The 119478-nt window shown below is 37.4% G+C and overlaps 5 protein-coding genes across 7 annotated transcripts; 4 read left to right on the forward strand and 1 right to left on the reverse strand.

Moving 5' to 3' along the window:
* The first annotated feature begins 766 nt into the window (after positions 1-766).
* LOC133521580 (uncharacterized) lies at positions 767-10426 on the forward strand. Its single transcript, XM_061856614.1, has 7 exons — positions 767-923; positions 4265-4405; positions 5798-5950; positions 6721-6876; positions 7772-7905; positions 8452-8578; positions 9791-10426. Exons 1-7 carry the CDS (start codon positions 875-877, stop codon positions 9958-9960), a joined length of 930 nt encoding a protein of 309 aa, XP_061712598.1. The 5' UTR covers positions 767-874; the 3' UTR covers positions 9961-10426.
* A 1170-nt stretch (positions 10427-11596) lies between these two features.
* On the forward strand, positions 11597-16075 carry LOC133521579 (uncharacterized). Its single transcript, XM_061856613.1, has 5 exons — positions 11597-11741; positions 13095-13388; positions 14492-14650; positions 14801-15049; positions 15390-16075. The coding sequence occupies exons 1-5, from the start codon at positions 11621-11623 to the stop codon at positions 15554-15556; spliced, it is 990 nt and encodes a 329-aa protein (XP_061712597.1). The 5' UTR covers positions 11597-11620; the 3' UTR covers positions 15557-16075.
* Positions 16076-16843: 768 nt separating this feature from the next.
* On the reverse strand, positions 16844-58128 carry LOC133521578 (integrin alpha-4-like). Its single transcript, XM_061856612.1, has 25 exons — positions 57998-58128; positions 57082-57220; positions 51332-51444; positions 48719-48792; positions 47033-47072; positions 45537-45656; positions 43788-43871; positions 42840-42929; positions 42149-42249; positions 41560-41766; positions 40984-41086; positions 40395-40580; positions 38102-38199; positions 36372-36453; positions 34774-34919; positions 34078-34280; positions 33274-33496; positions 31902-32074; positions 31318-31396; positions 30720-30812; positions 29899-30052; positions 21698-21776; positions 20128-20239; positions 18932-19003; positions 16844-17975 (listed from the first exon to the last, which is right to left on the reverse strand). Exons 1-25 carry the CDS (start codon positions 58002-58004, stop codon positions 17688-17690), a joined length of 3066 nt encoding a protein of 1021 aa, XP_061712596.1. The 5' UTR covers positions 58005-58128; the 3' UTR covers positions 16844-17687.
* A 3176-nt stretch (positions 58129-61304) lies between these two features.
* Positions 61305-90861, forward strand: LOC133521582 (uncharacterized). Of its 2 annotated transcripts, none has more exons than XM_061856619.1 (26): positions 61305-61663; positions 62812-62972; positions 64268-64449; positions 66526-66590; positions 68003-68178; positions 68498-68680; positions 69781-69872; positions 70501-70544; positions 71773-71977; positions 72469-72574; positions 72777-72977; positions 73281-73378; positions 74273-74360; positions 75531-75670; positions 76206-76272; positions 77678-77804; positions 78634-78844; positions 80212-80375; positions 80660-80741; positions 81445-81528; positions 82326-82461; positions 83316-83397; positions 86136-86259; positions 87603-87665; positions 89569-89637; positions 90351-90861. In XM_061856619.1, the coding sequence occupies exons 5-26, from the start codon at positions 68172-68174 to the stop codon at positions 90477-90479; spliced, it is 2502 nt and encodes an 833-aa protein (XP_061712603.1). In that variant the 5' UTR covers positions 61305-61663; positions 62812-62972; positions 64268-64449; positions 66526-66590; positions 68003-68171; the 3' UTR covers positions 90480-90861. The 2 variants fall into 2 exon arrangements, with proteins under 2 accessions (XP_061712603.1, XP_061712602.1); XM_061856618.1 differs by having other exon boundaries at positions 64318-64449.
* A 262-nt stretch (positions 90862-91123) lies between these two features.
* LOC133521581 (integrin alpha-D-like) lies at positions 91124-117554 on the forward strand. 2 transcript variants are annotated; one of them, XM_061856617.1, is made up of 27 exons: positions 91124-91372; positions 91982-92048; positions 94266-94421; positions 96045-96161; positions 97510-97574; positions 98419-98557; positions 99110-99289; positions 100343-100431; positions 101363-101415; positions 102165-102336; positions 103012-103135; positions 103378-103581; positions 104574-104671; positions 105711-105789; positions 106637-106776; positions 107909-107975; positions 108957-109092; positions 110139-110331; positions 110920-111086; positions 111455-111536; positions 112399-112482; positions 113701-113827; positions 114384-114465; positions 114649-114763; positions 115375-115446; positions 116300-116386; positions 117304-117554. In XM_061856617.1, the coding sequence occupies exons 3-27, from the start codon at positions 94271-94273 to the stop codon at positions 117454-117456; spliced, it is 2976 nt and encodes a 991-aa protein (XP_061712601.1). In that variant the 5' UTR covers positions 91124-91372; positions 91982-92048; positions 94266-94270; the 3' UTR covers positions 117457-117554. The 2 variants fall into 2 exon arrangements, with proteins under 2 accessions (XP_061712601.1, XP_061712600.1); XM_061856616.1 differs by lacking the exons at positions 91124-91372; positions 91982-92048 and adding an exon at positions 92513-92934.
* The last annotated feature ends 1924 nt before the right edge of the window (positions 117555-119478 follow it).

Below are 119478 nucleotides of genomic sequence, written 5' to 3' on the forward strand. Positions count from 1 at the left end.
ACAAATATGTGAACACGCCTCTATTGTCAAGGCGTTAGAGTGCGGGTTCAGATATTTTTGAGCACCTTGGCATCGGAGCGGCCATATCTGATGGCGGCTGTACAGTCACGGACTTTAATTGTTTAGCCTTTTAGGGTTTACTTTTTTTCATACCGTTAATATTGGAATAGAATAGAATAAAAATGTATTCAGGACGCTTGAACAACAAAAAAATTAACAATAACATGTCATAAAACGGGTTAAAACGTCACTGAAAAGGTTTCCACTCGGCTTGGTGTCAAGGTACCTTTTGCATACCTTGACGCTGGTCTTCCGTGGAAGCCCTTCCAAAAAACGCGATATAAGTATACAAATAAGGTTAATCGAGTTTATATCTAACTTATTCCTTTAAGAAGTATATATAATATATATTTATAGAGGTATATATATTCATTTGTAGTTTTACATGTATGTAAAATGTATAATTGTTGGTGCAATAAAGAATATTTACTTACTTATAATATACATATATATATATATATTATCAGAGATCAGCCACTAACATTAGTATTTAAAAAAGAAATGTAATCACAATCATAATTTGCCATATTGACAACCAAATGGATCATCAATTAAAGTCCGTGACTCCAGTGATGTGACCAGCATGACCTATCTGAGTCAGATGCAACATAATGACGTATATTTATTTCCATTTGCATATTCCTCATCATTTCTAGGTATTCCCTGTTTACTTAAACAAGATATGCCTAAGATGAAAAGTCCATTTTTTAAGCAGCTCTTATGTATAAATACTAGGTAGCTATCGTAGCTACTTATTGGTTCAGTATTTCAAAAACAAGTCGCTAGATCAGTCGTGTTAAACCTAAATATAAACATGTTTGTTGATAAGAGGAGATACAGTGTTGTGTTAACATTCTTTTGCGGTAAGTTTACACTTATTTTATATAATTTTATTTAACCTTACATTATGTGTGTGGTGGTCAATAATGGATTCAAACCAAGGGCAGATCCTGATTAATGGTCGAGGTGGTCACATGGTCAAATTCTAGTTATTTTAAACCAATATAACAGACTTTTACTGTTGCAATAAACTTGCAAAGCATTGGCATAAAAAAAATTGAAAGTAGGTACAGGGTGGGCAAATAAGAAGTATACATTTTGTTTTTAAATTTCAACTATATTAGGTTCAAAGATTATTACTTAAGTATTGTTTTAAAAATATATTATTCAGGGTTGGCAAATACATGCAGAACATAATGTCTTAATTTTGTATTACAAATATCCTGTACTTCAACTTTAATACTAACTACATTTTTAGGGTTCCGTAGTCAACTAGTTTCGCCATGTCCGTATGTCTGTCTGTCTGTCTGTCCGAGGCTTTGCTCCGTGGTCGTTAGTGCTAGAAAGCTGAAATTCGGCATGGATATATAAATCAATAAAGCCGACAAAGTCGTAATAAAATCTAAAAATTAATTTTTTTTGAGGGTACGTAAAGTGGGGGTGAATTTTGTTTTTTGCTTCAACCCTACAGTGTGAGTGTGTGTATCGTTGGAAAGGTCTTTCAAATCTAATAGGGGTCTTCAACAAACATTTTTTGATAAAGTGTATATATTCGGAGATAATCGCTCCGAAAGAAAAAAAAAATGTGTCCCCCCCCTCTAACTTTTGAACCATAGGTTCAAAAAATATGAAAAAAATCGTGGAAGTAGAGCTTAAGAAAGACATTAAATCAAAACTATAGCGGACATGATCAGTTTAGCTGTTTTTGAGTTATCGCAAAAAGTTTCCCCTTCATAGTAAAAAGACTTACTTTAATTAGGTACTGATTATGCAAATTTGCCTATTTGTTTAATTCGCGTGAAAGGTACCGTTTCATCCCTTGGTTAACAATTTACTATACTTTAAGCTCCAGTTTAGCTTATTGTGACGGAAGAGTAACTACGGAACCCTACACTGAGCGTGGCCCGACATGCTCTTGGCCGGTTTTATTGTTATTATAAATTTGAAGTAGTGTAAATGAAAGTTAAACGAAATCAAATTTCTCCAGAAATTACTTCAAAACAAGTGACAATTTCTCTGGAAATTGACTTAATTTCAACGTAATTTTGATATTTAAACAATCTACAACATTTGCTGAAACTGTACTTATACATAATTTTGTATAATATACTACTATAATTTTTTGATAATTTTTTAAAAACTGTTCCTTCTCGTCACGTATTACCGGGGACGCACGCTTGCGACCTCATTATTAAAAGGCAAGATGAAAAAACGTGCTAATAGAAACCAATACTTGTTATTTAGATATTACGTCTCTATCAATTTTAAATTTTTGCTCTAAAATCGTTACCGGGCTCTTAATTTCACTGCATCGGGGCTAGTAATAACGACCTTATACACCGTGTCTTTATTGAATTCCTTTAACTTCGGGGGTAATCGTAAGTACGTTTAAGAAAAAGAAAGGCATAATTAATTAAAATACATGTTTTATTTTTATAAAAAATAATTAAATGTTCCATATAGCGTTGTTGTAACACAGACATTACATTTAACTCAACCAAACAATTGAAAACTGTGACATCAATGTCATTTCGAACATCGATCGTTCGATATAGTGCATACCTACATTTGCTACTAAACGTAAGTAACGTTTAGGTAGCAAATGTACCTAGGTATATATGCACTCGTACTAAACACTAATCAATAGTAAACAGGCCCTATGGCAAGTGTACACGCTCTTAGGGTCCTTATAAGATAAAAAAATAATTATTGATTATCTCCGAAATTGAGTTAATTAGAATAGCGGTGTCTTTGAGAAAGTTACTTAATTTAAACTCGGGGATGCAACTTGAAATAAACGGAAATAAAAAAAAACACTGTGTATTGTCTATTTTATTTATTTTATTACAAGGAGATAAAACAGAAGCATACAAGTCAAGAACAACATAGGCAGTGTATACGTAACTAGTACAGTATAGATTATGATGATTCCTTAAACATATCTCACTGAGAACATAAGTGGTATCAGAATGTAAACCTAGCAACATGCAAACTCTAATTTAACTATTTCCGCTACAAAATCTATATGCATTTACAACGAATCCTACTCCTTATTGTTTTATTTTGTACAATTTTGTCACAGCAGCCTTGAATGAGGCACGGGAGCATGAGAATAAATCTACATTTGAAAGTAACTTGTTGTGGTGGTCGCAAATTCTGTGTATAGGAGCCCGTTTGCCTGAGTTGGAACGCGTAATCGGTAAGCTAAATAAGTGTTTGGACCTGGTCAACTTCTGCGGAGTGCGGAACTGTAAGGCTGCGAGGAGCTGCGGGCAGTCTACATCGGCTACACAGATGTTGCGCGGCATCACTGCGTCAGCAACGGCACGTCGGTTCTCCAGAGAAAGCATATTATACTTGATCAAAAGATCAGCGTATGAACAACGTGGACTCTTCATTTTAAAATGGAGAAAAGGAATTTCTTCTGCACCATCTCTATTTTATCAATGTAAATTTGATAGTATGGGTTCCACGCCACTGAAGCATACTCAAGATACGATCTCACCAGTGATTGATATAGAAGAATAAGAGTGTCCTGCTTTTTGAATGGTTTAGATGTACGTATTAGGAAGCCGAGCATTTGGTACGCTTTTTTTACAACGCTGTCTACGTGTACATCAAGAGTTAGTTTAGAGTCTAAGTGCAAGCCTAAATCACGTATCCATTCAGTAGTTTCCAGACGGTGTTGATTTATATGATATGAGTTATGAATTATGTGTTTCTTTTTTGTGAATATCATATGTTTACATTTGTTGAACGCTAGAGATAATTTATTTTTTATGCAATAGTTATAAAGCTTATTTAAGTCACCTTGTACACTTGTCATACAACAAATCATAGCAACTCGAGCATTTATGTTATTTATCAAAACAAAATCGATAAATACTTATTTGTCTCAGTGTTTACATTCTGACATGTTTATGTGTAAGGTGTTTCCGGGTAATTCTGAATCATTTCCACATGCCGGCAATTCCAAAAATCGATTTGGACTCTGGAATTTCGGGATTACCCGACATTCAGATATGATTCGAATTGATTGTGATTTTTGTTTTTATTTTTTTATGAGTTAAGATTGGTTTGATTATGACTATTATGAGTATGATTTGATTCTTTTTCTGATTTCTATTCAAATCTGTGCAAAGACATACTCAATACATTTTTATCCGTCAGTATCAAAACGATTCAAATTGCGAACACTTTTCAGTATCAGCGCTCGCAGCGCCACCGTCTCAGACTAAAGTGTATCGAACAGATTACACTTACAGCAAGCACACTGATGCCTTCTACAAACTGCACACAGAGTCCCGTTCGATGGTGAAAGCCAGGGAGAAATGTGACACAGAAGGTGGGTCATATCAGGTTATACGGAACCTAAAATTGTATCATCTATTCACGAGTGTTCTCTATGATGACGACGCTTATACTTACTTACTTCACTGGCTCTTGGCCCAAACAGGATCTTGGCCACAGCTCAGCTCAGCTGACACAAGAGAGCGCCACTTTGCCCTATGAGGACGACGCTACAGAAGTAAAATAGTTATTTACAGTACATATGGCGCTACTTTACCGCACTAGTGCGATAATTAGTACATTACGTACCTATGTCGAATATTTAAAGGGCCATATGTAATGTTAAATGTTGTACAATACATGTGCGAATAGGCAATACCCAACTCGTGTGGATTTCAGCTATAAATAATAGCTAAGAACCTAGGCGTTATTGACGGAGTGAATTGCGCTGTCTATGATTTGATGTCATCTCTGAGAAATAAGTGAACCATAGACAAGTTTTTTTAAATTTCATTCATTAATTTTCCCGCCCGTACTCTACATTCTTTGTTACTTCTTGAATGAAGGTTATTGTGGTTGTCGAATAAAAACTTTTGTGTTAAATAACAGTATGTCTTTCAAGTTAAAATGGATGAAGACGAAAACTTAGTGTCTACGCCTGAAAAAATATCAGTGATGGCCCAAGAAATCACTAAAAATTTTCTGCCTTCAATATCGCGATAGATGAAATGAAAAATATTTGTTAAATTTACAATTTTATTTCAAAGTAAGTGCTGGGTCGTAGAAAAAGTATTCTATGCAACGTTGTTTAACTGAGTCAAAAAATACTCGTGGCGTCTTTATTAACAATTTTCGGCTTCGCCTCAAATTGTTACTCACGCCACTCGCCTTTTTTGACCTCTCTTAAACAACGGTTGCATAAAATACTATTTCACCACAACAGGCCTAGCCAACTTACCAATCGTTTATGCTCCGTAGTGTAGCGTAGTCATCTCTATCACCCTTCCATATTAGTGCGAAAGAGACTGTTGCGTTTCATTCGCTACAGAGCGTAAACGATTGGCACGTTAGCTACGCACCCAGCTCGTAAAAGCTTTCTTGATTATTCAAAAACTGATGAAAAAGTTGCATTTTATCCACAGGTGTGGCAAAGTAATTTTATGCAAATTTTGAGTGGTTTTCTTATGTTGGCTGGTAGAATTGACTTTTAAATTATGAATTTGAATGATAAATATGTATTTAAAAACGTACAGTTAGATTTGATTTTGTTTTATGTTTTAAGGACAGTTGGTAATAGGCTAATAGGTAATAACCTCGCGTCGGTGTGTTCAAAATTTTTTTTCACTCGGTTGTAAAAAAAATTAACCGCTCGATAATTCGTATAGGTATGTTATTAACTTTGTGTAAAGAAAAGTCAAATGAATGCCTAAATATATGTATGACCTAGGTGCTAAACTGATGGTTCCCCTGCCGCAAGATATTATTCAGCTTCACGCCATGTTCAAACTGTTTCCCGACCTCGGGGAATACGTTCTGGTGGAGTCGGATAGACAAACGCACGACCCTGCTGGGAGCAGCGATGAAGTGCCAATGGTTACGAGTAAGTATACCTTTATATTTTGGAAAATATTACCTACCTAATAGACGTGTGTAAACCATAGATTAACTTATACAAACTATGCCTTAAGCAGTTTTTTGACAAGTTTTCATATATACTAAATATACTCTTTGAGTTTTCCCTATGGCTTTGATGCATCAAGGAGGTTTATCTACATCTACAGAGGGACTACCGCGAAAGCTAAAAACTAAATTTCGTTATCTGCCTCTTTATCGCTCGCATATGCAAGAGTGAGTGACTCGTGGACTATCACAATGAAGCATGATCATGTCAAAGATATAGTTATAGTTGACGAAATATGGTTTGCACCGATTAGTCATAAAACTTTATCATTACGAATACAAAGGGATAAAAGAGCGGCAAAGTATAGTACAAATAACTAGTTATGATACCTTGTGTGTCTGGATTATTATAAATGCGTTATTATGCAAATTAAACGTTTTTCAACCATTCATTCAGGATCTCTCTGACGCATTGATTCTATAGATTTTTTATTTATTTAGCAGAGAATGAATTGAAAAGTCGGTAAACCAGGAAAACTTAGAAAAAGTAATAGGGATCAAAATTGTTTAGCTCACGTTTACTTCAAGCAAAACGGGTTGTCAATGATTTTATTACCCTATTGTAAAAGAGTCATTAGCAATAACATATTTTTTCAACTTTTTTCTTATAAGGTAACACCTTACTGTATTATGAACATGACTACAATGAAATAAATAAAGAATAAACAATAAGCGGATGTATATTTTCAGTGGATACGGAACCCGTGTACGATGCAATGCAATGTGAAGTGGTGACTCGCAACGGTGAGATCGAATCCACCGTTTGCTGGCGACAGGCGCCTTTCATTTGCAAAGTGGATGCTTCCAGTGCGCCGTACGACGAACAATGCGGCACTTACGGCAAAGGTACGTATCCTATACTTACTTACCTTATATTACAAGAAAAGATAGCGGTAGATTAAAATTCATCATTTTATCAGCCCTTTATCGCCCACTGCTGAGCATAGGCCTCTCTTCTAGTACGCCACTTGTCCCGGTCGTGAGCTTATCTCATCCAGAAGTGACCCGCAATCTTCGGAATGCCATCCACCCAACGAGCCAACGGACGCTAAGGGCTTCTTTCATCCGAAAGCGGACACCACTCCGTTTAACATTTTAGTCCACTTGCCATCACTCTGCCTAGCAACATGTCCCGCTCAACTCCATTTTAGTTTGGTAATGACGCAACCCACGTCTTGCACCTTGGTGCGGCGACGCGGATCTCGACATTCCTTACTCGATCTTGATACCGAGCATGGCGCGTTCCATGGCTCTCTGTGCTACACGGATTTTATGAGTGAGCATCCATGTCTCGGCACTAGGCACCGTAGATCATAATGGGCAGGACAGGAAAAAAGTAAAGAAAAGTAGATCCAAAAGGAAATTATAATCTTAACTACACATAGAACATAGGTAGAACTAAATCAAGTGCTCAATAATACCTGGCACGAGAACGTGTATTGTTTTATGATATATGGGGCAAACGAGCAAACGAATCGTCTGATGGTAAGCAATCACCGTCTCCCATGGACACCCACAACACCAGAGTACTACGCTAGACTACGCTCTTTTCTTGAAGGTTTAATTAAAGGTCATATCGGTCCGAAAAAAACACGTGATAGTTCATTCCAAATCCAAAGTTTAGCTGTGCGAAGTACATCTTTGAGCGCTTCATTTTGACAGATATTGTAACCGACTGTACGTTACAAATGAAGTGAGGACAGTTCATTAGATTACATTCGAAACATTTCATTCCTTATAGATTATATACCAAAGAAGACGGTGGGAAGCTGCTACAAGATACCAGAAATCGTGTACTCGTGGAACGAGGCATATGCAGAGTGCGAAGCGGAAGGGGCGCATCTGGTGGTGCTCAACTCGGAAGCTGAACATGAGGTGATGTCATATGGGTGCTACGAGTAGGGTTCGTCTAAGCTAACTTGCTCCGACTTGCATATAACAAAGTGAGGTGGTTCCATTATAAACATCATATTTTTATAGAAATTTAACATTAATGATGACATGGTATTTGCAATTTGCATTTGCAATGACACTGTTATTGCAAATTGCAAATGACGTGCATAGTTAACTTGGTCAAATTCTGAGGCAGCCGACTGGACGCACGAGGCGGCAGCTTGCTGCGCCGCCCGCGCGCCGTGCGCGTCCAGTCCGCTGCCTAAAAGCATTTTTGAATGTTTCTTGACTGCGGACTAGTGTTTATTGATTTAATGGCACTGAAAAATAAGAAGAAACTTGTAATTTTATAAGATCCAGTTAGCATTAAAGGGACAGTTTATTTTGCCCCAGTGTTTCTTTTACCCCATCTAACATTATTAAAATATATTTGCGATGCTGAGAAAAAGAGAAAAAAACTGCTTCTAAATTTAACCCTGACATGGATTACAAATGTATTGCCTTGTAAACGTAAACCTTATGTTCTAGGTGGTGAAGACCATAATGGAAACTGCCGCTCCGGTGCGAGGCTCCAAGACAACCTACTTCTTCTTCGCCGGCATCCGGGCCAACCACCCCACGAACGGCACACCGAGAGTCTTCAAGACTATCACGAGTAAGTCCAGTATTTTATAGGCAAAGAGTTATTGACTGTGGAACAGGGGCCTAGCCAACGCCAATGAAAAAAAAAAAGAACGGGATGACAGTTGCTACGAAAAGTCAAGTGACTATTCCCATAGATTATTTAAATTTCGATTGGCGTTTTCTATCAACAATTGTTATGCCCCATAGGGAGCGTGCATGAACTATAGGAGGCAGCACAGGAGCCGTCAGATTTTTGGCGCGAGGCGTAAATGTGATGTTTATTGTTCCAATATAGCCCACAAGATGGCAGAACCTACCATGCAAAACAAAACACGTGACGTGTAAATTTACATGTTTATTGTTCCGATTCAGGCCACAAGATGGCAGACCCTCCAACGCGCACGGTCCCTATTCCCATCTATTCCGGTGGCATTCGACTCCAGCTAAGCACTGAACTGAAAGTGAATTTATGAATGTTACCAAAAAAATGCGTTTTTACTATTTAAAGTTTAATCCAGCACTGGATTAACGGTCTACATTATTCCAGTGGCGCTGGGATGGGCGAGCTGGAATCAAAAGCAGACCATAATTCCAGTCACTAGTCAATTATTATATTCCAGTGCCGGTTCAAATTAGTCCAGTAGCATTCCAGCGCTGGATTCGATCACTGGACTGGAATAGATGTGAACCGGGCTTTATCTTGGCTAAGCCTTGGTGAAAAAGTATGAAAAAAAATTGTGCATCCAATGGTGATAGCCGATGTAGATAGCGTTATTTTATTATTTCGCTTGTACTTGTTCGTACATGCACGATAACTAAATAACATGATTCAAATATCATTCCGATGTCGGTGTACGTTCGAATGGGCTTGTAAGTCCCGTTTTCATAAATAATAATGTGTAAAATCGTGAATTTTAAATCAATGCTTGAGAGAGCGTTTTAAAGTCATCTGGTAAATTCAATACCTAAGTAGGCTTTCCTGAAGGCATAAGGTTCACCAGTCATCAATTCAGTAATCAAGCATAAGCTTAGTTTTTATTGCAACGAAGTTCCTCATCGCACGGTACGGACTTGGCGGATGGGGGGAGGCGAAAAAAGCGTAAGAGTTTTCCGTCACGAGTTTCCGTCACGACTTTCTTAACTTCGTTCGAACCGAGATTCGTTCCTTCCTTCGTTCGTTCGTAACCTTCGTTCCACTCACGCATTTTCTTTTATTTTAACAATGTAATTAAATAAATTTCAGATCAAACCCTAGAAGAGGCGGGCTACTTCCAGTGGAGCGACAACGAGCCCAACAACTTCGAGGACTCGGAGTACTGCGGCTCCTTGTTCAAGAACGACGGGAAATATAACGATCTCAACTGCTCCCACGAGTATGCCTTTATATGCGAGAAAGAGACGCAGTTACTTTGAACTAAGTGTACACGTGTTTTAAGAGGCAAGACCAGTCGTCATTTCTCCATACAAACGTACTCGACTGTTTCCTTCGAGGTTTTTGACCAATGATTTGTTTTGTTCACAGATTAATACTATTAATATATGTGTCGGACTGTTTTGCTTTTTTTTTAAGCGCTATAAGAATTCAATTGACTGGCGCAAAGAAAAGCATAGAATTCAAAACTTACACCAACTAGCCCAAAAAGAAAAACAGTCCGACTCAGACAATTTCGTTACAATTCAGATTTCAAAGTTTCGTTACATATTACGAGTTAACCTCGATTTTTGAGATTTTAACGTAGGATTTTCGCTTAAGCTGCAGTTATCCCAACGCACTACTTTTAGGAGCCGCCCCCATCAGCGCGACGGATATATTCACCAATCTGAGAAGGGGCTTCACTGACCTTTCCTCTTAACTTTCATATTAAATACTTTGATTTTGGTCATGACTTTTATTCCGTCACTGAAACTACATTTACGAATAAGTATCAATTTTTAATAAGTAAGTATTCTCGTATAAACTTCAGTACCCCTAGTGTAAATAAATTCGGTTTCCAAACGTGACGTACGCGTTTGCGTTTAGTCTCATTTTGTATTGGATTTCGAAAGAGCGCGCCAAGCGGGACGTTTTGGAACCTCAAAATCCTATACAAAATGAGACTTATCGCAAACGCGTTCGTCACGTTATGATGTCGATCAAAGTTACACTAGGGGTACAGATTGCTGAAAAAATAAAAGAGGGAAGATGAGTTGTGTGTAAAATTCGTGATGGGGAAACTAAAATTGTCGCACACAATGAATGGCAGGAATAATAACGAGGTAAATTGAGGCAATTGTATCAAATACCATACTTTATTCTTCGAATACAATCTCAATAAGGGTCTCTATTGTTTCCCATAAAGTTTTAAGTCATAATGTATTGTTTCTCCGCATTTTCGTTAGCCATAATTTGGTTTTTCTCAGAAACGTGTAACTTTTCAGGATTGCCATAAAACTAACCTAACCTAATCTATCTGTAGGATAACCTAAGGAAATTCCTGACAAGTTAGCGGTTTCAGAGTTATGCCTAATGATAATATGACTATCATTACATTATGACTTTCAATAATTATGCCAAACAAAGGGATCCGTCTCTATAATCATCAAAAATCATCATAAATAATAATCACATAATCTTGAGCATTTAGACTGGAGACGCAATGTCTGTCATTTTCTCTACAAAACAGTCTTCCGATTTATGCGAGGGAAGGTCACTTCAAATGTATGGCTATTTGTACGTTGTAAAAATATCTATGTCAGAATACTTTGAAAGCCATTTTAGCCTTAGAGCATTTAGATAGGACTCGCCCTTAAGAGCTTACCCCTCTGCCGAAAACCTTGCACAATTGTGCATGACGTTTATCTGACTGTGTGTGTTTAGCTTTCAAAGTACAAGATAATTGCTCTGTGCCCGAACATGTTCTGAAATTGAATGCCACTTACTAGAAATGGAAGGACACATTGTGTTGGTGTTAGCGCCAGCAGCAGCTCCCAGTAGTCATTATCGCAAACTAAGGTCATAGGTATAAACAACACATTAAAGGCGTCCTTTAAATAATTGATAACATTATCATATTACTTATTCTGTGCTATCTTCATGTTGTGTTTAAGTTATTTACTGCATTTATTCAGTATAATTATTAGTTTGCTCACGGACAGTAGTGATTTAAGATTTAAGAAAATGAATTATTTATTTACAATTTTGGCTGTTTGCGTTGGTAAGTTTGAAACTTTTATAACTCGTTCAAAACATACATAACTTCATGTCTGGTGAATTATGTCATTTAACTTGGCTAATTTAATTGTGATTCAGGAATTCAAGTAGATCATTTGATTTGTTTGAGTATTTAGGCATAATATGGTGGACTTTCATTTTAAACGATGATTTGATTTGGTTAGTATTTATTTTGTAAATATAAACTCAGTGTACATAGGTAATACCTTCCAATGGCCTTCGTAACTTCTATTGTAGTAACCTGCTCATGAATCTGGTGGTCCTGAGTTCGAATCCTAGTCGTCATTTATTACCCAAAATACTCATACTCATACTCATACTCATTTATTCATAAAGTTAGTTTACATGTCAAAATAAAACTAGATTAAAGTTAAAACTAACTTAAAAATAAAATTACAATAAAAATTAAAACAAAGCCTATTTACATTTAAAATTAAGATCAGAAATTAGACTCAGTATCAAAATATACATTAAAATCAATTAGTAACAGGATAATCAATAAGTAAAATTAAAAATAAAGCCAATTTATATGTCAAAAAAATAAATAAAGTAATATAAAATTAGAATTACAATTATAATAAATTAAAATTGGGATAAGAAATTCAAATAACATTAGAATCAAAAATATAAATAAAAATAAAAAATAAAAATAAAATTTAATTTTAAAAATAGGTGAAACATACATTATACATTAAGTTTCTTATTTAAAAGTCTGTTCGGATAGGTACTGACCCTGTATGCATTATGAACTCCTCGTAGGTGTAGAACGGGTGTTCAACGAGCCAGTTTTTTAGTCTATGCTTAAAGTTGCACACACTTGATGCGTCAATAATGTTTTGTGGCAGATTATTATAAACAGTAGGTCCCATTACATGAGTTAATTTATTAGATTTTTTTAATTTCCTACTAATTCCTACTAGTTTCCTAGCATTACGCGTATTGTAATTAGACCCCATCTCTTTCGTTTGAAATAAGTTCAAGTTTCCTCTCACGTATTATAAGCCTTAATGACCTTACTGTGGATTTAGTCCGATTGGAGTAAAAATTATACTTAATAAAAACAGAATTAAAATGTAATTATCGTGCTAGTAAATCAATTCTAAATATATATACAATACAAATACTCTTTATTGCACACCTCGATACAGAAAACAATATAATTAATAGGTACAGCAACTCAAGAACAGGTAAAAAACAGGCGGTTTTATCGCTAAAAAGCGATATACTTAGGCACTTGAATATTGTTCAGTTGCAGGTATTATAAAAGTTAACCTAATCTTTTATTATTTCGCGGATTAGTAACGTAAAGCTTGATTCTATTAATTATCAAAAACAGCAATAGCAGCCGCTGAATCTCCAGCCATCAGCAAGCAATATCGCACAGACTACATTTACGATAAAAACACCGACTCCTTCTACAAGATGCACACAGACCAAGCGTCGACTGATCGCGCACATACCACATGCCAGGCCGAAGGCGCCCGGCTTATGGCTCCCGAGTCCGAACAAGATCTGGCGCTGGTCCACGGCATGTTTAAAAAGTTCCCGGATATCGGGAGACTGGTGCTTGTGGATGGGAATGGGGTCGGTCACGATGAGGCGGATGAGGATGAGGAACCTATTATCAATTGTAAGTACCGTCATATTCCCTCGTTTTATTCTATGGACTATGGACGCTTAGAAATCAAGAAGTAATATCTTATTGCTGAAAAGGATTGACTGTTTACGTACACTTATCTTTCCCGGAGTCTGTCCTATATTATTTCCTGCTATGAATACAGTGTATCTTCAGACCACATTATCTACACAGTAAGTATACATATAACAGCACTAGCAGTCGCCGAGTCTCCAGCCATTAGTAAGCAATACTGCTCAGACTACTCGTACATCTACGACAAAAACATCGCCTCCTTCTACAATATGCACACATAGCAAGCGTCGACCGATCGCGTACACCCCACATGCCAGGCCGAAGGTGCCCGGCTTATGGTTCCAGAGTCCGAACATGGCGCTGGTCCACGGCATGTTTAAAAAGTTCCCGGATATCGAGAGACTGGTGGTTGTGGATGGGTACTTATTGCGTGGTGGGTACTTATACTCAAACATGCATTTTTCTTGTATTTAAAAGCCCTTTCTTCATCATGGTCCATCTACCAAGCACGATATCACGCACGTGGCCGTGGTACAAGAGTTCTTCTAACAAAGTTGGCTACTATTGTCGCCTGGCTGATGGGACTGAATAACAACAAGAAATAGTTGATAGTGCCACTTACTTGAGTCCACACCAAGCTCGGTTCTCCATACAAGCGTAGTTAACATTTACTATGGTTACGCTCTTCTTGTTAAAACAAGATTGTTCTGAAATATTGTACTTACAATAGGATAAGGTATATTGGCTAGGGTTGTAATCAGTTTATGTAGCCTCGGATACACACATAGAAAAAAAACAGAGAATTTAAGATTTCCATACAAAACTTGTTTTTGCTCGATATCGTTTGTTTTATACGGTGGAGCAAGGTAAACTAATATCAGCTAGATATACCTCATGTCATTGTATGTGCAAAGTTTCATTGCAATCCAACACATTCATAGTTTTAAAATGAGAACGAAACACCGTTTGTATGGGAAGGTGAAATTCAACCGAGCTTGTCAGGGACTCTTGAATTACGGAGTCACGTTATTGAGTTTTTTTATTGCTTTAGACCTTAATAATGTTAGTCACACCTTTTTCAGTGGACGAGGACACTGACTACGGTCCACGTCGCAAGTGCGAAGTGGTAAATCGGGAAGGTCAGATAGAGAGCGCATTGTGCTACTTCGAGCTGCCGTTTATATGCAAAGTGAACGCAAAGGACGCGCCTTATAACGAGGAATGCGGGACTTATTCTAACGGTATGTATTGTACTTAGAGACTTTAGGTAATTAGCGTAATTCGCTTAAAAACGACATAATAATAATATACATATATAATTATGATGCTTATATAACTTTTCATGGTGTTAGCATTACTTGTAACTTCGTAACAAAAAACCTGAATCACAGATTACGTCTCAAAAGTCTCCCTCACCGGCAGCTGCTACCGGATAGCCAGGATAAAAGCCAACTGGAACGAAGCATACGCCAACTGCCAGGCAGAGGGGGCCCACTTGGCCATCCTCAACAACGAGGGCGAGTTCGAAATCGTCAAGGGTATGCTGGACAAAACGCCCAGGAGTGTCGAGGACTGGCAATTCTTTGTTGGCATTCGTGCGGAGGAGAAGAAGTCTCCGATAATATTTAGAACCATTTTCAGTAAGTATTTACAATATCCTATCTTTCTACAGGAATGAACTCGGCAATATATTATGTGGATAGAATAGAATATCCGATAGATAGGAATAATATCTATGTAGCTTTTGCTGGGAAAACAAATAAAATCAGAGTATAACCTAGTTTTGCAGCGATTTGAACCAAACAAAGTGAGGTAATGTCGTTAATAACGTCATATAATCATAAAAAAATGTCATTCCAGCGTGCAGCAGCTTGGTCCAACTCCATAGTCTAGTTTTCCAGCTGAGCGAATTCGAGATCTAGTATTTAGAGAGAGAGAGAGTATTGGCAGTAGATAAAGCAGTATTCAATGTGTTTTCAGATCAAACTCTAGAGCAGGTCGGGTACGCGCCCTGGGACAACAACGAGCCGAACAATTCCTTTGGCATCGAGTACTGCGTGTCGCTCCTCAGGACCACGGGCAAATACAACGACACCGTGTGCCGCAACCGCTACTCGTACGTCTGTGAGAAGGAGCGCAGTGTTTGAATATATCTTGTTATTTTTAATACTGCTCATTAAGTACAACAGCATGTAGACAACAATGTGCCCAGAGCGTGTCGCTCATCAGGACCACGGTCAAATCGATAATGGGAGCCGCAATCGCACATCTACGTATTACGTATTTCGTCACTAATGTATATTATTAGTACTGCTCATTTAGTCTATAGTCTCATACTCGTAAAACAATTTGTCAGTAGAAAACAGAGCGAATTTTAAATTTTGTATGGGATTTGTGGCCTCGGTCTTGTATAATGTATGTAGGCTTTAGAAAAGGTCGAATCCATAACATCATACATTTTAGGAAATAATACGGCCTAGGTCCTTTTTATTTTCTGACTTTGTTTTCTTTTTAGGGTTCCGTAGGCAAATGGCAAAAAACGGAACCCTTATAGATTCGTCATGTCCGTCTGTCTGTCTTTTTATGTCACAGCCACTTTTTTCCGAAACTATAAGAACTATACTGTTCAAACTTGGTAAGTAGATGTATTCTATGAACTGCATTAAGATTTTTACACAAAAATAGAAAAAAAAAAACAATAAATTTTGAGGGTTCCCCATACTTAGAACTGAAACGCAAACAAATTTTTTTCATCAAACCCATACGTGTGGATCAATCTATGGATAGGTCTTCAAAAATGATATTGAGGTTTCTAATATTATTTTTTCCTAAACTGAATAGTTTGCGCGAGAGACACTTCCAAAGTCGTAAAATGTGTGTCCCCCCCCTGTAACTTCTAAAATAAGAGAATGATAAACCTAAAAAAAATATATGATGTACATTACCATACAAACTTCCACCGAAAATTGGTTTGAACGAGATCTAGTAAGTAGTTTTTTTTAATACGTCATTAAATTAAAAATATTTAATATTTTAAAATAAAAAATATTTTTTTTCATCAAACCCATACGTGTGGGGTATGGATAGGTCTTCAAAAATTCAAAAAAGTAGTTTTTTCTAATACGTCATAAATGGTACGGAACCCTTCATGGGCGAGTCCGACTCGCACTTGGCCGCTTTTCTGTTATTTACTTATAGTAGAAAATAAATAATGCCTGTACTTATAGTTTGGCAAGGGATCCACCAGTAGAAAAAGGCGGCATTTGAAAAATGTTGGCGCAAAGCGTCTTCCACACAAAAATTGAATTTCATGCTTTTTCTATTGACAAAATATTGGTATGATTAGGTACATAGATCTATTTAATATGTACTTGTTTTAAGTGAGCAGCATAAGTGTGTTTTTTTGGTTATATAAGGTTAAGAATAAAATACAATTTTTCGCCAAAATAATTTATTTGCAAATAATCCTGTACCTACATAAACTATTCTAAATATTATTATGTTAAAATTATGAAAACGTATTTATGAGTAATGATTAAAATTATATAATAAAATTGAAATAATTGTAAATTAGGTGTCAAAAATAACTTGAGTATCTCTTTTGAGTACCATTTTGTACATCAAATTCCTTGACACATCATGCAATAAGTTTCAAAAACTGAAAACTGAAGGATATCAATAATGTAAATAGGTAAATCGGGTCATTTGACATATCGAGGAAAAATGCGAATAAGTACATAGAGCAACTCTATAATAACATTAATAACAGACTAAGTGAACAACACGAAACCTTCCCGTAGTACTTGTGATAATATTCGATGATGTTACGTTCTATTATGTTGCGTATTGACTTAATATATTACTTCGAAAACGTAAACGTTACAGGCATCAAGAATGAATCAAACAATCGCGTTGTAGCATTCCATTGAGGCACACCAAACGAGAATGTTCGGTCGGAATTATATGAACAGCAGTGGCAGCATGGTTCCATTTTTAAATATCGCCTGTCACTATGCCCGTTACTTTCGCACTTACATACTTACCTACTGGATAGAACGTGACAGGCATGATGACAAATGATGAAGAACCGACCATCGTAACCCTACTGGCCTACATATCTTTGATGTTGTAGTGTTAAGTAGCAAGCTTCACAGATTATACAGTAGGTAGTAGTACATATTTAATAAAAGTTTTTTGTGGTTCCAGCGTGTATCCAAAATAATTACGTTACAGTATATTTTTCAGAGTCGCGCCCATATCTTGATGCCTCATAGGATTTTATTTTTGCAATGTTTTCTCGATATGAGCCCTTATGTCATAGTGCGATCCGGACGGGTTCTCGTTCAGAACTGTGCTACTACAACCATTGTCCCCTTTTGCTTGCTCCTGGTTCTTGATTCCTTGACTGTTATCTTTGCAGGCTAGTTGGGATTTTCTGGCTTCTTCGGCCTCCTCGGCCCCTTCGGCCTCTTTGATCTCGGCCTCGTCGAGAAGCTCCCGGTAGGTGCGGTTCCTTAGCTCAACTCGGGCTGTGTCTGTGAGCCTCATGGATTGCCGTTGCAGCATCTATGAATTGTGCGAATATTATAGTTCGGTAATCCTCAATGACGCGCAGATTTGTCAAATCAGGCACGCGTCCTCGTGAATGACGCGATCTATACATATTTGAATTTCGTAGATTCTTTTAACCACTAGCGGCCCATCGTACAAGCATTAGGACTGTGGGACGCTAGAGGTCAAATACCTATTATACCGTATAGTATAGTGTAGGTATAAGTATTTATACGAGGTCTTTTTAAGGTTTCGTAGTCACCTAGAAACCCTTATGGCTTCGCCATGTCCGTCTGTTCTTCCGCGGCTTTGCTTCGTGATCGTTTGTGCTAGAAAGCTGTAATTTGGCATGAATACATTAACCATGCATGGCGACAGAACGGTAAAATTAAAAACAAAAAAAAATTGGCTTCCTCCGCCGTATTTTTTTTTCTTTGACCCAATAGTGTGGTTTATCGTTGAATACGTATTTGAAAACGAATAAGTGTTTCCAAAACCATTTTGTGATAAAGTTAATATATTCGGAAATAATCGCCACGAAAGAAAAAAAAAATGTGTAAAATAAAAATAAATCGTGAAACAAAAGCTTAGTAAATACTTTCAATGAAAACGATAGCGAACATGATCGATCCAGCCGTTTTTGAGTTATTGCAAAAAATCTTCTCTTCTTAGCAAAAAGACCTACAAAGCGCTGCGAAGGCACTCCCTTAGTCCCTTATGCTTGTAATGTACAAGATACTTAATAATAGCCCCCGTTTGGCCTGTTCTGACAGAATGGTAACTATGAAACCCTACACTCAGCATGGCCCGACATGTTCTTGGCCGATATTTTTTATGAATAACACCTTCAGTCTACGTTCCGCGGCCCTCGGGACAAAGCTAATTTGTCTTTACAAAATAAAATATTCTCCGTTCCATCAGGTTTTGGAAGCAAAGATAATTAAGAATTAAGAAGCGATTGAATAACATACCATGCTTTTCCGTTTAACTTCCTTCTTCAGGTTCACCAGTTCTTCCTTCTTCTTTCGTCGGAACAATCCACACTGTCGGAAATTTCAGTATGATTATATATTAGAACCACATTAATAAGGGGAAGTATCTTTTAATATTTGTGTACAGCGGACGAACGTTAGACTTCACTATAGAGAGAAGAGACTACGTGTTCCAGGGTCTGCCATCTCAAGACCACGCGGGGGTAGCACGGTCGCATTCTGATCGCCTATCACCATGCCTGTCACGTTCTAACAAGTATGTAAGTGCGAAAGTGACAGGTGATAAAAATGCAACTATGCTGCCACCTACGGAAGGTAAAGGCAAGGAACAGAAACTCCTTAGGCAGAATTGTTGCAAAAGTGTCCAGCTGTCAGCTATAAATAATAGTTCCAAATCTCCAGAGTAGCGCTAGAGTAGCTAAGAACCTAGGCGTTCTTGACGGCGTGAAGTGCGCTGTCTATGATTAGATTTTTTTTTCAAGTATTCTAGGTACTGTAGCGCCACCTATTTGTTTTTTGTCGGACACTTTTTGGTATATGGAGATTTTGTTCCTTGCCTTCCATACTGCCACCGCTGAATCTAAAGCGAAAACAATTCACGCTTCTAAGCACTTCACGCTGGCTCTATTTGGCATAGTAGGGCCTGCCATCTAGTGGCTTCAATCTAAAAATGGAAACTTGACATAATGCTTAGCGCCAACAAAGAAAATTGATTGTAATAGATAGTTAAAGCCTACGAAAAAAAACCTGCTCCTTATTTTGACATCCAGAACAGATGGCGCTTTACTTCACATATGTTTTGCGGTCACTGAATTGTCAAACGTCAACTTGTGACAATCAGAGTTACCGCAAAATGTATGGAATTGTACAGCGCCATCTCGTCGTTTGGATAAAAAAAAAAAGTTTTGATATTTCAGTAAAGTAGCTAAAATTTCGTACATTGACTGGTCATTTCCTATCTCTATCGCACGTACATAATAATTATATTGCTGTCTCGCTAGCACACATTGGCATTGATCGTCGGCGTCATGAGTGGGATAGAAATATTATTAACCGCGTGAGTTAGAGCCTAGGGGTACGAATATGAATATGAATAATCGTTCTTAATTTAACTAACCATTTCAATAGTCAATATTGGGGATCTCTACAATACCTAATGTGCATTCTAATCTTACCTCGTAAAGAGCGAATCCAATAAGGCAAACAATGAGTATGCCCACGCAAACTGCTACCACTATGATCCAGACAGGCACTTTCCCTTCTTGAAACACCAAAGTGGTAAGTTCTCTGGGAAACAAAATAAAAAATATTGGCGATCAGGCAAGTCTAAGAAAATCGTGGCTCCAAGTTTGACAGCTGAATTAGTTAGAGTTACATAGTGGCAACATCTGAGGGGCTCCCGCGAAATCGAAATTCGCAAATTGGGGATCTTTCCCTTTTACTCCAATGAAGGCGTAATTAGAGTAGCAGAGAAAAATGCCCGCAATTTGCGAACTTCGATTTTCACGGTTATAGCCCTGTTGTCACATCAATCATGATTACGGGAGAACGAGGTAAGTTGAAACAGAGGTAAGTTGACAAAGACAATGTTACGGTATCTACAAGGTGTAACAAAAATAGCGGGGATCTGTTTGATGGCATATTTGGAAAAAAATAGTTTTCGCGTCAAATATTTTTTTCTTTTACTTTTTCATGATACCGAATATGACCCTAAAGAGAAACGCACTATTTTTGTTACAACCTGTATAATCGTCTTGAGGCAAGGACTCAATATTATCTAAGGACAGGCCTTACGGGCACTGCAAATGGTGCTAGTTCAGTGGTGTCACTCACGAATTCGAGCCAATAGTGCAGTCTAACGCAGCTAGTTGCGACCAATCGCGCGCGTGGTGCGAACTCATCAACCAATCGCGTTGTGGCGTTAGGCCCTCGGCACACGGCGCGTCAGCGTAAGATATCGTAATAAGCGCGTCGAACGAGAGCCCTACGAGCACGTACAATTTATCTCGTCTTTACGACAGGCGTAGCGTAATACACGCGTAAAAAAAAAACTTCTGACATAAGCAAACAATAAAAAAACTTCTTCATTTGACGAGAAAGTAAGATCATCGATACATCTGACACCAGTGACGCCATGATTTTAAGTATAAATATATATTATAATAGATAGAACACTTATAACACGAGCACGCTTACGCGACGCTTGGTATCCATAATTCTACTTGGCTCGTACTCGTAACGTTTATACGATACGTTTCTGCGACGCTTACGCTTACGCTCCGTGTATTGAGGGCCTTAGGGCTCCTCTACACGATGGCCCAGCGTAGGCCAGTCCAAGGGACGCAGCTATGCGGTGAAATGAGATAGCAATATCACTTGCTCCCTCTAACGCATAAATGCGTCCCTAGGACTGGCCTACGCTGGGCCATCATGTAGAGGAGCCATTTGACTGCACGATTGACTCGAATGCGTGTGCGTGACACCGCTGTGCTGGCCCTATTCTTATTGCCCGTAAGGCCCGTCCTTAGATATATGTCAATGAGTTAAACTCGAAAGATAATTTAAAACATGTTTTAAAGGCTGTTGACGGTTTGTGATCTTAATAGATGTTTATATAAATGATTTGCTGGAGTGGAGTTTACTATAGATACCAAGAGGTTCAATCAAATTTATTTAAATTGTTTTAGAGCAATTACGTCACGTAAATAAATATAACTTGCAGGTTTTATTTAATACTAAACTTACGTTTTTTCTTTCTCTTTCTTATCAGCGATTACTCTGAGGAATGTTTTCACTGTGGCGTTTGAATTTTGTAAAACTTTCTCTGAAACAAGTAAAGAAACATTAGGTAATTGGAATCAGGTTAAGTTGGTTGTTGCTGTAGCTATGTGCAATATGAAAAATTACCAATTACCAATCAACAAGAAGAACTTTTACTCTGGAAACCCTTATCAAGACAAAATGCTTTCAGAGTGCTTCTTGGTAAGTGATAAAATACAATACAAATACTCTTTATTTCACACCTCAACACAGAAAACAATCATCATCTTCCTCACGCTGTCCCGGGAAATAAATCCACATGAATGTGTTTAATAAGTCCAGCATTGACATCATGTCCCGAGAACTATGTTTATCTAGTATAATCGTAACTCAAGTATTGTGGGTTCAAAAAACCGAAAAAGCGCTTCGAAAAAAGGTAGGTAGTACTCTTGTGCTTCGCTTGGCTCGTCTTGGCTGGGGCATTACCGAGATCTGAAGAATTAATATAGCAACTCAAATAGAGGTAAATAATAGGCGGTTTTATCGTCATAGGAAGCGGAAATTATTAAATTTATGTCACACCTACTGAAGGTGTTCTAGAACCAATACCTGCTAACTTAATTCGTTTTTGCTGGTAAGTTGATAATTAAAAACTGTAGTGAGCGCTACTTATAATAATATTTTTTTTAAATAGATAACGATGTTTTAAATAGAAAAATCACACATTAACCCTTATCAAAGCGGAGGCGATTTAGTGACCACCTCAAGCGGCAGACATTCTGGCAGTGAAGTCTAACATTGTTCTGATGCCATCCCCCCATATTAGAATCTATAGCGAACGGTCTCGAACAACACCTAGAGAGATTCTCGTTAGGTGATTGGATGCAGTAAGGTGGTAGTCTTAGACACGGAGCGGATAGTATTGGACACGGCGGTTCCTCTCTGCCCGACTACCGGCAGCTTGGGCCTTTTTAGGGTTCCGTAGTCAACTAGGAACCCTTATAGTTTCGCCATGTCTGTCTGTCTGTCTGTCCGAGGCTTTGCTCCGTGGTCGTTAGTGCTAGAAAGCTGAAATTCGGCATGGATATATAAATCAATAAAGCCGACAAAGTCGTACAATAAAATATAAAAATTTAATTTTTTTGAGGGTATCTCCCCTACACGTAAAGTGGGGGTGAATTTTTTTTTGCTTCAACCCTACAGTGTGGGGTATCGTTGGAAAGGTCTTTCAAAACTAATGAGGGTCTTTAACAAACATTTTTTTATAAAGTGAATATATTCGGAGATAATCGCTCCGAAAGAGAAAAAATCGTGCACAAGTATAAAACCCAGTTTATGGAAATAAAACAGCTACGACCCCGTCAAGTCCGGGAGCAATACAAGCACAAACTATATAAGCCCGCGGTCAAGCTAGCACTTTCCTCTAAAAATGCGTACTGTATGTGTATTGCCATTTATAATAAGTTACCGGACATGTTACTTATCTACGCAAGAAATGACCTAATTTTGAACGCCAGCGTCGTGGATAGCGACTGCGCTGAAATATTGCACGCGCAACTGAAGATAAATACCTATACGCAACTACATGTCATAGTTGTTTACAGACCACCGAACCTCAACAAAATAAGTTTTATTGCCCAGATAATAAATATCATTAACTCCATACCGACTACGTGTGAAGTTATACTTATTGGAGACACAAACATCAACCTTAAGGACCAATCGAACCCAACGGTAATTAACTACACGACAGGAATGGCGGAGTGCGGCATGGAATGCGCGATAAGTGATAATACCCGGGAGCAGATCGTAGAGGGGCGCCTTGTGACGTCATGCATTGATCACCTATGGCTGCGTGCGCGCACCGGCGCCGCCGGCGAGAACCCTCCAGAGGCGTACCTACTGACCTGTAATATTTCTGACCACTATCTTATTGGATTACGGATGCCCTACGGTGATAACGGTAATGAGTGTAACATGAGCTCCGATATTAAGATAAGAAAGCTGAACAATAGGTTGGTGCGTGAAAAATTAGGAGGAGTTAAGTGGGACGATATAGCGTCCATAAAATGTCCTTTGCTCTTATGTACTAAATTGGTAAGTGTGTTTAATAATATATATAGAGAGTCAGAAACTGTGAATAAACCATGTAATAAAAAACGCACTGCGCAACCATGGGTTTCGGCGGACTTGCACAAAATGATTAATAGGCGTGATGAGTTATTTCGCATATGGAAATCGAATCCAAAAAATACGAACTATAGATTGCAATACACTAGATTTAGAAATAAAGTAAATCATTTTATTAATAAAGCCAAAAATGAGTATAGGCAAAATGAACTAATACAATGTCAACATGATAGTAGAAAGATATGGGCCAAGATAAATTGTTGGATAGGAAAAAGTAAGGTTAGTTTGGATGACATTATTATAAAATATTTAGGTAAAGTGCATAGTGTTCAGTATATTTGTGATAATTTCTCTAAGACTTTTACAGAGGAAATACAAAATATTAAACATAATTGTAATGAGAATTTTTTAACTAGATCGAGTTACGTGAGAGAGTCCATGGTAACGCTTCGATTTGTAAACACGAATGCATCTGAGGTTGAGCGAGTTATTGATAGGTTATCATGTCATAAGTCACCGGGAGCGGACGGTATTAGGGTCGAGGATGTCAAATGTTTTAAGGTACAGTTGAGTCCAATTATTGCTGCATTTATTAATATGTGCGTGTCGAGGGGTGTTTACCCAGAAGAGCTTAAGCTCGCTCTAATTAGGCCTATTTTTAAACAAGGGTGTCATTTAGATTTTACCAATTACAGGCCGATTGCTATTCTTTCTGTCATTAATAAGATTACAGAAAAAATAGTAGTCCGCCAGATAACAGATTTTTTGGAAAAACACAACATCATTTCTGATGCGCAACACGGCTTCAGACGTGGCCGGAGCACCGCCACTGCACTTGCAGAGTTCACAGACTATATAAACGAGTGCCTAAATGAGAAAAAGCAGTTGGTGGCGGTGTTTATCGACTTCAAAAAAGCATTTGACACCCTCGACCACTCTCAGCTCCTGCAGGCCATGCACGAGTGTGGCGTGCGGGGCCCGCTGCTGGCGTGGCTGCGCGCCTACCTGGCGGCGCGCGCGCTGCGCACGGTGGTGTGCGGCCGGGCCAGCGAGTGCGCCTCCGTGCGCTACGGCGTGCCCACCGGCTCGGTCTATGGTCCTGTCGGCTACATCATGCACGTAAATAGTCTATGTAATGTGGTAAGTGACTGTAAAATGTATATGTATGCGGACGATACGTGCATGTTGTATGCAGACAAAGACGTAACGGTTGCGATGCAAAAAGTTCAGAAGGATTTAGAAAACGTAATTAAGTGGGCTCACGATAATGGCATTATTATAAACCTTAGCAAAACTAAATGCATGTATATACGCTCGCCATATTGTAGAACAGAAAAGGCTCAGCTAAGTGTGATTGGGCATGATTATGATTGTTTACATAAAGCGGGGCGGGATTGCAGGTGCAACGAAATCGACTTTGTAGAAAGCTATAAGTACCTTGGGTTGACAGTAGACTGTCACATGTCTTGGTCAGCGCACGTAAATAACGTATGTGACAAACTTAGATCTGTGCTCGGAAAATTCTATCATCTACGAAGTATAGCAAACAGGGCCACATTGTATACATTATATCACGCACTTGTAGATTCCATATTATCTTACGGTCTAAGCAGTTACGGTCGGACTTTCTCCTCGTACCTAGACAGAATTAAAGCAATTCAGATCAGATTTTTAAAATTCTTAGTAGACAAAAAAACAAAACGGTCATGTAAAAACAGTTACGATAGACTTTTTTCGATTTGTAATGTATTACCAGTACATGAAAAATGCTCACTACTCATAGCCTTAGAACAATATAGACGTGACGAGTTCAAAAAACCATTAAATCATAAACTACAAACAAGAAGCGTTACCAAGGAACTAACTCATCGTAAACTATTGATTCCAAAAACTTGTAACTATTTTGGGAAGCGGACTAGGAAATACTTGGTGCCCATGATCTTAAATAATGTTACCGATCAAGTTAGATCCTGTCATGATGTGTCCAAAGTTGTGTATAAAAAGAGGCTAAAGAAATCACTATTGGACAGGTTCGAGCAGAATTCTTGACTCGCTTATGTTATCTTAACTAAGTCACTAAGTATATATACTTAACTAAGTAATATAGATCTTTTTTATGTAAGAAAAATGTCACTTCTGTGGACAATATTACTAAGGAAAAGGATTAGGAATACTAAGAATAACTAATCAGATGGATCCCAGACCCGGTGTGGAGCCTTTCCACATTAAAAACGTCATTAGCATAACGTATATTTAAAAAAGTTAAGATTACTACGACAATTTCTGTGGGAATGTTCTGTGGTGGGTCTATGGACAGGCTTGTTTCGCTTATATGTGTAAAATCATTTATTGACAAGGGTTCTACAGCGACTAAACTAAACCAATAACTAGCTTAAACTTAGCAGTTATTTTAATTTACAATGTTAATGTTAGCTTGAATTACATAATACAATGACCTGTGATCAATAACAGTATGTGATAATCACTCTGTAGTTTAAGTTTTAACATACCAAGGTTTCAATATACATACGTATGCAAAAGCGGCTATAGTTATTAATATTTACAATACTAGTTGATGGAGGGTAGATTTAGTTTTTTTTTTTTTTCTGCCAACAAACTGTACTGCAGTTTGGCAGATTAGTAGTTTAAGGCTTTTTGTAATCTTCTTGTGATTCAAATAAATTAAAAAAAAAAAAAAAAAGGAATGTGATTTTAATAAATTTAAGAATTTAATCAAACAATGGCTAATACAAAAATGTTATTATAGTATAAAAGACTTTCTAAATGATACTTAATGTTTAATAATTTCAAAATGTATGACATGTTAATTTAATTTAATTTATTTATGTTAGTTATAGAATTAAGTTAAATTATTTCAAATCGATGTTATATAATGTGATTATGTGTGTGTGTGTGTGTGTGTGTGTGTGTGTGTGTGTGTGTGTGTGTGTGTGTGTGTGTCGTCTGAAATGTATGTACGCCTGAAAAGGTAGAGTTTGGTGAGACTACTAGAGTAGCAATTTTAGCTAATATATGTAACCCATTCTCCACATGCATTAATAAATTATTTCATTATTTCATTTCATAAAAAAATGTGTCCCCCCCCCCCTCTTTAACTTTTGAACCATAGGTCCAAAAAATATATAAAAAATCGTGGAAGTAGAGCTTAAGAAAGACATTAAATGAAAACTATAGCGGACATGATCAGTTTAGCTGTTTTTGAGTTATCGCAAAAAGTTTCTCCCATAGTAAAAAGACTTACTTTAGGTACTGATTATATGATATTTTCTCAAACATTGTCTCAGAGGCGATCTCTAGAAACTCCAAAAAGATTCAAGTAAGCCGCTCTAAATTCTGTATCCAACCTTGGATGACTCCTGGGCTAATTAGGTGTTCAAAACAGAGAGACAAACTACATCGGATATCGCGGCAATTTCCAAAAGACGAAACTAAAAAACTTGTATACACAAGATATCGCAACTTTTTTACTAATCTTCTGAGAAATCTTAAAGCGGAACATGAGAGAAATGAACTCACTGCCCACAGAAAGTCGCCTAAAAAACTGTGGAAAACCATAAATAAAATTACACATCGGAACCCTACGAACTCTACTGCGCAAAATCTGACAAAGATCAAAGTACTGAAAGAGAGTCCCTGAACGTATGTAACGAATACTTTGCTTCTGTCGGTCAGGACCTTGCCAACATAATCTTAACAGAGGAAAATGAAACACAAGAGTCTTTGGCAGCCAAAGTTAAAGTAAAAACATCAAGATTTAACTCAATATTCATCTCCCCTACAGATAAAAGAGAGGTTCTCAGCCTAATCCAAAAATTAGACCCAGATAGTTCTCCAGGCCTTGACAATATTAACAATAAAATTTTGAAAGCCATTGCTTCGGCTATTGCTGAACCCCTTGCAGTGATTTTTAACCAAAGCATAGAAAGTGGTATATTTCCCACGGCTTGGAAAATATCGGCAATAGTACCGATTCACAAAGGAAATGCCAAAAATGAACTCTGCAACTATCGGCCTATATCACTACTGGGATGTTTCTCAAAACTTCTAGAGCGAATTGTGAATAAAAGGATAGTTACATACCTTGAATCCAATTGTCTTCTAGCAGATCGTCAGTTTGGCTTCAGAAAGGGAAAATCGACCGAAAATGCCGTTACTCTTCTCACAAACATTGTCTCTTCACATTTGGACGAGGGTCGGGCCTGTGTCGGAGTCTTTCTAGACTTAGCGAAAGCCTTCGACACGGTTTCTGTCCCCATCCTTTTGAGAAAACTAGAGGCGTACGGGTTTCGAGGGAATACACTAAAATGGTTTACTAGTTACTTGACTGAAAGAAGGCAGTGTGTCCAAGTTGGGGAACACTTTAGTGACCTGAGAGCGGTTTCATTTGGCGTACCACAGGGCAGCATTTTGGGTCCTACCCTTTTTCTATTGTATATCAATGACATTACACGTATCCCTTTAAAAAATGCTGAACTGCTGTGTTATGCCGATGACACCGCTATCGTCTTTCACGGTTGCTCTTGGGAAAACGTCTATAGCCTTGTCCAGCACGGTATGTCTCTAATGTCAGGTTGGTTAAAGCAGAATCCTTTAACTTTAAATACAACCAAAACGAAATTCCTTTGTTTCCATAAGACAGCGGCTTCTTCACCAGGACTACAGATGAAACTTACAGTCCACAACCGTGGCTGCACTGTTAATTCAGCCCAAACTTGTGTGTGTGACCACATGACAAGATCGAACACAATAAAGTACCTCGGAATTGTGATAGACGAGAAATTAAACTTCAGGCCGCATGTGGAGGCACTGGCGGGTAGGGTCCGAAAGCTGATATACACTATGAAGTGGCTAAGAGAATCAGCTGATTTCCCCCTATTAAAAACTATTTATACGGCTCTTGGACAGTCGATAATTAATTACTGCATCCTTGCCTGGGGAGGTACAACCACGACTATCCTTCTGAAATTAGAAAGAGCGCAAAGAGCGGCGCTGAAGGTAACCTTAAAGAAATCAATTAGGTACCCTACGAAGGACTTGTACAATGACGCTCAAGTACTCAGTGTTCGGAAGCTCTATCTTCTGAGGGTGGCTTTGTCGGTACACAAAATGGTGCTCAACTCATCTAACTACAATAGTTTACTCAAAAATCGAATATTTAAAATTCCTACGAATGCCGTCAAAACCACATTTGCACATCGTTTTTCAGTCTTTCTGCACCCCCGAATCTATAATCGTCTAGTTAATTTGTACAATTTTAAAGAATATTCGGTCGTAGAAGTAAAAAAGCTCTTAACAATTAATATGATGAATTTATCGTTTTTAGACACAGAAAACATTATTAAGATAACACCCTAACATAACACACACATACCTCCTCCCCCCCAACACAATCTCTCTCTCACACACACACAAACACACACACACACACACACACACACACACACACACACACACACACACACACACACACCCACACACACTGTGCTGACACTAAATAAGAATTAGGCTTTATAAGCTTCTCTTATAAGTTATCTGCTTGTATTATCTATTACTAAGCTTTATTAATTTTAATTTCCTTATCCTACTTTTTCTTTCTCTGTTCAATATGGTAGCCAATAGCCGCTTATGTAATATATTTAAGTAAATCGTATAATTTCCCTCACGGGACAGGCTTTGCCTAGTGTGGGGGTCAGAATAAATTGTAACTTGCTCTAATATTTTTTTTGGAAATAAAACTATTTGTATTTGTATTTGTATTTGTATTTGTATTTGTATTTGTATTATGCAAATTTGCCTATTTGTTTAACTCGCGTGAAAGGTACCGTTTCATCCCTTGGTTAACAATTTACTATACTTTAAGCTCCAGTTTAGCTTATTGTGACGGAAGAGTAACTACGGAACCCTACACTGAGCGTGGCCCGACATGCTCTTGGCCAGTTTTTTATTTAATGATTTTACTTGTATATCCATATTACAAATCCCTAGCCTAAGGACACAAAAAATAGGAAAATAAATAAACGATGTTGTATACATACCTAGTTCATTAGGTACCGTAGTGATAGGTATGACCACGGTGATGGTTTCCTTGCGGTTCAGGCTTCCCAGCTCACAGCTTAAGCCGTGGAAGTCGCTCTTACTATTGTCTTTCTTCACTGGGCACGAAGCTCTTTCAGATTCGCCGCTATATATCTTTAAATGTTATACGAAATGGATTAGTGTGGCTAAAAGAGAGTAAGTTACACAGAAGTTATCGAATATGTCAGTTTGACACTGCTAAGGCAGTCGTGGTAAGGCTGAAGAAATCAGAAGTTGTTTGCTTTTGATACAGTTTTATAAAAATGATAGTTGTTAGAGTCAGACCAAGCTAAGTTGGCAGCGATTTTGATAGCCCAGCCGGTGCAAGTACGTTTGACGTTTAAAATAACAATCAGTATTTTAAAAGTAAAACTTATTTATGCTACTTTGTTTGTATGAATAAGTGACATAATTAAAAAAGAAAAACTATAAATCCCTAGGGAGTTATAGCTTTTTTTTCAGAATTCATAACTCCCGCGGGAACAAAATAGGCCTTTGTCCTTCAGTACACCTGCATGAAATAAGATCTTTATCGAGCAAGTGTGACGAATAGATTTAATAGGTGTTAGTGAGAATATTTTCTAATAGCAAACACTAACTCGCTCAATGATTCTTTCGTCAACTCGCCTTAGGCCGCGGCCAGACGCACGTGACCGGCAGGACGGCGAGCAGAAAATCAAGGCCATTCATACATTTTGGTTGAGCGCAATTTATGAATGACCTTGATTTTCCGCTCCCTGCCCCGCCGGTCGGGTGCATGAAGGGCGCGGCTTACTCATACCTGTATGAAATTATCGTAAGTAATGTGAGGTCCTTTGAACAGCCAGATGTCACCAACGAGTCCGACCCAGTTGATCTCGCCTACATTCGATATCTAAAAAAAATATTGAACAGTACATAAAACAACAAATAATTAAACAGTGTTGTACTTTTGCAGCTACATTAATTTATCCATGACGAGGTAATGGTAAGAGTGCATTACCTTTAATTCGTTTACAATGAGGATAACCGCGAAAAACATATCGCAAGATGGCGCTTCGTTTAAAAAAAATACTTATGCCTTAGATATTATGTTAGATTCATGGAAATATAAACTATCTTTATAGTGTTTTGTAAGCCAATAGTCCTGATATTTGTTCCTGAGTTATTTGTGTTTTCTATGTATATAAGTATGTATTTATATATATACGTATGTATATCGTCGCCTAGTACCCATAGTACAAGATTTGCCTTGTTTGGGACTAGGTCGATCTGTGTAAGATTGTTCCCAAATATTTATTTAGGTATTTATCTGTGTTCCTGACAGTTGGTAACATTTAAAACTTGTGGGGGTTTTAACTTTTAACCTTTTCACTTATTTGAATCCATCGCTAACTTACGGTATATGTATGATGTAATTTCTTTTCACTCTTAAAGCCATCTTTACGGAAGAATACTGGTTCGCCCTGGACCGTTTTGCTGTAAATGAAACGTAAAGAGTAGAAATTAATAAGAGGCCTGCGCGAAGCTGAAGTCAAAACGCAGAGGACCTTTCGACAATTTAATTAAATGTAAGCGCTACTCCTTCATTATCTTGCATGAAATATTAGCTTGTCTTTTAAACGGGTTTCAAGTGATACATCATTATGTACGTGTTGGCTGATTTCAGGTTTTCCTTATTTACTTCCAGTTTGAGATTGACACATATATTTATTATTGTCATACAACATTCATGTGGCATACATCATTTTAGAGTTGTTGAAATTATTTTTCCGTCTATTAATTAAATTTCTAATATTTGTTATGGGAGTTTGTCACGCGATGGGTTAGTTACATTATTGAATTTATACCATTTGTGCCGTGAAAAAAAAAAACATATTATTATAAAATGAATCACAAACTAGATGTAATTCACCTCCACAAGTTGTGAGCACAATAAAATAAAGAAAAATAATTGAAATATATAAAATCAACAGAAATCAACCTTTCAATCTTCAATCCGTCAACATTAGTTATGAGATCAAACTCAATAGAACTTTTGTCGTCCGGGTTGTTGGCGGTCTCGCAGCGGTTATAGACTTCGGCCACGACCTTTATTTTCTTAGTATCGCTCGTCAGTGCCTCCAGGCCTATTTCGATGCTCTGGTCATATGCTGCCTGTAAGTAAAACATGCAATTAACCGGTTTTCAAAACCGAAGTGATCCCATAAGTGCTCCGCGAACAAAGTTTTGTATTTCACCGGTTTTTAAAACTGAAGTGATCCCATAAGGGCCCCGTGAACAAAGTTTTGTAAGAAGCATTAAAAAAAAATGCTTTTATACATATAAGGGGTTTTTCAAAGGCAATAGCAACCTCGTTAACTAGCAGTGCTTGTTATAAAAACTTCAGGTAAAAGGAGGGTGGGCCAATTGACCTATTTGAGCAATAAGGGCAAGCGGTATGCCACTGGATAGATTATTCCAAGTTGTAAAACCTTTACAATGGCAGGTAGTCTAAAATCTGTGTGTGAAAAGTTATCGCCGCAAAAAGTAGTGTGAGTTGAAACATGACTATAGTTTTTTCGATAAGTTCCTGTGTCGCAGATCATGAAAGTTTTTTTATTGTCGATGATTTTGTGTCACGATCTTTTAGTTTGTTATTCGTTATCTTATGTTTTTTTTGTGTCAGATTTTTTTTTTAAGCAGAAAATCGACAAGTCTCGCCATACAAAAAATGGAGTATATCAAAAAACCTTTCCGATGGTATGTTGCTTATTTTTATTGGTTCATAGGCCAGGGTCCAAACAAATTTGCCCATACTCCTTGTTAGGGTCCTACTGGACGTAGTAATAATAATGCGGACTGTATAAAAATAGGCTGGTTTATTACAAATAAATCTCGGCTTCACATACTCCACCAGTAACGGACGAATACCGTATTAGTTCTTTATAATTGTTTGGCCGGGATTTATTTGTAATTAAGGCGGAATAAACCAGCCTATTTTTATACAGTCCGCATTATTATTTCTACGTCCAGTAGGACCCTAACACTCCCTTATGGTATACTTTGTGATTTTCAACAAATTTCAACCAAGGTGACAATACCAACTGACATGAAATTTTAGTACACGAATATGAGCGATAACGAAATGTCATACAGACTGTGGTAAAGTAGTGTGACAGTCGGTGCCCTCACATAAGTATCCATATTTCTGTACAGCTACGACGACGTGGTTACTTAAGTTGGGTAGGGCGGCAACTCTACATGTAGTTTTGTTAACATATATCTAATATAATTGCTATAATCCTGTTTATTTTTGCATGCGATTTCTTCTCCCTGCTCTATCCCGCGCTACCGATATATGAGTAAATAGCTACCTCGTTTAAATCCCAGGTGGCATTAGGCTTCAACGCTCTCTGTCGCTGGCAGACTCTGCACGAGTCGCTAGAGACGCTGCAGTGCGGTGGCGCACGGTGCACGTTTGCCGCGCCGCCGTACACGCGGAGGACCACGCACGGCCGGTACGCAGTGTCGGCGTCGCCGTTCCGCACGGAGACGTCGAAGCGTACGGTCGACGACGACCCCATTAGGTATGGACTCCTGTAGTTGTATAGAGTTTAGCGCTTGAAGTAAAGTCCTTTATGATTGCAACCATAACAATAGTTGTAATGGTTAATAGTTTGGAATTTTCAAAGAATTATATACGATTTTCGAATCTAATCTTGATGCGAGAAAAACTTCCAATCTGAGGTCGCAGGGAATCCTTGGATGAGGCCTTCAAACGACCGGTCGTTGTGCAGATCCTTAAGGTAAGCCTTGTTTAGCAATGGCGACAAACGTCAGTGTCGACTAGTACAGGTACATGGGTCAGTAAACTTTTTCAGAAGAGCCATCTTCAATAGAAATCGCCAGTTCTTGGAACGCAATGAGTCAAAATTATTAATTTTAAGTCTTATACCGTATTAATTTTTTAGGTGACTGGAAGAGCCGTATTTGTACCTCCAAAGACCCGCATGCGGCTGCGGTTTGCCGATCCGTGGACTAGTATGATGACGATTAAACGTCAAATAAGGTAATCAATCACTAATTATAATCTACATAGACATAAGATTTTTGATTAATAATTCAAGGCACTACAGGTAAGACACTAATAGTGTAAACATGTGTTTAATGTTACTTACTGTATGTTGGTGGTAAGTTTGACAGACAGTTTTGGTTGGCATGGTTGCCTTTTGCACTCCGCCGCCCGCACGGACATGGCGTGCCGCAGTTTACTGTGGCGGCTCACGGTAGCTTTCGACGGATCGAATTCTGTACTATTTGCTGGATCATCCAATAGTTTCGCCGTTATGCGGAACTCGATTTCTTCCTCGTAGTCGCCGTTCTGTAACAGATGGTCGTCGTAATTTTCCTCCAACTAACAAATAACTTGCAAATTGTTAGATACCACGGGAAGATCTCATGTCCAGACTTAGTTTGACTTTTTGAATGCGTGTTTGGTGGTTACAAAGTTAGATTACCTGTTTTGCGAGACAATCGCGTAGAAAATTCGGAAAATTTTGGGAAACCTAATAACGTCGCATAGATGGCCAAAAATCCATATGCCTGGCGCAACTGGATTTCTCTGTGGCGCTGGATGTTAATGCATGTAATAGCCTATAAATATTCTTTCAGAAATTCTGATAGAATGATCCTTATTGCACATGAAGCATAATGAACCTGCTCCGATGGAAAGCCAGATACAATTCTACACAGATATAATTCTGTGTATTTAAGACCAGCGGCCTGCCGGCAATGCCCGTCAAGTATGTAAGTGCGAAGTGACAGGCATTGTGACAAGTGATAAAAATGCGAATGTGCTACAGCCGCCAGTTTACCTCAGATGTCGTTACATTAATGCTCCTGCAGCCGTTAGGTTTTTCATTATTGTCGAGTAACTCATCGTATTCTATAAAATCTTCATATGGCTTTGCGTCAGTCAAAGTAGCATTTGGGTGAGTTATCTTGACTTTTACTGCGAACTCTGAAAATAAATACATATTGTAACAAATAGTACTAGGGTGGTAGCAAAGATGACACACGTTTATCAGCGAACGCCAAGTGAAAATTAAATGGGTTCCTATATTTTTATGTACACACGCTTTTATTGCTGACTGTAGATTTTTTATACTACCGCGCTGGTAAACAAGCATACGGCCCGTGTGATGGTAAACAGTCATCGTAGCCTATGGACCTATAACTGTGCTCAAAAGATCGAGACAGTATTTCACACCGGCCCACCGCCTACAACTTTATAAGGCGCAGGTGTGCCCGCACATGGAATACTGTTCTTATCTATGGGCAGGGGTACCCCAGTACCAGCTTCTCCCTCTGGACTGCATCCAACGAAGAGCGACTCGAATTGTCGACTGCCAGCGTATTCCGGATCGGCTTGACTCCTTGGCGCTGCGTAGAGATGTGGCCTCGCTCTGCATTTTCTATCGCATGTATAACGGGGAGTGCTCCGAGGAATTGTTCGGATTAATCCCTGCCGCTTCTTTTCGCCATCGCCCAACGCGACAATATTTCCATCCTCATCACTTAAATAGTTGGCAGTCCTAAACTGTGCGTTTCTCCAGAAACTTCCTGCCTTGCACAGTTAAACTGTGGAATGAACTGTCTCCTGCGGTATTTCCGGAGCGATATGACCTTCAAGAAAAGAGCGTACTCCCAACGCAAGCAACGCACTTACAACCCCTTTGGTGTTGCAGGTGTCCATGGGCGGTGGTAATCGCTTACTATCAGGTGATCCGTCTGCTAGTTTGCCTCCTGTATCATTCCAGAGGCGGCCCTAACACTCCGCACCCTAGTTGAGCTCTCTCAACCTTTGCACGTCTTATATTTCTGTCAAGTACGTACTTTTCACTAAACTCGGAAACCATATGTTTATGTTTGACTACCTTACCACTGCATCATCAGATAAGCTCCATGTTAGTATATTATTGCAATTTTTTGATATCTTGAATAGTTTTCAAGATATCCTCTCTTGAAAATTTATTTGGGGCTTTCAATTTTGTCTTGATATTTACATTACAGTGAAGCTACTAGGCCCTGTTTCGTATCGTTATTGTATAAATCGGGAGTGCCAAATTCATATACTCATACGGCCCGCCTGATGGTAAGCAGTCACCGTAGCCTATGAACGCCAGCGGCAACTCCAGAGGTGGATTTAATACGAAAACGATACCAAACACGGCCTAGCAGCTTCACTGACGTAGATAGCAAGATAAAATTGAGAGCCGATAAATAAACTTTCAAGAGCCGATATCGCAAAAACTATACAAGATATCGAAAAACTTGTCTAAATTAAAGTTGTAACAAATTTAATCAACTTTAATTGTGTTTCAAGCATTTCACTCTACAACTTTGTTTAAGTATTCGTTGCCTAGCCTAATAATAAAATATAAATAGAAACGAAAGTTGTCAAATTACTTACTAGCTGTAATATTTTCTGGTTTACGAGGATATTTTGCATTTAGGCACACATCAAATGCAAATGAAGTCTTATCAGTACGGTTCTGAAATAAAGTCAAGTTATGGTACTATTAGCTAATTTAAAATTTACGCTGATAATGCCCTGACCCTTAGGCCTCCCGGTTTCAACCGTAGAGGCCAAGGGGCTAAGCCAAGATGATAATCGTTTGCGATACGACAACGAAACACTATCTGTCTCTCTTTCACTTTTTCATATTTAGTGCGATAGGGAGACAGCGTTTCGTTCTCGTAGCATAAACCCAAGGCCCAGGGCGTTAGCTGCGTTGGCCTCGGTCACTGGAAATTGAAATAAATTCTGTCTAGGAAACGCTGTTTTGGTAAAATTTAGCATCTTAGCATTTAAACTAATTTTAGTTTAATAAAAACCTGGATGGTCTACTATTGTCATTGTGTCAGTTTGTATGTGTGTGTGATAGTTCGATGTATGGAAGGTAGAGGCAAGGAACAGAAACTCCTTAGGCAGAATTGTTGCAAAAGTTTCCAGCTGTTAGCTATAAATAATAGTTCCAAATCCCTCCAGAGTAGCGCTCGAGTAGCTAAGAACCTAGGCGTTATTGACGGAGTGAAGTGCGCTGTCTATGATAAGATTTTTTTTCTCAAGTATTCTCGGTATTGTAGCGCCACCTATTTATGGTTTTTTGTCGGACACTTTTTGGTATATGGAGATTTTGTTCCTTGCCTCCACCTTCCATAGTTCGATGTCTCAAAGCAAGCATCCATCATACTATAGAGCTGACACATACGTGTACTCGTGAGAGACAGAATATAAAGAAATTAAAAACACGTTTTAACATACCCGACAACATACTCGTACCACAAATAATTAACCTACGCAATTTAGTTGGGTACCTACATTGTTGTCCACCAAGCATAGGTGTACATAAACTGTTTTGACGTGGCACTTTGGACTTTTTAGAAGTATGCAGAAATGAAAAGTGAGACTATGACAAGGACAAACAATAACAGCGTTTTCTCTGCTGCTTCTATAGGGAATATTACGCGAAACTCTGCGTAGGGGGCGCCACGGTCTACCGTGTGGAAGGTAGAGGCAAGGAATAGAATTTCCATAGGCAGAACTGTGGCAAAAGTGACCAGCTGTCAGCTATAAATAATAGTTCCAAATCTCTCCAGAGTAGCGAAGAACCTAGGCGTTATTGACGGAGTGAAGTGCGCTGTCTATGATTAGATTTTTTCTCAAGTATTCTAGGTATTGTAGCGCCACCTATTTATGGTTTTTTATCGGATACTTTTTGGTATATGGAGATTCTATTCCTTAACTCTACCTTCCATAGTCTACCGCGAAACAAGAAAATCACAATTTCATAATCTAACCTCTCTATCACTCTTGCATATTCGAGCTATGAAGTGGCAGATAAATAATTTTCGCGTTTCCTGGTAGGCCCTTTGTAAACAAACCGCCTTGATGCATCAATGTCATATTTTATTACCTGTGAAAACTTGTCAAAAAAGAGTTTAAGGCACATTATGTATAAGTTACTCTATAGTTTATGAAAGGTGCTAGTGCTACACTCTGACGGCAGAACATTGCAGTAATACTCCCTATTGAAAGTTCCATAAGACTCGATCATATTACTACTCCTCCCCCCACCCTCCACCCCCCCTTCTCTGAGTTCGATGTTGTGTCTTAAGAAAAGAAAGACAAGGTTTTACCTGCAGGTTAGGAACAGCAGTATTTATATCGACGGTGATAACTGTCAAACAGTGGTACACCGCCACACTGTTGCTTCCAGGAGCTCCTATTGCCAGATCTGTGTAAACAAACGTTCATGTTTATAAATTAAAATTAAAACCATATAATTACATCACACGGATTTCATGATTGTTTTGCTCTTCCACCCCTCCTTGTCATACTTAGTTACATTTGGCAACCTCCTCCCCCCTAGTGTGACGTCACATATTTGGCAATTTTGATTTCAACGAAATCAGCAATTCTAGTTAAGTATTATTATTTTAATAAAAAATATTAGAAATTTTATGACACGAAACCAATAAAAATGTTAGGAATAAAATCTATTATTTAACTGTATAACATAAACAAAAAAAACCATGTTCGGTTAGGTACAGGTGAAGTTAAAGTGACGTCACAAAGTTTGTTACATCCCTCTCCCCTTTGTCACGTGTCACATTTCCTTGATCCCCTCCCTCCCCCTAAACGTGTGACGTAATAATGGATGACCCTTAAGCTGATTTTACTTACAGGCTAGGTAAGTAAGAGGCAATAATACGTATATAAAACTAGGGACACTGGAAATATTCCGTATAGATACATAATTACTGCACCGCCTGGGCTATAACCGCGAAATACGCGCATCTTGCTCTTTTACTCCAATTAAAGCGTAATTCTAGTGACAGAGAAAGATGCCCGCAATTTGCGAGCTTTGGTGTTCGCGGTAGGCCCTCAGGACCCAACCATTTGTTGCGTCCTAAAACACCGAGGACATTGCTGTATGTGTCCCGTCTACATTACCTTACGAAGGTCCATGACATCGTAAAGTATGTACGAGTGAAGTACAGTTTCGTCCTGAGACTCCTGTGGGACGCAAAGTTGGAATCTCGACACAATACGAAGTTTAATTCTTTTCTGGTCGTGTAACGTCTAGCGACCTTCACCATAGAAGAGTTTTGGCCGAAGGGTGTCAAGTTTCAGCGGTTCCACGGCCGGCTCCCTCACACTGCGGTTGCGTAATTTAACGCATCCATAATGTGTTTTGAAGTTTTTAGTTTTAAGATATATTTTTTATAGTATTTAGTGTATGCTGTTGCTAATTTTAAGATATTCCATCATCTATGGGCCACTATAGTTGCCTGAAAATATGTTTTTCATTTAATTACATTTCAAATTGCCTGTTTTTGGTACTGGCACAGTAGAAGTAGTATTTCATTCTGAATCGTCCTGCACTACCCCGCCCCAAATGGAGTTACTTCACCATGCGGCGGTAAATTGATAGGATCTCAGTTCAATAAGAAACTCGACGACGGGCAGTTCAAAATCCGGGTGTATTGTACCATGTATAATTTATTTGTAACATGTAGTCACGGTTACTCCAAAATATTTTTAACTAACTGCCTCGAAGAACTCGCCTACTTACGATCAGCGAGAAGCGAGCAACGTTGAATAAGATTTTTTTAATGTTAATATTCGTTTCTTTTTTATTGTGGAACGTTGTGCCACATTAAAACTTAGATACAGATGTCGCTATTGACGTTGTCACAGTTGCAATGGTTAAATTCGCGTTGAATGACGGATGGTCAGCTAGCGCAATTAGTAACGCGTAGGATCCCCAATTTTAAAGATGTGGGTTGGAATCCCACGATGGCTAGAGTTTGATGATGATCATCGTTGATTTTTTCATTGTGATTGATATCTGTATATACAATTTATATGTCTTTTTCTTTTCCAGTGCCAAATAGTATTGAATGCACTGGAAAAATAATAAGTACAAGGAAGGCAATATGGAGGATAACAATCTATGTGTATGAAAAGTGTCTATCAAAAAACCTTGAATATGTGGCGCCACAATACAACGCGAACAAATTTTTGACTTTGATATAAAAAAAAAACAAATGACTGACAGCGCTCTTCACTCCGTCAATAACGTCTAAGTTCATGTCATGTCCTTGTGCTACTCTAGCACCACCAGAGAGATTTCGAACTATTATTTATAGCTGGACCCCTCAGCAACAGTTTTTCCATTAGAGATTGCTCTCCTTAGAAGGCAAACCGCGCCGGATGATAGGAATAATAACTGAGAAGGTACAGCAAAAATATATCTAATTAAAAATATTAATCAATAACTACAAGCCCGACACTAAGCCCTATTTAGACGGATCAAGAACTATTATTTAGGTATTTGGTCGATGACTGACACATGCAAGCTTTCGCGCTGTGTAAATGGGGATTGACTGTAACATGAAGAAGCTAAAAAGTTTAAAATCAACTTGCCACTGCATGCGTTATCAGAGTACTTATTGGCGATCAGACTCAGGCCCAGGTTCTGGAAGGTGTCAGCTTCGGGCTTGAACTTCTGCAGATAAGAGGTGGTCATCGATTTGTCGTCGAGGGCCGACCCCGCGTACAGGTACACGGCACCCTTGCCATCGTCTTCATATGGAGCCCCTATGGCTATTTCTGTAAACGAATGTGTATGAAAAATCTTGGTGTTATTACTGTTTATCATGTTGTTAAAGGGGAATATTCCACTATACTTTAGTTTATCATCAAACAAACATTAACAACACTGATTTGCTTAGTAGACTTATATGCTTACGGCGATACTCGTATTTTCTGACGGATGAGACGAATCGTTTCTTTGTCAATGTTTTATTTAACGAACCATTTTTTTACAACACGTAGTACACATAGTAATTGGCCACTCCTAATAAATCAGAAAGAAACAAGCCAATAGAATAGAATATCTTGGGGAAAACGAACCATATTAGTAGTTCTTTCTTCGGGTTAGAACGTTAAACCACAAATGTGTGGATGTTAATTCTTAGGATTGACTTCCTGACAATTAGGTAGAAGGACTTACCATCTTTTCCGTCGTTGTCCATGTCCCCGATGTTGGCAATGGCGTAGCCAAAAAATGCTCCATATTTATTTGAACCTTTAATTTGCTTTACGTTCTGCATAGTCTGCAAATATTATGGTTCATTAGTTTAAGTAGGTAGTGATTTGTGGCTTTATGTCAGAAAAGGGGCCCTATGCTTCATGTGTACGAGTATAAGGACCTTTCCATCAGAAAATTTTCGTGTGCTTCATGTGCATATGGATCCTTCTATAATGGCAAGACACATTTTCTTGTTTGGTACATATTAGTGTAAACCGAAGAATTACGTTGATAGAAAGAGTTGTAAAAAGTCTATGAGATAATCGTACACCAGAATTTGACAGATGAACTTAGACGCTGCGCGGCGTAATTTGTTTGTGGGTCCAAGTGAATTGCCAACCGACAATTTCGACAACCAGTAATACCACACATAGTACAGAACAGTACAAAGCCTAGCCTTACATAATAAAACAGCTGTTATAGTTTATATTATACAAATCTCCCACATAACTAATATTTATAAATTAACATATCCTAATATACTTTATAGTTACTTACTTTCATTGTCTTATGCCTATAAATGTACACGATGCCGGTGTGGTAGTTGTCGTCGCCACTGAAATGCGCGGGCGCACCGACGAGTAGCGAGGTAGTGTCGCCGTCGAGTTTGGCCGAGCACAACGCGACGCCGAACATGGACCCCACCCCTCCTGCTGGGTCATCCACTTCGGACTGCCACTTTTGGTCATAGTCAAATATGAGCACCTGAAATTAAAGTGAGTCTGAGATTTAATAATTTAAAAAAAAACGAACTCTTCAAAAGTCTCAAATTCTGTGGTTTTCATCAGCAGTTAAATTTTACCTTTCAAGAGGCACAGCTTATAATAAATAAAAATACCGTCACTAAGGTATAACTCATCGCTTATACAATGTGTGTGTACACTATAGTGGAGCCATTAACCACGTTACATTAATATTTATTTATTTAAACTTTATTGTACAAAATATATACACCAATGTACAATTGGCGGACTTAATGCCAAATGGCATACTTTCTCTAGCCAAACAGAGAGCCAATTGGTTGGTTGGAAATATACTCACATAATGACTGGTTTTTATTGTCCTTGAGTACATATTTCTGACCTACCTTTCCGATGCCGTGATCACCATATGGAGTGCCGATTGCTACATCAGGCTTTGGATTTCTTGCGCGTGTTTTAAAAAAAATACCACTTGCAATACTGTATCCTGAAAATAAACAATTTTGTGTAACATACAATGTTGTGAATGTATAATGTGACAAGATACAAGTGCGAAGGAAATTCGCAACGAGTGGCGTTAAATTAAAACACGAGTGCGAATACGGCCAGCATTATGGGCACCCCTTGTCCGTTGACGGCGATTTTGGGGCAATTTTTTTTACCTATACGTTAAGGTATTGTAGTCAGTTTTATTATGTTTTTGTTTATTTTTCCATTGTACTTTTTAAGATTAGATTAATAAATACTATGGATTTCCTTGTTAAAAGGACATAAAATGAAAGCCAGATCATTTTGAGAAACACATTGTGATTGGCGCAGTGGATGGAGAATGGAGTAGTGGACGTGAATATCCACGGACTCGTTGGGTCGACGTAGCAAAGGCCTGCCAGGGATCTGGCTCCTATTATTAGAATGGTAGAAAATCGTGCAGAATGGAGAGCCTTGGTGCATTAACATCGACCTCATGTGGTCGCGACCCTCAGTCATGACTCATGAGGAAACGAGGGACGAAGAGATAGTTGAAGCCGACAAATTAAAACTATATTTCGCATGTGGATACATAAGAACAAGCCTTACCAAAGCCGAAGCCGTCTGGGTTGATAGCACTAAAAATCTTAGGAGCGGAGGACTCCGACTCCGAAGGATCGGTATAAGTCATCACTCGACCTAAAAAAAATACTTACTATGAGTTTTGTGAAACGCTTTTGATAAAAAAAAAACTATCGGTAAGTGTTAGTGTATTGGTTTTAATTTCAACTCGATACCTCCACGCGTTCCCGAGATAAAAGGTCTTGACAAGAGATGGACAGCAAAGTGATCCTATAAAAGTTATGCAGTAAATAACTTTTAATGCGTATATTTTATTAATGTCAATCAGTAAAAGGAAACATTAAATCTAAAACTTTGATATTTGGGTAACGAAGTACCTAATGTGTTTCCTTTTTGCTGCTTAACATAAATAATAATATACGCATTAAAAGTTATTTACTGCATGAGGCTGAAATAATTAGACGACTTTAATTTCCGTTTTTAGGGTTCAGTACCTCAAAAGGAAAAAAAACGGAACCTTCAGGTAAAGGATCACTTTTTTGTCCGTCTGTCTGTTAAAATACTTTATCTCGGGAACGCGTGAAGGTATCGAGTAAAGTTAGTTAATTAAAACTAATATACACAGGTCTACAGTCCCTTGACGCTGTGAAAGAAACAAACTTCTTAATTGACGTAAAAAAATATGGCCGTTTATGCCGCAAAAAACGTATAATTCGAAACCACATTTAAAAGGTTCTTTTATGTTGATCTAGAATTATTTGGCAAGAATTAATTATTTGGCAAGTTTTATCGTCTTATATTACAAGCACAGTAAGAACTTTAAAAATATATATTTGCCAATGTTTTTTTTTGTAGATTTTTAAAAACTTTTTATAATTTGCACGGAGCCCTCGGTGGGCGAGTCCGACTCGTAATTGTCTAGTTTTTTGTTGCTTACTCTCCTTTATAATAGATTCGATTGGTACACATGGTTACCTGCAGCGATAGCTGGACTCCCGACCCGCAGCGCACCCGACACATCTATGTCCATACTCCAGCCGAAGGAATCAGTCACGTTTTCTGAAAATATAGCATCGTTATAGCGTCTTTACATTGCTTTGAGTCTCGATCATTATTATCAACTCGCCTAAAATCTATCGGAATAACCCTAATACATTTTAGGAAAATAAACCATAGGTATTTACAATAAGTTCCGAGTTACACTTAAATACAGGATGTTTATTTAGTCACCTGAAATAATTTACGGGGTAAATATATAGGTCATAATGGGCAACTTTCACTATTGGACCAACACCGAAATCGCAAAAAAAAAAATTTTTCTCTGTTTCGCGGATGGTCCTATAGTAAAAGTTGCTTAGTATACCTATATATACCCCGTCAATGATTGCAGGTGATTCAATAAACACCCTGTATTAAGTATAAAAGGATTATAATGATTGAGGACCAAGTCATAGTGACTCGTGCTCTTTTCCTTAAAAGCAATGCAATGAGATATTATATAAACTATTCCGATATTGCCTATTCTGTGACCTCTTTGTGTGAGTTTAAAACGCATTATCCTTCCTCATCTATCTATAAGTACTGCCCGCGTAGCCAACGTGCCTATCGTTCACGCTCCGTGGCGAACGAAACGCAACTGTTACGGTCGCACTAATTAGGAAGAGTGATAGAGAGAGATGACTACGCTACGCTATGGAACGTTAACGATTGTAACGGTGGCTACGCGGCGTGCGGTTTAACCTTTTGAACGCCAAGAACACTTAAAGGCGTCGTTACTACCTAGTCGTGCCCACAGCGCCAAGAACACCTATAGGTGTTATGGCGGACGCTGTTAAAGCAAACTACACACTTTCGGGTAAGGTTTATATTAGCTCCCTTGCGCCCGGAGTTTGGCGTTTGAATGATGTTTGTGTTAAAGCGTTCAAAGGGTTAACGGCACGTATGGTCTCTATACTGGCTCGACTTTGACACCCCCTCATTCACAGTCATTATGCACAGCTAATTGGAAATCTATGTTTATTAATTTATTAATTAAGAGGATAGAGTGGTCATTTCTTCAAATACAAATGTACCTACTCGACTGTTTCCTCCATGGGTTTTGACCCTAGAGTACTGATTTTTTCAATACACATTAATATTATCAATAGTTGTGTCAGACCGTTTTTTTTTTTTGATATTTATATTTTTTAGGCGCTAGAGCTCTTCAAACATTGCCTAAAACGGCCTGATCGACTAGCGCGCAAAGAGAAGCGCGGTATTCAAATCTGATATCAATTATCCAAAAAAGCAGAACAGTCCGACACAGATAATTCCATTATCATTTAGATTTAAGAAAATCGTAACCATTGGTTAAGTTTTGGGGGAGGAAACAGTCGAGTGCAAAACCTCGACTTTTGAGATTTTTATGCAGGATTTTTCGTCTAATCTGCAGTTGTCCGTATCGCATTAATTTTAGTGCCTCCGTCAACGCGACAGATATATTCACCTAAAATTTAAAGCTCAGCTCCATTATCCTCTTAAGTTCATATTTTGAACATACATTTTTTTACAGCAGCATACAAAAGATTAACAATCGCACATAATTCGTGTCATCCACGATGACGCGCAGATTTGTCAAATCTAACCCTTAACTACATGAAAATACGAGTCAAGGCACGCGTCGTCGTGAATGATACGAACTATATGCAATACAGTGTTTCATTGATTAATTGATTGATATCAAACCGTTATGCGTGCGATTTATGGATCGATCCTCGTTTGAGATCCGGAGCATCTTGGTGAAATGGCTACCAGGGTTTTTATACTCTTTAAAAAAACAACGTCCATTCGTGCCAAACACTTTGCCTGTAAAAGAAAATTGTTGCTTTTAATCAGTTTCAATTTCAATTATTTTAAGTGCTTATTAATAGTACTATCGCGTTCAGCCACGGTTAAGCATTTCTTAACGAGAATCGTTAGTAAGTACATTACTGTAGCGGCCGGGAAACAAAGTTGCAGGGTAAGTAGGTATAGATAGGAATAGGCAGCCGGCAACTCCGTTTCTTGACGAGATTTGTATAGTGCTTTTCTCAAACTTGCATTGAAAAAAAAAAATGTTGCCAATTTGTTATGTTCGTAGATTTACACAGCTAAAAACAAATTACCAAACTTCTACTATTTGATAGTTGAATGCCAAGACGTTGTGTCATAATTTGACGTTTAAAAACAAAAGAAGGTTGCTTTACAGGCCTACTTGTGTAAGGCTGTAAACTCCTTTACATATCCTTTTCACTCATCGCACCGGATACTCAGTATTTCCGGGCCTAATTTGTTTGCAAGTTTGAAAAAAATATTTTTACAGTACATATGGTGCTACTTTACCGCACTAGTACATATGTTGTACATGTGCGAATAGGTAATCTGCAACTCGTGTCGATTTAAAATACTGCCTTTCGCTCGTGTTTTAATTTATCGCCACTCGTTGCGCATTTCCTATTTTATCGTACTTGTATCGTAATGTACTATTACAGTACATATGGTGCTTTTTTACCGCACTAGTGCGAAAATTAGCATATTACGTTACTGTGTCGAACTTTTAAAGGGCCATATGTACTGTAAAACGTTGTACGATACATGTGCGAATAGGTAATTCGCAACTCGTGTCGATTTAAAACACTCCCTTCGGTCGTGTTTTAATTTATCGCCACTCGTTTCGAATTTCCTATTTTTCGCACTTGTATCGTGATGTACTATTAATATGAGAGTTTAAGTCTCGTTTTAACGTCGACGTAAAAATAAAAAACAACGGGTTACACTCCGGAAGTGCCGGCAGAAGTGAAAACTTGAATATTGACGTTGTGCATTTTTGATATTTTGGAATGGTTAAGGAATAATTTTGCACGAATTGCTTTAATTATCAAAAAGTACTATCATTTATGTGGTAAAATACAATATTCATCTATTGCGCTATTGTATACAAACATGACAATTTATATTACATTAAAAATTTAACTACTGGCTCACATTACACAATTACACATTACATTACTGTTACATTGTAACATAACAGTTTTTCGATCCGTGTCAAACGGACACTGTCCGTCATACGAATTTTCAATCTGACAAATCTGTCGGTCACGTGACCTGTCGCGAGTTTAACATTTTTTCCCCGTCACAAAAAGTGCACAGCGCCACATTAAAGAAGTTATCACTTCAAAAAGTATCATGTTATATACACACACCTGCTACTGGTATTTGGCTAGTACACCGAGGAGCACAAACCTAAAACAGAGATTTATATTAAGATCATTTAATGTTTTTATACATCTATCACACAATAATTAATAGTACTACCGTACAGAAATAACACTTTCTACAATACCGAAGTTTGGCAGGGATTCAGGGTTGAATTATGCTGTTCCTTTCCAATGTATGGCACTATACCTTTCGGCTAATTAGGCTTGTCAAAATTCAGTGATTATCTTATCTGTGGTTGTGCACGCATAGGGAGACGTGAAATTGTGTCAACCCTAATAATTGCTCGGAGCAATGCTGGGGGCCTACCGCGAAAACCGAAATTCGCTAATTGCGGGGATCTTTCTCTTTTACTCTCACTAAGACGTAATAAGAGTGACAGCGAAAAATGCCCGCAATTGACGAACTTCGATTTTCGCGGTTATAGCCCTGAGCCGGACTAGGGTTGAAAATTCTCGAAAAAATCAAATCGTTTTTTTCAGAACGCTTTGAAATTTTCGTTTTTTTTCCGTATTTTTCAGTTTTTTTGGGAAAGAAATGAAAACTTAATACTAATTATTACATTTATTAATCACTGTCACTGCCATCATCTAAATCTATCATACCCGAATCAATGACGTCGTCGAGAGTGGAACTGTTAATTTGCAAGTGCAAATTAGATCGAATATAAATAAGTTTATTCAGCTGTTCTGGCAAAAGCCGGTTCTTCTCCTTGGTGTGGGTGCGACCAAACAACGACCAGTTCCTCTCTGATGCAGCAGATGACGGAGGGATACTAAGTAACCTTACGGCAATAGTTGACAGAAGTTTTGTTCCACACAATCCTTTCCACCAATTCAGAGGACTTATGGTCATTACAGGCTGCCATATGAATTCGTTGGCCCAGAAACCGCCTTTTGTTTGGTATTCAGCAAACTGACCTATTAAGTCACAGGTATTAATGTGCATAACAAAACACACGACTAAGCAGGTGTAAACTATAGATTAAATATAAATGGAAAAATTCACAAGTTCTTTTCAAAATACGTTTTTTTCCGTTTATTTCCGATTTTTTTGTTTTTTTTTTTCGGAAAAATACATAAACTAAGTGACATTGTTTTTTTCCGAATAAAACTTAAAAAAACATGGCTTTTAGAAAAAAACGGGAATTTTTCCGGGTTTTTCAACCCTAAGCCGGACGGAGAATGGCCGAAAGGAGGAGTGTTGCCCCACTACCTCTGTTAGCTATGTTAACGGCACCAATCATGGGACATTTAAGAAAATAATTGAAGTATTTTTGATATTTCACCGATATCCGGAAAATTTCTACCGCTTTATGCTTTAAAAGTTGAATGTTTAATTCGTCCTTTATGTTTTCTATGTATTTAATGAAAGCTACTGCAATTGGTTTCAATATTTTTAACCAATTAAAACAATGTTTTTTTGCTCCAGTCATGGGATGTATGGCGCCATTAATTTTCAAACTAACAAATATCAATGAAAAATTAAACTGAAGCAGCTCTTTGTCTCTTGTTTATGGTAAAATGTTGCCAGTGATTAAAACTGATGGTAAATACTTGTTTTACAGGATTTGTCTATACCATCCCATTACTGGTGCCTGTTCCATTATAGGGGTGTTTACTATATTACGATGATGCTGTATAACCAAGAATAAACAAATATCAAACACTTACAAATAGATATTCGTCGCCAGCCTTCACGGTAGCTCCAAGCCAGAAACTATGATTATAAGTGTTGCCTTCATGAACTGAAAAAAAGAAATACAGTTATACATTGTGATACAAGTGCGAGAAAAAGGAATCGCAGATGTATCGTACAACGTATTACAGTACATATGGCCTTTTAAAATTTCGACATAATGATTTCGATAAAAATGTAATTATCGCACTGGTGCGGTAAAGTAGTACCATATGTACTGTTATTTTATTATCAATCGCTGACTGTTATAGTACATTACGATACAAGTGAGAAAAATAGGAAATTCGATACGAGTGGCGATAAATTAAAACACGACCGAAGGGAGTGTTTTAAATCGACACGAGTTGCGAATTACCTATTCGCACATGTATCGTACAACATTTTACAGTACATCCCTTTAAATGTTCGACACAGTAACGTAATATGCTAATTTTCGCACTAGTGCGGTAAAGTAGCACCATATGTACTGTAAATACAGTTAACCTAGATGAAAGTGGAGGACCCGCGCGAAATTGTCTTCCCATAGAAACGTAATTCTCATTTACAGTACATATGGCGCTACTTTACCGCACTGGTGCGTGCCGATCTCAAACAAAAATTAAAGGGCCATATGTACTGTAAAAGGTTGTATGATACACGTGCGAATAGGTAATTTGCAACTCGTGTCGAATTAATTTTTTAATTAAAATTTATTGCCATTCGTTGCTAATTTCTTATTTTTCGTACATTTTTGTAATTACTAGGGTTTGCTCCCGGCAAATACCGGTACCAAAAGTACCGGGATTTCCCGGTATTTAGAGCCAAGCAAAGAACCGGGATTTCAAAATTAAACTCCCGGCACTTCCGGGATTTCCGGTACTAACATTTTTAAACGCAGTATTTCACCAGCAAAATCGCAATTTTCTTGTTTTCCATACTGCATGATGGGTTCTCAGTGACCATGACCGTGAGGTCACAGCGTTTCGCGAGTGAAGCACGACTTTGACTATCATTTCTGACTTTTGTATTGCTTTAATACTTGGCATGGCACTTGCAGGGAAAAACCCGAGTGACATCGTCGATCATACAGTCAACGTATTAAATATCAATACGCACAAAGTGCCAAAAATATGTATACACGACCTCATTGCCTATATATTAAGGTAGTGTATACATTTTATTGTCACTTTGTCCGTATCGATATTTAATAATACCTTGACCGTTCCAAAGGGAATTGAAAATAAAGGTGGATTGTCAAAGAAAATTTGGTAGCCACAGTAAATTTACTGCCATCTTTCGACGGTGCCCTATTGATTTTCCGACATAAATACGCCGATTTTCGATTCGCCAACAAACAATCGTAGACGGGTTCTTTGGCCGAGTAACAATTGGCAGAATGTAATTGCGCATAATAGTCGTTTGCACGAGTAGTCAATACGCAGAACATTGATACGCATATTTACTTTTCGTAGAATAATCATTACCCGAGAAACTATTGGTCGAAACACAATAAGTCGAATAATCATTTGGCATTCATATTATTTAGCAATACTTACTTCCCTCTTATTTATGGTTAGACTAGGACATGACTAACCTACACAACAACTTTTAGTTTGAGTCGGATAAACATGGTTTTGATACAAATTACCATTTACCTTGAAACGAGCAATTCTTATATTATATTTATACATTTGATATAGGGGGGTTTGGGGGTTTCCGGGGGGAGAAAAATCGATCTAGCTAGGTCGTATCTCTGAGAAAACACGCATTTTTAAGTTTTATACATTTTCCGAGCAAGGCTCGGTCTCCCAGATATTAAAAACCTATATTGCATATGTACGACGGCCCACACTGTTAACTGTCCATCGGTGGACCTTAAAAGGCATAAGGTCCACCAGTGGACAGTTAAGAGTGTTGCTGTTTGTACAATACCTATGCTTTTGTTCATATTTAAGATAAAAATTAATTCAAACCTAAACTGTGCTTAACGCATATACTTAAAAAAGGATAATATTTTATTTCAACCTTTTAGAAGGCAGTTTTCTTTTTTTTTTGTGGAAAAAATTATTTCGAAAATAACGATGTATAAAATGTGAATCGTTTTTCGACTATACATTCCTTAAACGAAAAGATTACTCTGCCAAATGAAAATCGTCCAATAATTGTTCTGCTAATTTACACAGAAGCGAACTGAACTGTATGTGAACCATGAGTATGCGTAACGTTAGTCGATCAATAGTTACATCTACAAATGAATCACTCTGCGAAACGATATTCGGCGAATCGTTGTCTGCGAATCGATAATCTGCGAATTAACTTTCGGAGAATCATTAGGTACCCTCTTTCGACACATGATTAAAACTTTTAGAATGCCCTTTGTCTTTGATCCTTATTCTTTCACTGATATCACATATTTACATAATTGTAAAACAAAGTGATAATCACAATGTAAATACCGATACAATGTGTCATTTTAAGTGAAATTGTATATTGTGAGATAAATAAATCATATCATATCATAGACATTTGATCCTAAAAATAAACCTGATTAATGGTAATTAATAAAAAAGTTACAGTTAAGTTAGTTTATGCTAGAGCATATAGCTTACCTCTGGAGGTAACGTCTGCGAGTGGCACTGACATCTGTGTACAGTTTTGGGTCAGCAGATCGCACGAAAACACTTGGCCATCTTTATCTGCTCGGGGAGCGCTTGCCACTAGCCTGGAAAAAATACGTTTAGTTATATTATATTAAAACAAATAAACAGCAAATAAATATCCCGCATTGATAGTATGTGTTACCCTTTCCAAGGGTTAATAACACTACTAGCATATAGCATAAAAATATACTAATAGCATAAAAAAAGGTGGAAGTCGTAACAACTATTAAAGAAAGGAAAGCTACATATTTCGGACATATATATAGAAACTCAAAATATGACTTATTAAAACTAATTATTGAAGGGAAGATTGAAGGGAAACGAGGACGTGGGACAAGGAGAATATCATGGACAAGGAACATAAGAGACTGGTTGGACGTGGGCAGTACAGAGAAACTAATTCGCACGACTTCAGATAGAATGGCATATAGACATAAGGTCGCCAACCTCCGGGATGGAGAAGGCACTTAAAGAAGAAGAAGCATATACATAAAATAAAACCCGTTTAAGAAGGTTCTGAAGAACACATCCAAAACGTGGCTTATGCAAAAAAAACCGGCCAAGTGCGAGTCGGACTCTTGCACCGAGGGTTCCGTACACACTTGTAGGTATATATATATTATTATATGATGTAACTAAAAATTTAAGGTTTTCGTAGTTTTTCCTTTATCTGTGCTATAAGATGTTGCTTCGTACTAAATTTCAAGATTCTGAGTTTGAAGGTCGTATCTTTTTTTTATGATAGAGGAGGCAAACCGAAGAGGATTACCGCCGCCCATGGACACCTGCAATACCAGAGGGGTTGTAAGTGCGTTGCCGGCATTTAAGATGGGAATACGCTCTTTTCTTTCTGAGTTCACGGGAAGTACCCTGTAGGTTTTGATTCCCTTGCGAGTGTCGAAAATTTGCAGAAATTTTCGGCATAAACGGCTGTATCTTTTGATTGCATTGTCGTAGAAGTTTGATTTTCTAACAGCTCCAACGGACCTGAGTGTTTGATATAAATTCCAGCTTGATACCTCTACGCGTTCCTGAGAAAAAGGGTCTTGACAGACAGACAAACGGACGGACGGACAATAAAGTGATCCTAATAAGGGTTCCGTTTTTTCCTTTCGAAGTATGGAACTCTAAAAAGCGTGTTAACCGTAAAAAAATGGATGGGTTTTAGATTTACCAACTTGGTTTAGTATTATTCCCATAGTTTGGGATTTTCCAACAGAGCAAACGAGGAAAGTCATCGTAATACTTTGTCATTCCAATGATTATTGTCATGGATAAAATTAAATATGTTAGCGCTAAAGTAGGAGGTAATTATAATTAATAATTAATTTCAGTCTACCAGCTACTTAATAGTTATCTGTTTTACAAGAGGGCAAAGTTGTTGTTTAACATATGCTAATACCAGAACAAACTAAATATTTAAGAACTGAACCACGAGCGTAGCGAGTGTTTCGAAAAATAGGATCTTGAGCGTTGCAAGGCTTTCAAGGGTTAAACAAATTTTGAAAAATATGAGGAAACAACTCAATATTTGCATCTTATTACTTAGGTACTCTTGTGAATAAAATTTTTCTTTCTCATCAGTTTTCGACGAATACATTTTTCATCACACTTGCTTGAAAAAGATGAATTAATATATTTAATAAATTAATACAATTAGTTAAATTTAGTGGTCTACTTTTTTTTTTTCTTTTTTTTTTCAAACAAGCATACGGCCCGCCTGATGGTAAGCAGTTACCGCAGCCTATGGACGCCTGCAACTCCAGAGGTGTTACATGCGCGTTGCCGACCCTTTAAAAACCAGTACACTCCTTTTTAGGGTTCCGTAGCCAAATGGCAAAAAACGGAACCCTTATAGATTCGTCATGTCCGTCTGTCTGTCCGATTATGTCACAGCCACTTTTTTCCGAAACTATAAGAGCTATACTGTTCAAACTTAGTAAGTGGATGTATTCTATGAACCGCATTAAGATGTTCACACAAAAATAGAAAAAAACAATAAATTTTGGGGGTTCTCCATACTTAGAACTGAAACTCAAAAAATCTTTTTTCATCAAACCCATACGTGTGGGGTATCTATGGATAGGTCTTCAAAAATGATATTGAGGTTTCTAATATCATTTTTTTCTAAAATGAATAGTTTGCGCGAGAGACACTTCCAAAGTGGTAAAATGTGTGTCCCCCCCCCCGTAACTTCTAAAATAACAATGAAAAAACTAAAAAAAAATATATGATATACATTGTCATGCAAACTTCCACCGAAAATTGGTTTGAACGAGATCTAGTAAGTAGTTTTTTTTTTAATACGTCATAAAATTAAAAAAAAAAATTTTTTTTCATCAAGCCCATACGTGTGGGGTATCTATGGTTAGGTCTTCAAAAATGATATTTAGGTTCCTAATATATTTTTTTTCTAAAAAAACCGCATTAAGATGTTCACACAAAAATAGAAAAAAACAATAAATTTTGGGGGTTCTCCATACTTAGAACTGAAACTCAAAAAATCTTTTTTCATCAAACCCATACGTGTGGGGTATCTATGGATAGGTCTTCAAAAATGATATTGAGGTTTCTAATATCATTTTTTACTAAAATGAATAGTTTGCGCGAGAGACACTTCTAAAGTGAAAAAATGTGTGTCCCCCCTGTAACTTCTAAAATAACAGAATGAAAAATCTAAAAAAAATATATGATATAATATATTACCATGCAAACTTCCACCGCAAATTGGTTTGAACGAGATCTAGTGAGTAGTTTTTTTAATACGTCATAAAATTAAAAAAAAAAATTTTTTTCATCAAACCCACGTCTGGGTATCTACGGATAGGTCTTCAAAAATGATATTGAGGTTTCTAATATCATTTTTTTTCGAAACTGAATAGTTTGCGCGAGAGACACTTCCAAATTGGTAAAATGTGTGTCCAAAGTGGTAAAATGTTGAACAAGATCTAGTAAGTAGATTTTTTTTAATACGTCATAAATGGCACGGAACCCTTCATGCGCGAGTCCGACTCGCACTTGGCCGCTTTTTTGAATTGGCATAATATACAAGGTGAAGTCTAATTGGTGATCAGGAATCAATTAATCGAATTCAGTAATCGATGGCGATCACATTTATGAAGCACTAACACAACTAAGTTCTGTTTTATCATACCTAATTTTTAAGTAAAAATCAAATTTTTATTGAGATTTATTGTCACCCTACCAATGGTTTGGTCTAAAGATTTTAAAACCTCTTTCCAAATGAACAGCCATGAAAAACTAAAAACTTATGAGCAATAAGCTGTCAATTTGTCATTTTCAAATTGTTAAATTCCCCGCCAAAGTTACGGTACTTGACATACACATACTTCCATTCAATAAAATTAGGGATCAGTAGGTATTGAGGACCTGTCTAGCCTAGTGGGTAGTGACCCTGCCTATGAAGCTGATGGTCCCAGGTTCAAATCCTGGTGAGGGCATTTATTTGTGCGATGAGCATAGATATGTGTTCCTTAGTCATTATTATTTATTATAACTTTATTGCACAATAAAAATAAGTACAACTGCCAGACTTAATGCCTTAAGGCATTCTCTACCAGTCAACCATAGGGCAAAACAGAAATTCTCGAATGTGGGTGCAGTGACAAAAAAAAATCAGAAAAAATGACTACTATAAGTAATTTTGAATAACTATTTACAATTTTGGACATTAATAACATTATTTACAGTACATATGGTGCTACTTTATAGCACTAGTGCGAAAATTAGATAAGATAAGATAAGATAAGATAATCTTTATTGGTAGCGTACTGGTACAAGTCAAAAAACAATTTTGCACAACAAACATACAAATTCCACATTACAGAATACTTATTTCGTACGAAATATTAGTAATGTCAGTTATCCTTAATGAAATAAAATAACAATATTCTATAGTCAGTGGTAATTCCATCATTTCATTAAAAGTATAAAAGTTTTTTGTGAGTAGCCACGATTCCAAATTTCCTTTAAAAGATTGGTGATTAGCATATTACGTTACTGTGTCGAACATTTAAAGGGCCATATGTACTGTAAAACGTTGTACGATACATGTGCGAATAGACAATTCGCAACTCGTGTCGATTTAAAACACTCCCTTCGGTCGTGTTTTAATTTTTCGCCACTCGTTTCGAATTTCCTATTTTTCGCACTTGTATCGTAATGTACTATTACAATGTTACACAAATGTTATTACTACATAGATATATACATATTGCTATTTATTTGTGTGATGAGCATAGATATTTTTTCCTGAGTCATGGGTGTTTTCTATGTATTTAAGTATTTATATATCGTCAGATGACAAGCAAAGCTCACTAATTACTAAAATATTATTAAACAAAAATCAACCTTATTTCAGTAGTAATATGGTTCATTATGGCTATGAACTTGTGGTGGAAATTAGTGAGTTTTGCTTGTCACCTGACGATATATATCATTGTCTAAGTACCCACAACACATGCCTTATTGAGCTTACTGTGGAACTTGGTCAATATGTGTAAGAATGTCCATATAATGTTTATTTATTAATTTTAACGATATAGTTACCTGTGAATAATAATGTTACCTTAGATGGTGAAGTAAATTGCATGAGATCTCGCGTATTGAATTCAATGTAAGTTTCTAATTAATATTATTATACTTATAATTTCAACTCCTGATCACCGGTTATATTTCACCATGTATGTCAACATACCACAATATAACAATAAAAAAAATGATAGGGACAATAATAAAAAAACGAATTTCGAAGCAAAAAAGGCACATTTTACGGTATTATTTATTTTTCAATTGCCTGACTCTACTTTTTAAGATATATACCGGGTGTTTCCTGTAACACGAGCAATAAATTAAACTGTAGGCTGTACTCCTCAAACTCACCAATATTTGTTCAGCAACTTTTAAAAATAACTTATGTTTTAATTTTTATTACACTTTCAAGTTAATTCTAAGACGCAATGTATTGCGAATTTTGTTACGTTTAAAGCGTGACAAGCAACGTCAAACACACTGATGTCAGCGTACGTGTATTGAAAATAATATTTAATTTGTATGAATAAGATAAAATCTTAAGATTTCATAATTTTAAAAAGTTGTTAATCAATAGTTATATCGTTTTAGAAGTACAATATATGGTTTAATTATTTGCTCGTGTTACAGGAAGCACCCGGTATAATTTTTTTGTAAAGTTTATGTAGTTGTGTCCGTTGTAGACACAGGGCCCTCGCTATGGATACGGGCGACCCTGTGCCCGCGGTGACATTTGCGAAAGTTTGTTGTGGTTTATGCGATACCGGGTCCGGCATCACCATCAGACAAGAAGCAATGGTGATGCTCAAGTTAAAGACCCGGCGTTGTTGTTATGAGTTAAGATAGACCCATGGTCCTCGCATTAAGTACGGGCGGCCATGGTTCCTGGTTGAGATATTTATGTTGTTGCGAAATTTTTATTTTAAGATGGGGGTTTGCTTTGGGATTTTTAAGTTGGTTGTACGAGTTGGGACCGCAGTAGGTGTTGATAACAATACTCGACGGACGCTGCTGCCCATACGTCGGTTTCCCTTAGTCGCCTTTTACGACACCCACGGGACGAGATGGGGTGGTGCTATTCTAAAACGCCGGCACCACACGGCGATTTGAGATATATTTAAATTATATGATAATTCTAACATACTTACTCATTATTCGTAAATGCAATGCTGTATCCGAAGAAGGCGTCACCCAACGGTTCAGGAGGCCGGATGGTCGTCACGGATGGCTCGTGGTAATACGCCGCCCTTATGGCCACTGCTTGCACCAGCAAGCAACATTGCAGCACTGTAACGTAATGACAGTTTTTATTACTGTTGCAATATGGTCAGGTTCATTAACATTGGAGACATATTAATATTATACCTAGGTGTGAAAGTTTGTGATTGACAGATTTCGACGAAATTTGACACAAAGACAGTTTATAACATGTAAAAGAACATCAGTACTTATGATTGAGTATATTATAACATAATGAAGTAAAAATAAAAACTAATCTATAGTTTGCCCAGGACTGTCTTATTTCAAACATAGAGAGACTCATACTGTCTTTGTCTTACGCTAGTAATACCGCCCAAAAGAAAGGGATATAATTTTTCTGGTACTTCTTGACTGACAAGTTGTGTTTGCCAAACTATATTTAAACTTACGATTTTTCCATAAAAAAATAAATAGGTAATAATGTACGATTATATTTCTTACATTTCGAGCGAAGATATTATATTTGTATGATAACTTTGTCAATAGTATTATTTATACATATTTTATCATACATTCACGGCTATTATTCAGCCGTGATGTCACTTTTCAGCATGACGTCACATAAAAAAATCCAAATCATACATATTAAAAACGAATCATTCAAAACATAATAAATTCTCCGTAAATATAATTATTACTTTTATAATAGGAAAACAAACAGCTCAAGACATTGCGCTTTAAATATTACCTATACCAAGAGGATAAACTACATATGAGGTAAAAAGTAATTAATATTTATCACCCATCTGTAAAGTAAATAAATTTTAGCTACTAATTAAATAAGTATTTAAAAGTATAACTTACACCACATGGCTCGCCTTTAACTGTGTGGAAGCAACTGACAGCCTGATTATTAAACAATTGAGGAAATTATGCTGGTATTCATCATCTATAATTATAAATTTCCTGTCAATTTTCCTATTTTACGCGTCGTATATTAGTTTAGGCAATACTGAATAGTGCTTTTAAACATCAATGTAATAAATTATTCAAATATTACACTCAATAAAAACGAGTCACAATTTATGAATATATCTTCACGGTGTACCTATCACGAGAAACACGAAAGATTTTAACCGCGCATTTCTGAGGCCAAAAGAAGGGAAAAATGTTATGAGTTTAGGTCAGTTTCGGCGAATAAAATATTATTTTGTTTGTTTTTTTTTTTCGTGTTTTTGAAGGTATTTTTTGTACATAAAAATCAAATATTATCAGTCAACCTGTTACTTAAAATGGATTTTTACTTATTTATAAGTAAAACCTAGTTTTTGCAGTGTTATATCTTTATTTTTTACATTTATCAATGAGGATAGTTAGACTACGTCCCATAGTTTGTCCTAGTCTCCCACACCGTATCCCAACTCGAACAAATGCTCCAAGAACTTTGCGTGGCAATTCCTGAAGTCGGACTCACCATGAATAGAGCCAAGATACAGTTGATGACCAACCGCGCGTCATCAACTATGTTGACGAGTAGGTATATTAGGTACACTTGGGCCAGTTAGTAATGTTAGTATCCTAGGGGCCTAGTGGGTTGTGACCTTGCCTACGAAGCTGATGGTTCCGGGTTCAAATCCTGGTAAGGGCATGTATTCGTGTGATGAGCATGGATATTTGTTCCTAAGTCATAGGTGTTTTTTATCTATTTAAGTATTTATAAATATTTATATATTATATATATCGTTGTCTAAGTACCCTCAACACAAGCCTTATTGAGCTTACTGTGGGACTTAGTCAATTTGTGTAATAATGTCGTATAATATTTAATATTTATCCTTCGACAACAGGCAGTTCAAATAAATTGATTCCCGTATCGCAAACGCCTGGAAGAGCTTTTAGTCCTTGAAGACGCTAATTAAGGGCAACCTATATATACCCATATTTTTTGAAAACTAAAAAAGATGTGTATATTTAAGTAGGTCGATTTTTAGTGCCTTCGTACAAAAAATTGTTACCTTTGGTCTTGAAAATCTATTAAGTGCGTTTTTTTTTTCAGGGACCGTTTGACGTAGAGAGATAAAATTTAGAGTAGAGTAGAGAGCGATTATTCGTGGCAAAATAAATAAAAAAGCGGCCAAGTGCGAGTCGGACTCGCCCATGAAGGGTTCCGTACCATTTATGACGTATTGAAAAAACTACTTACTAGATCTGGTTCAAACCAATTTTCGTTGGAAGTTTGCATGGTAATGTATATCATATATTTTTTTTAGATTTTTCATTTCGTTATTTTAGAAGTTACAGGGGGGGGGACACTTTTTTTCACTTTGGAAGTGTCTCTCGCGCAAACTATTCAGTTTAGAAAAAAATGATATTAGAAACCTAAATATCATTTTTGAAGACCTATCCTTAGATACCCCACACGTATGGGTTTGATGAAAAAAAATTTTATTTTTATTTTTATGACGTATTAAAAAAAAAACTACTTACTAGATCTCGTTTGAACAAATTTTCGGTGGAAGTTTGCATGACAATGTATATCATATATATTTTTTAGATTTTTCATTCTGTTATTTTAGAAGTTACGGGGGGGGGGGGGGGCACTTTTTACCACTTTGGAAGTGTCTCTCGCGCAAACTATTCAGTTTAGAAAAAAATGATATTAGAAACCTCAATATCATTTTTAAAGACCTATCCATAGATACCCCACACGTATGGGTTTGATGAAAAAAGATTTTTTGATTTTCAGTTCTAAGTATGGGGAACCCCCAAAATTTATTGTTTTTTTTTCTATTTTTGTGTAAACATCATAATGCGGTTCATAGAATACATCTACTTACCAAGTTTGAACAGTATAGCTTTTATAGTTTCGGAAAAAAGTGGCTGTGACAGAATCGGACAGACAGACGGACATGACGAATCTATAAGGGTTCCGTTTTTTGCCATTTGGCTACGGAACCCTAAAAAGAAAACAACAAGTAACAGCATAACATAACATATAAGCCACGAAATGGTCCCGACTCAGCATGGTGCTAGCTCTTCAAAGCGCCAACTTGTCGACATGTGTGTCCTGCCTATCCTAACCTACGGCACCAAAACTGAATCAGAAGAGTCCAGACTCAGCTTACTTCAGCATACTGAGTGTTCGCAGAACTGACCGTGTTAGAAACATCGAACTGCGTTCCCAAACCGGCATTGTGGATGTGGGCATGAAGGCCGCCAAGCTAATAAAGTGGGACTGGGTGTACGCCCCTGGATCGCTGGACCAAATTAGTTGCAGTCCGGGTCCCACAGGATGGATCTCGGGGCGGAGGAAGACCAAAACGGAGATGGCGGGATGACCTTGAACCATTTTGTAAAGAGTGGCGGGAGTGTGCATTGGATAGGACAAAGTGACCGTTTTTGGTTAATATTGATAATATTAACTATGCACAATATAGTATATATTATTAAGGGTGTTTATTTATACTATTAGAAGTATTAGAACAAATTAAATTATTTTTATAAAATATTTTAATTTGTTTTTATTTCAAGTAGAAACACTACTATATAAATACCAAGAAAAATACAACATTACATGTGGTATATGACATTTATTCCAGTTTATAATTTATATAGTGGTCTTTATTTAGTCTCCTGCAATAATTTACGGGGTGAATATATAGGTCTTACTGAGCAACTTTTACTATAGGCCCAACCCCGACATCGCAAAAAAAAAAAAATGGCTGTTTCATACATTTTGGCTGTCTGACCTTCACATTTTCTATGGGAAAGTAAATTTTTTTTCGCGATTTCAGGGTTGGTCCCATAGTAAAAGTTGCTCTGTATGACCTAATATTCAGCCCGTAAATTATTGCAGGTGACTAAATAAGCATCCTGTATTGAATTTTTTCGGTTTACTAGTTTTACTACTGCGAGGAATTAAAAAGAGTTTCGGAACGGGTTTTTGTTTGAAAGGTTGTCTGGAAGAGATCGCTCTTTAGTGATAAGACCGCCTATTGTCTATAGGTTAATCTATATGTTTAATTTGTTTGTCAAGTTTCTTTTGATATTGCTGAGCAATAAAGAATATTCGTATTGTATTGTATTGTATTGTAAAGGTTACCTTATACTTATATTATACATAGTTGGTTCCATTGTCATCGTGCTAAGAGTGGTAATGGACCATCTAGAACCCTACTGGAAAACAATCGATAAAACGGTCCTAGGTAAAAAATTAAAAATCGTGGTTTTTACATTTTTGTACTATGTACAAATTAACGAAAAGTTCTAGTTTGTGCGATTCGACTTGACAATGACAAAATATTGGTTTTTATTTTTATTTCAAGCCATAATATATAATATATGACTCAGACAAATAACATTAACATAAAAGTAATGTACCTAAATATGTGATTTTCCTCATATACCTACAGTCGCCGGCGCTGCTAATTATAGCGCAGACACAGTTTCTGTAAGGAAGCTGGGATTTTATTTAAATAAACTATATTTTTAATAACTTCAGTGGTAAAATATAATAGAAGCATAACTTTGGTAAGTAATTAAAATTGTTTAACTTTTGGATTTTTAGCAATACTTGAACAACAGGTTTTTAAACATAATTTTAAAAGTATACAGTAAATAATAATAATATTGTTCTGCTATAAGCGTAGGCATAGGTAGATAAAATATCTGTTTGTTTAAAAAATCATTGTTTTAAATAATAAACATAAATTAGTAAAAGCTTTTCGCCTCTTTTTGATCCTCTGGACCCTAAGAGCATTTAACCAACCGGAGTCGCCTTTAAGAGCTTACCTCTCTGTCGGAAACCTCGGCACATCGTCATACTCACTCACGTCATACTTATTGTATGGACTACCGTTTATCTGACAAGGCTATTTGTACGTTACGTGCCCCTCCCCCGCAAAAATCGGCAGACTGTTTGTAATTATAGAAAATTACAGACAAGGCGTCTCCAGTTGGTTAAATGTTCTAAGTCTGGACCCTAATTTGAGAACGGATTGTAGATCAGGTACTCAAACATTTTTAAACATTACTGTTATGGTGGCCGAATGGTTTAGGGGTTTAACTATCAACCCAGAGGGTTTATATCAATTAGTTATTCTGTAGGTTTCATATATATCACTAGCTTTTTGGTGAAGGAAACTATGGTGAAGAAATCTGCATACATGCGCGAAGAAATTAAAATGTATATGGGAGGTCTCCAGCCCGCTTTGGGACAGTGTGTAGACAATATATCCCCAATCCCTTTTGTATATGAAAACTATGAAATGAGACCTGGGGACCGATTTTTGAATTTCGAGCGCACTATTTCGTCACTCGAAAATCTGTGGAAAACGGCGAAATGTTATTTTTGAAATACGAGCGATAGAAATTGGGAATCGAGTGGTACTGGCCACTCGTTTTAATTCCATTAGGATAATTTACATGCCTAGTAGTGGAGATATTATTGAACAAAATACACGAAATCGAGTGGTTGTAATTCCAAAATCGGCTCCCTGTGCCCCGCAGAAGGACTTATCTCAACAACCTAGGTGGTTGAGATTTTTATTTATGTCTCCGTTTTAAACTCTCGGATCTTTTAAGTCCGATTTTTTATAAGATGTGCGTGTACGAGTATATATCCATAGAACCAATACGAGTACGTAGATGTAATTTGGTAACTTATATTTTTCTTTCAGAGTCATGCTGCTGGTTTCAAGTTTGTTTCTCCTGCTGCGGACGTCAATAGCGGTGTTCTTCCACGAGAAATCGTCTATCGTCATAGCCCCTGTTGGAGAGAGTAATGACATTAGCTTTGGCTACAGTTTGGGCTACCAGGGTGGGGACAATGCAAGTCTTGGTAAGAATATAATAGTTGGTACTCTTAAGACAAAAGTGGACGGCTGCGAGAAATCGCCTTTCCATATAAACGTAGTCCTCATTTAATTCAATGTATATTTGAAAATATATTGACAGAGTTTTTAGTAATGGCTTTTTTCTTGACTTGACTGACGGACTGCTTGATCGCTTGCTTCGAAGCTTCTTTGGCGTTCACTGACTTTACCTCGTTGTTCGGCGGCAGCTGCGGCGGCTGCTGCTGCGCGCGGCGCTGCACGGAGGGCGAGCGGCGGTCGGGCGGCGCGGCGCCCGCCTCCATCTCCTCAAATTTTTAATTTTGATACGAGTTAGAAGCATTTTTAAATATTTGTGTGGAATATGTTTTTAGCTCCTAATTTTTATAATAATCAAAACATCGAAATAAGTCAAACGAAGGGGCAAGCTATAGTTCATATACATCAAAGTAAAAACCTCGACCAGGCCGTTTTCGTCCAATCGTCGCATAAGTAAAAATATTTTCCATAATATCAATATCCAGACAGGAAAATTGGGACTACGTTTGTATGGAGAAGCCATCGTCCTCTTTCCTCTTAGCTGAATATTGGTGGGCCATATTTATTAGAAATAAGTTTTATGAAAGGTGTATGTGAAGTTCCCAATCCGCATTGGGCTAGCGTGGGGACTATAGCCCGAGCCCTCTCGCGCATGAGAGGAGGCCTGTGCCCAGCAGTGGGACGTATAGTATAGGCTAAATTATTATTATTATTTTAAGTTTTATGAATTGTCAGTTATATTAAATTATTGAATATTCACCAACAGGTTATTTTTTATTTCATTGTTTTTCAGAACGAATAAAGGAAAAACTCATTTTATTAACATCACGAGTTATCCCGTGACGCAGATCAGTAGGCTTATTTGGTTATGTTTCCGGTTTGATCATATTATAATTTGATTATTATCCTCCTGATGCGCTATAGTACTAATGTAGTTTGGAATAAGTATTTTCACCTCAGCAGCTCGAACAAGTCTACTTTCGTCACTCCAGGGTGTGAGACAAAGTAGCTTTTAGTTAAGGCCATGTATACAGGAATATTTCTAGAAGCTTTCGTCATAAAGATGATGCCTTTCATTCATGAATGTAAATAAATGTGGTTAACTTTACTTGATGCTGATTTTTTTTCTACTGATGTGAAAAGTTGCATGTGTCACACGAGAGCAAAGTTATTTTACATTTCGTGTTTTTGAGTCCCTCGCTATGCTTGAACGTTTTTCAGAAATATTGGTAAAGATAAGTACGATATCGGTTTTAAATTTCAGGTAATTACTGTTTCTTCTTTCCCTAAACCTGGTAAAAAAAAAACTTGCAGTGATCGGTGCCCCCCTTTACGACGAGACTGGACGCGTATACCAGCGATCCGTGCAAGATATCTTGCAAGGAGAAACAACTTGTGATCCACTTCAGATCGACTTTGCAGCTTTAAATATCACCTATAACCGTAGTAAGTATTATAACTTCTCTATTCAAATTACAGGACTAATCACTACACAGGAATTAATCTTTGCAAATACAATATTATAAAATGGAATGCGAAAGTATCTCTGTGTCGGCCCGATTCGAAGAATGAGATACGACAATGAAAAGTTCTGGTTTAGATAAGTTCTCATTTAGATATCGTTTGTATGTCGTATAATTGGCAGAAGCAGCTCGATTCGGGCAACCAATGTCACTTTGACGGTAGAAATATCGTAGAAAGATCTTGTTGGGATCACAGCAGAATCGAAATAAACGTCAATTTTGACATGTTTTCATTAATAAATAAATAAATAAATATCAGGGGAAACCTTACGCAGATCAACCTAGCCCCAAACTAAGCAAATCTTGTACTATGTTTACTAGACGACGAAATACATACTTATAAAGATAAATACATACTTATAGGCATAGAAAACACCCATGACTCAGGAACAAATATCTGTGTTCATCACACAAATAAATGCTCTTACCAGGAGTCGAACCCAGGACCATCGGCTTCATAGGCACCGTCTATACCTATAGGTATAAGAAGCACCTTATATGATCTGAGGCACCGTCACTACCCACTAGGCCAGACCGGTCTATTACGAGTATCATCACCATTCTACGCAGACGAGGTTACTGTCAGAAGCTAGTAATAAACAAAAAAAAACTATACACAGAGAACCTATGGTGCAACTAGGTGGTACTCACTATGGCGGTGGTGCCATCTTTTGAATCTGGCTCATCTGACCCTCTATTGATAGTCTCTCAAGTTGGTCAAATCTGCTAGTTAAGAAATGTTTTCAAAAATGGCTATCAGAATTATTCAAAATTATTTTCGTTGTCTTTTTTCTGACCACTCTGTCACGCTTGTATCTTTTACACGTATACATACAACGCGTCTGGCCAACTCTATTGTAACATCTGCAAGAGTCTTTAAGTCCAAGTTTGGCCTGGCTACATTTGGGTGTAATCTGTAATTGCTGAGAATATATATATCTATTTCTTTTATCAAATAATAAAGTTAAAGTGCTATAGTTAAAAACAATATAAACAACTGGGTTTCTTTCTTCGCGTGGCAAAACCTTTTCGAAGACCTCTCACTTATAAACTTCTTTATAATAGTTACGTTCGCAGCAGATTGGAATTTGCTTCTGTGGTTTGGAATCCTTTCTTTAATGTCCATAAGACTCGAATTGAAAGACTCCAGAAAAAGTTCATTAAAGCACTGGAATTTCGAGTGGGTCGTAACTATGTAAATTACGCTTCCTCGGCTACACATCATAATATCCAGCCACTTTCACTTAGACGGTCCTGTACAGATTTAGTATTTTTATTCAAAATTATTAATAATATTGTAGATGCCCCCGACTTATTACATAAAATTGGTTTCCGTGTCCCCCGTAGAAATGAACGTAGTTGTCGCAGTAAGGCATTATTTAGCATTTCTAACAGCAGAACGAAATACGCACAGCATTCATATATTGGGCGCGCATGTAGGCAGTACAATGAAAAATGTATGGACGCAGATTTGTTTTGCAATTCATTAGGCCTCTTTAAAAGAGCAGTATATTCTTTTCTAAAATAACGGTGAAAAGTTGCAGCAACCTGATAATAGGTACCTGTGATTTAAGTATTTTCTCAGTTCTCTACATATATATATATATATTTTTTTATATAAATTTACGCTTTTGTTATGTACGCTATAAGTTTACACTATTATTATTTTTTCAATTGTACATCGAATAATTTAAAATTAGGAAACTATAGGTCTATAACGAAATCAATCCATAGCTATTAGCTAAGTTGCTCATATGTTTATTTTAAGACTGTTTGTTTCTCAATAAATTAAAAAAAAAAAAAAAAAAAAATCATCTTATACAAAAAGCTACTTCGTCACATATTTTGGGGACAAAAACAAGACAACGAAAAGAATTTTGACCCATTTAGTTATTTTTTTTTTGTTAAAAGAAACACCTCTTTGGCATACATAACTATGTATTACATAGTTATTGTTGCTATACGTTTTATTGTTTAATCTACTTGTACTTGTTTCCAGCTCTCAGCCCAGACCAACACTTTTACCTGGGTGCGTCCATAGCTGCAACCGAAAAGCTTTTTGTGGTATGTACAAGACAATCTATTATTAAAGTTCCTTGGGTGATGACTGCTATAGTTATCGGCCCCTCCATAGTAACTGACCACTCTTAATAATGCAGAAAGAAATACGGCAATTAAAAAACATCCATGGTGGACCCGGGTACGTCCTTAAACTACGTCCAAAAGAGAGGTATGGGCATTGTGAATGCCATCTCGCTGTGTGTGGTAGGGCACAGCACAGCGGATGTCATTACAGATCAAGAGCAGAGCCCAACTGGGGAAGTACCTCGACCTAACAGAAAACTGCAGCCAAATAACACTAGACCTTACTCATAGTGTTGCGTTCCTGCCGGTGACGGTAAGGTTGCCAGAGCTCAACGTGGTTTAGGGTCGGCAACTCGCATGTAACTCCTCTGGAGTTACAAACGTCATAGACTACGGAGACTGCTTACCATCAGGCGGGCCGTATGCTTGTTTGCCACCGACGAAGTATAATAAAAAAGTATGAAATCGAATGTACTCGTCCATACAAAAAGAGAAAATGTTTTTCTACTTCTAAATATTTTCCATTCTCCATGATTTTTTTATATGTAATTGTCATGATGAAAAACTAGGTGATAGATTCCCTTTACATAAAAAAAATAACCTATGTATAAATTTAGAATATATTATGCTGAACCGATCGACATCAAAATCAAAGCGATATGTTAAGATTTAGTATGTGGAAACCAGCGAACAAAAAACATAATGTTTATTATCAATCGCTGGTGGAAACAGTTTTCTTTCGAAATGCAATTTCATAGAAAAAGTACCGTCACTTCGTCAGGATCGTAAAGCTATTCTTCCCTCTTAAGAATGGTCAATTACTATGGAGGGGCCAATAACTATAGCATTCCACCACCACCATCCACCATCATCTTAGGTATCGCGCTTGTACATGGATCAAGTTTTTTACATTTGTTTTGTCTTAGAGTTATCAGACGATTCTTGGTTCAAAAAATTACTAAATTTTACAATTAGACCTTCAAATTAATCAATCTTCTAAAAAAAAAAAACCAGTAACGCAGACTAAGCAACCTGTAGGTACAATCACATATATCGGAGCGGCTAAGATGCTCTCAAAGTCACATGACTTTAAAAAAGTTAATATCCCGCTCCTTCGTTAGTTCATTTAGACTTTTACCAGCTCGTAGTAGAAAACTATTCGTTAATTACGCGACGAAAAAGGAATTGTACGGTCACGTCTGAAAATATCGATACGAACAAAGTGCCAAAAACATGTATCCACTATTCTAATATAAGGGCCATAAGGTCGTGTATACATATTTTTTCACTTCGATCGTCTCGATGTTTTCAGACGTGACTGTATTATATTGACATCTTGGCTAGGCCCCGAGGTATGATTATGTACCTAAATGTGTATTTTTCATTACCAGACGTGTGCACCATTGCGGACCGCGTACGGCGCATATTTTGACGGGGCTGGGACGAAGACGAAAGACGTTTTCGGCGCGTACGGAGCCTGCTTTACATACGATAGAAGCCAAAAAGCACACGCGTGCCTAAACTACGGCTTGGAGCATACGTTACAGAAGAAAAAAAACTATGGATGGTATATATTTAAAAAGATAAAGATTATTTTTCAAGTTTTATGCATATTACAATGCGCTTGTCACTTTTTCTCTCTCTTAGCCCGTCTCTACCCTTCGGGTGTAGGCATCCTTCATTTTATGACACTCGTCACGGTTCTGTGCGACCTGGAGCCACTTCTTCCCCGCAGTCCTTTTGATGTCGTCGTCCCAACGCATCGGGGGTCTACGTTGAGGACAATGCGCTTATGAACGTCAAAGTAGACAATGCGCTTATGAATGTCAAAGTAGACAAATAGCCGTTATTTCGTTAAGTATATTTATTTAAGTTTTTTTTTTCAGTTTACGCATACGGCAGTTCTGGTTGGAGTGTCATGATAGATCATGACAAGAACAAAATAATAATATCAAAGTCTTTCAACACTCCTGATCTGTCTTACAGCACTTTGGATCTAAGTCACAAATACAAAGCTTTGTCTTCGAACCCATCATTAGCACTTGAGAAAAATGAATTTACAAGCTTTGGTGAGGCAATTTTCCGATATATATAAAGCCCCATTAGACGGTTTAAAAACTTGCATGCAATAATACGATATATCTACACAGTTCGTGTCACTCGCGATGACACGTAGATTTGTCAAATCTAACCTTTAATTACATGGCATTACTAGTCAAAACATGCGTCGTCGTGAATGACACGATACATTGCTAACTACAAAGTACAATGCAATCAGTCGATCGACCAAATACCGAAAAGTAACGAAAATTGCATGCAAGTTCTTGATTTCTGTTTATATTATTCAATCATTGAAAATGTGAAAAAAGTTACAAAATATTACGAGTTCAGGAAGCTACGTACTATTGAATGGATGCAATTTCACCATTGTTAATTGTTATATGTATGATCATGTATCAAACATTAGATAGATTACTTAAACATAAACTGCCGGTTGTGGTTATACTCCATTAGTTTACCTACCATTATCGCCATATACCACACTCGAGGGGTCATTTTGCGGGCACGGCAGTTAGTAACGTTTTTGTAACTTGGTATTTATGATGCATGATTATTCCCTCGCGTCGAATGATGATCTATAAGACAGTTGCTTCAAGTCTCTTTTGGTTGGGTTTAATAAAAAAAAATGCAAATATGTTTATACCGTATTTCTATTTCTTAAAAGTTACATGCCAAGTAAATTAGTGTACTAAACATCTAAAAAAAATCTACATTGGTACAGTTACGTGACATTTACTCTATATATCCATCCATCCATCACTCGACGCAACAAATTAAAATAATACATCATTATAATTAAATACCAGATTACAAATAATAACTACAAATTCTTTATTTTGGAATCTCGAAAATTTATTGATTTATTTGCAGACGTTACTAACGTGCCCGCAAAATACCCCCTCGAGTGCGATGTAATATTATCGTGTTACAAATGTTACATGTTATAAAACTAATTCTAATTTTTATGGCTTCGTTATTATATTTAATAAAATTATTCAAGTATAAAAATGATTGTAAATTAGTCACTTTTATCTCTATCCTTTTGAGCTAGATGGCTGCTACTGCTGCTGAGGATTACATCCTTTATAAATTATTCCATTTTTTTTAGGAAAAGCGATGACATTTGGAAATTACTTCGACAAAGATAAAAACAAGACTTTCTACGCTTTTAGTTTGAGATACATGTCTGGAAAAGGAGCGGTAAGAATATATTTAATGATTAATAGATAAAGGTACCTAATTTAAATTAAATATCGTACGTACGTATGTTTATTTTCACGCACTCTTTGTACCTACAGTTAAGGTAAGGAACACATTGTCAAAAATCAATTATGTATGCTTTTTATGTAAGATTAAATTAATCAGGGATAATACTCACTTAGGGTTTGCACGATGGATCTGAAATGTATATGGGAAGATGCGCGGATCCGGATCAGAGGCGGCGTTAGACGTGGGAGACGTGGGCCACCGCCTACGGTCCGAGGAGCCTCGCGCCTCAAATAAGGATATCTTGAACACAACGAAAATATGTTCGTTATTTCTTGCGTCACTAGAGGGCCTCGTTAAACGTACCTTTCCCACATAACATTTTGGTCTAGCCCCGTCACTGATCCAGACCCAGATCCGGATAATTTCATACATTTCAGATCCCTCCTCCGTTTTGCGTCATTTGGCTAGCGGAAAACCATAATCGGACTATTTTTGTACCTACCTGTTATATCTAACAATGGCTTGGTTTGGTTCGATTTGGTATTAAATGAACTTGGTAGGTACTAAAAACGTTACATAGCCTAGCCTAGCCAATATTAAAAAATAAGTAACCTTTCAGATTGCTTTCTACCATAATGACGGAACGTGGAAGCCATTGCATAGGTATGTAAACTAACGGTTATTTTTGTGTGAAAAATTATGAATTGTTGTTTCTGACCGACTTTTACAAACATCCGCCATGTTAGTAGTCAATGGTTACCTAATTTTTCTTTCGATTTGATGATTGCAGCGCCCTCTGCAATATACTATTATAAGTATTTGGGCATCTATATAGCTCCAGCTTATAAAACAAACGAAATAGACCAAAACCGACAAACCTTTCCTTAAACTAAGATATATACAGTATTTACCTATACATACGAGTATGACTGCAAGACTGCAGGATGGTCGTTGGAGAAAGGAAGCCACGGTGTGGCCCGGACCTACGGGAAAGCGCGGCAGAGGCAAGCCGCGCACGCGCTGGTCAGACGACCTAACGGCAGTCGCTGGCCCAAACTGGATAGCGACAGCATCAGACAGAGAGCTCTGGAAAACCTTGGAGGAGGCCTATGTCCCTATAGAGGGGTTCTCGTACACCCTTTTTATTGACAATTTTATCAGATGTGTATTATTTTATTTTTATTTTTTTGTGTTCGAGAAGTTAAAGGCTTTTTTATTTTATTTATTTATTTTTATTATGAGTATGTCATGCAATAGAGCACAAAAGGTAGCATCCAGGTAGCATCCGTATCCAATGATATAAATAGAACTAAGTTTTCTTCTTCTTCGTGTTGTCCCGGCATCTTGCCACGGCTCATGGGAACCTGGGGTCCGCTTGATAACTAATACCGAGATTTGGCGTAGGCACTAGTTTTACGGAAGCGACTGCCATCTGACTTTGCAACCCTGAGGGTAAACTAGGCCTTGTTTGGATTAGTCCGGTTTCCTCACGATGTTTTCCTTCACCGAAAAGCGACTGGTAAATATCAATATTTCGTACATAAGTTCCGAAAAACTCATGGGTACGAGCCGGGGTTTGAACCAGCGACCTCCGGATTGCAAGTCGCACCAGCGCTTCATGTATAAATAGAACTAATTATGTTACATAAATTACATAATAAAGCTGTCTGCGAATAAATCTTTAATAGAGTACTTTTCTCGTAAGGCAACATTTATTTATTTTTGCACCTACCTTGTCCTATTGTAAATACAAAGTTTCAAAGCCTTCTATGTAGCTAGTCGTTTTAAAACGTAACTACGTTTGTATGCAGAACCGAGCTTGCTGCGGACTCCTAAATGTTTACAAAATATTAAGAACTAATTGATCGAGAAACAAATTTTATTATTACAGCTCAGATTCCATCGGCCGCCGCGCCCGTAGCAAGCCATATAGGCTGGAGGATAAACATGTGGGCAGCATGTTCGGCTCGGCATTGGCCAGCGCCGACGTCACTGGTGACGGCGCAGCGGAACTGTTCGTGGGTGCGCCCGCGCAAGTCTCGGATGCGCGCAGCGCGGATCGGGGCGCGGTGCACGTCTATACTAAATCAAAATCGGTAAGATACGCGGTTGGGTTGAATTTTTCTTTTGGTTGTCTTGATTTTTGCTTTCAATAATGTGTCCAGAAGTGGTAAATTTGCTTTTGAAACGCCACAATATCTGTATCTTTAGGTATTTAAATAAAAGTAAACAAAATCTACCCTCAAATAGCTCCTTGAGCCAGTTGAGGGTAGATGATAACATTACACGATCAAATAATGTAGGTTAAAGTCAGGTCATTCAGTCACAGATCCAGGCGGTTTTATATCTGTTTGTTTACTTTTATTTAATACCTACCTAAAGATACAGAGCATAGATAGCGTTATTTGCAACGTAACATTTTGAACGCCAAAAACAACGTTACTTAGTCGTGCCCACAGCGCCAAGGACAACTATAGGTATGGGTATTCTATATGACTTAGCAAGACATTCTTCAGCCTCAGTGTCAGAGACACATTCAAAAATGTGGAGAAAGTTTTCTGACAAAAAAAAATATTTTGTATTTCAGGATAAGCGAGAAATGGAGCTGAAGCTGGTAATTTGGGGGGTAAAGGATAACGCTCGCTTCGGAACTACGTTGTCCACCAACGATGTGGATGGAGATTCCTATCCTGGTAAATGAAAGAAGAAAACCGTAATATGTATTTGATGATGATGAAACACCCAATTGACAATCGCTTGCGGCACAATTTCCGTGGGGTCATTTTTGCAGCACAATTTCCGTGGGGTCAATTTTGGGGGGGTCAATTTCCGTGGGGTCATTTTTTTGTAATCTAGTCAGACTTTTATTGTTATTCAAGATCCTTGTTTTTGCAGAAATATTTGTTAGCGCTCCATTCGAAAACTCAGGTGTTGGAGCATTGTACATCCTCTGCGGGCACGAAATAAAAAAGGTGAAAGAACCAAAGATTCTAGTCTCTGAACTGAAAAGAACGCAAATAATTAAAAAAGAAACTCTTAAAATCTTTGGATTTAGTCTTCAACCAGTGAGCGACTTTAATGATAATGGTAGTGATGGTAAGTATAACATTTATCAACATTTATTTATGCATTTCCTTATTCGATTGAACTTGTGAATCTTCACATACATATACATATTGGGTGACAATGCAACATGGTACCATCAAGCTGATTTGATGATGGACACAGGAGATGACAATACATTTAATTATGAACTCTGTGATAAAACACCGCATCCTAATTGTGATTTGCTTTGTTAGAACTTAGTAGGTATTTAATTGCCCGTTGAAAGGAAAGTATAGTTAGAAATAAAAGCTTTTATCAAAAATAATGTATTTACATAAAATAATATTTTTACAGAACTAGGCGTGGGGGCTCCGGGCAATTCTAGAGTAACATTGTTTTCGGGAATCCGAGCTATCACGGTGAATGTAACTTCGAAGATCTCTGATTCAGTGGTAAGACGATCGACTATTTTTTTCTTAATTAATTTCACAATGACACGATTTGTGGCTGTGAAATTAATAAGGAAGGAAAAGGAAGTGACGATTTTATTATAATACCAATATTTACCTTCCTCCTTTCTGATTTCTGATTCTGATTTCCACTGAAATTTCATGTTGAATTTCCTATGAGTTTTGGAAATAAAGTGACGTGTATGTACAGTACAGCGGAGGAGGGTATAAAAAGTATGCGATACTGATACAAACTCACTGAGGTGACGTGGTAAGAAAAATGATAGTAACCAGTTTACAATCATTTGATACATTTTTAATGTTTTGATAATTAGATAACATACAATTCTACTTGGAATCAAATTTTATCGTAAAAATTATCTAATTTTGACGTATACTGGATCAAATGCTTGTTGACTCTGCTAAAATACGTGTATAGTTACTGGGTATATATCTACTCTTATACCATCTTCTGTTGTTTCTCCAAATTTTATGAATGTAGACATACTTAATCTGAGAAATTTCGCTAGAACAAATCCAAAATTATATGGAATTAGTCATTAACAAATAAGGAATTTACGTTCTGTTGTACCTTTGAACCGCTTATCTGGAAAATCCTGATTTAGCACTTGCCTCATTATACGTATGAGGTATCGATTGCCTTTCTAGCGTTTACGTTAAACAATAAATAAAATGGTGAAAAATATTTGTAATTTAACAGTATTTAACACTTACTACTTTTTTTTTCGCATTATAATTAAAAACATTGTTTGTATCGTGACAGGTAATAAAATTGTAAATTTAAATCATAAAAAGGGGCTCGCTTCGATTCGCGAATTGGATTTCTGTTAACAATTTTGCCCCATCCTCCCTTATTTCACATTGTATTTGTTTTAGTTGGATCCCGTATCTGGGTTTTCTACTCTCATCTTCTCCTCGTGCATAACTGTGGATTTGCCAGTAAAACCGAGGATAATTACTACAAGTAGGTATCTAGAGACCATTTGTGACGTTCCACGGGTAAGGGTACCTTATGGTTGTTGTTGCTTATGTCACGCATCACCGCATTAGTATCGGAGCGTCGTTAATCGTTAATAAGAGCGTCCTAAGGTACCGTTTCCCGTGGAACGCCACATTTATTTACTTTTAAGATTTCCGAATGAGCTAGTGGTATACCTAGCTAGTTGTACCTTAATATTGCATGGTCACTTAGTGGTGCCATAGAGCTTGCCTATAGGTGAAGACCGACGGTGGCTATAACATACTCGAAAATATCGATATGGGCAGGTAAATTGCCATATTATTATAATGAAGAGTATTGAAAATGAATTAATAATTTGCTGACAGTAAAATAGTTAAGCGTCGTTAAGCTTACTAACATACCTACTCTTAGTAACCCTCCTGTCGACGTATTGTCAGCTAACGCATAAAGTCGAAGGTGGAGGACCCGTGCGAAATCGCATTTTCATACAAAGGTAGTCCCCATTTTCCTCTCTGAATATTGACATTATGGAAATTATTTTTACATAATTTGATGTATTTTAACCATAGCTATGCCCCGAAGTTTGATTTTTTTCGAATTTTGATTTATTATACGAGTTAAGATAATCTAATAATTTGTATTATCTCTGTTTTCGCTCCATATATTTACAATAATCGAATGTAAAAATATTTTTGCAGACATTTTTTTTCCAGAGAGGAAAATGAATGAATGATTATTTTTATTTCATGTAAGACATGGGCACTTATTTTTATTAGTAGAACTTACAAACTAAGGGGTTAGTAGGTACAGCAAACATTAATTTAAAATAAAACAACACTGATGGGGGAATGCAATCCCTCACAGTGCGACAAGTAGGGACAGTCAACCCTATCCGCTATCATTCGTAAGATGCTGTTGGGACTGCCACGCACTGGGCGCACCGGGGATGCTGCGCGTGCACAGTAAAAACAGTCCACATCGCCGTCACGAACATCCCCGATGCGCTACAGAAACGGGGCAGCCCCATCAGCACCCGGAACGCATTGTTCTGGCGTTTGTATGTAGAAGCGGCCGTCCCCTTTTGTCTTAAATTGGCGAATTTTTGTAACTAGCTTTTGTAAGTACCCTTTATTACAGAAATATGTAAAACATTATATTTGTTTTGTGTTACAGAGTTGTTGGTAAAGAATGTGATAAGCGGGAATGGGGCATTTAATCACAGCGGCGAAGCCACCTACAAAATCGATTTAGCGTCAAAAGAACACAGTATAGAAGTCGGTAGCCTCAGAGAATATTGTAGGAATATCACTATTGTAAGTTCATCAGTATTTTTTAATCGACTTCAAAAAGAGGAGTTGATGGGAGTGGAGCTGAGCTTTGAGAATTTTGGGTGAATATATCTGTCGCGTTGATGGAGGTGGCCCTAAAATTAGTGCGATAGAGACAACTGTAGCTTAGATGAAAAAACCTGCGTAAAAAACACAAAAATCGAAGTTTCACACTTGACTGTTTCCCCCTTCAAAACTTAAGCCATATTTATGAAATTTTGGAATCTAAATGATAATAAAATTATCTGTGTCGGACTGTTTTTCTTTTTGGGATACTTGATATCAGATTTGAATACCACGCTTCTCTTTGCGGCATGACGGTTATGGCACAACTGCAGTAGAGGTAGTTTTAGCATTTGCATGGAAAACCGTGCATTTACACTTGAAAAGCAACATTGTTGTTTTTTAAACAAAAATAAAATAAAATAAAATATTTTTATTTTACGTAAGTTTTTTAAATTTTGTTACTAATTTGTTCATCAAATCTAACAGAGTACTTACCTACAACATGTTTTTACAGGTTGATGCATCTTTCTGCATTGTCAACACAACGGTATCAACCATGGAACGTATTGAAGATCACGAAGGTAAAAATGTAAATCTATTGATATTATTACATCAGCGTCTAGTCAGCGCTCTAAGAGCTATCCCACACTAGCGTCTCCCGAGTGTCGGCGTCTAGTCAACTCTATGGCTGCTGCTCGATGCTACGATGGCGCAACTGCACAGCGACGCCATTTTCCATAGCGCTGACTAGACGCCGACGCTCAAAAGACGCTAGTGGCCCTAAGTTGATTACAAAGACACTAGTAGGTAAATGGGCATTTTTTTACAGATCATGATTTTTTTATAGCGGCGTTCTTCCTACTGGCGGCAGTGTATATATTATATACACTAAAGTTTGTCATCTTTTACCACGGAATTTTTGAATTTATACCTGATTGAGGAAAGGGCTATGATTTTAGTAATCTTTGTACCATCAGCCGTAAACATGCATGGCCACTTTATTAATGAATTCATTCATAATTCCTCCATGAAATTTCGCAGCTCACTGTAGCACTGTACATATAGGATGTTTATTTAGTCGCCTGTAATAATTTACGGGGTGAATATATAGGTCATACTGAGCAACTTTTACTTTTTTTTTTATATACTATGTCGGTGGCAAACAAGCATACGGCCCGCCTGATGGTAAGCAGCCTCCGTAGCCTACCGCTGCCTGCTGTAGCCTGCGTAGCGTAGTACTATGGGACCAACCCTGAAATCGTGAAAAAAATTTGTCTGTTTCATACATTTTGGCTGTCTGACCTTGACATTTTCTATGGGAGAGTAATTTTTTCCCGCGATTTCGGAGTTGGTCCCATAGTAAAAGTTGCTCAGTATGACCTATATATTTAGCCCATAAATTATTGCAGGTGACTAAATAATGAACCGTATGGCTGTTGTCTGTTCCACCGTTAGCTTTCTAACTACTGCGCATATTATGGATGGTTTTACCCACGTGATAAAATAGCTGTCACTTGTTAACAGTGTTGCAGAATGGAGTTATTATAGCAACATTAAAAACTTTACTGGTTTCCATGGTAACATGAAACAATGTGAACATTTTTCTTCTTATACAATATAATATTTGTAATGAACGTACTTATGGATTTTTAATTAATAAATTTACAATAGTTCAGCCTTTAATAAACACCGCTGGATAGAAAGTGACGGATACTGTTTTATCACACTGTCACGACGTAGACAAGAACGACCATCATATCCGTTCTGAGCTGCTTTTGGCATTTGATAATCGATTTGTTTTCATGACACGCTCAGGTTACATGGGTTATATTTTGTAAGCGAATTAGGAAGAGACAGAACTTCAAAAGTTTAACCCAACAAGCACTATGTCAAATATGGCACTTCTATGGGATATATATAAACTGTCGCTGCCAAGTCATTGCAAAGTTAACGTGGTGTACTCGAATGAAAGTTTTATTTTTCCAGAATTTAATAAAACTTGGGTGACACTGAGCGCAATGAGCGAGTTGACAAGATCAAACCGCTTCGAGTGCGTTTGTCCAAAACCGGGTTGCGCGCCCGAGCTCAACGCAGAACTGCGATGGTCTGGGAGGTATTCAACTGTTCAAATTCTTTTAGGGCGCCCGCGAGCTGGCGCGGTTGCACGTAGCGGGTGAGCGGGTTAAGGTTCCTTCTCCCGCAAAATACCTTAAAACTAAGTTACTCTGAACCATTTTTTATATTAAATATGACACTTTTTAAGTTGAACAAAATATATAACAATCTACAAGATATGAGTAATCTATTCTGATAATCAATTTTAATTTAAATAAGTAAAGAAAAAAAAATTTATTTACCCCTATTTCTTTCACTTATTACTACTGCAAATTTTATCGAAAATATATAAAACTTTACCATTTTGCTCACAAAACATTTTAGGATGATTTGGTTTTCTTGCTTTTTGCACCTTCATAAAACTATGCCTCATTTTGTAAAAAAATAAGCCTAAATCCCACCTAGATTCCTTCCTACCATTACCTCGCTCTCGTCCTCGTCTCGTCAGTGCGGGGCAAATCGCGTTGCTAGACGGACCTGTGCTGCGTTGCGCGCGCGAGCAAGCGAAATTCTATTTCAAACGTATAGTTTTGCGCACTCGAAGTTTTGCAGCGGTTGGTGCGGTGAGGGGTATAAGCTCCGCCCATACGCGCGAGGTCATTGGCGTCGGGTATTCACGAAAAATAGTATGAGCAACGCAAACTGGCGTGTACCTTTTTTGACCGCGGATTTTACCTACAATGGCATACTCCATGTGCCTGCGCCCGCTCCGTGCCTTGGCGCCAGCTAGCGGACTTCCTTTAAGGAGTTTTATGCCTATGCCATTTCGTCAGGCCTAGATCGTAGATCCTGCAACTAAACTGAATAAAAACCCCAACTTTTTTTAGCTATTATCCCAACGAAGAAACCGACTACCTCATCGGATCGTCCAAGTTCGAGACGGTGAAAGTAGCGGTCCACAACACTGGCACTAAGGGCTGCAGAAGCTGTACTGTAATACGCGTGTGCGGTGATTTGGATCATCAGCTGCAATGCCAACGCGAGCGCAACGGTGTTCGCTACATGTGCCCTTTGGAGAGCTTCATGGGAAATACTACCGTAAGACTATTTGTATAGAGTTCAAATTTCCAGGGTGCTTATGTTATGTTCGTCGATATTGCAAGTGGTGTTACCGTCGCCATCATATATATCGGAGCCACTGAGGTGCTTGCTCAAAAATATCTGAACATACAATAGAGGCATGTTGAGATATTTGTGAGCAGTGAGCAGCTTGGCCACTACGATATATCCGATGGTGGCTTTAATCGCCAAATACTTGCCCAGGGTACATAACCATCGTGCCAATCCTTAACGCTCCGCAGCGTAGTATAGTCATCTCTCTCTGCCCTGGCACGTACGTGGCGATTAGTCACCGTCAGATATATCGTAGTGGCCAAGGTGCTCGCAAATTTCTGCACATACCTCTATTGTGTGTTCAGATATTTTTGAGCACCTCGGCGGCTCCAATATGATGGCGACTGTAACATCCAGTTTTGGCCGAACGTTAATTAGAATTGAACATTAACCATTACAAATTGAACCGTAAACTGTAACCGGCCGTTACGGTTTCGGGTTCAATTTGTAATGGTTAATGGTCAATTCTAATTAACGTTCGGCTAACACTGGCACGAGTAACACCACTTGCAATATCGACGTGAGCACAGCGATCTTTACATTTGCTCTTGCACTTGCGCTTGAATATTTCGCGGGAAATACTACCATAAGACTATTGCCATAAGGTTTGCGACTGGTTAGGCTAGTAAGGTAAATGTGGTTAAGATAGCCATATACATTTGTTGATTGGGATCGTCATAGAGCAAGAACTGTGGCATTTGAAATTTTGAATACGTTCTTCTCTCAGATCAAAGAGAATTTGAAATAGAGGTGGATTGCCCAAGAATTTTTTCTAGCCACAGTATATTTACTGTCATTTTTCGACACATGAATAAAACTTTTAGAATGCCATTTGACTTTGATCCGTAGCCTTTCACTGATATGTGTTAAATTCCGCGCCATCTTACCGGGCATCGGCTAAAGGTTGTGGCGCCATCGTTCGAAACGATATCGCCATATCTTTAGCCTTTGATCTACATATTAGCGCCATTTTTTGATATTTAACAAATTTAACACAAATCAGTGAAAGACTAAGGATCAAAGTCAAATGGCGTTCTGAAAGTTTTAATCATGCGTCGAAAGATGGCAGCAGATGACGTTCTAAAAGTTTTAATCATGTGTCGAAAGATGGCAGCAAATTTATTGTGGCTACAAAGTTTTCTTTGACAATCCACCTCTATTTCAAATTCTCTTTGCTTAGAAACGAAGAGCTTTGCTCCTTTTGTTCAACGGACTACTAAGGATTGATTTTAAGGATGTGCTGTTGTGCGGCAAAAAGTTAATAAAAGTCAAACACCTGCATATTTTTTCAGAAAACAATCGAGATTCAGTTAGTGATGGACACATTAAATAATCAGGAAATCAATTTTACTGTGGACGTGGAGGTCCGAGATGATTGTGAGGAGCCGGGGCCAAAGACTTCTCTGACAGTTCCCTACAACTTCACCAAAGTGTTCAACAATGTCATCGTTAATGGGTATGCTAACGTATTACGTTCAATTTCGTACTATCCGACTACTTAAGGATGACTGACGCTAGATCGGGCCATGGCTTGGCCGGAGCTTCCGGATGCTTCGTTTTTTATGTAAAAGCACCACGTGATCACTGATCAGCCGTCGTAGAAAATTACGTGTCGGACGCCTGGGCCCGGGCCCGTCTCGATCTAGCGTGAGTGAGTGAGTAAGGCTTTATTTGCTCTCTTAAGGTGAGATTCCACCAGTGTGTGGCAATGGCAAGTACAAAACTTATTTTTGTTCACAGAACTTCTATGAACCGTGAAATAGCAGACACAGAAATTCAGGATGAAAGTGAAGAAATAATCTTCCACGAACAAACTTATACAGTAAGTATCTGAAATTTTGCACAATGGGCATTGAAGAAAGTAGAACTTAGTAACTATTCATTAATAAATAATAATAAAATTATTCAGCCTATTTACCTACGTCCCACTGCTGGGCACAGGCCTCCTCTCATGCGCGAGAGGGTTTGGGTTATAGTCCCCACGCTGGCTCAATGCGGGTTGGAGACTTCACATACCTTTGAATTCCTTCGCGGATGTATGCAGGTTTCCTCACGATGTTTTCTTTCACCGAAAAGCTAGTGGTAAATACCAAATGATACTCCGTTTATAAGTCCTGAAAAACTCAGGATTTACCGCGATCTCCGGATTGAAAGTCTGACGTCAAATCCACTCGGCCCCCACCGCTTTTTTACTATGAATGAGACATTTTAAAAAACCCCTTCGCTATATGCCAACAAAATCCATTTTATGCCAAAAACTCGTCACATAATTTTAGAAAAGTGCTGATACTCTTCAAACAACTGGATTGATTTTTATAGAACATAACTAAGAACCACCGCAAGAACACTTTTGCGTAAAAAAACCGCATCGAAATCGGCCCATCCGTTGGGAGCTACGATGCCATACACAGACAAACATACATTGGCGTCAAACCCCCTCTTTTTGCGTCGGAGGTTAAATATATAAAGAAGTACCTATGTACAGTTATGTGCCTATGTACAATAATGTTTAATTTTTTTTACAGATCTTTAACAACCAGTCTTTTATGTGGAAAAATATATTGGTAAATGTCACTGCGAATAACAAACCATACATCCAGAACTTCAGGGTAAGGGCCTCGAATCGAGTCTTTACATTTTTATACTTACTTATACTTACGGGCCGATTCGAAGAATAATTAAGACACGTTTAAGACCTTGGAAAGATCTTTAAAAGATCGATAACTAAACGAGATGTCAAAATTGACGTTTATTTCGATTCCGCTGTGATCTCAAAAAGATCTATCTACGATATTTCTAATCACAAAGTGACATTGGTTGCCCGAATGGAGCTGCTTCATTATACGACATACAAACGATATCTAAAAGAGAACTTATCTAAACCAGAACTTATCGTTATCGTATCTCATTCTTCGAATCGGGCCGTTATTTAGTCTCTATTTGTTCAACTAGAAAATACTTTTAATGAAGACATCAGTGTCAGACAATCATCATCAGAAATTTAAGAGCTGCGCTCTTGTCGGTGAAGCAATCTCCGGCATGTCTTGTCAGCCTGATATGACACCACGTTAAGTATCTCCTTCACCATATGCCCTTCTTGGCTGTTCTCTCTTTCTCTTTCCTTCGACTCTCCCTTCTATGATAGTCTTGATGAATTCAAGACCACGTGTGTGTCAAGTCACGTTGTCATTATGGATAATTATTTGAATAGCTTAGCATGGGTATGCTAAGTTCTTCAATTTTAGCAAAGAGTTTCGTCATTGTAATAGGCATTGTAATATGCCTACTTGAAAAATAAATTATCTTTATCTTTACCTTTATCTGTCTATTGCTTTACCAATAAAGCTCTAGTATTTTTATTTCCAATAATATGTGTAGGTATAAACTTATAATGGTTTTCTTGCAGGTCGCCATAAAGCAAACTGAAATGATTGCTGAATATAACGGCACAGAGGACTTTTTGTGGGGATTCGTTATCAGTTTAGCCCCATACTCCATAACTAAAATTTCCATTTCTACTAATATTTTGAAAAAGGAACTTGGTAAGTCAGACAGTAAAGGGGTCCACTGATTACCAGTTCGCTGGACGACATCGGCCTGTCAATTATTTGCGATTGTCAGCTTTTGCGAAAAACTGACAGATATTGTCCGTGAACTGGTAATCAGTGGGCCCCTTTAATGTAGGTACAACTAGCTGCAATATTTTTTTTATTTTTAACGTCTTTAATTTAACGGCTTCCTAACCTAGTCATTAGAGGACCCTGACTGCGAAGCAGGATGTCCCGGGTTCGAACCCCGGTAAGGGTATTTATTTGTTAATTATATTAAATATTAGTTCCTGTGTTGGGGATGTTTTTCTATGCGTATATGTCGCAGGTGTTTATAAACAAGTGCCTGCGGCGCATCCTAGGGATTTACTGGCCACGAACCATCTCGAACGTCAGGTTGTGGCAGATGACTGACCAGAAACCCATAGGCCAGGAAATCCTTGTAAGGAAATGGCGATGGATCGGACACACGCTCCGTAGACCGGACAACCACTTGTCCAAGCAGTGTCTCTCCTGGTAATCGACTGACAGTAGACGGTCTGGGCGGCCTCTTACCACATGGAGGCGATCAGTTGAGAAGGAGGCTGGCTCAACTGGACTCGGCTGGGAAGAGCTGGAAGTAGCCGCCCAGGATCGCGCCAAATGGAAAATTCTTCTGCGAGCCCTAATGAGGGATAACAGGATTACATCATCATCATCGATAACGCACGAGTATCTATGCAAAACAAGTTTACAATTGGGTACAAAGAAAGGTTAAAACTAGATGTGGCATGTATAGGCTGAGCGTAATTGAGTATAACAATACCCTAATATTGACCAGTGTTGCTAATCCAATTATTCATTTTCAGCACAATATGTTCAAAAAGGGAACATTACTCTACCATCTGAACTTGTCCTCGAACTACTCGCACATAAGACTAAGATTAGAAAGTAAGTAAGAAAAATGTGCACAAATTTCATACGTTAACTTGCGGTTATTTCAATTTAAAAATCCCGTTTGGCTGTTTGTGACCTGTGACCCCGCTTAGGGCCACCCCAGACTAGCGTCTCTTGAGCGTCGGCGTTTAGTCAGCTATGGCTGCTGCTTGACGCAACGTTGGCGCAACCGTGTAGCGACGCCATTTTCCACAGCGCCCTATAATTCGTGTCATCCACGATGACGCGCAGATTTGTCAAATCTAACCTTTAATAACATGACAATACGAGTCAAAGCACGCGTCGTCGTGAAAGACACGATCTTTAGCGATTGCCAAGAGCAGGGCCTACTGCCAAAATCCAAAAATTTAAAATCGTTATCCGCTGCTGCCCTTAGCTTCTTTATGGAAGGCGTTTGGCAGACATTTTGATTTAAGCTACTGATTGATAATTTCGCTATATGACTACCTGTAGTAACTATCTAAGACGACTAATTGGCATTTTTTTATTCAGAAAACAAACAGCCTTTGACAAATATGTCTAAAATAAATGAACTAATATAGGCCTAAAGCTCCTACGTTACTAAGAAAACTATTACATAGAAATGTAAATTACGCAATTATAAATTACCGGTTTAGTTGTGTACTACACGCAAGTAAAGTAACAAAACATACAAAACTATGAAAAATATGTCTGGAACCAATTGATCAATTTCTAGAAAACAAAATTTGCCGAAATTTGTTCTTGAACACGGAAAAACTATGAACAAAAATATCTATATCGTTAAGAGATTAATTATACAAACTACAAGTGCACCTATAGAAAGTATTTTTAGCATACTGTGTGCTACAGGATGAGATAAAAATGTAGGTTTAGAACGTGAACCGACAAATTTTGAAGGAAACGCTATCTAATAAAAGGTTAGAATCTATGTGATTTCTAATAATTTGAAATAAAAATAAAATATCTAGATTATGCTCTTCTTTTCTCCAACGGAGGGAGACTATGTCTAGCTGCTGACGAAAAATAATCACTGTTGGACCGTGCTCGTTGGAGGGTCTGCCATCTTGTGTCCTGAATCGGAACCATAAACGTGTACATTTACACGTCACGTGTTTTCTTGTGCATAGTAGGTTCTGCCATCTTGTAGGCTACATCGGAACAATAAACATCACATTTACGCCTCGCGCCAAAAATCTGACGGCTCCAGTGCTGCCTCCTATAGTTCATGCACGCTCTCTATAGCGGCCGGTTCTATAATCAGCCATATATGGTTTTATTGCATGTTATTATTTAGTTTTTGTCTATAGTTTTTTGGATTTTTTTAATTTGTAAACAACTTTGGTCAGATCTAAATATATGCTAGGCGTGAAGGAAATGAAAATGTCCGAAAACCTTGAAATATCAACGTTATCCACTGAAATTTATTAGTAATAATCATTCGAAAAAGATTGTCAATAAGGTTAATAGTTAATACTCGTTCGTTTTCTTGACAGACACGCTTATTGTCTTGTCACCGCTTTAAGGAAAAAAATCAATATTGGTGAATACAAATGTTACAAAAATATAAATAACAGGATAACGGCATTTGAAATATTACAAAAACATTAAATGATTCCTCATACAGTGATTTTTTACCGGCGCAATATTAACTGGTTTAAAGCCAGTTTCCCTGTGTCGGATTATCCTTTACTAACATACATGCAGGCCAATAGGGTTGTTTCCAATTTCTTGAAACGCTTGTATTACGTTCTATATTAACTAAAAGTAGCCCTAAAATTCAACTTTTATACCTACTAAAAATGGCTTTAAATATGTTAAATTAACAAAATATATTTTGACAGATGCTTTCGCGCCCAAAACGCTCTTTCAAAATTGTGTGACGTCACAGTTTAACACATAACTACATACACACGTAGAAGATACCAACTGTCAACTGACATTTGTCATTTGTTGTTTATCGCCTAAGTGTCAACAGTGTCAATCCGAGAGTTGTGACGTCATCAGAATCTTCAAAGACGTTTCGAGTTTGGTCACGTGATGACGTGTGCCAAAAGATATTTTAAATTAAATATTTACAAAAAGATGGTCATTACAGGTCCCCTAAAAGTAGTTTAACATGTTCTTATAATCCAAAAGAATTTATTGGGATACAATTCTGCCCTAAGATTTTTAGATGGAAACAACCCTATTCGAACGTACACTGATATCAGACTGACATTTAACCGATGTCATTCAAATATCATGCATTTCGCTCGTACTTGCCCGTGTGTACATGTACATATATTGGCGCGGACGAGACGCACATGGACGTAGGAAGGTACAGGCAGATACATAACTCAGTGGATTTAGTCGCTTTCTGCACATTAATAAAAAAATGGAGTTGGTCGTTTTCTGCATAACTACGGTCAATTGTAAGTAACGTTTGTGTCTGCGTATAAAAGATAATATTTTGAAAAAAATACGTTATATTTTGGTTAAATGATTGGAGTTTTAATTTTTAATGTTATTTTGTAAAAGATTCATAAATAAGAAAATATGTCTAAAAAATGTTGGGTCACTCTGTATTAACTCACTTTTCAAACAAATACGCACTGTACAGTCAAGGTATTAAATATATGCACCGACAAACTGCTAAAAATATGTATACACTGTCTAAAAGTATAGGCAATAAGGTCGTGTATACATATTTTTGGCACTTTGTCCGTGTCGATATTTAATACCTTGACTCTACTATTGAACGAATATTGCAGTTTAACGTCAGTGCTGACATTCAAGACAGAGAAGACATTCTGGCATAACAAACCTCTCATCATCATGATCTCCCTTCTTGCGGCGTTTCTGGCCCTGGTTATCATCACCGTAATACTTTACAAGGTATTTGAGTCCTAATAAAGAGTTATTATCTCTAAAGTTTCTTAAGAGGAAAGGGGACGGCCGCTACTCTATACAAACGTAGTCCCCATTTTCCTGGATATTGACGTCATGGAAGATATTTTTACATAATTTAATGTCATGGCTGCTCTACACGATGGGCCATCATACTAGCCCTAGCTTTTAGATATTTTTTTGTATAAATTAGGAGCAAAAAATAGATTTCATATAAATTGTTTAATGCTCCTAATTCTTATAATAATTAAATATTAAAAAAAACAAACGTAGGGTCATAGCTGTGGTTGATATACAACAAATTGTGTTAAAATATTTTCAATAATATTAATATCTAGACAGGAAAATGAGGACTACTATTTTGTATGAAAAGGATTTCGCGAGAGTACTCTTCATTTTCGACTTAAGAGAGTCCTAGCGCAAAATTGTAGTTTAAAATTAAATTAAATAGATTTTAATTAAAGGCAAATGTCGTGAAAACCACGCGGAAACTATGCAACGGCAGACTCCAACTTTTAAAGATGACTCACGTTAGGACGGTCCAGATCCGGTCCGACGCTTCGTTGTCTATGATGGGTGATCACGTGATACGATAACGATAAGTTCTGGTTTAGATAAGTTCTCATTTAGATATCGTTTGTATGTCGTATAATTGACAGAAGCAGCTCGATTCGGGCAACCAATGTCACTTTGTCGTTAGAAATATCGTAGATAGATCTTATTGGGATCACAGCGGAATCGAAATAAATGTGGCATTATCTAGGAAAAGGGACCTTATTGTCGATGGCGCTTATAACGGCGGAAGCGCCATCGACAATAAGGTCCCTTTTCATAGATAACGTCACAAATGTCAATATTGTCATGTTGTTTATTTATCGATCTTTTAAAGATCTTTCCAAGATCTTAAACGTGTCTTAATCATTCTTCGAATCGGGCCGTAAGTGTCGGACGCTTCAGCCCGGATCTGGACCGTGCGTGAGTCATTCTTAAACTTGGCTCGATTGCAAAAACCACGAAAACATGTTTAATTTTCATTTACTTTCAGCAATGCCAAAGAAAATTTTGTAGCCACAATAAATTTACTGCCATCTTTCGACACATGATTAAAACTTTTAGAACGCCATTTGACTTTAATCCTTATTCTTTCACTGATATGTGTTAAATATCAAACAGTGGCGCCATCTAATCAAGGCCAAAGGTATGGCAGCATCGTTTCGAGCGATATCGTTATCCTGCATACCATATCAATATGATTTTAGTATAAATTGCTTAATCGTTCGGGAAATCCATTAAATCCGGGAAATCCAGTAATACTGTATATTGTGTTTCAGCTTAATTTCTTCAGAAGGAAAAACAAAGAAAAACTTAAGCAAGAAATAAGAAGGCGTAGTATTGTAAGTGGTTTTGTTAACGACGCATTGTAAACTTTGGCGTCAGATATCTTGATTATCTCAGCAATTACAAAACTGATGAAAGTATTGTTTGGTGAACTGGTTATTCATGGCATCGATTTCATTCCTGTAGTTGCCGTTACACGATTGGTAATAGCAGAAAAAATCGGATGAAGTATGCCTCTTTTTAACACGCTTTTATTAGGTCGACCTGTATGTAACTATGTAATGGAATTTAAGGTAACTAATTTAACCATCTTCCAAGGATCGTAGCGTCATGAAAATTGGCAGCTGTATGACAATACAATAATATGGTACTGTCGAACTAATCTGATGATGGAGCCGGAAAATATGAACTAGAAATTCATGATGGAACATCGTATCATAGCTGTGTTTGGATTTGTTTGAAAAGTCTTGTAATGAACTTTGACCACGATTAGGTTTCAAGGTCTGATGATGAAGCCGGAAGATAGGCACTGGTATTCCATGATGGAATATCGTATCATAGTCGTGTTTGCACTTCTGAGAAAGGTCACGTAATGGCGACAACACAAGCGTCATGTTTTTTAAACTATTAATTTATTAAACAAGCATTTTCATTGTACAGGCAAATGGGACCGATGCAAACCTCTACATTTTCCATGTAGATTATTAGTGTAAACACACACTTCAATTCTTTGGTAGTCATTTTTGTATAAATTTCCAAGCATATGACAATTTTTTGAGGGCTTGTTCGATTCCAGCTCTGGACATTGTACATCTTGGTAATTTTTTCCTTCATATATGACATTTATTACGGTTTATATATGTAATATAATAAACAACCTGGATGGTTTTTACCTTTTTATCTGAAACAGCTTGAAGTGTATTTGATATATTCATGCTGGGTAAAACGATTTGATATAAAGACTAACAGGCCAGTTCGAACGTACGCTGACATCAGAATGAATTTGAATCATGTTATTTAAGTATGGTATACAATGGAGTAGGATAGAATATAAATTTATTCGTAAGCACCGAAGAGAAAATTATACAAAACAAAAAACATAGGAAGGAGAAAGTAAGGTAGAAGTACTACTGCTCGACGCTGCACTAGTCACCGACATGGGCACTTTATTTCATGGAAATATAGGTTAAATTTGAACAACGAAGATTTTTTTGTATTCGAACTTAATCCTTGTCACTTTGACAAAAAGTGCCCATGTCGAGTACTAGTGCAGCGTCGAGCACTAGTACTTCTACCTTATGTAGAGCAAGAAATGGTCTCGTTCCAGCAATACATGTACGGACAAGTACGGGCATTATTATTCTGATATCAGTATACATTCGAATTAATTATCATCGACTTACTTAAGATATGTCAAATATTATATAGTATTTGGACGCAATATTTGACGTATATTAAAGTTCGAATCGAATCGTTAGTAAGCGACACTGTGAAAGCGCCACAATAAGGCTACCTATCCAATGTGCGAAGATGAGTGCAGATGAGAAAGTGCGGGTAATCAACCAATAGAATTGGTTGTCATCCACGTCTTTTCTCCGCTTTGCTGGAATGCAACCACTCCACTCTAGTATAAATAAGTTTTTGGCAAAAATTTCATTTTTGGTACAATCCATGTACAGTCAGCTGCAGAGAGAGGTGACCCCCCTGCTTACAATCAGTCTATGCAGGGGGGTCACCTCTCTCTGCAGCTTACTGTACCTAATCATAATATTGCATTGTCATCCGATTTACATATTTATGTAAAATTTCAGCTCAATCGGAAATCGGGAAGTGGAAATTTAGCTTCCAAGAATTGACCCATAATAAAATACTAACACTAACAGGGCAAGTTAAATAAACGCTTGTAAAAAGCTTGTAATAAAACTAATAAAATATGGCTTAATCCTATTTTTATTTCAGCGACGAGAAAGTAGTCGACGCCATGCACCGCCGGATGCTGATGGAACTCGAGCTCAACCCACTGATACAGTAAGCAATAATTAAGTTAAGACGATAGTGAGTTAGTGATGATAGTTAGCTACACAAACGCATACCGCGTTGTGTTCGCGCAACCGAACATATAACCTAACATACTTATATAGGCAGGTTTTTAGAGAATAAACGTTCTTATAATATTTACTTACTTCGTAAACCCTACCCCTGTTCGACCCAGCTTCCAACAATGTATACATGTTATTTCAGGACGACCCTCTTCTCCACACAAATGTAGTCCCGATTTTCCTCCCTGAATATTCAATTCACTTCATAGAAAATATTTTCCAAAGTGTTGTATATCAAAAAAAGTCACACGAAAAAGCATAGCTATGTTAAAGTAGAGTTTGACCAAGATAAGTCTGCAACGAGCTTTATAGCACACACAGTGCAAGTGTTATTTTAAGGATGTCATTTAATCGATCTGCAAAATATTCCTATTTTGATGAACAAAAATAATATATACTTGGTCAGCTAAAATGTATACTTTGGTCAGCAACTTCAGGTTAGAAAGTATTTCTAAACCAGTTCGCAATTAATGTCATACTGAGCTGCTCTTCATTGATTGAAAAACAAATTCTACACAATTTTTTAAAGCTCCTAAATCTTAATATAATTAAAAAGAAAAGTGTCTTTGCTGACGGAGAATAAGATTTTTGGTTTAACCATTTCATTCTTTGTTACCATTCCAAAAAAAATATGATTTCCAGGTGGACTTATCGTTAGTGAAAGAAGAATCTTGTGACCCTACCAACACGAGACAAGACAGGACAAGTTGCGAATCTACCCTCGACGCAGCGCCGAGCGACAATGCGACGTCGGGTGCACTTACGCAGTGATAGATAATTAATATGTAATATACTATTTAATAGTTATTAACTAAATTAATGTATAAAAGATACATTTAAATATATCTAATTATATTTACGTTCAACGACCGGTTTGGCCTAGTGGGTAGTGACCCTGCCTATGAAGCTGATGGTCCCGGGTTCAAATCCTGGTAAGGGCATTTATTTGTGTGATGAGCATGAATATTTGTTCCTGAGTCATGGGTGTTTTCTATGTATTTAAGTATTTATATATTATATATATCGTTGTCTAAGTACCCACAACACAAGCCTTATTGAGCTTACTGTGGGACTTAGTCAATTTGTGTAATAATGTCCTATAATATTTATTTATTTATATTAAACGACTTATTAAAGGAATAAATAATGTAAACGACCTAGTTTTTATTGTTGATGTTGTTTTATAGTACATTACTATAGAGGCCGGGAAACGTAGGGTTGCAGGCCAAGTAGATATATACGGCTGAGCGTAGCGAAGCCGGATAGAGATATGCGGCCGGCAACCCCGTTTCTCGCCGAGATATGTAGGTACTCGTATAGTGCTTTTCTCAAACTTGCAATTAAAATAATAAAAAATAGTCAATTTGTTTTGTGGCGAACTAATCGGCTCGCCACTCTACCAAGCGGGTGCCCTACGCGCGTAAGTCCGCGCGCCTGCGCGATGCGCCACCGCCGTTGCTTAGCAACGAATATGCACAACAAATCACCGTACCGTACCTATATTTGTTGATGGTTGAATGCTAAGACATTGTGTCACAATTTGACGTTAAATAACAAAAGAAGGTTGCTTTACAGTCCTAGGTGTGTAAGGCAGTATGGAATTCCTTTACATATCATCTTCACACATCGCACCTGATATGAAGTATTTCCGGACCTAATTTGACGTAAGACATGTCATCATTTCATAGCAAGTTTGAGAAAAATACCTTCTAGTCCGTTTTGCCTTGATATATGAACTGTAATCTAGTTTCGTTTTTCAAATTTTTCCACGTGGAATGTAATGTGAAATTTAAATAGGAAACTTTCCACTGAAATATCAGTAGTTAAACACATATTATGCTAATCAATCGAATGTCATAGTCCGTTCGATTGTCGGATTCATAATGAATCGGCGAGGAGCCGACCGGCTTGCGGCCGTACAAATCCGCCCGTTCGGTCAGCGATCGAAACCACTGTTTACGAAAAGGTATAAGTAACAAGGATGTTTTAAAAGGAAAAAAAAATATTAGCTGAACTTAAAGGAAGACGAATGTGGAGGTTTTGAGTAAGGTAGGAGGAAACGATGCTTATTAAATACCATAAGGAATAGGAGAGGCAAGATGTTAGGGACACCTTATACGGCTCGACAGCTGTTTCTTAAGCATCCTGGAAGGCAGGATTGAAAACACCAAAAGCAGAGGAAAGTCTAGAATTACATATTTCAGCCAAGTGAAAAAGAATGCGTCGAATGAAGAAATCCAAAGACTGACTCATGAAAAGAAATTTTGTTCCAGAAAATTACAAAATTTAATTTTCAAAATACGACGACCGATGTCAATGTAACATTTTTACTCGTTATAGGTAAGTACTATTACTATCGAAACATGGTTAATATTTACTGATTATATAAAAAGAAAAAAAAAATCATTTGCTTTTAAGAAACGAATTCAAATTCAACTCAATTTCATACGACGTTTAAATTATAAACTGAAATATATACTAAAGAAAAACCAAGTCTGACTACTCAAAAATCACCAAACAAAATAATGTGATTTGTTTTCAAAGACGTTGATATTTTAATAGTACATTACGATACAAGCGCGAAAAATAGGAAATTCGAAACGAGTGGCGATAAATTAAAACACGACCGAAGGGAGTGTTTTAAATCAACACGAGTTGCGAGTTACCTATTCGCACATGTATCGTAGAACGTTTTACAGTACATATGGCCGTTTAAATTTTCGACACAGTAACGTAATATGCTAAAATTTCACACTAGTGCGGTAAAGTAGCACCATATGTACTGTAAAAGTTCAAATGACTTCAAGAAATGACCCTTACGGTCATTTCTCCATACTCGACTGTTTCCTCCATGGTTTTAAAAGCTAGAGTTTTGCTTTTTTTGATATTTCTGTTTCTTAAGGCGGGAGCTTTTGGAGGAGGAAACAGTTAAGTACGAAACATCGTTTTTTGAGATTTTGACGCAGGATTTTTCGCCTTAACTAGCGTTGTCCTTATCACGCTAGTTTCAGGAGCCGCTTCCATTAACGAGACGGAAATATACTCCTAATGGTCATAAAATTACAGTGCATATTGTCCTTGTAATGATTCATGAATATACTCATGACGTTATTGTGGTAATTCTTTCCTCGTATTGGGAAACAAAATCAGAGTTGACTAACACATCTACCATGCACAGGGTACAGTGGTTTTAAGTTTTTTGTGCTTCTTACTTAGTAGACAGTGGGTAAGTAGCGTTGTTATGATTTTTTGTTATACTTGGGTCATAAGTTCTGTCACAAAATGACTGATAAAATGTAATACAAAGCTTTTATTAAAAATGTTAGCCATGATTTGAAAGCTCGTTTTACACTGAGTAAAACGTAATATAATTAGTTTAAAAATTAGATCGGTGCTTTATTCACTACTTGTTTACTTGGGGATTGTCGTTAGAGGGGAATAAGCAGCTGGCTTGTGAAAAATTATACTTACTTTACAAAAGGGAGTAAAAATCTGTGTCACATTAATAAAATATAAGTAAAAACAATTGTTTACTTGTACGGAGCTACTTTATTAGAACGTTATTTTATTAAATACCAGCATTTAGTTCTCCGGCAAGTCTGTACTTCAGCTACCCTTCAATTTTAGGGTACTTTTCAGTGACACGTAAATTTTTGACTGACATCCAACGAAATTCTGTTTTCAATGAAACAGAATTTCAATTTTGGCACTACCAATACACATAAATACCATGTAAAAAATAAAAGGAAATGAATAGGGTTCAGAATCACCTTGCACAAGTCGCGTAGTTGTTGCATGTTTTTTTGTAACATTTTTCGCGAATATAGGTACTAAATTAATTATTTCTTATAAAATGCACGAAACCTAGAGGTTATTTTAACTGTTTCGTAACTAGGCATGTAGGATGTTGCAATTTTTTTTGCTTTTTAGAAGATACAGTTTTTCAGTGATCTTTTCTATTTACCGGTGTAAAGTCGAACAGCATTAAAGCAGAATTATTTATATTGGAATATATAATATAATAATATGACTTTTTACCGCGGTCACAAAGCCGTAGTCATCTTGCTTAGAAACAAAATTACAGCGGCTTGAAATTTACAGTTTTTTTTTCGGTACAGTCGTTAGATTGATTCTTTACTTTCATTATTTACAGTACATACGGTGCTATTTTACCGCACTAGTGTGATAATTAGCACAATACGTAACTATGACGAAAATTTAAGGGGCTATATCGTCGGGGATAGTGCAATACCGCGTAACTAACAAAGTCGAAAGAGTTCGAAATTCAAACAATGTACAAGGTTATTGGACCTTACTGCATTTGTTATTTACGCGGTATTGCACTATCCCCGACGATATGTACTGTAAAACGTTGTAAAATATATGTACGAATTTCCTATTTTTCGCACTTTTATATACTATTTTAAAACACATGTCGGTAAAACACCTAATTTTTTTGTCTACATATACTTGGGCCTAAAGGGCTCGCCCCGAATATACTTATTTCTTGACCATCAATCTATCACGTCCCGATATTTTTAATAATTTATTTTTCAGGGATTATGTTTCAGTCTGCGTGTGCCCTGCTTTTATGTGCGCATTTAGCGGCGGCACTATTTTACCACGAGTTATCTGCGGTTGATCTGAAGGATGATAAAACGACCAGCGCTTATGGATTCAGTTTGGGATATGAAAGCAATGATGCGAGATTGGGTTAGTTTTAATTAAACTTCATTTGTGGCTATTTATTAATCATTCATCTACAGTTAAGTTATGAATCCGTGATTATAAGCAAACTGCTATCAATTTCTTGCGATTTATTTCTCGTCTGCGATTTATAGCATTTTTCAACTAGGATGACAGTCGAAATGGGGCATATGTTTTTATTTTTATTTAAGTTCGTTTTTTTTAATACTACGTCAGTGGCAAACAAGTATACAGCCTGCCTAATTGTAAGCAGTCTCCGTCCAGAGGAGTAACATGCCCGTTGCCGACCCTAACACTCCGCACCCCCGTTGAGGTCTGGCAACCTTACTCACCGGCAGGAACACAAAACTATGAGTATGAGTGTTTTGTGTGTTTTATGATAAAATTTAATAATATAAAAGTTATTTCATGTTTTATATTAAGGTGCAGTAAGTTAGTGTTCTTCTCTCTCACTGAGCGTAAGCGTGAGCGAGATGGAAGTGCCCAGGAGCGCAGATATCATGTTTTTAATCTTATTTTTTTGTGTTTAAAAATAAAAAGAGTAATCACTGAGTTTTTCTTAAGCATTAAATTGCTCTTTTTTTAGATTTTTTTTATATGTTTAGCTTTCGTGATTTTTTTCTATCGAGTGAAAGTCAAAAATGCCTCAAGATTGTTAATTAAACTTATGGCGGAATGTGATTCAAAAAAGCTCTACGACTTTTGTAAAATCCATTTCAGCACCTACTGCACCTTAAGTGACGCATGCTTACTGCCAGATTTAAAAATACATACCTATAAGTAACTGGGAATATTTATTATTCATCAAGTTGTTTTTAACATAGATATTGTATGAGTAATAGGAAAAATATTGTTGTCCATAAAGTTTAAGATACTTCGAACTCCGTGGTTTTAAATTATATATTTTCTTGAATTCATAAATATTAAATAACAAGTGCTGATGTATAGGGAAAAAAGAAAAGTCCTTTTTTAATACTTTGGTCGTAGGTATTTATCTGGCAAGCATGTCGGACCAAGTAGTGTATAGGGTTCCGTAGATCTATCTGCCACAATAGGCTGCCTTGAACGGGGGCTGCCTTAATCATGGTCAAAGATATATACAATAATATGTATAACTACGTATAAGATGAATAAAGTCTAAGAAAAAACGTGCCTCGAAAAATCAAGAATAATTTATGCTCGAATAGATGGCGATATACCTTGGCCTATAATCGAGTAGATGGCGACACCGTTTGATATTTAACTCACATCAATGAAAGAACATGGGTCGAATAGCCATATATCATTCTTAGAGTTTAAGTCATGTGTCGAAAGATGGCAGTAAATTTAGTTGACTACAAAATTTACTTTGACAATACGCCTTTATACTCAATTCTCGTTGTCATGGGTATGAAATGATAAGCAAAAAGAAGTACTTTCCTAGCATTTATATAGCTCTTTTTACTAAGAAGGGAAGACATTTTGTAAAAGCTCAAAAACGGCTTAACCGATCATGTTCGCTATAATTTTAATTAAAAGTCTTTACAAAGATTTACTTAAAAGATTTTTTTAAATATTTGATTTGGACCCATGGTTAATTTTTCCTTTCGGAGCGATTATTGTTTGCAATAAATGTTTCATTTTCTACAGTTATTGGCGCACCACTCTACAATACAGACGGAAAAGTGTATCATTGCTCTGTAAAGGACATCAAGAATAAGAAATGCAATGATCCCGTCCACATTGACTTAGGGATATCAAACAGAAGTGAGTATTTAATGTGGAATTATTCTTGTTCGATCATTGTCAGGATAGTTAGATAGTTATTTAGTCTGTCTATTGAGTGCGGTCACAAGAGACAGAATCGAAGTTACGCTCTCATTTTAAAACGGCATTCTGAAATAACATATATACAATCGACATAAACATTCAAGTAACATTTGACTCAAATTATGATTTTAATTTTGATAGTCAAATGTCTCATATATATATATATCTTATACCTTTAAACGAGCAATTCTTGTATATATATATATATATATATATATATATATATATATATATATATTTCTGTGATCTCGGAAACGGCTCTAACGATTTCGCTGAAATTTGGTATATAGGGGTTTTTGGGGGTATACAATCTATCTAGATTAGTCTTATGTTTGGGAAAACGCGTGTTTTCGAGTTTTCATGCGTTTTTCTTTCGTCGCAGAATATGGTCGCTAATTTCGTGTTGCCGGCCACTGTCCGTCTGGTCCAGCGGGTTAAGACGCGGACTGCTAAACGAGTGTTACGGGTTCGAATCTCGCCCGGTGATTAACTTTTGTTTTTTTTTTAATATATGGTCAAGTTTATATATAATTTTTTAATTTTTATTGTTTTAGACAAGTTTAATTTAGTAAAAAAATGTAGTTAAGATTATCACCTATACACCACCATATTACAATAAATAGTTATAACCGAGCAAAGCTAGGTCGCCCAGGTACTATATTATGATATGATATCTTAATAGTTTTAGAATAGATATGTTAATGTTTCAGTAACATACCTATACATATACTTATCTGTCCCTGCTACTCGTTTTTATTGCTAGAAAGTGTAACATAATTTTACATTCTGTATTTAAGGCGTTAAACCAGAATTTACGAACAAGTGTTAATTTTAATTGACTTGACTTTGTAATGATTGTGCCGCCCGTGGCACACGAAATGTTTTTCATCACACTTGTGAGGAAAAAAATAAATTTAAAACGAAATAATTCTTAAATACGATGACATTTCAAACATTCGTCCGGCATATTGTAATTTTTTAGCATCGAAGGCACAGACCTATCCGGCATTCAGCCACACATTATGCCCAATATGCCCATGGGCGTAATGAAATTAAAGAAAATCTATTACGCCCGTGGGCATAATATAGCTCATTCCATCTCAGTATTTTGGCATACAATATCACCGTTTACGAGCAAGTGTGATGAAAAGAAATTAGAGCAAGCATAATTTTTACATACAAAACGACTGTAGGTTAAAGGTGCTTATAACGTTATACCTAACATTTATTTTTATTTTTTGTCGATATAACTAGTTTGCTAAAACTTACATAAGATTGTTTTCAGCCGCGAATCCAGATCAGCATTTTTACCTGGGTGCCTCAATAGCTGCAAAGAAAAATGGTTTTGTGGTATGTTTTTTTTTTACAATAGATACCCTACCGGTTGGGCCCCACTGAAGACCAGCGCTGGTTTTATAGCTAGAATTATGCTGAGTTGGGTCCATTTCATGATGCACACTTTATGATTTCCTCTTTTCTTGTTTTGTTGTCTGTACATGTTAGTACACGTTTTGTGATCGACACGAATAAATATCTTTTATCTATATCAATTATTGGTTTGCCATCGAAAAGCTTCCAAAATAACGATATTTCCACGTGGAAAATTTTCAGAATATGTTATTGCACGGGAGACTGGGTAGGTATTTTGATCCCACAAGGGAATTGATCATGTAATGTTATGAATTCTGTAAAAATTAAAAGCAACAATTCTAATTATACGATGCTATCACTATCAGGGTATTAGAATAGTCGCTTTTGCAATTGGCTTTATAATTTTAACCCTCGATCGATCTTCATGCATTCCAACAAGGCTCACAATGAAGGAACGCACACGATAGGCGTAGCGTTCAAAGGGTTAAGGTGAAAGATGAGGACCCGCGCGAAATCGCCTTTTACCTCTCTGGATATTAACAGTATTGAAAATATTTTGACACTATTTGATGTATATCAACCACAGCTATGCCTACGTTCGAATTTTTAATTATTGTAAAAGTTAGGAGCATTTAAAATTTTGTATAAAACGCTCCTAATTTTTACAATTATCAAAAAATATGGTTAATATACTTACATGAAATTATGCAAAAATATTCATCATCAACACCAAATTATGCAAAATAATGGCCGCCTCCTTTCCTCTTAAGGAGATCAGCTTTTTTTGCAACTTGACTTTAATCGTTTCTATTGACCTTTCCAGGTATGTGCACCGCTAAGAACAGCATATTTCGGTAAAATCGATCTGCACACAAAGACCAGCACGGCGTTCGGCGCTTGCTTCATTTACGATAATATTGAAAGAACTCCAACAATTTGGTCTCTCAACTCCAATATAAGTAGTAAGTTATATATTTTAGTACCAGTAACTCTGTGAGATGTGGTCCTCACGAAGCCCCAAGGTTTTCAAAATAGTGGATTTTGAAAAACTGACCAATAGATTCTTTACAATTATCGAAGCTGCTCACCAAATTTCACGAGAATCGCTCAAGAAATGCAAACTATAGAGAAAAACAGTCAGACATACTAGATATTTTTTTCCAAATATAATAATTTTATACAGACATTATCAAGTAAGGTGAAAGTCCACTATTTCTACTATAGGTAGTTATTATAACTTCGAAAGAGAGATAGTTGTGATCTTGGTAAACATCTACTAAACTTGAATCACATTCTACTGTCGCAATAGTACGCAAGGTGTGTACGTGATGCAGTAACCAAATTATGAAGTACTGCTGGTTTTAAAGATATTGGCCATTTTCAAAATTATACCTTTTTTATTTTAAACAGTTTATATTCCACTTGTATGGAATTTGCATTATACTCGTATACGCATCTCATTTATCGCTGCCGGTATTTCTGTCAATGCACGATCACAATATATCTCGCTACAGTTTCAGCTCTATGGGTAGAAGGAGGTGGTGGCTGGAGTACATTAGTGGATGACACAAATGATAGAGTCATAATATCCCAACTGTTTGAGAATAAGGCTGCGTTGTGCAGCCAAATGCCGAAATCAGAGAATTACTCGGAATGTTTTAAACCTCAAGGATTGAGCCTAGCGACGACATATGGTAAGTCAAACACTGAAACTTTCAAAATTGTCATACATTAGGTATTATTTACTTTAACGAGATTTAACCACGTATCTCGTACAAATCTAACCTTTAATAACATGACAATACGAGCCACGTGTCGTCCTGACGGACACTATCTAAAGGTGCGACCAGACCGCAGCTTAAAAAACCGGCCAAGAGCATGTCGGGCCCCGCTCAGTGTAGGGTTCCGTATTTACTCTTCCGTCACAATAAGCTAATCTGGAGCTTAAAGTATAGTAAATTGTTAACCAAGGGATGAAACGGTACCTTTCACCCGAGTTAAACAAATAGGCAAATTTGCATAATCAGTACCTAATTAAAGTAAGTCTTTTTACTATGAAGGGAAAACTTTTTGCGATAACTCAAAAACAGCTAAACTGATCATGTCCGCTATAGTTTACATTTAATGTCTTTCTTAAGCTCTACTTCCACAGTTTTTTTCATATTTTTTGGACCTATGGTTCAAAAGTTAGAGGGGGAGGACACATTTATTTTTTCTTTCGGAGCGATTATTTTTTCTATCGTTTTGAAAGACCTTTCCAACGATACCCCACACTCTAGGGTTGAAGCGAAAAAAAATTTCACCCCACTTTACGAGTAGGGGAGGTACCCTAAAAAAATTAAATTTTTAGATTTTATTGTACGACTTTGTCGGCTTTATTGATTTATATATTCATGCCAAATTTCAGCTTTCTAGCACTAACGACCACGGAGCAAAGCCTCGGACAGACAGACAGACAGACAGACAGACAGACGGACATGGCGAAACTATAAGGGTTCCTAGTTGACTACGGAACCCTAAAAACGGTCACGATACGGAATCGCAGTGACGCGTCGTATGCGTACCGTTTTTGACGCATGCTCCCCACACCGCTGCTTGCAATTATTATAGCTTACATGTGTAAATCTATTGCAATTTATAATTATAAAACAATCTAACAACAATTAAATTCTACGTCAGACAGATATTCCGTGAGTGAATAGTAAGCTTTCCTATAATATTACACATTACTTTTAATTCAATTACAGGTCAAGCTATGTCATTTGGAAAATATTTTGCTGAAAAGAAAATATGCTACGCTTTCAGCGTAAACTCTATAGGGATGGAGAAAGGCTATGTAAGTATTACAACAATAATATTTTCTTTACACAATATTACAAAAAAATCAATCTATCTTTTGGTTTTTTCAGAATACACATATTTATACTGTATTTACTTTTCTCTCGTATAAATTACCGCTTTACGATTGAAATTGTCGATTGATCTATCAAATTGTCTTTGTTTGTTTCTGTACATTTATTGTCAACTATGTGAAATTTTCAATTATATTAAATAATTGTACAACCTATGATAATTTGTAACCTTCGAGCAACACTGGCAAGTGAGTCGGCATTCGCACTTTATCCCCTTGCGTGTTGTGACTCGTTCGTACAGAAAAAGAGATCGAGGTGCGATGTGCAAGAGGTGTCATTTTCTATGTATTTGTGTCGTCATTAGATTAGAGATTGAATTTTGTATGTAGTGAGCTTGGAGGATTTAACAAACGGAGTCGCTTTTAAGAGCTTACCCCTCTGTCGAAAACCTCGGCTAATGGTCATATGTCTTGTATTGACTGACTTTTATTTGACATGGCTATTTGTACGTAACGTACAAATATATACATTTGACGTGCCGCTGCCCCGTAAAAACCGGCGTTTTGTACAGAAAATTAAATTTCCTTGGTAGTGAGTAAGAAGTCCGTCTGTGTGCACTTTTCCCCTCGCAAAAAATGGCAGAACGATTTGCATGGTAAGATATCGCTTGGGCTCCTCTCTTCCGACGTGTCGGAAGTCGATGTTGCTCGAAGTTTGTATCTATGGAATAAGAATTAGCCTATTGTTACCACAGAACGCAATATGAGGAAAAACGAATTGGATAATATTTTGAATAAAAACTATTTCTGTGTTGTGCATTTTGTAAATACTAATTGTTATGAATTTTAAGCGACAATATTTTTTATTTATTGGATTGTTTACATATATTAAACAATTTTTTTTTAAATATTTCAGATTGATTTCTTCTCCAACGATCCTCTACATGCCTTTGCTCCAGGATTAGACTGGTTTGTACTTATATTTTTAATTATTAGAATAACTTATAAGGACTAGGTAGTCGTCTCTAAGAACAAATTAAATTACTTTCTATGAAAATATTTACTCGATCTTAGAGTATTAATGGCAGCGCCATCTCTCTTTGCTAGTCCGGAATCGTTGGTTGATCGAACCATATTGTTCTACCTTAGGGATGGCCGAAGGGCACCACGATCCTTCGATTTATAGTTGCAAATTTTGACCCATGCCACCGAGCCCAGGGCGTAGGTTTAATGTAAACAAAGTAAACGGAGGACGTTGGTTCGATTACAGCCCTGGGCACTGGAGGCCTTGGTCATTTTTAGGGTTCCGTACCCAAAGGGTCAAACGGGACCCTATTACTAAGACTTCGCTGTCCGTCCGTCCGTCCGTCTGGGCTCCCATACAAGAAACATAATTATTTTGCCGTTTTTTATAAAAAATGGTACGGAACCCTTCGTGCGCGAGTCCAACTCGCACTTGCCCGGTTTTTTTTCCTTTCTCTTCAAAGCGTGTAAGCAAAAGAAAGCAATGGATACATTCCCACGTAACTACTAAGTTTTCGTAGCTTGGTTAAGAGCGGTTGGACTGGTGACACTGGTGTTTCGAAAGTTCAAAGTTCGAACTTTGACCAAAGCGGTGAATTTTTCCATTAATTTTAAATGTACCTATCGTTTGCAAATGACGACCAGTGCCCAGGGCTGGAATAACCTAAGAATAACCTGACATCATTTTCCAACAGCCCTCGCAGACTGAACGACAAGACTGAGAGCGTAGGCAGCATGTTTGGCGCGGCGCTCTGTAGCGTTGACGTCACTTCTGACGGTCTCGCAGAGCTGATCGTCGGTGCACCGGCGCAGCATCGCTGGGCCGCCGACTACGACACCGGCGCTACGCACATTTATTCTAAATCGGTCAGATCAAACTACACTCAGTAAAAGCTTATTTTAATTGTTCTCAGAAACACCCCACACTAGCGTCTTATTTTTAGCGTCGGCGTCAAGTCAGCGCTATGGAAAATGGAGTCACTGCGCAGTTGAGCCAACTTTGCCCCGAGCTGCAGGCATACAGTTGACTAGACGCCAACACTAGAGTGGAGTCTCAGTCTCTCTTAGAATTTCGTTGTTTATTTACACAACGGTGGTAAATCTACGTACGGAACGTTTGATGGTAACCGGATTGCGTAGCTTATGGACGCATTGCCATCATCATCTATCAGCCCAAATAAGTACACCAGTTTCTGGATAAAGCCCTTGGTTTGCGAAGGACATGGACTTCTGCAACTACCGGTCATGCGCTAACCTCTTCCGACAGATTCTTATGATTGCAGATGTGCAAGTTGCGAAAAGTTTAAAAAAAGATGGAAATTTTAGGAAAATTTCATAGAAAATTAAGAAACGTTTTCTTTTTGGAAACAGAAGATTTCTATCCCCATAAAAGTTAACGAAAATTTTCAACGTGGATTTTTCACCTACACTAACTGCACTTTCACCTACAAACTTGATCAAATGATCTTCACACAGCTGATACTCTGTAGTGCCGTTATTTAATATTATCAATCATCGATTTCCTTTTTTTTTTGGTTTTAGATAAATCCCTTCGATAATGAAACAGTCGAGATGGATTTGGTATTGACAATATGGGGGGTGAAGAGCGGCTCACGGTTCGGGACGACCTTGTCCACTAACGATGTGAACGGCGACTCTTATCCTGGTAAATTAATTATCTCTTTCTCCTTAGTCTTATACATACAGCGTATACATTTGATACGACCATAAAGGTTATAGGCCCATAGGTATTAACTACCTTTCATGTTTTAAAAAACAATACGACTTTATTGAAAAAAAAAATGATTTGTTTTTAAATAATATGGCCCACGATGAGACAAATTTACTTGCTAGCCCGCTACTGCCCACTGAACGACAGAGCTTAATTACACCAGAAATATGTTTCAGAAATAATTGTCAGCGCACCATTCGAGAAGTCAGGAGGCGTGCTGTACATTATCTGCGGCTACGCCATACATGAGACCATTAAGAATACACGTACAGACACGATATCAGTGTTAGAACTGGCCAGGACACAGAGGATTGAGAAGAGCAAGTCTTTTGGGTTCAGTCTACAGCCGGTCGCTGATTATAACGACAATGGGAGCGATGGTACGTATAAGTACTTCGCAACCAGGTGTGGCACATAAACTGATTTAAAAATTAGTTAAGTTTGGATATCGAAATGATATATTATGATCGCTGATGGCGCTGATTGTTGTGCTCTTAAACTACTCCCGAGTCATTTCATTTAGGGTGTCTCCCGAGCGTCGGTATCTAGTCAAATCTATGGTTGCTGCTCGACGCAACGTTGGCGCAACGGGTCTCTATTGTTTCCCATAAAGTTTTAAGTCATGTATTGTTTTTCCGCATTTTCGTTACGCATAATTTGGTTTTTCTCAGAAACGCGTAACTTTCCAGGATTGCCATAAAACAAACCTAACCTAATCTAACCTATCTATAGGATAACCTAAGGAAATTCCTGAAAAGTTAACGGTTTCAGAGTTATGACTAAAGACATGACATGATAATATGACTATCATTACATTATGACTTTCAATAATTATGCCAAACAAAGGGATCCGTGGCGCAACTACGCAGCAACGCCATTTTCCATAGCGCTGGCTAGACGCCGACGCTCAAGAGACGCTAGTGTGGGGTGGCCCTTACACGCGCGGTTATGCGATAGCCGCAGCGTCGAACGCATACGATCACGGCATGTAGGGCAAATGACAATGCGCTTACCGCGTAAAACAATATACGGTAATTAGATTATCTGATTTAAAATGGGTGTGCGGCAAGCGCGTTTGACGCTGCGTTTATCGCAAAAACAACCGCGCGGTTTATTTAGTATCTCGCTCGCACTTGATGCGATTTAGAAAGACGATTTGTAGGGATAGGAGTTGGAGATGTTTTAATTGATTGTTTCAACGTAGAAGTAGTGCGCAGTTTCGCTACATAGGGGGATAACCATGCTGCTGGCGGTTAGGAACGTAGAATAGCAGTAAATATTAATAAAAACTTGTTCAGACTAAGGCATGAAATTGGTTACTTACATGCTTATATCTCAAAAGAAATTACTTTGATTTATATATTTTACGCAGAAATTGCAGTGGGTGCCCCGGAGGAATCGACCGTTACAATGTATAGAGGAATTCGGGCCATCACAGTGAACGTTACCTCTGAATTTACGGACTATGCGGTAGGTATTTCAAAGCAAGACAATTCTTGACTCGAATCTACACGCGTATGTAAGTTGCAGTAGGCGAGCAGTATTTTCTAAAAGCGAATATCATACACCACATTAGTTGAGGTATGTCTCGATGCCTGAAGATGTGTTCTACTAAGTCCCGGTTAGAAGTAGCCTTACTAATGTAGTTTGACCCTGACCTGACATATTCACTTGCGTCATCTTCCTTGCGTTGTACCAGTATTTTGCCACGGCTCACGGGTGCCTGGGGTCCGCTTGGCAACCTGCATAATAAGGCATGTTCGCTAGCGTGTGCCCAACTTACTTTCTATGCATCTCTCTCGTACTGTCATATTAGTACCAGCGAGATGTATAAAAAGTAATTTACGCAGACGTTAGCGAAAGTGTTTGTGGTATAGGTATAGGTGCTAAATGCTATACTTAACTCTGAACTGACCATCGGTGAACCTTATATCTTTGGAATAAGGCATAGGTATGGCTTAACAAAGTAACCGATGGTAGTCTTTTTGAGCAGTTTAACCACCATTTCGTGAGTCATAGCCGAAGACGAGAACATTTAACTTAATAATATTTAATCTTTTAACGCCCCTACATACAATTATGTCCTATTGTAATAACTACCCTAAGTTTCATGTCTTTTTTTTAATATTTCAACATTACTTACATTTTCTTGATCAGTGTACACAGTAGCGGTGGTGGCCGAGTGAATATGACGTTCGACTTTCAATCCGGAGGTCGCGGGTTCAAATCCTGGCTCGTACTAATGAGTTTTTCGGAACTTATGTACGAAATATCATTTGATATTTACCACCAGCTTTTCGGTGAAGGAAAACATCGTGAGGAAACCTGCATACATCTGCGAAGAAATTCAAAGGTGTATGTGAAGTCCCCAATCCGCATTGGGCTAGCGAGGGGACTATAGCCCGAGCCCTCTCGCGCATGAGAGGAGGCCTGTGCCCAGCATTGGGACGTATATAGGCTGAATTATTATTTATTAGTGTACACATAATATGTTTTTTAAATATTTCAGACAAAGACAAACACTGAATTTGGCTTTGCTTCGTGTGTTACTATTGAGAAACCTAAAGAACCCAAAGAAATTACAATAAGTAAGTTATTATGCAAAACTGAGACTAATTTAAATTTCAGGCCACCTTATATTTCCATATAAATAAATAAATATTATAGGACATTATTACACAAATTGACTAACTCCCACGGTAAGCTCAATAAGGCTTGTGTTGCGGGTACTTAGACAACGATATACAACAACATACATATGATTGATTATGAATCAATTCTATAATAAATAATATATATACATATTTATAAATACTTAAATACATAGAAAACATTCATGACTCAGGAACAAATATCCATGCTCATCACGTGAATAACTGCCCGTACAAGGATTTGAACCCGGGACCATCGGTTTCATAGGCAGGGTCACTACCCACTAGGCCAGACCGGTCGTCAAAACCATAGACACAACACAAGCCTTCTTGGGCTTACTGTGGGGCTTAGTGAATGTCTGTAATAATAATAATGTCCTATATTTTATTTATTATTATTTAAATATATACATTTTATTATTTGATTTCTGTTTAAATTTGCCTGGAAATTCCTCATTTTCCCTAATTTCCTGGAGCCCAATTCACACTTACATATTGATGTCAAAATGATACCTAAATAAATTATGTACTTTTGTTAGCATTTGTTAACATAGATACACATAGATTATTATGACATCAAAACGTTCGAATTGGGCTCCTGACCTTTGGATTAATGTAGTTAGTCAAATAACTTTGTCAGTAGAAAAAGGCGCGAAATTTAATTTTTCTATGGGACGAAAACCCTTTATGCCTACATTTTTTAAATTAACTGCTTTTTTCTACTGACGGAAATGGCTTGACAGGCTATATTTATTATATCATATCAATAGTATTCTGTTTACAGGGTTATTGGTTAAGAATGTGTTAACTGGCGATAAGGCTACGTTTAATAGCAAAGAAAAAGATACATACGAGATAGTCTTAACAGATAAACCTACATCAATTAATGGGAGTCTGCACCGATATTGTCGGGACTACCTTATAGTGAGTTTTTTTTTTATTGAATTTATTGAACGAGAATACAAAGCTACTATTTATTCACTATTTCTACATAACATAGAGTAGATTGTCCAGACCAGCGTTTAAAGACATACCCCCTTATTCATAAACGTGTACTAAAGTTACGATGCCGCTAATAATCGTTTGTCCCTTTCCATCGTATGATGGCGGCATCGCATCGTAACTTTAGTACACGTTTATGAATAAGGGGGTTAGTGTGCAGTAACAGCCCAAAGAGACTGAGGCTAGTGCTAGGTTGTAAGGCTAATTACAAATCTTGTGACAAATTGCATGCTCTATTTTATATTATTAGATTATTGAGGATTATTTTTGTCCATTACGCCAGGAAAAAATTATCTGCATGAGACTGCCTGGTCAAAATGACTAACGGAATTCAATGTGTTCTACATGGCAGCGGTATAATTTTACAAATGTATAAATAAAGGAAAATTTAAGGAATATTTAAATGCTTCGAAGGAGATTACTCGCGAATCTTCGCAAAAGTGGTCTGCTTCAACTAAAGCTTGCCAAATTCCGTACATTTTTCAACGATCAATGATGAAAAAAATCGAAGTATCGGAAAATGTAATCCATTTAAGTTGCTTTATTGAAATGAATATAATTACGAAAACCTTTATATTTTATGATCTGAGAAAAGATGACTCAACCCTGTTATTTTATTTAAATAAATTAACCGCGTTGATACAGTAACAGTCTGATAATATCCATAAAAAGTCTTGCTCTCTCCCTACAATCTGTCAATATTAGCCGTAGGTATGCAAATTTCCGGGCCCTAATTGTATTAATCTGGATCGGATACAACTCGAACTAATTTGCAAAATAATGTATTGAAATCTTAACATACTTACTTTACTCTGTGATCTTAACCGAAGAAAATACAACGGTGAAAATTATATTATCATTTTATCAGTAAGCACGGCTTAGCGCCATCTCTGTGCGATGTTATAAACTTTGAATTTAGCTCCATTTAGCGGAACATCAAGAAAGTTGAACTAGACTATACTCACCATTGAAACTTGCCCAGTGAAACACGACGGACGTGTTAGTATTATTCATATTGCCTAGATGGCGCCTCTATATTTATTTATTTTTCTAGATGAGCTGTTTCTCCTGTAAGGTCAACACAACATTATCTTTGATCGAAGACATTGAAACTGTGAAAGGTATGCCTAAATTATAACTTATGTAGTATATTAAAAGAATTCGTTTGAAGTTTAGTACATATTATATTAAACAATTTCTTATCAAGAATTTTCCAAATAGAACAGCGAGAATTAGTTCAAATCATGCTCGGAAGATGATTGCTAAGTAAATACATTGTTGTACGAGAAAAAAATATTGATTACACCAGATAAAACATAATTGTGTTGTACAAAGGCGAACTTATCCCTAAGAGCAAGTTGTAAAATATTCAATTTCAATTTATTTATTCAAAGAAAACATTCGCCCATAATTGTTAGTAACATAATATTTTAAACTAATGCTAAAACGCTATCTGTCTCTCTATCGCAGTAATATGGAAGATTGATAGAGAGACATATAGCGTTTCGTTGTCGTAGGGCAAACGATTGTCATCTTGGCTAGGTTCCCTGAACAGTTCAGCAACAAAATCACTTGGTACAGTCGTTCGATTTGAAGCTGACCCGAAGCGGCTAATCTTTTGTTTATTGTTAACTAAAACCGCGCGTGCCACTATCTGCAAAAAAAGGGTCGTATAATTCTAATTGGCACCTGAGCGCGGGGGTAGTCCAACGCTTAAAAACCAGTGTAGGTGTGCTCTCCGATAACGCGCCTTTGTTACGCATATCGAGGACATATTTTAGACTGGTTCGGTAGCGTTCGACTCGGCGGCACTCAGTAACCGTATAGGGACCACACAAGAAATCGCAAATTATTTTTCCATTTGTTCATTTTGAATCTTATTTCAAATACCATAGGAGTTGTAATTAAATAACCGGTTAAAGTGACCGGGCTTTTTTTGCAGGTAGTGGCATGCGCCGTTTTAGTTAACAATAGACAAAGGATAAGCCGTTGGGGGCCAGCTACAAATCTAACGAGTATAGCGATCATGATACAGGCAAAATGAGCCATATTGGCCCGCCAAAGTAGCCAGCTTGCGTAATATTGGTCTTCCCACTTTCCAGAGTTCAAAAACACTTGGGTGACAATAAGCCCACAGAGTAGCCTGACCAAAGAAATGCAACCCCAGTGTAACTGCGGTGGAGTGCCCTGCGAGCCTGCATACTCTGTGGAACTGCTGTGGTCTGGCAAAACTGGCGGGTACGTTCATTTATTAACCTTTTGAAAAGCATTCGTAACAAAAACACTTGGATGACAATAAGCCCGCAGAGTAGACCAAAGAGACGCTGCTGTGGTCCGGAAACCTAGCAAGTATGTTCATTACAAGCTTTTATTTACTTTCACCTGACCGTTGTCTGTTTGTAATCAAATCTTGCAAGTTAAATTTTATCCACGTCCCGGTTTCCGATTGAGCTGAAAATTTACATACATATGTAAGTCGGGTGACAATGAAATATTATGGTACCATCGAGCTGATCTGATGATGGAGACAAGAGGTGGACATAGGAACTCTGTGATAAAACAACGCAATCTAATTGTGTTTGGGGTTTTTAAGAGAAAGAAAAGTACAGTCAGCGATAAAAGCTTGTACCAAAAATGAATTTTTTGCCAAAAACTTATTTATTTATTTATTTATTGGAGAACCAAAAGTTATCAATTACACATTACTTGTATATGTATATAATAAAGAGCCGATTATAGGTTCCCACCGGTAACAACAGGTTGACAAACAATCTGTGGTTAGCACTAAATATTTTACGTGTTACCACTAATATTCTAAATATGAATACTTATTATTATACATATACTGAACTATGAAAACAAAACTTATTGGTAAAGTAAGAAATCGATCGATAGAGTAATATGCTATCGAATATGACTCGCTGACTTAAATAATTATTGGTTTGGTAATTAATTCATTTCAGATTGACCTAATGATATACCTAAACCTGATATCATATTTTTGGGTAGTCGGTTATAATACTACTAGCCATTTAAAATATTAACTTAGAAAACATTTTCAGGCTCTTAATAAAACGTTGATTAAATTGTATTTATTATAAACTAATATTTAACAAAAAAAAAACATATGACACTCGCCCCATGATCCTCTAGGTACAGAAGTATCCATTACCGTCGCCGCGTTACCGCTAACTTTGGCATACTAGTAGGAACGGTAAAAAGCGAGGCTTAAGAAGAGGTGGTATGTCAAATGATTTTCGCTCAATCTGTGCCTTATCTTTCAGAACTCATCAATACATAGTCGGATCATCTGACATGGAGACAGTAACGGTCATGGTGAGCAACAACGGTACGATGGGGTGCGGCGCATGTACGTATGTGCGCGTGAGCGGAACGCTCGTGCACACTCTGCCGTGCGCCAAGGAGATGGGAGCATACAAGTGCGAGCTACCGGCGCCTTTCCGCACTGGTACCAATGTAAGAGAAATCATTTGATATTTCAGTCTGTTATTAGATGATAATCGTAGTTAGTAGGTGACAATAGTGATGATGATGGGGAGCGGCGCATGCGCGAATGTGCGCGTGAGTGGTACGCTCGTGCACACACTGCCGTCATGCCGTACGTGCGTCAAGGACAAGGGCGCGTATAAGGTGCGAGCTGCCGGCGCCTTTCCGTTCCTTACATCAACCATTTGATATTACTCTGGTATTCGTAGGTTAGTATGTACCTAATAATAGCGATTGGGTGCATCGCTTTCCGCTCTGGAACCAATGTAAGTCATCAATAGTCATCAGTGACCGAGCGTGTACGAAGCGTTACCGTTTCAACTTGGGCATAAGTGCTTTTATATGCCCGGCTATTCGCCTCTACAGGTTGTATTTTTCAACCCTTTTTTGTGATTTTTATAAGCAGGTTCGATTATCATACAGAATTTTATGACGACTCAATTTGTGTCATGTAGTTCACTGTAGGTACTTCTATGAGTAATATGAGAGTGTATTAGGTGCCAAATTCTATCGAGGGTCTCGTAATATACCTACATGTTCTGTATTGATCTGTTGCAGAAAACTATAGATATTCAGCTGCAGACAAATACCTTAAGTATCGAAGAGAAGGGACTCACAATTGACGTGGAAGTACGCAAGGAATGTAACAAACCGGACGCAGTGCATTCCTCTCTTACGCTGAACTACGATTTTGAAAATGTGCTCGAAAATGTTGTTATTCACGGGTGAGCTTAAAAATATACAAGGCAAAACGGGGTGCCTTTGTTACATAATTTAGCAAAGGATTGTTGAAATTTCTTCGTTGGTTTGCTGTGAAAAAATTAAAAAATAATAATATAGAACTTCATTAACCCTTTGAACGCCTAGAACCCCTAAAGGAGTCGGTACTAGTAGTGCCCACAGCGGCATGGACAACTATAGGTGTCATGACGTACGCTGTCAAGTAACCTTCACACTTTCAAGTAAGGTTTACATTAGCTCGCTTTGCGCTCGGGAGCTTGGCGTTTGAGGGATGTTTGTGTTTATTACATAAAGCGTTCAAAGAGTTAAAAACATTTTAAAAGGTGTTTTAATGTGTGACATTTTATTCCAGGTCTACTATACATCGAGTCATATCCGACGCAGAGTTAGAGGATTCGAAGGAAGATAAGTTGTCAGTGGAGCAAACCTATACTGTTAGTTCAAATATTTTTTATTTATCTTCTACTAACTTATGCCCGCGATTTCATATACGTGGAATGATGATTACTTAATAAAAAAAAAAATTGTCCATCCCTGGACCTTATACTATCTTCATACCAAATTTGATCTAAATCGATTTAGAGTTTTGAGCGCGAAGAGCTAACACACAGACAGACACTTACTTTCGCATTTGTATATATATTAGTAGAAAAAGGAAGCACTCGTGAACGGGTGCTTTTTGTGGAGACCGGTCTGTTTAAGCTTACACGGGCTACATGTTATATTTTAAGTATGTAACTTTACTTTTGAGTGGGATTAACGTGAGACATTTCATTCGGTTCTTGTCTGTTTGTCTGATTTAATTTCATGTCTTTTAATTATTTATATAAGAATTCAAGTCTGTCTGAGATAAAGGGTCTCCAGACTGTGTCTGAGGTAAAGAATTTTAGTATTTGATGATTGTTTTTTTTTGTTATTATAGTTTTTTTTTGTGTAATTCGACATTTAGAGACTGTATTTATCTCTAATAAAGTATCTAATATTTTATTGATTCCATATTTGTAATTGTATTTTGTTGTTTTTATAATTGAACATGTAAAAGTGTCCCTGTGGCCTATTTGCTGAATAAATGTTTGTTCGTTTGTTTGAATATGAGATATATAGTCTATCAATCCATTTCCGTCAGTAGAAAAACTTCTAAAATGTAGGCGCGAAGGGTTATCAATTATCTTCCCATAGAAAATTTGAATTGCTCTCCTTTTTCTACTGACAAAGTTGTTTGACCGGATATAGTCAGTGAAATAAGCGCTTGTAATTGCCAGTTCCTTTTAACCTACGTAATTTTTTTTATTCCAGATTTATAACAATCAGTCATTTCAATGGAAGAAGGTGTTCCTGACCATAGATGGAATGGACAACACTTACATAGAAAAATCTATGGTAAATAAGAATTTAATAATGAACAGCAGAGATTTATATACATATAACGGTAGTAGCGTACCTAAATGGTGGCAATCGGAACCCTATTAATATCTACCACAGATTTGCAAGCTGTGAAGTTTTATAATATAAAGTTTGGAAAACTCAAAATTTTCAGGAAAATACGAAACTTTCATTTTGGATCTGGAAAATTTCTATCCCCATTAAAAACACATTTACAACATTTAGGGTTGGCAACGCGCATGTAACTCCTCTGGAGTTACAGGCGTACATAGGATACGGAGACTGCTTATCACCAGGCGGGCCGTATGCTTGTTTGCCACCGACGTAGTATAAAAAAAGTTTCCGTAATATTTCCACCTGGCAATTTCGCAATTTTACAAATTTTTGGACAGGCACATCACATCAGTATTACTTATTACTAAGCTATTACTAAGCTTATACTGTCCGTCCGTCCATCACAACTTGATTTTTATTGCCTTTAAGACTCCTTGCTTTACTGCTACGCTCCTTCTACCTCCTAAAGTAATAACGCAAAGCACGAAGAATTTCGTACATTGACCCGCCATTATATTGCTGTCCCGCCATAGATGGTAGGATCTTACAGACAGAACATACGTAATGCGTCAAAATTAAAAACACGTTTTAACATTGCTGATAATGTACCAAAAACAACCTACGTAATTTGGTCGGATTATTTGACTTAGAATAGAATAGTTTATTGCATATCACATTACAAGCATCTTTGGAATGGAACATATACATGACACCCTTTAAGGGTACATATAAGAGGGCTTCAAGTAGGTGATTAAATTACAATTATTTCACACATTTCATTAAATTTATTTCACACATTTCATTAAATTTATATTATACATACATTCACACGTGATCATTTGATTGTATTATTACATTATTTGTTGCCCACCATAAACCATAACAAAATTTATGGTGGGGAATAAAAAAAATATGTCAAGGACGAAAAATAATAGCGCTTTCTCTGCTACTCCTACTGAAAGATACATAAGACTATCCCGTTCGGTCATTTCCCCCACCTCTCATGCTATATCCATTTACACTGGATTCATGTGTCCCGCCAATTATCATTGGTCAATGCCACTGTACGAGCCATATAATGATACGAGTGCGATAGAGAAAGGAAGTGGTCTTACTTTACACCTACTTCTGTTGCTAAATGTAACTATCTCTTTCCCACAGGTAAGGGTTGGCCAACCAAACAAATGTTCAGTGAAACTGACAAACATTTGGAAATGTTCAATCCCGTTGGCACCGAACTCTACGACAACGATAATTGTGTCTTCAACTGTTATTAAAAATAAGCTCGGTAAGTAGCTTGTAGGTAGTATGTAGGTATGTGTATGTGTATACAGAGAGATTAATTTTATTGAAGCTACTTTGACGACCGGTTTGGCTTAGTGGGTAGCAACCCTGCCTATGAAGTTGATGGTCCTGTGTTCCCGGTAAGGGCATTTATTTGTGTGAACACAGATATTTGTTTCTGATATGTTATGTATTTATGTATCGTCACCGAGTACTCATATTACAAGATTTGCTTAGTTTGGGGCTAGGTTGATCTGGTAAGAGGTTAGGGGACCTCTATTTATTTACTTAATCCTTTTAAAATAATAAGGTTATTTCTATCTTTTAAACTGTAATTAGTTTTGTAGCTCAGCCGGTAAGACGATAGGTTTTAATGTCACTGGAGTTCGAATCTCGATCGAGGAAATACATTGTTTTATTTAAAAAAAAAATGCAAAATTCATTTCTTTATTAAGTATATATTTTTTCCAATAATGTTAGCATTGTTTTAGGGTTACGTACCAAAAAGGTATAAAAGGAACCCTTATTTAAAGAAATAATAACATGTTTTGTCTTTTCAGCAATTTTCCTAAAGAAAGGTGCTACAAAAATAACATCAAAACTAAAGCTGCAATTACTACCAGACAAAACCAAGGATAAAACGTAAGTATGCCAACATAATATTATCACATATTATATTTGGCATTTTGATTGTTTTTTATAAAACAGTGAAAGAGAAAGAGAGAGAGAGTGGGAGCGAGAGAGAGGGAGAGAGAGAGAGAGCGAGAGAGAGAGAGAGAGAGAGAGAGAGAGAGAGAAGATATTGATAGGTTTGTCAAATTCTAGGATATCTACAGTAATAACGTTAGAAGAAAAGCCGAAGAGCCCCATAGGAACCATTATGATCGCTATCGGCGTGAGCTTGCTTCTGCTGTTCATCATAGGAGTTATACTTTATAAGGTAAGTCACCAATATTAAAGGCCAACCCACAAAAAACAATATCCATCCTTTTTAGGGTTCCGTACCCCAAGGGTAAAACGGGACCCTATTACTAAGACTCCGCTGTCTGTCCGTCTGTCTGTCTGTCTGTCTGTTCGTTTGTCACCAGGCTGTCTCATGAACCGTGATAGCTAGACAGTTGAAATTTTTACAGATGATGTATTCTGTTGCCGCTATAACAAATACTAAAAAGTATGGAACCCTCGGTGGGCGAGCCCGACTCGTACTTGTCCGATTTTATTTATTAGATAATATATTTGATTGATAGATTTGATTCTAACAGAAATACGGGAGTTTGCAGAAAACATTGTACCTAATTAGTATCAGTTGTTAAGAAAAGTTAATCACTCTCAGTTTCATTTATTTATTTTATTTCTTAGGAAAACTTACAGTTATGTAGAGTCATAAAATAGGTAGCGATTGTCACCTTGGGGCTAGGCACCCAGGTGTGCCTTTAAGATATTATTGTGTGATAGTTTTATTTTTCGAGCAACTGTATTTTCAGCCATTTGGTTATATTTATAGTCTAACCTTTTATTGGAAAATGGTAAAATTATTTATTTGTTTTTCAGTTGAACTTCTTTAAAAGGAAAACGAAAGAAGAGTTGGAAGTGTTAAAAAATGAAATGGGAAGACAAAGTTCGGTGAGTGGCTTGTAATTTAAATTTCTTAATGAATTAATTATAGAACAATTACATTGTTCACAAGATAATCTCTAAAGTGCTAAACGGTCAGCATAGAAAGTTTAAACGATTGGTACTCGAAACCAAGTTATACTATTACGACGAATACAAGAACCTCGGCAGAGAGTACCATTTTGTACCATTGGACGTTGAAACTCTAGGTCCAGGGGGTTCTAGCGCGCACAATTTTTTTGCAGAAATCGCGAAGCGTCTGGTTGACGTAACTGGTTACTGAAGAGCTGGCGGCTTCCTCGCACAACGTCTCGTTCCTCGCACAATTGCGATACAATGAGGAATTGCCGCTAGCATCCTTGGTACAATGCCTCAAGGCTCTATTTTAGATTTAAGCTAGCTATAGTAATCCTCTGTATATATCCATTATGTATATTGTTATTGTGATATTTTTATGATGAAGTTTTGTTTTTAATACTACGTCGGTGGCAAAAAAGCATACGGCCCGTCTGATGGTAAGCAGTCTCCGTAGCCTATGTATGCCTACGTACGTCCAGAGGAGTTACATGCGCGTTGCCGACCCTAACACTCCACAGCCACACCCTCCCCTCGTTGAGCTCTGGTAAACTTACCGACGGGAACACAACACTATGAGGAAGGTCTAGGTTATTTGGCTGCGGTTTTCTGTAAGGTGGAGGGTACTTTCCCAGTTGGGCTCTGGTCTAGATCTGGAATATCATCCGCTGTGCTGTGCCCTAATTGCCCCACGCAAAGCCAGATGACATTCACAATGCCCATACCTAGTAGTTTAAGGACGTATCCGGGTCCAAGGGTATTAATATTAAATTATTTATTATTGCAGCGGAGCGGTACATCATCTGATAATCGAACTCAACCGGCAGTTGATCCTGCAGTAACTGTCCCAGATCCAGATCATGACTTCGATGTGGTACCTATTTACTTTATTTAATAGTACGAATACTTTCCCTGAGGGTTTCAAGGTCATATCGGTCCGAAATACGAGTAGGTACCCCAGGCGACAGTTCGTTCCACAGTTTAGCTGTGTGATGCAGGTAAAAGAAACGCACAGTTGAAGACTGCCAACCATCTAAGTGGTGAAGATGGAAATGTTGTCACGTAGAGCGATGGCGTAAAAAGTGGCAGAGATTAATCCGAACAATTCCTCGGAGACTGACTCTGCGTTACACATGTTACAACACGGGACATTTAGTTTGAAGTAGTACACTACAGTTTTTGTTTCAATTTGGGAATTTTATGTTATTTCTAGGGCATGCTCCCGGGAAATCCCGGTTCTCAGATTCCCGGGAATTTTATCGTGTCAAAAGAACCGATACTGAAGACCAGGTACCGGTACTTCCCGGTTCTCATCCGTATGCGTATTCAATCCCATTTTAATTGTAGTATTTTAGTACTTTGGCTGGGGACATTAAATATCATTTAATAATGTTGCTACGAAACGGGGGACCCAAATGACCCGACAAACTTACCTAGTATAGTATGCATTCGACAGATAAAGATACTTAAATTGTAAAAATTCACCCAATATTCCATTTCAACTTTGTTTTTATCTGGAAAACAATTGATCGATTTCGTTCAGTACTTTTATGCCGGTATCATGCCAGAACCGGGAAATGAAATTCTTAGTACCGATACCGGTAGGTACCTAGGTAGTGCATGCCCTAGTTATTGCAACTCAGAATCACGAGCTCTTTGAAATCTCTCTGACGAGCCTCTTTCGTTCCTAGTTGGAGGAAAAAGTAGTACGATCTCATAAATGTCACTGTTTTGTGTTTCTTCTTTCCTATCTGACATTAATTCTATCATCAACCATACCTTTATCTCCAGGTGGATTTAATAGTGGACGAAACTCCGTTGGCGAAGTCATTGTCTTCCGAACAGCTGAACTCTTTAGCGGCCAATTCGGACTCGGTGAAGCTGGACGGTTGTCCGAAAAAACCGGACTCCTATGATAATGATGGGCTTACGCATGTGTATTAAATATTAACGTTTTTCTTGTGATTTGTATGTAAAACCACCTAATGCAAGTATGGTCCACAAATTTAATGTGCTTATAAAGTAAAGTAATTATCAATGTTCTGTTTGCTTTCGCTATTCCTTCCATTTATAAAATATTTTGAAAAATAATTACCACGTTTATACTCCACTTTTTTAAGATTAGAATTTTTCTAACCTCAATAGTAGTGGCAATCACCTTTTTCTTCCGAAATGCTAGGATTTTTATGATACCTAATATTGCGGTCCAATAATATGTAATCGACACTTCCTATAATTCAGTGCATAGTTACTCAGATTAAATTTTGAATTTTGGGGTTATACATTTTGTAATCTAAAAAAACGGGGTAATACTAAGATATTTGAGTCCATTTAGGACCATAGTTGGAAGCTATTGTACTATACCTACTTGGGGTTGGGGACGTAATGGTGGAGTTATCGTTTTTATACATATTTAGATGTAAAGTATAATAAAACTTTACATGAATTGTGTTCTCATATTTTCCATTTTATCATAATTAAGTATGTATAACCAAATGCCCATTAAGTTATAATTGTTTTATTTTTGTTATTTTTTTTTTTGTACTGACATGAATATATTTGAATGCCCATTGGTTGAATAGTAAAGAATACCATAAGGAAGTCTTAATGAATGCCATACAAATTAATGTAAAAAACATGGAACACATGTGGCACATCGTCACGTACCTTAATGATCATCTTTATCTTCGTATTGGCAGAAGCGTATCTCAGGTGCAGGTTTCCGTTGCAACGGTTTGATTTGCTTGCATCGAGCGTGGTCACTCAAGTTTGCCCAGAGGTTCTGATTTCAGAAAACAAGAAGCCTTAAAACACGTGCTGCCCAGTAGTCAGCACCACAGTCAACGAATATAACTGATTGCACTTAACAAAAATCACAATTGTGGACATAGGCGGACAACTTAACGAATAATATGCGGCGCACAAATCGCAGGGAACATCGCAGTGTTAAAGTCAGCTCTGATCCTAACCCATTGAAAGTAATATTATAAAATGATATATTACTGAAACGGTAGCCTCTAGGGCCTTTGACAGAGTCAGTTAGGGGCAGAGAATATCAACAAAATGAATTGCACATTATTAGCAAAGAAAAACGATATACCAACTTGACAGCAGGAGTCATAGAGTGACTTATAACAGGAGACCTGATTGTGATTTCGATGGTCCCGATTGAAAGTTTCGAGATGAGTTTTAATATAACTGACAACATCATGCAAATACGCTGTTATATAACGTGTCATTCACGAAGACGCGTGCCTTGACTAGTATTGTCATGTTTTTAAAGGTTAGATTTGAAAAATTTGCGCGTCATCGTGGATGACACGAACTATATAGAACTAGCGCAATTAAAAATAGGTTTTAACATTCCAGACCACATAAGAACAACTTACGTAATTTAATCGGGTTCTCCAGGAACTGGTGGGTTATCTATGGTCAACTATACCTATGTCTCCCGTTTGGACGTGGCACTTAGGACTTTTTAGAAGTTGGCAGAAATTAAAAGTGAGACAGTGACAAGGACAAACAATTATAGCGATTTCTTTGCTATTTGTACTGAAAGTTCCTTAAGACCATTCTGTTTGGTCATTTCCCTCCATTTGGACTGCTATTTTTCATACGTCAGACCAACGTCAGACAAATAAAAATATATGTCTGCTGAATATAATAATATAATATGAGTCAAAAATTTTACAGTAGGTAAATTAACATTGGACCAATATATTTTATATGGTGTACATTTAAAAACAGTCAATATGTAGAAGCACAAATGGTTTTCTATTAGTACTCGTATAATTTAAATTGTGCTAAGGTAAAATTTTTCGCATCCTGGTGTGTTTAAGTGCAATGGGGATTTATAGTTTTCTTGGAGTGCAAGTTGATTCAGAAATATGGTACCGTTGGCGCCCAGGCAGTATCGTGACTTCAAGGATAACGTAGGAGCTTTACAATGTGAGTCAACATATTGTA

Source organism: Cydia pomonella, chromosome 9 (genome assembly GCF_033807575.1).
Source record: "Cydia pomonella isolate Wapato2018A chromosome 9, ilCydPomo1, whole genome shotgun sequence".
Taxonomy (NCBI): Eukaryota; Metazoa; Arthropoda; class Insecta; order Lepidoptera; family Tortricidae; genus Cydia; species Cydia pomonella.

Coding starts and splice junctions, on each gene's coding strand:
- LOC133521580 (XM_061856614.1), top strand. CDS start 875: ATGTTTGTTGATAAGAGGAGATACAGTGTTGTGTTAACATTCTTTTGC. Junction 924..4,264: donor TGTGTTAACATTCTTTTGCG/GTAAGTTTACAC, acceptor AACACTTTTCAG/TATCAGCGCTCGCAGCGCCA. Junction 4,406..5,797: donor GGAGAAATGTGACACAGAAG/GTGGGTCATATC, acceptor TGTATGACCTAG/GTGCTAAACTGATGGTTCCC.
- LOC133521579 (XM_061856613.1), top strand. CDS start 11,621: ATGTTGTGTTTAAGTTATTTACTGCATTTATTCAGTATAATTATTAGT. Junction 13,389..14,491: donor TGAGGAACCTATTATCAATT/GTAAGTACCGTC, acceptor CACCTTTTTCAG/TGGACGAGGACACTGACTAC. Junction 15,050..15,389: donor AATATTTAGAACCATTTTCA/GTAAGTATTTAC, acceptor ATGTGTTTTCAG/ATCAAACTCTAGAGCAGGTC.
- LOC133521578 (XM_061856612.1), bottom strand. Junction 51,445..57,081: donor ATTGCATTTACGAATAATGA/GTAAGTATGTTA, acceptor TATTTTTTCCAG/GCTAGTGGCAAGCGCTCCCC. Junction 34,281..34,773: donor TTAATGTAACGACATCTGAG/GTAAACTGGCGG, acceptor CATCTGTTACAG/AACGGCGACTACGAGGAAGA.
- LOC133521582 (XM_061856619.1), top strand. Junction 71,978..72,468: donor TCTATACTAAATCAAAATCG/GTAAGATACGCG, acceptor TTTGTATTTCAG/GATAAGCGAGAAATGGAGCT. Junction 80,376..80,659: donor AACAATGTCATCGTTAATGG/GTATGCTAACGT, acceptor TTTTGTTCACAG/AACTTCTATGAACCGTGAAA.
- LOC133521581 (XM_061856617.1), top strand. CDS start 94,271: ATGTTTCAGTCTGCGTGTGCCCTGCTTTTATGTGCGCATTTAGCGGCG. Junction 101,416..102,164: donor TTTGCTCCAGGATTAGACTG/GTTTGTACTTAT, acceptor ATTTTCCAACAG/CCCTCGCAGACTGAACGACA. Junction 112,483..113,700: donor CTTACATAGAAAAATCTATG/GTAAATAAGAAT, acceptor TCTTTCCCACAG/GTAAGGGTTGGCCAACCAAA.